Genomic DNA, 144,179 nt, shown 5'->3' with positions numbered 1-144,179 from the left:
TTCCTTCCACAGAAGTGTCTCTCGAACTGTACGGTGCATATGAATCACTGTGGATCTGATTACAATGCAGCAGGTCTGGGGGGAAGCTAGGGTTCTGCATGTCTAACAGGATCCCAGGGCTTGGTGCTTCCGGCAGCCCCCAGAACGTTCTCCACAACACCACACTCTCCCTAACATCCCAGGCATGTCCTGTCTACTACTTCACCCAATGGCAGTTGCACCCCTTAGGTATTCATTCATTTTCCCTCCATTGGACTATGAGCTCCCTGGGAGCAGAAAATCTACGCTTTCCTCACTACTTTGACCTGGCTGTTCAGCACCATGCCTGGCAAAAAGGTACAGAATGAATATTTTTGAACACTGAAAAAAAAAAAGCCATCTATTCCTAATTACAAAGCCAAGACTCTGATTACTTATTGCAGAAAGATATTTATCAATGTTCCTTTGTTGTCACAAGTCATATTGTATCTAGTTGCAATTCCCAGGTCCCCAAATAACATCACCAAAGGAGCCCTGCAGTGTCAATGGGTTTAGATCTACACCTCGCCCAGAACTAGGCTGGGGCCCAGTGGCAACAGTCACACTCGCAGGCCAAGGGAACGGGTTCATGTGAGGTCATTCTAAGGGCAAGGGGGAAGTGTAGGACAGGCAGGTGACTGAGACCCGCTAACATACAGCTTGAGGGAAGCCAAGCCACTTGTGATCCCCCCGAGGATGCTGGTAACACCAATCTATCGCGGCTTCAGGTTTTCGTACGCCAAGAACCGTGCTAAGCGCTTTGCGCTGGTCATCTCATTTCATCCTCTCTACAAACCTATGATACATTTTTCTAGGTAAGGGAGGGGAGACCCAGGGTTATTGAACGGTCAGAGGCAAAGCCCAGGTTTGGATGCAGGTAGTCTGAGTCAATGCTTCTAACCACGTTGTCTACTGCCTGGAAGCAGACGGGAGGGGAGAAAAACAATTTCCAGATGATGGAGCGACTTTACTCCCCTGTCAGGAACCCGGTAACAGGCCCCAGCAAATTCCAAATAGAGGAAAGTGGGGAGAAACCCATTACATCAACAGGACGTGACCCTTATATCCAAAAGGAAGGGTGTGAATGTATTGTGTAGAAGAAGTAAGATTTTCTGTTACAGCAGATGTTCAAAGAGTTTGACTCTGTTTGGCTTACGGTTAAATACACAACACCAGTGAAAGGTTAAGTAAGAGTCAGTTAAGTAATAAGTCTCAAAGGTCCCAGATTCCTTTCACACTTCATTGGGCCTCTTATGAAATCTTGCATTAATGATTGGGCCAAATCTGAGAAAATGGTCATCACATGGAAGAAATCAGAATTTTGTGAAGCATATGTGTCCAATGTAAAAAGTCAGAAAGTCTAAAGGACAGAGTGACCTTTGCTTTCCTGAAGCTTAAAAAGCAGAAGTTCAACAGTTACATTTTAACACTGTCAGAAAATGAGGAAATCAAGAAAACAAGTAAAGAGAATGCATTGTCAAGCAGGGTAAATGATCTTTTTCATAAAAGATTTTTAAATGTGGAATAAGAAAATAAATAGGGGCAATGCAAAAATACAGCCCTAGGGGCTTGAATGAAACATTATTGTGAAAAAAAAGCTGAGCTCTGCCGATTGGTTTTTAATCACACTCGTGCTGTTACTATTTACCTTTAGTGGCGACATGATGCGGATCGCAAAGCCCCAAGACTTGGCTCTGCGCTTCCTCGTCTTGGTTTCAAGCTAGCATAATTCTCCCAACATTCCATTTTTCCTTCTGTAAAATAAGGGCAACAAACCTGCCTCCTAGAATTATTGGGAGCCTTATATTAAATGACATGCTGGGAGCATTTAGACCCAAACAGAAAATCGGCACACATGCACCTGTTTTCTCTCCTCTCTTACAAGTTCTATTTTCTTAAAAGAATCTCTTTACAGTATTTTTATTCCTAACTCTAAGTTTTTGTTGATAGGAACATAAAATTGTCCAGGGTTCAGAAAAACATACTTACCTCCACACAGATAAGTGTATAAGAAAATGAGTATAAACTACTGACATATCGTATGGAAAGATTATCATATGTTAAGCTTGGTGTGTTAAAAATAGAACCAGATAAAATTTCACGTAGGTATGCATCCTGAAAAAAATCACCCATAATCACACTTACAAATTTTAGTCAACCTACCAAATGACAATGGTGTTAAAAAGTCAAGAAGTTTTATGACTCGGTAGTATAGATTTCTGGGGAAAAAAAGACACATTAATTTTTACGATGTTTTATAAACCTTAGGTACTAAACAGTACACAATATTGTTTTGATTGTAATGTCCTTTTGGCTTCTAGAATAACTGGAGATCAAATTAAAATCACTCAACATATTGAGCTACAAGTTTTTATTCAGTGGAATTAATGTGAAATTTACGTGTAAAGCAAGGGAATTCAGCTCTTTAGGAAGTTACAATGACATATATAATAGACATAAAGTCAACAAAGAGAACAAACAAAATTTTTAGAAGTCTTCCAATAATTTCATCTTCTGGACTTGCGGGAATAGTAGTAGACATTAATATCCAGTTTTTACACATCTTATCCAGAATGCTCTTGCTCCCTGGGGGGGGGGAGAGAAAAGTATCCTGAAATAAACATATTTATAGGAGCGCCTGGGTGGCTCAGTTGGTTAAGCATCTGCCTTCAGCTTGGGTCATGATCCCAGAGTCCTGGGATCTAGTCCCGCATCGGCCTCCTTGCTCAGTGGGGAGCCTGCTTCTCCCTCTCCCTCTGCTGCTCCCCCTGCTTGTGCGCACATGCTCTCTCTTTCTCTCTCTATCAAATAAATAAATCTTAAAAAAAAAAAACATATTTATAATCCTAATTCTTTAAACTCAATGGAATATTTGCACCGTCAAGAAATAGTGATGAGGAACATCTGTACACATCTGTACACACCCTTTCCCCCCAATGAATTAAAATATTTTCCACCCCCTCATTTTGACCACTTTATATCGTAATCATACATTTTTCTACATGTCAAATATGCCTTTCTTTCTAAAAAGAAACAGCTTTTTTTGGGGGGGAAGCCTGGGTGGCTCAGTCGGTTAAGCGTCTGCCTTCGGCTCAGGTCATGATCCCAGGGTCCTGGGATGGAGCCCCGCATCAGGCTCCCTGCTCAGCAGGAAGTCTGCTTCTCTCCCTCTCTCTCTACCTACCGCTCCCCCTGTTTGTGCACTCACACTCGCTCGCTCTCTGACAATAAATAAATAAAAGCTTAAAAAAAGAAAGAAAGAAAAAGAAAAAGAAACAGCTCACGGAACCATCAGAATGACCATTGTCTTGTCAGTTTATTCATGAAATCTTATCTACAAAGTCATTTACCGTCACTTCTTTCGGCATCAGTGAAATTGCCTTTCTTCCAACCTGTTTGGGCAGCGTCACCAGGAAATGAGAATTTGAAGACATGGAAAAAGGCAGGTGATAAAATGTTTTTTTTTTTTAATTAAACAACAAAAGGTCTTTTTCATTGTCTTGATCTTTCCTCAAGATCCTCTCTCATTATTTCAGTCACTTAATAAGATATCAAACATTTAATCTCCTCCACATTTCTGTGTTAATCAAATAGTTTAGACAAATAGCAGGAATTTCAAAAAGTATTATGGAATTTTAAAAGGTATTAGTGTGAGCTCTGTGTAGCACACTGTTGGCACATTTTGCCAAATGCCTGTCAGGTAGGGAGTTTAGAACCATTCTGAACTCCTTGTTCAGGAATGCAAGGTCAAATAAATCAAGCAAATTTCAAAGACTTGCATCAAAGTGCCTTTTATACACTCGACTTAAAAGGAGCGCCAATGCTTTTTTAAAAGGGGCAGGGTTGGGGTAGAAGAATATTTGTTGCTACTTTCACTCAAAAACCAAAAAGGCAGGTTGAGTTGTAAGAGAGAGGGCTGATAGATGAGGTTTAGACGGTGTTGTCTTCTTCCATTTTAGCAAGCTTGGTTAATTTCTGTAATAACTAGCCCCATTCCCGGAGGAGGGAATGGCATGCCCCAAATTACACATCAGTCACCGGCAAAGTAAACACCTAGAATTTCCCCGACATCCAACAATTCCTTTTGCCCGTGTTTCAGAAACAAGGGGTGAGAATAATACATGGGTTGGCAAAGTGATTTTCTCCGCTCTCATGGCCTCCAGCTTGTGTTTCTTTAATCTTTGCTCCGAGGGGCAATTCACTTTCCTCCAACAACAGCAAGAGTCTGAAATAGGAAGTGTGGGAAAGACCAGAGAGCTGCGGGGGGACTGATGAGGGAGGCGAGACCCGTTTCTCACCTGACTTAATCCCAGGTAGTGGTAGGTAGCCCTGCTCCTTGGTGTTCTCTCCGTAAACTCTGGCCAGAACAAAGTGCACTCAGCACAGGTGGACTCTTAGCAACCTCGGTCCCTGTGTCAAAGCACATAAAAAGGTTTTATTGGATAGTGAGGTAGTGTACGAAGTGGAGGAGCAGGGGGCCTGCTTGGACAAACACTAAAATTACTTTCAAAGAAGTCAGGAAGGTGTCAAAGAGTGGGCTTTGGAAAATATGACATTTTAATTTTAATTTATCAAGGATTTGTGCAGCTGAACACTGAAACTTTAACAGAAAGGTTAAGCTGAATTCTAGGGTTTTCCTGGCAAGGCAAGCATTCACCATGTTTTTTAAACAACGTATCTCAGGGGATGTGGGAAAGGGAGAAATGTTGTTTAAAGATACATACTTGCAACTAGTAAGTAAGTTCTAAAGACCTAATACCCAGTACAGTGATTATAGACAATAAAACTGTATCATAAATATTAAGCTTGCTAAGAGACTAGGTTTTAATTGTTTTCAGCATGAGAAGAAATGGTAATTATGTGATGTGACAGAGGTACTGGCTAATACTACTATGGCAATCAGACTGCAATATAAATGTATCAAACCCGTAAGTCCTACACATTAAGCTTATGCGATCTTGTATGGCAAACACAACTGAATCAAAAATGTCCTTAAAAATTATTTTAAATATATTTGCTTCAATATCTTCTATGACAACAAAACTTCATTGTTTACGTAAGACCATAGCTCATGTGATTGTATGTCTGCTCTAAATTCTTCAACTTTTAAGATTTTGTATCACTTTTATGAACATATTAGAAAGTGGAGGAGTAAATTTATTACAAAAGATCAGGCTATAAAGTTTAGACACAAATGGAAGATTATTTATCCAATGAAATGATGGTTATTACAACAATGAAATAATAAAAACACTACTTAGAAAATTATGTTTAAATATTTAAATATGATTAAAATCCATACCTTATGACAACCCATTACACTCCTAGGTATATACCGGATGCAAGGATATCCGCACCAGGACACACATTGTTCATAATATTCTCCGCTTAGAAACAACCCAAATGCCCATTAGCAGAAAAATGGATAAATTCATATAATGGAATACTACATAATAACGAAAATTAAGCTACAGCTACATACAAAAGCAGTGGTAAATTTTACAATCATAATATTGAAGTTTTAAAAAGCAAGGCACCAAAGGGATACCTGGGTGGCTCAGTTGGTTAAAACATCCAACTCTTGGTTTTGGCTCAGGTCATGCTCTCAGGGTCCTGAGATCGTGCCCCACCCCAGGCTCTGCACTCAGCGTGGAGTCTGCTTGAGATTCTCTCCCTCTCCCTCTCCTTTTGCCCTTCCCCCTGCACTCTCTATCTCTAAAATAAATAAAATAAATCTTTTTTAAAAGTGTGCAGTTTAGGGGCTCATATGTGTATGGCAACAGTGTAGGAGGTAAATTTATCAAGAAAAGCAAGGGATTGGCTACCATACATCAGGAGGGGGTGACTTCAGGGAGGGTTAGGGAGGGGTTAGGCGGGATGAGGAGCTCCCATCATTGTTTCATTTCTTGTCCTGGGTGGTGGTTACACTGGCAATCACTTTTTAACCATGTGTTAAAGTGTACATATAAATTTTATGTGTTTTTCTGTATGTATGTTAAACTTCACAACTGAAATACGAGAAAAAAGAAAGAAAAGAAACTGCGAAATATCTACAAATGATCACCGAGGCCAAGATTGGAAGGAAGGACTATATGTGATTTTTTTATCTGTGCTGTTTCTATTTCTTGCATTTTCATATAAAAGGACGTTGCTTGCGGGGCGCCTGGGTGGCACAGCGGTTAAGCGTCTGCCTTGGGCTCAGGGCGTGATCCCAGCATTCTGGGATCGAGCCCCACATCAGGCTCCTCTGCTGGCAGCCTGCTTCTTCCTCTCCCACTCCCCCTGCTTGTGTTCCCTCTCTCACTGCCTTTCTCTCTGTCAAATAAATAAATAAAATCTTAAAAAAAAAAAAAAAAGGACGTTGCTTGCTTATATAACTTTAGAAAATAAGGAAAGTAGTTTCAAAACTGCCAGTCCTTTTCCTTCTCCATATATACAAAAGTAACGTATACTGATTTTATTTTGCTAAACCAATCATTTAAACAAAGATGAACTTGGGAAAATTAGATTCAGGCATGAAACATTTTAATGAAAACATGTAACTTATGTGAAAAAGTACAAATTACGTATTTTCAGTTAAAATGTTTCACTGATAGGGGCGCCTGGGTGGCTCAGTCATTAAGCGTCTGCCTTCGGCTCAGGGCGTGATCCCGGCGTTCTGGGATCGAGCCCCACATCAGGCTCCTCTGCTAGGAGCCTACTTCTTCCTCTCCCACTCCCCCTGCTTGTGTTCCCTCTCTCGCTGGCTGTCTCTATCTCTGTCAAATAAATAAATAAAATCTTTAAAAAAAAATGTTTCACTGATAAACTTAACTGTCTTTGAGTTCATTTTAAGACTTTCTGGCTGACGGACATGTTCTTGTCTCACTCAAAATGCTCGCGATCAGCAGGAATATGGGTGGTTCCCGTTTCGTTCTTCCGCTTGATGATAGAGCTGCTGTTAGGTCTAAATCGTTGGAAGGACACAGATTTGTATCATCTCAAGCTTCCTAACGTGCTCAGATTTTACTGTGGATTAAAATTATGACTATCACTGTACTTTGATTTATGTTTTGTCTAATTAGTTCTTATTTAGCTAGAAACTTTGTAATCAGGTGTGTTTCTCTTTGGGATTGGATGGACATTCTTTTTGGGGGAAAAGCTATTTAGCAGCAGCAATTTTCAGGGGAAAAAAATGATTCCTAATGTTTTTTATTGGATACAATATGCACCAAAAATATAAATTCCAAACAAATTAGGACACTTTTAAGAGTATGCTAGAACATATTGAGTGTGACTATTTCAAGGTCATGGTCTTATCTTGAATGTAGTATTTAAAAGTCATAACTAAAATAACCTCCAATTTCTGATATAAGACATTCCAGATTATTTTGGGCCTAATAATACTTCATGCTGAAATTTCGGGTGCCTGAAAATAATTTATCACTTCATTTGCAATGCTTCTACCTACCTTCCCTTTCCCTATTTCCAGAAGGCACTGGGAATCAATTTATTATTTTATAGAATGTTGTACTGAAAATACTCTCTTATCTCGTTTTTTAAATTTGTATTTATTTTTTGACTCCAGGAAGAGTCCAAATAATCTAATTCAAAGTGACCTGTTCATTGTTTATCGAGTGGTTGAACAGTGGTGTCCCACAAAGTAAGCTGGACGAAAAGAGAGAAGCAATAAACTTTGGTCTCTGGGAGTTGAATTCCACTGTATTTCCTGTTCTTCCTCCTGCCATGAGCTTGTAGGCTCTTGCCTTTAAAACCTTTACAATCTTGCTTTTATGTAAAACGTGTCTTCTCAAATCAACTCTGACTTCCGCAACCATAAGAAGAGTGCATTTGCTAAATGGCTTGCTCCCACCGCCAAGTAGGACCTCACCATTTTCTCAATTTCTCTCAACCTCTTCTATTTCCCCCTTATAAGGCATGGATTCTTGGTCAAGGCAAAGAACAGAACATACTTTGGAAAGTCTCTTTTTCAATCAAAAGAAAAACACTTTTCATTGGATTCGAGTTTATAGTCTTAAACTCTTGAATCATATTTCAAAAATATTTTCTTTTTTTGACAAGAATTTGTTCATCCTACTCCTGTTTCCATCACTATCTAATGGTCAAGATAATATTGAGCAAAGTTCCCTAGAGACACACGTTGAAAAATGACACATAATTGAAGTCTGTCCATTTTTACCTAATAGGTCACTCAAGTAAAGTACAGTGATTACCATTTATTGAGGGGCTAGCATGTGCCAGGCTATGGTTATGTACTGTTAGAACATGAAGCAACTACCCACGGCCACTCAGTATTCTGTGCTGGATCCTAGATTCTAACCCAGGACTCCAGATGACACCATCTGTCAACTACATAGATTTATTAATATTTTCAAACAAAAAGTTACTTTTGAAAAGATCTGTATTACAGTGGAAATCGACCATACTGAAATGGAAATATCCACATGTAATCATTAATGGCCACTCTTCCTCTTCAGTCCTGGCTCCTTTCTGTGTATGTGAACTGTTGTTCAAATAATGCGATGGACAGTCTTGCAATGACCCTTCTGGGAGAGAGAACCCTGAACTTGCCAGGATCTCTATACGACAGCCAGCTGTTCCTTTACTCACATCAAAATAATCTGCTCTTTGTAAATGGGACATTCACAGAACACCAACGTGAGCTTACTCTAGCAACCAGGTTTGCTGAACGTACAGGCTTTTAAAATCTATTTATTAGCTTTTTTATTTGCAATGTTATTCTTGTTTATTATTACTTTGTTATCTACCCACTGATCAACCTTTGACTAGTTTTTCCCCTTGACCTTCTTAACATTAGCTGGACAAAGAAATAACAATAGTGCTTTCAGGGCATGGTGGTTGAGCAATGGGTCTGGAATCAGACTGATGGGGTTTCACTCAGATCTGCTACTTACCACGAAACCTTGGACATGTTACATGTACTCTCTGTGCCTTAGTTAGCACTTCTACAAAATGGGGGTGAAAATAATAGTACCTATCTCTTAGGGCGGTATGAGAATTTAATGAGATGATACTTGTGTCTAGCAAGCACACACAACAACCAATGGTAAATATTATAATTATAACCTAGCATATTACCTCTTAGATGGTATCCTTGAATGAGTCATTCTTCTCAAGCTCTCTTTAAACACCTAAACACACAAAACTGTCACATACCTTTGAAAACCAATGTTACCTCCTCTGTGATCTATCCTGACTTCCCCAGGCAAAATTTAAGCCAGCCTGTCTGTACCGTGTTTCAACTCACTACACTGTATTATGGTTATTTGTTTGCATACACCATCCCATAGACTGCAGATGTCTTATTAAAAAGTAAGATGGCTTTAGCCATCCTGGATCCCAGTGCTTCACAGTATGTGACACCAATCCATTTTCAATAAATGTTGATTTAATAACTGCACGTAAAGTAGAATCTTTTTCAAAAGACCGAAAGTTCATTTTGTTTAAATGACAGTTACAACAAGAAAAACACATGTACTAAGTCTACCTTTTCTAGCAAATATTTAAAAAGTAAAATTCCAAAGTTGGGTGCTTTCTCTTTGTCTCTGTATGGAAAATGTCTCTTTCCTATAAAGTTTATGTTCAATAAAACTATGTTTTAGAAACTTTGGAAAACAGATGGGAATTATGTCTTGGTGGTGTTTTTTGCTTCTGTATTTTTTGGTTGTAATTAGGGAACCAAGTCAAGTGGCTGGAAGGCAACAAAAACTTGGCACCAGTGATATGGGGTTTTAGGATAGGAATGTCCTGTTAAGGTGGCTACCGTTTCTATGGCATAATGGAGATTTGTCCCCTGAGGACTCTAGAAATGGACGCTGGTGTGACAGGGCAGGAGACACTTCAAATTTGAGTCCTTCAGAAGTTAACTAAAAACTCAGGCCTAGTCAACGGTAAATGGGTTTTGTGCGTTACATAAGTTTCTAAAATTTGAGTTCAAATAGTATTTTTTGAACTAGTTAAGGCTCCATTAGATTCTGCCCAAAGCTGAGAAAGGAAATTTAACACACATCTGAGAAATTAATTCATCAATGATACGAGTCTTGTACGAGAGAAAGCTCGTCGAATGAGAATCATGAGAATGGCGTATGGCTTTACACTTACAGGACTGCCAGCATGATCGTTGGACCTTGTTTCCTGCCTGAGATAGGATTTCAAAGAGATTTTTCTCTTTCCAGCTAAGAAAAACAATAGTAGTGAAAGGTCTGAAATCCGACAGAGATGTTGGCACTGGAAAAGATATTTGCAATCTTGTAAAATTCCCATTGGACACCGAGGCCCGGGGAAGGACGGGAAGTACAGTCATTGGTCTGAGGCTCCAGAGCTCCTCTGCGCAATGACCATCACCGTGGCCGCGGCCATTTTTTGACCTTTGAGATAAATTGGCTTCTGCATTTCCCTCGGCTACTTGGAGACATTCTACCTTCATCAACTTCCCAACTTCTCTGATTCGGGCCAGTGTCAGACCAGAGAGTCCAAAATAAAGGAAGTCAGAAGTGAAAACTGCAGCACTTGGCAGGTCAGAACTTGACAGAGTAGACTTCGACTGAGGACAAAAACATGTGCTTGGTCACAGATGGTCAGTCAGCAAAGTGGAGTGAGGAGAGAACATAGGTTTTAGAGCCAGACCAAACTGGTTTTAGATCCTGGTTCTAGCTGGTATGACCCTGTAGCCTTGGACCTGGCACTTAACCTCACCTGCTAACCAGAAATGCTATCGGTCTTGCAGGGAATCAAAAGGATTTTCTTTGTAACTCTCATTAGGAAGGGCCTACAAATGCTTTGATTTTAATCACATAAAACCTGGTACTGTGAGCCATTCGCACCCCTATTTCCTTCTTTGGGGAAACTGAAGAGCAGAAAGGTTAAATAGTTAAGGTCACACAGCAGGGATAACCGGGGATTTGAAGGAAGGTCTGTCTGGCTCCACAGCCTTTGCCACCGCGGTATCTCAGGATCAGTAAAAAGGGAAGCTGTGAGCCCAGCGTGCTGCCTGGTGCTGGAGCAAACGGTGGTTGGTACAATGAAGCAGCGATGAAGCCACCTAGCACGGTGGAAAGAGAAGAGTGATGACTCAGATGGGTGAGAAGAAACAAATGGATTTAGAGGTGGAAAGGGGACATGGAGGCAGGCGTGCAGCATGTGGGCTGGTTTGCCTGGCAACACTCTCTAGGGCCCCCCAGCCCCCTGGAGCTGGGGGGCTCCCCGACCCGCGTCGATCTACTCTATTTCTCTTCAACTGTACCTCTCGTGCTTTTTTTCAATGTCAATGCCTGTGCAGTTTGGGCCTTCCTGGGCCATCTCTGACCATGCCTCGAATGTTATAAGTAAATATCTTGGCCCTAAAAGGAACTATTTCTCTACACCTGAACAAACATCTCCTAATCACCCATTACCAAGACTTCTGGAGGTTGAGATTTCCCACTGGCACATTCCTACCCCAAATAGGAGATCATGCATTGCCCCCAAGAAGACACAAATCGCCCGGTTACAGGCACTTAACATTAAGAAATCTTCTGGAACCCAAAAAATCAAAATGTTATCAACCTTCTCCCTGTTAAGTTCCCCAGCCCTCTCCATGAATCACAGCTGTAGTGCCCTCTTACAAGGCCAGATGAACTGCCCAGCGCCTGGCTGGGGACCAGCTCTGCAAGGTTTCAGGAGGGAAGCCCAGCACGATTGTCCTGCCATGGGGTGAGGAAGCAGGAGTGAGACTGAGGGTGTTTGTTTGTGAGGTCTGTGCTTTTTATCTGCAGAATTCATACAGCCAAGTGGGTGCCACTCCAGACTGGGTGCTGGTGAGTAGAGGAGAGTGTGACTGTCTAGGCCTGTTGGAATTCTAAAAAGCATTTGGCAAAACCTTTCAAACTACTTTCTGCAACACACACTTCGTATAAATTCACTGGTGGCCATTTTGGATTCATTAAGGTGCAGATTTGATTTCCAAAACCAGTTAAGTGTGTTTTGGAGTCAAGTTTAGCTGAGAAGGTAGATGGCGAGGGGGGAGAACAGAATTTCAAGTTAAATGAAAATCTGTGACTTTTTAAAAGGCAGAATTGTATTTCCAGCATTTAGCACAGGCCTTAGAAGAAAATAGGTGCTCAACAAAAAGTAATTGGGGGTGCCTGTGTTGCTCAGTTGGTAAGTATCTGACTTCGGCTCAGGTCATGATCTCAGGGTCCTGGGATCGAGCCCCGTGTCAGGCTCTCTACTCAGTGGAGTCTCTGCTTCTCCCTCTCCCTCTGCCTCTGCCCCTCCCCCACTCATGCACAAGCTTCCTCTCTCTCTCTCTCAAATAAGTACATAAAATCTTAAAAAAAAAAAAAAGTAATTGGGGAGGTGGGGGGTAGAGGGGTGAGGCTGGGATGCAGCTTTAAGATGCTGTTCTTCTATGCCTCACCAGCTCACTGCTTAGAGGGTGAACCCTGGGTGGAACCCTGAAAATCCGTGAATCATTTTCCAAGAATTTACAGCCTTCCAGGGGGAAGTCTAACCAGCAATGTCCATTTTTGTTGGATCAGTTTTGGGTGTGAAGGCTCTGTGGGATCTGGGCCCTGTCTGTGCTCTGTCTGTACTTCTCATGTACCATAGAAGAGGCCCATTCTGACCGGGGCCAGAGTGACTCCCAGAATGACTTCTTTCTCCTCCTATAGTCAGAGCTATTGACGCCTTGCTAACCTAGCACAATGTCTTGCACACAGCAGGAACTAAATAAATGTGCGCATAGTGAAAGCTTGCAGAGGAAAGCAAAAATCTCATCTCCTGAGTTACAGGGGAAGACTTTGGGAAGCAGCTACTCGTTGAGACAACTCTCCTTTCTGTCTCCTCCAGGCACAGAATCGATCTAGCAATGGGCGGGGGGGGAGGGGGGGACACCAGTCCCTTCTAACCGTAGAAGCACATAACCAAAAGCTCAAATTTCAGAATACTGGTAAAGCAGGCAAGTTTACGAAAACACTAGCTTACACTTGGAAATTGTTTTGGGAGGTTTGTCATCTTCGTTGATCTTAGCTACAGACTAATGTCCCGAACCACTAAGCATGTGCCCCAGCCTCACCCTCCACACAGCTTGCCCATCCTAAAGATGAAACCAGTTATGGTCTCTACCATTTATTTTTTTCCTTCTTTCTTTTTTTTCTTCCAAGATTTTATTTAAATTCTAATTAGTTAACATATAGCGTAGCTTTGGTTTCAGGAGTACAATTTAGTGATTCATCACTAACATTTAACACCCGTGCTCATTGGAACACGTGCCCTCCTTAACGCCCATCAGCCATTGAGCCCATCCCCCACCCACCTCCCTCCAGTGTCTCTACCATTTAGATTAATATTTTCTGTCAAAGACCACATTGGGGGCTCTAGATTTGACTCTGAAACAAACAAGAGATGGTTAAGAAGATTCAGGAGAAATTCAAATGAGGGATTTCATAAATAATGTTAGTATGCTTGGCCACTTACATTATGAGTAAACCCCACTCCCCTATAAAAGATGTCATTATGACTCTCATTTTACAAATGAGGAAACTGAGGCTCAGAGAGATTGAGTACTTGCTTAAACTCACACAGTGCGTTAGTCTCCAAGCCAGCGCTCCACACCAGGCCAGCGTCTGCCCGCTTCCAGTTGGCTGTCATGCCTCCCTTCCGCATGTTGTTTAGAAGCCTGGTGCACGTGTTGGAGAGCACTGAGCATACGTACCCTTAGCAGGAAGCTACGCTGGTCCTGGAGAACGACTGGATCGTCTGGTTTCAGCTGAGCTCCCAAGGACGGAGCAGGTCCTCCTTTTGCAGACAGAAAACACAGTGACCTACTTTCCAGGACTCTCAGGAACAACCATTATAAAGGAGGCTGCAAAGACAAAGCCTTCGGCTACAAGAAAACAAGAAGGCGATGCATCGCTGGAGCAAGGCGGGTGCCGTGCCTGAACTGAAGCTCCACCACGGGAGAAGGACAAGCCCGCACCACCGGGCAGCCCTCCGCGTGGTCACTTTCCCTGAGTGAGAGTTCTCGCGCTCATCGGAGCCACGGGAGAACCACGCGTACCACAAGGTGGGGTCAAGAATTTAGGAATGATTAGTCCCTTGCTTCTCCTCCTGCCTTTATTTACCAGATGGAAATGAGAGGAAGCGGATTCGAACGCACTCCTCCGGCGTGCGAGCAGCCCCGTACAGGCTGGAGGGAGGCAGAAGCAGCGTGCGGGAAGTTGGCTCCGGGAGCCCAAGCTCCGGCTTACGCCATTCTCCCCCCACCAGAGGCAAACAGGAGTTACGCGAAGCTTTCCTCCCACATCAACATTGTAAAATGTCATGTAGTTTAAAACCGCAAACTTACTGTTCAGGGCTCCGCAAGCAAAGTCCCAAGTCAAGGAGATGATCTCTCTTCTCTTTTGTGAAAAACACCACATGCTCTTAGGTGGATCCGGAGACTCGCTGGGCTGTTATTAATAACTGGCTTAGAGCTTTATGAAGAAACATGAGCCAGACTGTCACGGGAGGAGGCAAGTGGAAAGGAACTGACAGGCACAGGTGGGATAAAGTGTAACAAAAATATACCTAGGCCCACACAGGAGCTCCCACAACCCGTGAGCCCGGGACCAGCTCTCCCCGCCCCAGTAATCAATAGACCCTTATGTCAAATGTTCGAAGAATTAAACAATAACTGACGAGAATACAGTTTTACTCTCTGGGAGAACACCGTGACTCATTTAATGTTATACTATCCTTTGTTCTTCTGAGCAATTCTTTTCCATGGATATCTGAATATCTTTTCAAATTTATACATTTTGCCTGGTTTACCTTGACTTCCCCCTGTTTTTAAAATAGATAAACAAATGGATATTCAAATGCACATTAGCATTTTGAGATGTATTTACCTGTGAGCATATCACTCTGTCCCCCTTCAGGAACCCAAAACAATTCCTGGCAGTGTGTGTGTGTGTGTGTGTGTGTGTGTGTGTGTGTTATGTGCGTGTTAGGGGGAGGGGAGCAGATCTCTGAATAGTATCACACAAGGGAAACCGCAGCACTGAAGTCCGAAGAATAGAAGCGGAATCACAACCTGGCTACTGGGTCTGGGTGCAGTGGTTCTCCTTTTGAAAAACTGTATTTCAAAAAAAGTCCAAAAAAGATACACCTCCCCTGCCCCCAACAATTGATGTTAAATTGTTTGGCTCATTAACAGCAGCCCTGCAGACCTAAATTATATTAAACACTGGCTCTGCCTGTCTGTCTGAGGCGTTAAAAGGAAACTGATCATTAGACAAAGTTATTGAAATACATAAGGATACAAATTGAAGGGAAAAAATCTTGTCAGATTGCCTCATTCTTAAGGTTCTGGCTACCTGTCACCTTGGCTCAGATCTGGTAACTACCCTTTTTCCAAACCAAACCCTTTTCAGCCGAATCCTGGGGGTGGGGAGAAATCAAAACACCTCACTACAAATAGTGGAGTGCTATTTTGCTGTGAAAAAGAAAAAGTAACACACCAGTGACCACCAGTTTAATAGATGGGTAAGAAGGAGGGGAGTAGGTACAGGGCCTTAATTTCTTTTTTTCCTACACTGACCAGTTACAATTCTTGAGTACCCACTGAATAGATGTATCTTTATGGAACAGACTCATGTGCTATGGTAAATACATGATGTACATTTTAAAACACAAGTGGAAATTTTGAAAAGATGAAATTTAAAATTAGACATTCTGATAGAGTCTTAACACTCCTCAAGGGTCCCTTTTACCGGTGCCTGGGGCGTGAAGATCCCACTCTCGGGATGACTGGGGAGGGTCCCGAGCCCTAGCTCCACCACTTACCAACTGCTGTGGGTTGAATCGTGTCCCTCAAAAAGGTAATGTTCAGGTTCTAACTCCCAGTGCCTGTGACTGTGGCCTTCTTTGGAAATAAGACCTTGCTCATATAATCAATTTAAGATGAGCTCTTACTGGATTAAGACTGGTAACACTGGGCCCTAATCCAGTGACTGGTGTCCTTAGAAGAGAGGGCAGCTCGGATCCAGAGAGGCACACGGTGAGGACACCATGTGACAAAGGAAACAGAGACCGGAGTGTAATGTCTACAAGCCAGGAACACCGAGGACTGCTGGCAGCCACTGCAGTGATGACAACACAAGGAAGAATCCTCCCCGAGTGACTTCAGAGAAAGCAGGGCCTTGTGGACACCTGAATCTTGGACGTCCGGCTTCCAAAACGGAGGCGATACATTTCTGTTGTTTCAAGCCATCAAGCTTGTGGTCACTTGTCCTGCAGCCCTAGGAAACAAATATATTAATTATGTGATATTAGCGGTGTGACATTAGTAATGTTATGTATTCTTCTGGTGCCTCGGTTTCTTCATCTGTAAAATGACCATCGAAGACTCCGCTTAGGTAATCAGGTTGTTTCGAGAGATAAGTGACATAAGGCAGGCCACGTCCTCAGCACGGCTCCAGGAACATGCAAACAGTAGCTTATGAGTGAGGACGGGGGCTAGCCAGCTTTCGTGGAGCATTCCTTCAAGAGCTCACCGCCTGGAAACTTGTGTAGGGGGAGGGAGGGAGAGCAGGTGCAGGGATGTGGTGATGTTGAGCTCTACCTGAATCCTGTGCTCCTGGAAAGCACAAACTCCTCACCACTTCATGTTTGGGGAAAAGGTTTACTGCAAAGAACCACCCGTCTTCAAATGACTTGGATGAGACTGGTGGATAAGTCCCTTGTTCACCGACGGCAAGGCCAGACCCTCTACATTCCCGCCGTGCCTCATAAACGGTCAGCTGAACCGTTTGTCCCCACTCACCAGTCTGAACAAAATACTCGCTAACGTGTCTTAACCAAACTCTACTCGGGCTTCTTTCTCTCTCCAGACAATCCCCTGAACTTTGACCCACCTGCATCAGAATACAGAACAGCCCTTCCTTAGTGAATTTTCCAAAAACAAGCTGACGACATTCTCTAATCAATTGTCTAATCACACACCCTCTCACCTAATTGTGTCCTTTTAGCTTTGTTTACTCTTCTTTATAACAGAGAAAGCCATTTTCTGCCTGACCTTTGAGATGCTTGTAGATCTTGTGACCAGAGTATTTTCTGAACCGCAGCAGGGCGCCTCCCCATACTATGTCTCTTCTCTTCTCTTGAATAATTTTTTAAATTGTGGTAAAATATGCATATCATAAACTTTACCATCTTAGTCATTTTTTTTAAGATTTTATTTATTTATTTGTCAGAGAGAGAGAGCACAAGCAGGCAGAGGGAGAAGCAGACTCCCCGAGGAGCAAGGAGCCCGATGCGGGACTAGATCCTGGGACCCTGGGATCATGACCTGAGCAGAAGGTGATGCTTAACAGACTGACCCCCCCAGGCGTGCCTCATTTTAATTATGCTTAAGTTTGCCATTCAGCAATGTTAACTATATTTACAGTGTTGGGCCACAGAGGTCCAGAACTTTCTCATCTTGCAAAACTGAAACTCCATACCCCTTAAACAGCAACTCTCCCCTCGCCCTTCCCCCAGCCCCAGACCCTGTCAACCACCTACAACAGTCTTTTCATATGAAGTCTCTCCTTACCTGAATCTGGATTTGTTTTTCTGTGGCAGTTTTCTGGTGCTGTGTCTTTACAGAGTGCTGACCCTCCCTCGGATCCGCCCCGTCTTCACCCCGGTATTCATGCTGGCTTCTCGACTCTTCGTGTCCCGGGGATTTGGCATCCACAATGGCGAGTGGATCCAGTGCTCTGGACATTTGTGTGTTGTAACACTTTGAGGAGCTACACTGATTCTCTCAGGCAAGAACTTCCTCTGGCTTTTCTGTGAGCTTCTTCTGTTTTGTTTCTCTAGTGGTTTATTTTGCAAGGAAGTTCTGTCAGTCTTCCACTGAGGTTTGAACGAAGGGGGATTGGGATTGTGCAAGGAGCATTAGAGGACTAAGACAAGTATCTTTTCTGTCTTCTTTAAGGTCTTATGTCTGAATTAATCATCTAATCCCATGGGTTACTAGCTATATTAGGTTCCCTGGGCTGTCTTGATAAAATACCAGAACTAGGGGGCTAAAAACAATAGAATTTTGTTGTCTCACAGATCTAGCTGCTACCCGGGGCCAGCGGGGGGTGGGGCCTGTCCTCCTCTGGAGGCAGGAAGGGAAGAGCCCTCCTTGTCCCACCCTGGCTGCGGGGGGGGGGGGGGGGGGGCACTGCCAGCGATCCTTGGCATTTCCTGGCTTGTAGCTACAACGCTTCAATCTCTGTTTCTGTCACCCCACAGTCACCTTCTCCCTGTGAGTCTCTACCTTCTCTTCTTATAATGACACCAGTCATACTGGATTACAGTGCACCCCAATGACCTCATCTTAACTTGCTTACCCCTGCAAACACCATGTTTCCACATAAGGCCACAGTCACAGGTACCAGGGTTAGGACATCAACATGTCTTTGGAGGGGACCCAGAACAACACTTCTCTCTCTGGCCCTCCTCCTCTTCTCCCTCTCTCTACATGCTTTGCCACGATGGCACTCATTCAGGTCAGTGTCTTTGGTAATGGCCAAATTGTCCTAAACACCACCTGGAGCCTCAGTGACCTCTTGAGGAAACGAGACAACTCCTCGCACTGCCCCTCACCTAAAATCTTCCTTCCTATCATTCCCTGCCCCTCATGGCTCCTTCTTCCTCCTTTTTACTACGTCTGACCTTCTTTTAAATTCTTTTGAATTGTTTGATCTGTTCCCCTTCAAAATCCTTCCTTCCTCCACCCCTGGATCTACCCTGCCAGAACCTTCCCCTTCCCACTCTGGCCCCTCGGCTCCTGTAGTCACCGGCCCTCCCCTTGTCAGTGTTCCCAAGGGACTCAAGTACCCCAAGAGCAATCACCCAAGGCTGAAAAAACTAACTGGACACAGAGGGAATATTAAAGACACTTAGATGGGCTTTGGAGACACCCAGAGGGCCACTTGGTCCTCCTCAGCCCTTTGTCCAAAATTTAGTCCACAGCTCAGAAGATGATATATCTCTCCTTCTCTCTCTCTCTCAAAGAAAAAAAAAAAAAAGTAGTCTTGAATGAGACTCTGGGAGAAACAATTGCAGAGAGAAGTAATGCAAGGTATCCAGGATGCACACTTGTTAAGGGAAAGGAGAGTAGATTTGCCCTAAAGTAACGACTGGGTGTTTAAGAATGAGGAAGAAGAACGTGAAGGACAAAGTCTGAATGGAAACAGAAAGTTGTAGAAGCTTCATAGAAAGGGAATTTTATTTGTCGTGGTCAATGTTGGCTGAAGTTTGATGGGCTTTATTTATAAGTTTTTCTTTAAAAGAACTTCAGTATTAAATATTATACTGATGCAAAACTAAACTTTTATTTTGTCTCCGCTAAACAAATGAAATCTTCCTACTTCGGGAAATAGCCAAAGTTCTTTACGATCATGTTTTCTCTATTTATTTTATTTATTTATGTATTTATTTATTCATTCATTCATTTATTCATTCATTTAGAGAGCAGGGAGGGGCAGAGGGAGAGGGAGAATCTTAAGCAGGCTCCGTGCCCAGCACAGAGCCCAATGTGGGGCTCGTTCTCACGACCCTGAGATCATGACCTGAGCCGAAATCAAGAGTTGGATGCTTAACTGATTGAGCCACCCGGGTGCCCCCACCTCCTTTTATTTTTTAATCTTCTTTTGTCACTTCGATTTTAGATTGATCTTATTTTGTTTTGCCTGCCACAGGAACAAATTTCCTTGCCAATTGCATTATTTTTTTAATGAACTCTTATCAGATCTTTCACTTTTGAAAATTATCCTAATAAGCAAACCACAACCATTTTAAGTCTTTTGTGATCTACAGATAGTTCATTTTATTCTGATGCTTCCCTTAACCGTTTGCAAATCAGCTACCTGCCACAGTGCTTCGACTCTGACAAAGGATGGTCTCAGAGCCACAAGGGAAGGGCTCAGACAAGGACCCTTAAGCACAGGCTTCTAATGTCATTGCTTAAACAGTTTTGAGATACCACTGGACTGAGTGGGCATTTCCAGCACTAACAAGGAAATTAATGGGTTCATGAGCTGCTAATCCAAGATGGAGCAGAGCAAAACTTACACAGAACTGAGTAAGCTGTTGAGGGATGATTCGAGTTTTGTGAGGCTTTTTTTTTTTTTTTTTTTGAAATTTTACTAATACTTTAATATTCTGTTTTCTGGATGTAAGGAACTCCTTTTTCTTTTCTATAATTTTAAAGGCTATTCTTTTGAAAAAATAGAAATGAAACATTCTAAATGAAACATTTCTAATGAAGCATTATCTTTTTCTCTTTGTCTGATCCCTCCAGAATTTGGAAACTCTTTTTGAGTATTCTTATTTTCATGGTGATATAACTATTTGCATAGGTTTAGTAAGAATCTGATCTCTTTATTAATAGGATATAATAGAAAACATTGGTTGTACAACAAAGGCTTTGTCCAGAATGTTATATCTGAGAAGGAATTAGGTGTGGCCAGTTAGTTTTAAGGAAGTAAGGTTGAGGGGCGCCTGGGTGGCTCAGTTGTTGGGCGTCTGCCTTCCACTCAGGGCGTGATCCCAGAGTCCTGGGATCGAGCCCCACATCGGGCTCCTCCACTGGGAGCCTGCTTCTTCCTCTCCCACTCCCCCTGCCTGTGTTCCCTCTTTCGCTGGCTGTCTCTCTTTGTGTCAAATAAATAAATAAAAATCTTAAAAAAAAAAAAAAAGGAAGTAAGGTTGAGTTTTTAGAGCCAATGCTTTACGAAGCCCTCTTGCAAAAACCAGCCCATGGTATCTGGCTTACAGCGTTTGCAGACTTACAGAGGAGTAAAATGTTCTTTTCCTGGCAAGCTCAGATATGGGCTATTTGAGGGACCTTGAAAAGAGAGGAATTCACCCACATCTATGCATCATACAGGTGAAATCTGATGGTGAGTTCTTGGCTTGGCTTTTAAGCCTCAAGAAGCTTTTTAAAGTCCATTCTGAGATTTCTTATGAAAACTTTCAGCAAAGCAAACTTGAAAAGGCCTGTCCATTAAATCATCGTTCTTCCTGCACCTCTGTAAATAATCAGGTCATATCTAATGAGACTAGCTTTATTTTATGGTCAAGAATGATCTTTCTTTGTGATTATCTTTGACCAAAAGAGGGAGAACTCTAGAGAGAATTTTTGTGTTTCAGGGGAAAACAGTAGCACAACCTGCGGGTTATCAGATCCTGGCCCTGCTCATTGTTTCTGAGCTAGTCTGAGCCTCTCTGTAAAGTGCAGGTAACTGATGGACGTGAACCCCTGTAAACTGAACCAGATCCTATCATCTTGCACACATTGTCAAACCTTGTTAAATTTTTGCTGCTTTTGTTTTCCTTCAGTATCCGTCTACAACCATCCAAACTAACATTTCCAATCGTTCTCCCCATCTCTTGCCTTGGCGCCACCAAGAACTAAAATATGACTGACCAGATCCTCCTGGAGACTTTAGGTTGCCTTGCCGTTGGCTTTTTTCCCCGGCATCTGAGGAAATACTGCAATCCAAAGCCTCGATAGACCTCAAAAGACTCCTCCCCGCAGCAGCCCAAGCACAGGCTGGCCTGCTATACAAGGCAACCAAGACCATGGATGGCATTTCCAAGAGCACTGACATCTTAGCTTCAACAAATTCAATGAGCAGTGCTGGATTACCACCTGCCTCTTGGAATCTACTGGAATAGACAGCCCTAGGGTGCAACTCCTGGCTCTTTACCTAAAATAACTATTTATATTAATATTTCTCTATTTCACTCTGGTCATCCTTCTCTTAACGTGCCTGATCAGTCGGATTCTAAATCAGCTGATCTTATCCAGAACCTCTAGATGCTTGGACTGATTTTGCAGCAACAATGCCAATGAGAGTTTAGATGATTTTTCCACTCAGGAGATTTAAGACCACCTTTGAGCTGTTCAGTGATAAATGACACTTATTCATCTTGAACAAAAGGAGGGACTGACATCGGGCACCTGGGTGGCTCAGTCGGTGAAGCATCTGCCTTCAACTCAGGTCCTGATCCCAGGGTCCTGGGAATCAGTTTCTCCCTTGTCCTCTGCAACTTCTCCTTGCTCATGCTCTCTCTCTTTCCTCCTGTTCTCTCTCTCTCTCACACAAATAAATAAAATATTTTTTAAAAAAGAAGTTATAAAAAAAAAAGACGGGACTGACAATTCTGAATTTTTAAAGAATTTTTGATTGTAGTAAAACACACAACATTAAATCTACCATCTTAATCATTTTTAGGTATACAGTTCAGTAGTGTGAAGTGCACTCACATTGTTGTACAATCAATCTCCAGAACTCTTTTTGTCTTGCAAAATTGAAACTTTATGCCCATTCAGAAATAACTCCCCACTCTCCTCTCTTCCCAACCTCCAGTAACCACTGTGCTACTTTCTGTTTCTGTGATTTTGATGATTCTAGAGACCTCGTGTAAGTGGAATCATACAGCATTTGTCTTTTGGGCACTGGCTTATTTTACTTAGCACAACGTCCTCAAGATTCCTGGGCGTTGTAGCATGTCCGAGTTTCCTTCCTTTTTAAGACTGAATAATATTCTACTAAATGCATTTACCATGTGTTGTTTATCCATTCACACATCAGCAGATGATAATGCTGAACATTACCTGAGCCCTGTGTTCTTAGAAAACAGTAGTCAAGAAATCCCCCTACACTTTCGTGCTTCAAAATGGCTTTCTGCAAAGAACCACAGTTCACGTGACTTAGATAAGACCCATGGATGCCTCTCTGTTTACTTAAGACAAGACCAGACACAGACTCTCCATCTTCCCCTTCCTTGTCTCATAAAATGATTAGCTGAATTGTTTGTCCCCACCAACGAATCTGGATAAAATACTGGCTAATGCGACTTGACCAAACTTTAGTCAAGCTTCCCCCCTTCCCACAGGCCCCTGAACTCTGACCCCCAGATCAGAATACAGAACAGCCTTTCCTGACCACACCAGTCTGCAGAAACTTTTGAGACTCTTGCAGATCTTCTGTTCAGAATGTTCTCCCTGTTGCAATAGTCCCATTCTCCTATTGCAATAGTCTTCTCAAATAAAATTTCTCCATACCTTAGTCTAGATTTGTTTTTATTTGACCAGGGTTAGGGAGAAAGTGCTGAGAGTAGTACACTAGATGCAAACTTTGAGGACCATGGGTGTGGTCCCAGGCTTTATGCAGGTATAATTTCTTAATCCCATTTTATAGGTAAGGAGGTGGATCTATGAGAAGGCCAAAGGACATGCTGACAGTCACAGCACAATGAGAGAGTGGGAATCCCATGCTATCTCTGATCTCATACGGGGCCCTTTCCAACACGAACATGCCTAATCTTGGTCAATGTTTGCAGATGATGAAAACATTCTCCGGTATTCTAGGAAAAGGGAAATGGATCCAACAGTGAAAAAAATAAACAGAATACCCAGAGCTTAAAGGAACGTCTTTCGGTCTGTGGAAATGAATGAAAACCATCCAAATGAGAACAAACGAAGGCTATTTATTCGGAGGTTGCCCTAGCAACGAAGTCGGTCACGTCACTTACCTTGGGCAGAGACTCAAGGGTAGGCAGGAGACTGGCAAAGTTTTATAGTGGATAAAAAAGAAGGCTTCAAGTGTGCCCTGCCTGGAGACTGGAGGCATGGGGAAGCTATACGCAGGCCAAGTAGAAGTGGGGGATCCTGTGTGACGGGTTAGGGACGCATGTTGGCTTTCTCCCATTGGTCCTGAATTAGCAATGGATGCAGACACTAGGCAGACTGTCCGTGGCAGAGTCCTGGCTGTGTGGGGCTGTCTGCCACAGGGGTTATGGGCTGGCTGCCTGGACTGGTTCTGGGGGTAGCAGGTTGGCTTTCTGGGCTGGTTGTAGCAGGTTGTAGGTCAGAGTCCTGTTTTTATAGATTGTTGGATCCTTGTATATTCATTCTGTCTGGTCTCTCAGGGACGCTGCATTCATAAGAGGCCTTCACACCAGCCCTGCAAACGATCGCACACTCAGACCAGCGATGGCAGCAAGAGGCTTGCAGAGGAGAGAAAGCATGTAGAGGCTAAGTTGGTTTCCACTGTCTTCACTCCTACCCCCACGTTGTCGTTTTTTTTACTAACAGGTGAAAAGCTGAGCCTGAGCCTCGTCTCTGGCTGGCCAGGGCTCTCAGTGATTCACAGACTGAGACCCTCCTACTTGGCTTCCATGGCTTCTTGGTTCACAGACTCTCAGAAAATCCAAAGGACGACAGCCGCCTCCTCGCGTGGCCTTCATAGTGAAGAGACGGGGGAGAGAGGCCCAGAGATGACAGTGTTTGGGTTCTGGTCTAACTCTGCTGAGATGTCCTGGAGGCCACCGAGGAGGCTGGATGTCCTCAGGGAGCTCAGCCAGTGGGCGAGATGAGTGGGTTCCACACACGCACGTTCCCACACCTGCTACACGCTGTCTCGGCTCCGAGCTCGTCAACTCTGTCTCAAAACTTTGCCTTTCCCTAATTCCCCACTCTGACTTCCCTTTCGCCCCTCAGTTCCTAGTTGCAGCGTTACCTCTACGAATACTTTCCCACACCCCAGACTCCTCAACACACATACGTCCCCGCAGAGCGCCCTGTGCTCACTTTCCTGATGGCGCATTCCGTGCTGCTCCGGGGCTTTTAGCCTCTTTCCCCCAAATAATCATAAGATCCTGAAGACCACCCCTAGACTTAGTTCCTGTTGTCTGTCTCATTCCTAACATCGAGCAGCCCTCAGACATTTGGAGGGTGGGCAACACAGAGGGGGGCATGCGGTGGAAAGACTTGACTGATGGAGGACACATGCCAGGGCCAAGTCCGAGCGAGGTGGGGACCTGCCATGGAGTCAGTGGGGAAGGGCTTTGAGGCGGAGCTGTGAGAGGAGTGAAAGCTTGGGGAGGACGGGGAGTGGCTACGGGGAGGGTGAGAGTGGCCTGCAGCTTGCATCCTTGGAGGAAAGGGACAAGGCAGAGGTGGCCAGATGGAACTGAGACTTGAGGGGTCAGGGGGGATGGGCACAATGGGCAAAGGGGAGGGGGAGAGACAGGCTCCCAGCTGTGGAATGAAAGACTCACGCGGATGACGGGCCAGCGTAGGGAACAGAGTCAGCAGCATTGCGCTAACGCTGTATGGTGACAGACGCCGGTCAGCCTCGCGGTGAGCACAGCTGTATGGTGACAGACGCCGGTCAGCCTCGCGGTGAGCACAGCGCAGCACGCAGACTAATGCAACTTGTGTCTCAACTGTACTCGGGTTTCCGCAAAACGAGACGAAGCAGGGCTCTGTAAAAACTTGAATGTTCTGTTTCATCACATACTAGCCGTTTAACTGCACGTAAGCGATTTAAGCTCGTTCTGCCCAGGCTCCCCCCTCATACACTGAAGATCATACCAGTCATCCCCGTGGAAAGCTGTTGCAAGGATTAAGTGCGTTCACATGCCTGGAACGCTTAGAAGAGCCCAGAGTAAGAACTATGAAGCTGCTTCCCAGTTTTGCATTATGTTAAACACGTCATCCCATAGGCAAGAGGAGGTTAACACTTCTACTCTCGGGAAGGGTGAGATACGGTCAGTTTTGTCCAGAAAGACAAAAGGAGGAGGGGTTGGGGGATCGGGACTGGAGGGCAGAAAAGCAGCTGGGAAACCATTTCTTACAATAGCCCAGTAGGCGGTAAAGACAGACCTGACCTAGGGCGGGAGCGGAAAGGGGAAGCAGGATTGAGTCTCATGGCAGGATTTAGTGCCTGGCTAGAACTGGGTGGAGAGAGACTGCAAGAAGTCCAGGAAACCCCCCAGATTTCTGATTTAGGCAGTTGGGTGAGTAAGATATATAAATTCAAGGAGTTTGTGAGCCCTTCCTATGTGTCAGACCCAGAGCTGGACTTTGATGCAAAAGCTGTGGAGGAAATGGTCCAGGGACGCAGCGAGCCAGCCAGTGACCACAGGAGACTTGAAGCTCTGTCTCCCAGTTTATTCACTTTTCCAACGAATCCCCGTGCAATCCGAGACATGGATAAGATTTCTGACCCACGCATCACAGCTCTCCCCCTTGGAGGAGGAACAAGGAAAGTTCGGACACAGAGGAGGGTGGGAGGGGGAGCTATGGAATTGCTAGGGCGGTCCATACCAAAACAAGCCACCTCCTTCTGGCAAATTTCTCTTATCCCATTCATTCTGATGCAAAAATGTTACATACACTTTGCCTCTAACTCCCATTTTTATCATTGCAGACAGATCTCTAATGTTAATTTTCTTTTTTTAAAAATATTTTATTTATTTATTTGACAGAGAGAGAGCACAAGCAGGGGAAGTAGCAGAGGGAGAGAGAGAAGCAGACTCTCCACTGAGCAGGGAGCCTGATGTGGGGCTCGATCCCAGAACCCTGGGATCATAATCCGAGCAAAAGCAGGTGCTTAACCGACTGAGCCACCCAGGCGCCCCTAATGTTTATTTTCTAAATTTCAAAAAGCGTTGTAGTTTAAAATTGCTATTGAAGTAATGAAAAAAATCCTATTGGAATTATGCATTCAAGATGTCTTTCAAGTACTTTTCCCCAATTTCATCTTAAAAAGCAATTTGGATTTTTGTTATTAAGGATAATCTGGCTTGGTGAGTGTGTCAGTGAAGTTAGGAAGAAAACCAAGCAAATCCCGGGACGGTAACATCCAAGAACCAGCACGTCCCTTCTCACAAACCCATGGCCCCTCCAAGGGCCCTCTGTGCAGCGGAAGGAAGTGTTCATCAAACTCCAGGCTCCAAACATCCCTCGACGATGGACAATACCGTTAGAGTCACACGGAGCCTGTGCGTGTTGTTACTTAGCGGAATGCGCAGGGTCCCATGTGAGTGCAGCTTTGTTTGAGGAAGGCAGACTGGCTTCTTGCAGGAAGGTTCATCCAAAGTGAAAGGAACTGGCAACTTGCAGCTGCCCGTCAGTGCTTGATAATATTTGTCAGGAAGCTAGCTTCTGTTCCTTAATTAGCCCAGTATTTTTTCAAGTGATGAGAATGGCCTGGGCATGGTGGGGGGCAGTGGGGAGGAAGTGACAAAGAACAGTAATCAAAAGCTTTTGCCCATTGTCTCTGCCCCGTCCAGCTCCACCTGGCCCAGTGTCAATTTCTGGACATGCTGGGGGAGAGTTCCGTAGCTGACGCAGCAGGCAAGCGGTGGAGAGTTCGGCTCTGCTTTCGGGACGGATACGTCACCACATTTTGAAGGTGGGAACTTCATAAGAATCAAGCACCTAACTAATTCACTAAGAAACACAGCACTCCAAAGGAGTTATAAATGACTCAGAAAAATCGTGAAAGGAATCTTACGTATTTCAGATGCAGCATTCACACCACGGTACTGCCAACAGAAAACTAGTGGCTTTGGAAGAAAGCCACTGTCTTTTCTTAATTGCAGGTGCAGAAAAGAAAAACTTAGAGAGATGACAAGCTAGATGGACATCTATCATCAGAGCCTGGGATCATGACAATCCTGGTGTGATAAAGTCATGGAAGAGAGGAGTACTTAATAACAGTGCTCCTAGCTTGAGGGCTTGCTTGCCCTAAGTTCCAAGTCCGTGTCGTGAGAGCTTCATATATGGGAACATGCTCGTCCCACACACTCTATGAGGAAGTCTCGGGAAGTGGATGGATGTCTAGTGCTTATACAGCTCATCCTGGGATCGAAGTGTCCATCGAGGCTCACACGTATGCCTTCAGGAAATACACGAGTAGCTAAAACAAAAGCACGTTCTGATGCAAAAAGAACAGAAAAAAAGCTTTAAAATAAAGAAAAAATGAGCCACACCTCATATTAATTGTTCTGATTTGTATTCTGAATGGTTTATTCTTGTCTCCCTGTTGCCAGATTTGATGAGGCGGTGAATCCTGGAGAAGGAAAATTCTTAGAAACCGATTAAGGGGAGAGGTCAAGATGGGTGAGTTTCTAGCGTCTGCTTTCAGGTAGGCTCAACTTTCCTCCAGAAATGTAACCAGGCTGAGCCAAGCTTATAGATAATTGCATTCATCATGCAAAAACAAACCAAAATGCAACTCGGGGTATGGGTTCATAGATATTTCAAGTCAACCTGGCTCAGGGTTTGAAATGTAGGTATTCCCCCCCCCCACCTTTGGAGAGATTCTCAATGCATTAAAAAAAGGCCAATAACATGAATAACCTGCACTTTGTCTAAATGGTAGGAAAAGCTATTTGACAATTGAACATCTTGATGCCAATTTAAGGCCTTGTTTTCCTAAAGTACACAGAGAGTAAGTAACGTAAAAAAGAACTTGGTTTTTAAATGCTTTACAAATAAAACCACTCCTCTTTTCCTCCAACCTGCTGTAACTCCCACCTCAGTAACGCAACTCTGGATAACTGTGCCAAACCTCTCTCTGAAGTATTTTCTTCAGGACCAAGGAAACCTAGGACCTCTTCAGATGAGGGCATGGAATTTGAAGACAGGGTTCCTCGGATTAGGAAAATGGAAGTGTGGCTACCAGTAGAATCGAATCCAACGTCTCGGCTGATTCATGACTCAGGTGTCATTGTCCTAGAGGCCAACCCAAGCAAATTAACAAATTCTATCTGTGGAGAAGTTAGGAGGAGAGTAGAGAATAGTAGAGGTTTCCTCCGCCCCACATTTCTTTACATTTAGTTTTAGTAAAACCTCTCGGTGTTGCAGCCAAGACTAAATAGGTGATGATCCCTTGGAGCTCAGAGTATCAGAAATGTGCTGCCCACATCCGTGTGGCCATTTGAATTCTTTTAAATTGCTATTCTTAAGTACTGACCTAGGGCTAGTGAGCAAGCAAGTCAGAAGCTTCTGCAAAGCTCTGAGATTGTTAAACTGGGTATGAAGCCCACCTGAGAGCTGACGCTCCGAGAATTCTGCCCATCACCTTGATTTACGCCCCGTCGTGCTACCCAGCCTGGGGTTATGCATTGCATCACCTGAAGGGCTTATCCAATGACTCACGAACACTTAACTGCAGAGAAACGCCAGCAATTTTAAAAGCACCTAAAATTTGAGCCTCATATTTCCACAAAGAGATTGAAATGCCAAAGCGAAATAAAGCCCAGTGATTTCCTCTCTCTCTTGTCATTCTTGAACTCAGGCATACTACTCAGGGTCTCTCTCCATACTTGACTGATTCTTCAGAAGGCTCATTACTGGTGGACCTTGGTCAGGACTCCCAGGCCTCTTACAGTTCCAGAGTTCCATAAGGTCATCTTAAACCATGACAACCACAGTACATCTCAACTAAAGAATTTGAACACCCTGGGACAGCTGCAGGCAGTGCTGTTTCCCAAGCAAAGGGGAAGCCCCCATCAGCTGAGCCCTACTGTCTATGGAAATGTATACATGGGAACAAAAAGGGACTAAAGGAGAGAACATGTCCTTGTGTTTAACTTTACCAGGATATCAATTCACTTGCTCAGAGACCACAATTCACAAAGTCATAAACTTGTTTTTGGTACAGTGCAACTTCTCGCCATGGTTCGCATTTTGGGGGGTGGCGTCTGAAATGCTTTCACCTTCTTGCAAATATTAGAATTTCCTATGGTGACATCTCTAGCTCTGTCTTTCTCAAAACTCCCTTCTTCCTTTCCATCCTTAAAAATCTCTCGATCCCCTTGGGTCCTGCATCGGCTCCCTGCTCAGTGGGGAGTCTGCTTCTCCCTCTGCCCTCTTTCCCTGCTTGCGATCTCTCTCTCACTGTCTCTCACTAATAAATAAGTAAAATCTTTTAAAAAATCTCTTGATCCCTCTATTTTTGAAAAATTTATTGTGAAAATCTTAAACATACCAAAGCAGAGAATAATCTATCACATAATTTAGGCAGTCGGCATACTGCCCATCTTGCTTTATCTACGCTCACACCCCCTTTTTCATCCTCCCCCCATAAATTATTTTAAAGCAAACCCAAAACATCCTATCATGGCTTTTGTAAATATTTTATTTATGAACTTCTAAAAGATGCAGATCTTTTAGAAATATCGTTTTTATTTACAGATAAGAAACAGGCTGAATGTATTATATTCATCAATAAGAAGTCGGAACACGTAACAAAGCAAGACTGGAAAGATTTAGAAACTCCCATAAAGTCATGAGTCAGGAAAGAATTCGTTCACCCCAAACCTGCATCTTCTGCTGCTTCAAGCTCTGTCCTTTCCAGCTGTATTCTGTGGCCTCTCTGGCAACCTGTCCCTACCAGGGGATGGCTCTGCTGAGTAAGCCTTTGGCCTCAGATTTAAGGGGAAAGCTCTTCCGGCACGTCATGTGCCTAAAGCCCTCAAGAAAGTTCTCACAGTAAACCCAGAATCTTGCCCAGATGGGTTTCTGTTTCTGTGGCCTTCCCTGACACCTTCATTCCAGGGTCCTGATATTTCTCAAGGATCTGGGGCCCAAGTTCTCAGGGAAATAGCCACTGACGAGGACAAAAAAGAAAAGAAAAGAGAAAAGGAAATAGCCATGGTACCATTATCATAACTGGAAAAGAAATTCACAGTACATCTTTCATATCAACTAACCAGGGAGAGTTCAGTCCATCTCCCCTTTGATCCAAGCATCTTGGTGTCTCAGATGCTGCACTGAGCCTGGGGACAGGCCGCCTTGTTTCCAAGAGCACAGCCTGCCCACACATGGACACTCAGATAGGTCAGGGACCTCACCAAATGAAGTTCGCAGCTTTCCCTTCCCTCCAGTCTGAGCCTCCCTCCCCCCGCCCCCGCCCCCGCCTTTTGTGCCACTATATCCCCAACAGCTTCCCAAGGATTTTGTGGCAGGTGCCAAAGGCCACGGCTCTGGAATTCCATGTCTGTGAGGCGTGCCTCACAATGATCCGTCCACTTTGTCCCCACATTCTTTTCCATCAAGAGATCGAAAGTTCTGGAGCCCAATGATTTGGCCTTGCCACTTAACTGTTTGATTCTCCCCAAGGCCATTAAACATGGGTGTCAGTTTATAGTCCAACAAAGGGGAGTGAGCTATGGGGCAGCCTGTGCAGTCTAGACCGGCTTCCAACAAGTAGGGCGAACACGAGTTCCTCGCAGAGCCCCTCCACCCGCCCTGTGATGCTCCTGTTTCAGAGGACAGAATTCCTGGCCCCCAGCCCAGGCTGCAGACCAGGGTGGCGGGGAAGAAGGTCAAGGCGGAGTCAGGCGGGAGATCTGTGCTGCCGGAGCGCGCCGGCTCTAGGCCATGGCCTTGCACCTGACACATGGGATCCGTCCCACGAGAGTGGCTGCCTCAGGGCCTTGAGAGTGCTGAGGGAGTCTCCCCCACCCTTTGTCCTCAGCTGAGTCCAGACCCAAGCTTGCTCTCGGCCGGCAGCGGGGCTTGGGCGTGAGGTCCCCACAGTAAATGACTTTCCCCACTGGCACCACATCCTCCTTTGCAACAGGACACAGACACAGCAGAGGCCTTGGGATGCAGGAGCACCTTCTGACCTCCAGCCACCCCACCGCAGCCTGCTCCGAGCCAGAGGTGCCTAGAGCAGTCCTCAGGCTCCCAAGAGCCTACTGTGGAAATTCCGGGAATTGTGTCAGCTGGCTGTTAAACACGGACACTATTAAAAATTAAATTATATAAATTTATAATTTAAAAGCTTATAGTACAAACAGCTAATAAATACTGAAAACATCATATATCCTAATTAATTTACTGCATTTTACTATATTATGCTTTCGACGTTATTTACAACGAACCTGTCTCTATGGTGAAAATACAATGGAAATGGTGCAAGACAGCCAAGTTCCCCACAAGTTCAGGGACTCCACAGGGAGGCATGAAATCACATTGCTGGGGAGTATTTACACCCCACAAATGACACTCAAAAGGCGGAAGGGCTTAGTCTCGAGAGAGCAGAATGTGAAACACTTACCGACACAGGCCTGTCTGACTGATCTCCAGGGTTCTAGACCCCCGGGCCCGTCCTCAGCCCAGCTCGCTGAAACCACGCGTGTGTAGAACTTAAAGAGAGCAAGGGACAAATTAGTACCACAGCGAAGAGAATCCGGGAACGCTTTAATCCTGCCTCCAATCTTGGCCAACTTTCCCTATGAGGCTCCCAAGACAGACTGATTTACCCGAGTCCCTCGGGTGTTGATACACGGCCTCAGTATCCCCCGGGGACCCGCGCCGGGAGCTGCGGGCAGAGGCCTCTCTCCTCCCGCTGCCCTGCTCCTTGCCTTCCGTCTTACCCTGCGCCCACACCTCTAGCCATCTCAGACTTCCCTCATTCCTCAAATACGCGGTGCCAGCGGTTTACAAACCCAGAAGCCTGCGGGAACCCCCCTGTGGCAACTTGGATGCTGGGCTCCGAGAGGGGCAGGTGTTCCTGTGGTCCGCCGCCGCTCAGCCCCATGTGCTCGTGCAGCGGAGGGGCCAGGCCCTGCCGTGATCGTATTTGTCAAGAGAAATCAGGAATCTGGATCTTCGTAAAATAAGAATTTCCCTCATTTTAGGTAAAAAGTATTGCAAATGTTCATAAATTGTAACTACACGAGGTGGCTATGCTCACCTGCCGTTCGGTGGCAATCATTCCACAATACACACGCACATCAAATCCGTACACTGTGCGTGTAAAACACAATGCTGTGTGTTGATCGTCTCTCAATAAAGCTGGAGGAAAAGAAGGTAAATGAAACACGCTGCATTTCTCAGCTCCTGGGAAAAACCCTTTTATCTCATGAGTGCTGCAGACGAAGCCCACCGATGGTGAGAGGTGCTGAGCTCGCAGGCCCCCAACGTGAGGCCTCCCCCTCGCAGCCCACCCGACTTGGCCACAAGCACCCACGCCTCCTGCCAGCACCCCGCAGTAGACGGGAGCGGCCGCTCGCGGCTTTACCGCCTCAGGCTTTTGAGGAAGCCTCACGCACAACCTAGAAAGTTCAGACGTGCGGGCGGTTCTCCCCAGGGCACCTTTAGCCAATAGGTGAAAGGGGCTGGTGACTCCGAGGCCGGCATTCCTGCTGGGACGATTCTGAGGCACTTCTCAATGATTCCTCAGGGACACCCCGCGGGGTGGAACTCCGGCTGCCCCGAAGGCGAACAGGCTCATCAGCCGTCTCTGCTTTCTCTGAGTTCTCACCCGCGGGGAGTCACCCCCAAGCCAGCTTCCTGCACCCTAGTCCTTGTCTCGGTTTGCTTTCAGGAAACGCAAACCGCCAAGGTGCATGGGTGCTCTTACCCGGGTTCTCACACATGTGGTCTCCCGTCCGGAACAGCCCGAACAGCTCTTCGACGGGCCGCTGAAGGTCAGCTCCTCGGGAAGCCGCCTCTGACCCTCATCTCGTCGGGGCCGTGGGATCGCACGGCGCTGTGCCCCCAGCGCCACACTCCCGGACTCGCAACCCTTACGAAGCCGCAGTACGAAGAACCTTCCGTTCTCTGAAGTTTTAACACATTCATTGGATCCTACGGACCCCATTCCCATTCTTTTTTTTTTTTATAAATCTTTTTTTTTTTAAGATTTTATTTATTTATTTGACAGAGAGAGACAGCCAGCGAGAGAGGGAACACAAGCAGGGGGAGTGGGAGAGGAAGAAGCAGGCTCATAGCGGAGGAGCCTGATGTGGGGCTCGATCCCGCAACGCCAGGATCATGCCCTGAGCCGAAGGCAGACGCTTAACCGCTGTGCCACCCAGGCGCCCCTCCCATTCCTATCTTTACAGGTGAGGAAAACGTTGCCCTGTAAAGGAATATTTAAGAGCACAAACAGAAATTCACAGATGTAAGTAGCAAGTTTTTTGTTGTTTTAAATTTCTGACATTAGATTTTTTTTTTGTGTGTGTGTCTAGAAGTCCAATCTGGGTCTATGTTTTATTTTATATTTTTCTCATCAGGCTCACACTTTCTTCTGCCTTGAACACACGGAGAATGTTTTCACATCCCTGTCTACTAGTTCTATCATCCGTTTCACTTCTGAGTCTGGCTTTTCATTTTTAAGACGAAAACAATTTGGGGGCGCCTAGATGGCTCAGTAGGTTGGGCGTCTGCCTTCTGCTCGGGTCATGATCGCAGGGTCTTGCGATTGAGCCCCTGCTCAGCGGCGAGTCTGCTTCTCTCTCTCCCTTTGCCCCTCCCCCCACTCTTGCATGCTCTCTGTCTCTCAAATTAATAAATGGAGAAAATCTTAAAAAAATTTTTTTAAGTAATGACTAAGATCTCTTTTGGGGATAATTAGTAATCTTGAAAATTGCACTAAATCATTCATAGGGTATCAGAAAATACAATCCTCAGACAAAGCTCTAAATATATCTTGTTCAAATAGCATTCAATGTAATAGGGATTTAGGGATGATATCAGAAAACTTTGAGGGACAGTAATCCAATCTCTCATGTCAAAATAAAAATTAGACATGAAACATAATTTACCATGCACTGCCTTCTTCTGTTTCTAAAGAGAATGTTAAAAAGTTTGGGCCTGGATTAGACATCAGTGACTGAATACAATTGTATTTCCATGAGTTTTTTATTTAAATAGTGAAATATTAAAACAAAGACCCAGGGGTGCCTGGGTGGCTCAGTTGGTTAAGGCGTCTGCCTTTGGCTTGGGTCATTGATCTCTGGGTCCTGGGATTGAGACATGCATCGGGCTCCCTGCTCAGCGGAGAGCCTGCTTTACCCCCACTCTCTCTCCCTGTTGGCCCCTGCTTGTGCTCTCTCGCTCTCTCAAATAAATAAACAAAACCTTAAAAAAAAAAAAAAAAGACCCAGATTTACGTAGTGAGTTTTATTTACACAAACACAAGATTTCCATCAACAGTTTCAATTTTAGATGCACTTGGTGGCAACACGGCCTCTAAAATGTATTAAAAGAAAAAAGGAGTACACGCTTAGCTTAAACTTTGTTGTTAAAGCACTTTAAATCCTGCTTTCATCATACTTTACCTGAAATTAGAATGGCTATCCCCACTACACAGGTTAGAAAACTGAGGGTGGCAAATGAGGCCCAGACTCGAGTTCAGAGATCCTGGCCCATTTTTTGGGCAACATCTTCCACTAAAACCCAGTAGCTGCCAGGAGTAGAGAGGCCTTGATCAAAAGCCAAATTAAAATCTTTCATTAACTCATATTGAACATGGAATCTGGCTTAGGCCAGAGTGAGGTCAAGAGTCTCTCAAGGTCCATTTAGTACTTTTAAACAGAAAAGGCACTACATTCAAAGTCTGCCCCAATAAGATTGTATCACAACCAGGTTCTTGAAGACTATTGCTCCAAAGACAGGATCCCGCTCGATACCATGCTTTTCCCCACTGAATGCTAGGGGCTTCCTCAGGTGCAGCTGACCAACAATACAGCCCCCAAACGTGTATAACATGTCACCCCAAATACCCATTCTGAGTTTCTTCCCAAACGAATGCGCGCAGGACCAGTGCGTGTCTTCCTGTGTGAAGGACTGCACTCGAGGCTTCCATCTCCCGGTTTCTCGTCTTAGCGAGGCAGATAACGTATCTCGCAGGAAAGGAACTGCACTTCCAGACACGCTAAGTACCTGGCTCACTTAAAGAGCTGGTACTCAAACCTGGATGTGAACCTGGAGCCGTGCTTCCTACAAAAGGAAGGGGAAACCACGAAGATGGACTTTAAGAGTAAGCTCGCAATATACTGGAGGTCATAACCAAAGCCGAAGTACGTGTGTGCGTGCGTGTGCATGCACATATGTACACACACATGTATGTTTATACGTAATACAAGTTTTGGGGGTGTCACTTTTCATAATCTCCTCGGTTTATGGTTTTAAATTGAAATACAACACAGACTTTGAACAGTGCACAAATCATAAGCATACAGCTCCATGAATTTTCAAAAATTCGATACATCCAGGGAACCAGCGCCCTGTTTAAGAAACAGAACAGTACCAGCCTCGTCCGTGTCCTGTCCTTAAGTTTACTTTCTAAGGCAGCCTTTAGGATTAGAATCAAAGTCAGATGTCCATCAGAAGCAACAGTTAAACGATGTTCATTTTCCGACTCAAAGACCACAAAGAAAGAGGTTTTAAGGCTCAAGAGGTGCATTTTAAAAAATTATCTTTATTTAGGTTTCTGATTCAGCACATGTATCAAAGACTAATCAACATAAAGTAGATAAGACATTAATTGAAGTCTTACATCTCTCTAAACTCTGACCAAGAATGTCAAGATTGCCACTATTACCAGAACGCCAACCTAGTCAAGTTGTAAACAAGCTACCATGAAATACAGTGTGCACGGAGATGCAGAGGCAGACATGCTAGCACGGGGCTCTCCTCTCTTCCTTGGTGATGTCTTGCCGTTGGACAGTCCATTTTTGCTTTCCATGCGGAGTTCCAAATAGAGTCCAAAGGCTCAGGGTCAGCCTGATCAAAGCCTCTTCCGGAGGAATGCACTCTTACACTGCTGTGCCTGCAACTTTGTTTTTGCCAGGATGAAGTTCAGATCAAGATGTACACGACAATCTCGAGGACGGTGCAAACCGAGTCAAGAACTGAAGGTGAGCAGTAACCCGAGTGAAGGCATCAACGCACACCCACACGTGCTCACACGGCACCCACGCTGTCGTGAACACAGGATTCCTTGCACCGCCTCACGAGAGGCAACCAGGGCTCGGCCGTTTACCACGACTGCTGAGCATTCTGGAAAATGCTCCCCATAATTTCATGCTAACAGCTGTGTGTGTACGTTCAAGAAAGAAAGAAAGAAAGAAAGAAAGAAAGAGAGAGAGAGAGAGAGAGAAAGAAAGAAAGAGAAAGAAAGAAAGAAAGAGAAAGAAAGGGAGGGAGGAAGGAAGGAAGAAAGAAAGAAAAGAGAAAACAAGAAAAAGAAACCAGAAACGAAAACCTAGAAACCCCTTAATCTCTTACAATGGCTCTTGAGCAGGGAACTCGTGTAGCAGCGTCAATGGCTGGCTCTTGAATAAATTTGGAAATAAAAGGTTGTTTTACTCTGTATTTCTTTGGTAGTTACCACTACGAAGTTTTCAGTGTTGGTTACCTATAAGACAAGTACTAGACAGAAGATCAAGTTACACGGGAATGATTCTTCTGTACTTGTAAGATAAAAGCATTGCGCTCTCGAAGCACGAGTTACTACGCTTTTTCTTGCCTTATTGGGCACCCTCTATAAGCAAGGCTTCGTGCAGGAAAAGTCCATGTCTACCTAACAAAGGGCGATACATATTCTATTCCCCTACAATGGAACAGTTAACAAAAATTCACATTATCAATGATCTGTGATCAAATCAGTTAGAAGTCAATTACCAAGGGACAGCAGCCCTTGGTGCCAAAGCCAAATTCTGGTCACACATTCATCCCAGGGTTGTGGTCAGTATCTCAGGAGCTCAGAATTTAAACTCCTTTCCATTAACAAAGGAGCAAGTTAAATTAAATCTTAAATACTTCCACCATCTGCCAAAATTCTAGAATTCTGTCCAGAATGCCAGCATGCTTGATGAGAGAAAGCAGTTCAGAGCCCAGAGAGGTGTCAGGTATTAGAGAAGTCAATTTGGTTTTGTATAAAAGGCATGGTAATCTGGCAACGGAGTAAGTATGCTAGTAGCAGCACAGTGGTAGCCAAGGGGCTCTGTCAGCAAGACAGGGAAACGAAGCTCCTGAAGCCGCTGGTGAGCCCGCCTGCCCACGGGCCAGCTCCCGATTTGACAAAGGCCTCCGGCGAATCGCTCCAGGGTGCTGTAGGACGCGTGGGCCACAGCAATGGCAGTTACCCCATTCAGCCCCCATGAGAAGCGCCCGCGGTAAGTCAGCCTCCCGTGGGTGAGGGGACTCTGGCCTCCATGCGCTTGGGGTCTGAATTTGATGGGCCCCTGGTGGCTAAACGATCACCAAGAACGGCCCTGGCAGGTGCACTGCCCGCGTGTGACGGGTGCCACCCGGGCTCAGAGACCGCTTGAGAAGGACCTGAAACAGCATAGATTCAAAAGAGTAGTGTTTGTTCTACCAGTTCTGAATGTCCACAGGGAGAGGCAACTAGATTTATGTTGAAAAAGTGCTGTTTGAAGGAGCTGTGTTTTATTTTGAAATGAAGTGACGAGTCTAGGGGAACCGGCACTCCATTTCTGCAAAGTCTGAAAGTCAAGAACTTGTTTCTAAAAGGCATTTGTCAGGAATGGTTTGCTCACGCCAAGTGCTTTTTTATTTACCATATGGCAATGTTTTGACTTCTGTGCTTTCGGGAGGGAACTCCATTGACAGAGAAGCGGAGGGAAGCTCGTTATGTTATGGACTTTCTCGTTTGCACAAGCCGCTATCCAACAGCATTAAATTCTATCAGCTCGCGAAAGAGTCTTGTAAACATAGACCATACTTCTCCTATGAGAAAAACCAAGAACTGTACCATGAAGGCAAAATGGGTTTGCCTCCTCTCAGAATTCCTCGGAATGGCAATGTACCACAAGGGGCAGCGGGCTATTGGTGAGATCCCCGGGTTTGCTATGACCCTGTCTGATTGAATTAAAAACCTACAGCCTCGGTAATTAAATGCCAAACTTTTCCCCCTTATTTGAGAACTGTATTATGATTATGTCTATTATATAGAGATTATAAATAAAATTTATACAGACCAATTGGGGAGTGAAGTTCAGTGATGGAAGCAGGAAGAGGTGAAAAATCCTATTGTTGCTTTTACTGTCAAGTTCTTAAAATGCTAGTCAAACACTATTTTCCAACAAGACTTGTTTCATTCTGTAATTCTTAAATACGCATTCGAAGGCAAAAATGGAAGTTTCTATACTGTACACTATTAAATATCTACAATGTCACGGTTCCTTATTGTTAGGAGTGTGTTCAATAAAGAGCTAGCTATTAGAGATGGGTGTCACAAAACATGGACTCTTAAAAATTACTGATAAATTAATTTTCAGTTCTCTGATTATATCCAACAGATACACATTCTCATCATAAAATATACATTCTCTAGTAAGTTCTTTTCGTCCACAGCATATATAAATATGCAAACACAGGTGGTAAAAATCACTTTACTACCAAAGTACAAAACAGTAACTGCTGAAAAGCAAAAATAAAGATGTTGCAAGTATTAAGAAAAGAGTGACTCGGTGTTCCACTTCCAAGTGAAACCAAACGATTTATTTGTGCTAAATGCATGGAAATAATGTATTCAGAGTATATCTGCTTGTACACAGCACTTGCTTATACCGGGCGACACAGGCGCTCGTCAAGCTAACGTGCTACTTTCTCCTCACCTCTTGTCTTTTCTGCCAAGCAATAAGGTATTCTGTGGCCGTTATGCCAAGATATTCCTATAATGTTCATTTCAAATAGTACTTTCTAATAATATTTTGCTCCTTTAAAATATTTGTTCAAACTCTATTTTAGGGGATCACGAAGAATGGAAAGGGGAAAATAGCTGTTTTTGTTACAATCACGTTGCCTTCTGCAGCAGAAATCAAAGAATGTGTCTAATCAGCCATCAAAACCACTGGTGGGCAGGACAACATTTATCCACTCGTGTTAGAGGGGGCGGTCTGGGTAGGTTAACACGACAGATAAGGAAAGAATCACACCTTAATATACAATAACTATCCATCCCACGTGTATGTGGGTAAGGTACAGCCATGTGATCCATTACTTTAGCCTGTTTCACAAGAGACATGGATGTTGACATATACTGAAAATAACCTATAAAAAGTGTATCTGTAGAAAGCTCTACTAAAGAGTATATAGTCTTGGGCACTGATGCATCTAACTTTCCATTCTACACCGAAAGCTAGATTTTCAAAGGTCTGAATTGTAGTGCTGAATTATGGGTATGTTTGGTAAACACCATTATAATGGGGGAGGCGGGGGGGGGGGAGTAACAGCTCAGTAATTTTCTGCAAATTCATGGAAAAAAAAATATAAAAAAGATATCCCTTTTTATTTTACAAACCTAAAAGCCAGGAAAATGAAGCTCTGGGGCCAAGCAAAAATTGCACACTGCTGCTGAATTACCAAATATCGAATAGCACATGTTCCAGCCAGGGAATGGACGTACGTGTAGATTCAAGTAAAACACTGATGGAAAAAGTCGTCTGTTTAGTGTTGTAGACCCACAACACTGGCTGCGTTTCCGACAAACACTTACAACACGATTAATGGTGAAGCCTAGATAACCTCAGTGCAAATAAGTCAGATCCAAAAATGCCAGGGAAGGAAGCCTTTGGCGTTGAGTAGACGGCTCCACTGTACGAGTCCCGACGGGAGCTGCAGACTAAGCACGTGCATTAAGGCTGGGAGGAGGGGTGCGCCGGATGCTGCGAAGGGGCGGGCTGCGCGGTGGCTGCCGAGGGGGCTGCAGGCTGCATGGGTGGTGGGGGTGGAGGCGGAGGGGGCTGGACCGGGGTCTGTGTGTTGGGAGACGGAGGTGGCGTGGGCCGTTTGAATTTGTCAGGACTGTTGCTTCTCCGTGGTGAAGGCCTCTGTAGAGAGGACAGAACAGAACGTCAGTCTGGGTCCAGACGGCTCATTTCTAACAGCCTGACAAGCGGGGGCTGGTGAAAAAGGGGAGCGACAAAGACAAAAAACTAGCAAGTTCCGGGGCGCCTAGGTGGCGCAGTCGTTAAGCCTCTGCCTTTGGCTCAGGGCGTGATCCCGGCGTTCCGGAATCGAGTCCCACATTGGGCTCCTCCGCTGGGAGCCTGCTTCTTCCTCTCCCACTCCCCTGCTGTGTTCCCTCTCTCGCTGGCTGTCTCTCTGTCAAATAAATAAATCTTTAAAATAAATAAATAAATAAATAAATAAATAAATAAATAAATAAATAAGAAACTAGCAAGTTCCTTGTCTATCCTACTGGTTTCTGAACGACTGATGAAAACGTAAACCAGGTGGCATTTGCACCTATACCCATGAAAAAGCTATGCAAAATTACTATGAAACTTGCATTGACCTAACTACTGGACTTGGGTCCTTCGATGGGACAGTCCTAGAATTAAAAAACAGCGGTCATCCTCCACTCTGATCTTTTCTGTCCCCTGTATGTCCCCAAGTTCCTTCTATCACTCAAGTAACTTGTCAACAGCCTGAAAGCCGCAGTCCAACCAGATGTTTCTTTGACATAAAGCCCATCAAACCAATAAAAACAGCTTCAGAACTACCTCCTGCTTTTGTAGAGTAAGAGTCTTCCTTTAAGGATTCCCTTATCGGAAATACCCTCACTTCTCTCCTATCCTCAAACCCCCATTAGCTACATTTCTAATTGCTCTAGTAATCAACTTAATGACCAGCTCTAAAGAAAAAACTCCCGAGTGAAGTCTGAACCAAACGCACTTAAGGCTCCTTCTAATTCCAGGAGAGAAAATTCTGAGTGAAACCAGAAATAAGGCTAATTTCAAGAAGAATACTGAGGATCAGTGAACTGTGAAGATGCAGACAATAAATATTTTAGACATTGCGGCAACCAGCACTGATTTGTTATGGCAAAGAGCTGGCCAGAGTTTAATTAAGTCACTGGCCAGGGTTCAAATTACATTTCACAAAGCATCATTTTTCACAGAAAGTGAAGCTGAAGTTTTGTCTCCTGGGAAGGATTTTAGTTTCCACACCAGGATTTGGTATCAAACTTCCGGTGGGAGGGAGAAGAAGGGTCAAGGTCTAAGGGCATCACCCCTGGTCTCCTGAGGAGGAGAAGCTGCTACCACCAACAGGAGTCAAGGGTGGCTTCCTCCCCTACGGATACTTACTGTGATGCCATGGGAGGCTCCCATGTGCTGCACATGCAGACCTGGGGAATTGTAGTAAGACATTCCGGCTCTAGTCAGTGAAGTTGGTGGCGTGAAACCAACTGTGTGACTTGCATATGATAGACCTGAAATACAACAAGAACAAGTATTACTGCAAACTCCATTGTGTGGTGTCCTCAACTATCTGGAAGACTTTAAAATGCAAAAGTTCTCAGTCATCAACAAAAATTAACACAGATGAGAAGAGTGCTGGGCTCATGAAATGGCCTCCTGGGTAAAAGGGGATATAAAAGTCAAGTCCTAGAAAGAACAGAGAGCCCAGAAATAGGTCCTCACATAAAAGATCAAATAATCTTCAACCAAGGTGCGAAGAGTACATAACGGGGAAAGGGCAGCCTCTTCCACAAATGGGACTGACAATCCACATGCTAAAGAATGAAACTGGACCCCTACCTTATACCATACACCAAAATCAACTCAAAATGGATTAAAGACTCAAACATAAGACCTACAACTATAAACTTAGAAGAAAACACAGAGGAAAAATTCATGACATTGGTCTTAGCATTGATTTCTCAGATGTGGCACCAAAATCACAGCCACAAAAGCAGAAAATAGACGAGTGGGACTATATCAAACTCAAAAGCTTCTATAGCTAGGGAAATAATCAACAGAAAGGTAACCCATGGAATATGAGAAAATATTTATAAACCATGTATCAGATAAGGGATTGGTATTCAAAATATATAAGGAACTCCTACAGTTCAATAACAAATAACCCAATTAAAAATGGGCAAAGGGCTTGAATAGACAGCTCTCCAAAGACATACAGTCAACAGGCATATGAAAAGATGCTCAACATCAGGCAACATTATCCACAACAGCCGAGATATATAAACCACCTAAATCAAAATCAACACCTAAAAAACAAAAAATCCAGTCAAGAAATGGTCAGAAGACATGAACACTTTTCCAAAGATACACAAATGGCCAAACAGACACATGAAAAAAAGCTCAAAATCACTCAGCATCAGGGAAATACAAATCAAAACTACAATGAGATACCACCTCACACAAGTCAGAATGGCTACAACTGACAACTCAGGAAACAACAGAAGTTAGCAAGGATGCAGAGAAAGGGGAACCCTCTTCAATTGTTGGTGGGAAATGAAAACTGGTGCAGCCAGTCTGGAAAACAGTATGGAGGTTCCTCAAAAAGTTAAAAATAGAGCTACTCTACGACCCAGCAATTGCAGTACTAGGTATTTACCCAAGAGATGCAAATGTGGTGATCTGAAGAGGCACATGCACCCCAATGTTTATAGCAGCAATGTCCACAATCGCCAAACTATGGAAAGAGCCCAGATGTCCATCGACAGATGAATGGATAAAGAAGATGTGGTACTTGTGTGTGTGTACACACACACACACACACACACACACACACACACACAGGAATATTACTAAGCCATCAAAAAGAACGAAATCTTGCCTTTTGCAACAACATGGATGGAACTAGAGGGTATTATGCGGAGTGAAATAAATCAGAGAATGACAAATACCAAATGATTTCACTCATGTAAAATTTAAGAAACAAAACAGATGAACATAAGGGAAGAGAAAGAAAAAGAAGATGAAAACAGGGAGACAAACCACAAGAGACTCTTAACTATAGGAAACAAACTGAGGGTTGCTGGAGGGGAGGTGGGTAGGGATAGGGTAATAGGCATTAAGGAGGGCGCTTGAAGTAATGAGCACAGTTCTTTAAGCTGTTAAGGATACTTTTCTTTTAGCTTCCATGGCTGAGACACGCAGCCACCAAGCCTACCTTTGTGTGTCTTGTCCCAGAATTTGTGCCCTCAACATCTAAAGTCAAGAGTTTATTTCATTTCTTGATTTGACTATCAAATACTGCTTTCTATTTGGCATGTTTCCATTCCAATTGTGGATGTTCCAATTGTGGGGTTCACATTTACAAAGCGGAGGTCTGGAGTAAAGTCTAAGTCTTTGGAAACTAAGTGGCCATGTTTGTTTTCACCACAAGGACCTCGTTCAGCTGAAGGAGAAAAGAAGAGGTTTTATTTAAACAGCTCTGAGGAATACAACCCTAATTCTGTTTCTTAGGAAAGTGATGAAATTTAAGAGAAAGGCTCTGAAAGTGGATCCTTATCCCAGAACAGAGAAGCTCAGAAGAAGAAGAAGAAGAAGAAGAAGAAGAAGAAGAAGAAGAAGAGAAGAAGAAGAAGAAGAAGAAGAAAGATGTAGCCTATTTTGTAGCATTACAAGGTTAATTACTGGTATGTTAAACACTAATCAAGAATCTCCAAAGACTCCCTATTGTCTACCTATACTGAAGAGAAAAAAATCTCTTCTCTAGCTATTACAAAGGTCTTTGCACTTGGCTCCAAACTATCTCTTAATATTGTAGGTCAGTGGTTCTCAACACAATATCAAAGCCCTCGCTCAGGCCCAAATCAAATGATATCAGAATCTATGGGAGCAGGGCCTCAGGGAAGCCACTGATAAGAACCACAGTGACCTTATCCCTCTTGCTTCTGACCACTACTGCTCAGTTCATACCCCTTTGCCTGGGGTGGCTTCTCTGTACTTTCCCCCTGTCAATCAGGACCTCAATCAGGCTCTGAAGAGGCAAACAGCCTAGACCCTAGAGCCGATGGCCAGATGAGCTCTAGTTCTGCCACTTGGCACTGAGTGACACTGGACTTCAGATCCATCAACTGTAAAATGAGATTACTGTAGTGGCCTCAAAAGGTTGCTGTGGGGATGAAATGAGTAAATATCACAAAGTTATTGAACTCAGAGAGTGCCTGGCCAACGATGGCCTCATTAAGCTTCAGCTCATGAAGCTCCTTTAAGGCCCATCTCAAAAGTCCTCTAAGCTGGTAGCTCTCTCTTCTTTGAATCTCTTTTCCTTAAACAATTTAGATTTTTTTCAATTATAACTTTTTATTTTGAAACCATTTACGACTCACATGAAGTTGCAAACACACTACAGGGTTCCCGTGGACCCTGCAGCCAGCCTCCACCAACGTTGTTCTCCCAGAAGCACAGCACAGCATCAACCCCGGGAGACTGACACAGGTCCCCTCCTAGTGACGAAGGCACAGACTGGAGTTGGACTTCATCCGTGTTTACTGCGCTCTTCCTGTGTGCACGTGTGTACGCAGCTCAAAGTAATCTGATCACATGCGTAGATTCGAGTAACTGTCATCAAAACCAGCTGCAAAACTGCTCCATCACCACAAAGAAACCCCCTCATGTCACTCCTTTCACTAGTTACACCTTCCCTCTCATCCTACGCCCACTGATCTGTTCTCTGTCACTGTAATGTTGTCACTTTGAGAATGTTCTAGAAATGAAATCATACAGCATATAACCCTCCACAGAGTGGATGTCCTGCAGTTCAGCTACTTCACCTTCTGCATAAAATTCATTTTGCTTGGCCTTGTGAAGTTTCTTGTAAAGAGTTTCTCGTATTCCCGCCCCCCCCACACCCTCCTCCAGGCCCTGATGTTGATGATAAGCTCTTAGAGGCCAGAGACTGTGTCTTAGTACTTCTTGTTTTCACTTAAGTTCTAATCATCATGCGTCTGACCCTCTGGCCCACAAATACTATATAGGATGAGAATCCAAAAATACCTAGGTTGAAAATGCCAAACCCCAAACACCAGTCTACTAATAAATCAAACATTACGGCTTTTCAAAGCTATGGCTGTAATAAATTTCTCTTGCTCTCATATAGAAATGCATTAGCCAAAGTGAAAATGTAAGGCTTATTTCACTGTCCTCAAACTCAAGGCTGCAACTTTAAAAGATGATTAATTAAAAGCAATTCATGACAAAAATCACTAAACAAAATGGAGCAAGTATGAAAGTGTAAAATCTGTATGAAACCAGCCATCTAAAGGAACACTGCAGGACGGTGGGGAAAGGAGACACCTGAAAACACTGAAATATTACCACCACCTTGGGATAGAAGGATTCCAGATGACTCTATTTCTGCTTATACCCTCTGATTGCCCCCAAATTCTCTTTAGTATCTTTTTGCTAATGAAAAAAAAAAAAAAAATGTACAGCCACACTAAAGGCAGATAACTTTTCTTCTTTTTAAGATTATTTATTTTAGATTATAATTTTAAGATATTTTAGTTCTATAAGTTACTCCTAAGACCACTATTTTGCAAAAATTAAAAATTCCAAATGTAGACACAATTTCCTCTTTAAGTCTCCCTAATCCGGCTCAGTCCCCATCACTCCATCAGCACTGCTCTTGCAAGGTCGGCAGTATTTCCGTGCTGCCAGCTGCAACAACCGTTCTCCATTCCTCACTGTACCTGACCTTGGAGACCATCTGACAAAGCTGACCACTCTCTTCTTGGTGAAAGGCTTTGTCTTAACTTCAGTGAGACCCTATTCCAATTTTCCTTCTACTCCCCTCGTAGCTACTTCCCGATCTCCTTTGCCAGGTTTTCCTCCTCTACGTGACCTCCAAATATCACAGTTGCTTCAGGATCAGACAGGAGGGCTTTTCTCTGCTCCCTTCATCTACAAGGACTAGGTGTCCTCTCACCTACTTCTGTGGCTTTCTTTAAAAATAAACTTTTAATTTTAGAATAGTGCTACATTTACAGAAAAGTGGCAAAAGTAATAGCTCCTACACGGTCCATGCTCAGATTCCTCTATTATTAACATCGTATGCTAGTATAATACATTTGTCGCAACTAATAAACTGAGGAGCACTGGGGGGCTCAGTCGGTTAAGGGTCTGCCTTGGGGTCAGGTCATGATCCCAGTGTCCTGGGATCGAGCCCCATGTCGGGCTTCTTGCTTGGCAGGGAACCTGCTTCTCCCTCTCCCTCTGCCTGTTGCTCCCTCTGCTTATGCTCTCTCTCTCTCTCTCTGTCAAATACATAAATAAAATCTTAAACAACTAATAAACTGATACTGATACATTATTATTAACTCAAGTCCAAACTTTTCTGGATTCCCTGGAGTTTTACCTAATGTCCCTTTTTTGTTCCAGGATCCCATTTGAATGCCACTTAATATTTAATTGTCAGGTGTCCTTAGGCACCTCTTGGCTGAGGCAGCTCCCCAATTTTCCTTGTTTTTGATGAGCTTGTCACATTTGGGGTCTATCGATCAGGTATTCTGCAGACAGACTATCCCTCAGTTGGCATCTGACATTTTCCACATGGTTAGACTGGGGTTATGGGTTTTTCGGAAGAAGTTCCACAGAGGACAAGTACCATGTTCATCATATCGAGGGTACGTGCTACTGACATGGCTCCCCACTGTCGACGTGGACCCTGATGGCCCGGCTGAGGCCATGTTTGTCAACTTTCTCCATTGCAGTTACTCTTTTTTTTGCCTTTTCCACACTTATTCTTTGGAAGGAAGACCCTATGTACGCCCACATTTAAAGAGTGAAGAGTTATTTCTACTTCCTTGAGAGCAGAATATCCACTAAGTTATCTGGAATTCTTTCAAAGGACAGATTTGTCTCTTCTCCCTTGTTTATTTATTCCGTCACTTATCTATATTAGTAGGAACTCCTGGATATTTATGTTTGGGTTGTAATCTAATAGGACATTATTCTTCTGTTGCTCACATTACTCCAGCTTTGGCCTTTGGGAGCTCTTTCGGTTGGCCCCTGTGTCTCTTTCCCATACCTTCATCTTGCTGTTTTCTGAGCACCTCCTTACTTTGCAGCATTACCAGATTTTCCAGGTTCATCCTGTACATTCCCTGCTCCAAGCCCTAGAAACATCCATTTCTCCAAGGAGTTCCCAGTTCTTTTCACTGGAGAACAGAATGAGAAACCAAGATCTGGGCAGTGGGTATGCTTGTTGCTAGTGAGACCCGTTTTCAAGCTTCGTTATTGCCCATCTGAGATTCAGGCACGCCAAAATATGCTAGCTGGGAGCGTCTTGATGTTAGGCGGCTTAAAGTAATGGACAACCTGAAAGATAACCGTTGACCAGTAATATTCTCCCCATATGTAATCCACATATATAAGTCCATACACTATTAAGAGAGGATCTTTGATAAGTTCTAGGAAATATATCTTTCAATCAAACTGAACGAGAACTTAAAGTATTTCAACAACTTGATGAAATGCAACACTGCCAATGTTAATCAGAAATGGTAAGGGAAGAAATGCACCAAAATGATTAAAATGGAAATGAAAACTATATATATATATAAGCAACATAATCCCACTAAGAAAATGATCATATATTCTTAATACTGAGCACCACAACTTCTTCCAATAAAAACTAAATTGAAAAGCAAATTTGAAAATTCAGGTTTTGCTGATGTACTATGTATAGGACTGCGAGGGACTAGATTAGGAGTAATTCTGCTGCCAAATAGGAGATAAAATCTACTTCGATATTATAGAACTTAAAATAAGACACAAATGTTCTTCCCACTCAGGCTGGCTGAAAGAAAAAAAAAATTCTAGGTGTTACTTATTACTTAGTTTAAGGAAAAGCAAATGGCTCGTCTATACAGGCAAGTCCCCGATACAGGGACGGGTGCAGTGCGAGCCCAAATTATGTACACAGAGTAAGATCTTCCTGTAGAATATGTTACAAATAGAAGTTAATATTCCCAACCAAGGTCCGACTTTTGCTTTTTCCTTCAATGACCACAACATTAGACTTAATGAATTGGAAAATACATGCCTCTAAGGATTGCTTTAGGTTTAAATAAATCAAACAGAAGGCTAAATTATACTGAATATGAATCAGCATCACCATCAACTATAAAAGCCACCCTCCATATTGCTTCTTCCTAATGCATGCCTTCCTTTTACGTCAATAAATCAGAAGGCAAACAAGACCTTTATCCTGGTAATGAAACCCAAGTGCTATTTGGGGGAAACTGAGAGGCAGCAAGGAAGGAGAGCTTTCGGAGAGATTTAAAGGCCACCAGAGACCAGGAGACATAGACTCCAGAGCATCCTTGGGGCAAGAACAAGGGGAGATGGTCATGTACTAATCCAGGACACGAAGCCCTTTTGTTTGCAAACAGCTCCTCTCTGCCCTGCCCAAACTGGACAGAAGTTGCCATGGTTTGTGCTGGATTGTCTTTTGATTTCTCCTCTTAAAAAAAAAGAAAGAAAGAAAGGGAAGAAAGGGAGAAAAGAAAGAAAAGAAAGAAAGAAAGATAGATCACAGCAGCAAAGCACCGGGCAGGAGCCTAACCTCAGTGGGTCTGCGGCACCGTGCACTGCCGCAGCATTTCCCCTCGACCACCTGAAGGGCATTCCTCACTGTCCACGGTTACAACAGACAAGAGAGAGGGCCCCTAACAAGCAGCTGTTCTACTCTCCAAACCCACAAAGCCTTTCCTGCCGCCACCCTTCCAAGCAGGTACCTCACTTTATTCTGCTGTGAAACTCCACCCCTCACCCCCCAAACCCCCCCCCCAACTCTTTCTCCCCAGCTCTGTGTAAAATCTGTTTACCAGCAAGCACAAGAAACTCAGACTTGTCCCTTTAGTCACAAGATTCGATCCTTTGGCTTGCTACCTTTTCTTTCCTCCCTCCACTCCGCGGGCCAGTCCCCCGCCCCTGCTTCCTTTCTTCCTTGCTGGATCATTTACTTGCCCTCCTGGCCTGAAAGCCCCACGCTGTGCTGGTTCTGAGCCAGAGACCCTGGGGGGGAGGGAGTTTTCGGGTCAGAATAAGACAAGCACGCCTTTGAGGGAAAGGCTTCTGAGGAGCAAAGCCAGATGCAGGAGCAAAGCCAAAAGCAAGGCCAGTTTCTTCTTGCAGGGCCTGCCTACTAGGGCCCAGCCCTGCTCACCCGTCACCGGGAATCTCAGAAGGCGGCTTGTGCTCCAAAAACACAGGCGTGGGAAGCAAGACCCGTCCCGCCTCGCCACTTCCTGGACCTGTGCCCAAGAGCCCCTGAACTTCTGAATCACTGCTTCCTCAATGTTATAACATGGGGAAAATGATGCCTACATTAATTATTCTGAGGGTACAAATGCAATGATGTATGTAGAACATCGTAATAGAACCCACAGAGGATGTGTTACGATCCATCTGAGACATCTGTCCAAGGCTTGGTCAATCAGCTGGCATTTAAAATCAGCGAAAGACAGTCTTTAGAGTTAAATTCCTTTCAACAACAAAAAATTAAAAAACACCAGCTGGCACTGTAACATTTGTGCTTAAAAATTTCAGGCTAAAACTCAGTCTTGATAGTGATTTGTTTTTGATGTTTCTGAAAAACACATGACTGTTCTCCCTCTGTTTATAAGATCTTTATATGCTAGAAGGGAACATCTTTGGGGCTGCCTATTAAATGTACCAGGAATCATTCACAGAAGCAACTGAGAACGTGTACTCACCCGGTGATATAGGCCTGCTTGAACTTGGAGAAGGTGTGTAAGGGATCGGGCTGGACACAGTGCGAGGTCTTAATCCTTGTGCAGACATCTCGTTAAAATACCTAAGAGGAGGGGGGTAGAAAGTATCAGAACTACGTGTGTTTCAATAGTTCTTAAGAGAGTTCCTATGACATAATGTTTGGGGTTCATATCTTGAGGTCAAACTCTGGGATATTTAGAGCACAATGCTACAGCTAGGAGAAATGTATAAAGCAGACTCAGGGGTCACAAGACTCCACTGCTTGGCAAGCCCCTCTCCCTAGGGGTACAGGTTAGGGAAATCTGGAATGTCCTAGCTCCAGGAGGAGGCCTACTAACAGAGCTGTGTCATACAACAGAGAGGGCTGGGCTTTTCTTCATCATACAACAGCTATGTAGAAATCTACCTCCACTGTCCCAAGGGTTATAGACACATACATATTTTGATGGCTGCATTTAAATTGTTATTTGAAACTCAAACCCAATCAAGCCCTTTAAGATTTATATCATCAAATTAAAGCTTAAAGGTAATGGAAAAAATACATTAAAAATAAATTAAAAAATAAAATTAAAGCGTAAAGGTAACGGTATTTCCCGTGAACTGGAGGTCAATCATTTACAAGTAAGCCTGGCTTAACAACAGCCACACACTAGAGCATAGCAAAAGACCAGCACCCACACCTACTGCGGTCCCACCTGGCCACACCACGCCGGCTGGGACTTCTTCCTGAACGTGGAAGTCACATCAGACCTGAGGAGACTCAGGTCTGATCATCAGGAATGTCAGCCTTTACTCTGTGAACGAGCACAGAATGCTGACAAGGAGAAATCTCTGCTTGAGAGACTTCACAGGCCTCGCAGCCAAAGGAAGGAACAGCCGCGTGTGAAGGCCCCTCTATCCCAGGGAAGACCTCGGCCCTGACTATCCAACAGTTTGCGAGAAGAACGTTAACACAGCCGTTTCCGTGCTGGGTCACTGGGCTCAAAGAAGACCAGGCTCCCAAATCTGCCAGGCAGCTGTCAAGGAGACACCCACGGCTAACGCTGCCTGCCCTCGAGAGCAGCCCCCACGGCAGCACCAGGGCCTCACTCTACCCTACAGGACCGCGAGGCCGCGAAAACCGCCTCTTGCTCTTTAAGGAATAAACACACTTCTAGACATCTTAAGTTTCCCATGATTTTGTTTCTCCCAAATGTGACGTCATCATTCCTAACAGGGAGAGAAGTCTTTGTTGGGCAGCAGTACCCTAGCTGGGATAATGTGACCTACGAAAGATAAGGCAAATCTGGAATAAACACCAGTTCTGGAAAAAACTGTATATACATATTTATCTAGAAGGCTGAAGTAGCTTCAGCATTTACCATGGTTGGAAGATCCTGTCCCTCAGAGTGTGTCCTACTCAAAATCAAGGACAGGGCACGGTATAGTGTTAATCACTGGTCTGCTCCGTGTCTTAAGGTAGTTAATAAAATAGTTATTTGGTATTCTAGCTGATGTTTTTAGTCAAATGGCTTTCAGAGGCCAAGGATTTCAGAGAGATGGGAACACTGTCGGAAAGAAATCAGTGAAATTCAAGGTAAGGATCATAGTTTTATGATATAAACTTTTAAGAATAATCTTTATTCTTTTCAATGAGAAAGCATATACACAGATCTAAATATGACACCCCATTATTCTGTTTTTGTAAGTTTTTTATTACAAAAATATAGACCTTAAAATGGTATTACCACTGTCTATGGCAAATTGATAAATTTTTGTTAATAAGCCTCTGGATCTATCCAGTTACAGAAAGAGAAAGGAAGTGATTCTCATGTGTTTTGGTGATGGCAGTCAATATGATTCATCGCGGTCATGAGCAGACCCTGGACTCAGACACTGACTGCCCAGTTCCGTTGGAGGGGACGCTCAGGGAAGCTCGGTCTCACCGCTCAGACTCCGACACCAAGACATAAGGCCAAGACAACCCTGATCCGGAACAGAGAATTTCCCTTGCAGAAACGATCTGGTTCAGAGAAAGCCCAATTTCCCCACTGCTTGGTTTCTCTGCTGACTGAACGATTTTTTCAAATTGGATTTGCTGCTTATCCTAACAATCCCCTCTCTCCCAAGTACGGGGCTGGCGGGGGAGCGGGGGAGACTGTGGACGAGAGAAATGCTGGGGCCGTTTCCTCTAGTTAACCGTAGATGACCCTCGTATTTCAGCTCGTTTCTCGGTGGGACAACGAGGGGGTTTGACAGATGCTTGAGCAGATAAATGGGATGCTCTGGTTTTAGTTTTTTAAGTAGCTACAATAAGACCCAGACGTTTCCAAGCTGCTACGGCAAGGCCTGTGCCTCCCACACCCTCCCCCCGCTCCAGGCACACGTGGGCTTCCTCAGGCGCAGGAAGCTTGCCCACCCACATCTAGGACGTAGGACGCTCCCACACTTAAAACAGACACAGTGCAGGACGAGACAAACGCAACCACCAGGCAAACTCTCCACACGTAACCCTCCATCTCGCTCGACCACTAATTATGGAAAGGCAACTTCTTCCCGGTCTCTTTGCGCTTCGGGAAAACGGCCTGCCTCCTCCTTTCCGCCTATGCTCAGCACCGACTGCCGCGCGGGGGTGCTCGCCATCACCCCGCCGAGCGCCGGCGCCGCGTCCTTCCACATCTCACCGATGTGAAGGGAGGCCTCTTGGAGCCCGGCCGCGTTTGGCTCTCACGAGGCCCCCAGGCCGCGCACACACCTTTCGTCGTCCATTTCCAGGCTGGACTCGCTCTCGGACAGCTGCCGACACAGGGCTTCCCTTCTCTCCATCTCTCGCTGCAGCTTTCGCTGCAGCCGCAGGTTCTCCTCCCGCATGTGGCGCTCCTCCTCCAGGTACTGCGCCATTTTCTCCGAATCTGAAAGGCCGGAACGCTCAGTCAAACCATGCTTCGTGCAACCGTGCTCGAATCCGAGCTCCGACTGCCGCCTGGCTCCTGCGCCCCAAAGACTGTGGTCCTCCCACACGCGAGGAGACCTGGATTTAGAGGTTACCCCACGTACCCAAGTCTACCAACGACCTGCATTTACAAACAAATACAACAAGCGGCATTGCACTGGGACGTTAGGTACCTTCGCTCCCACTGAGGCACCTTCTAAAGTGACGCATGCGTCAGAGGAAATGCTGGGGTCGCAGCCCCCGGAGCCCGCCTCGCTGCTGGAGCTGCAGGGGGGGCCCAGCCAGGGAGTCGGTTCAGCCCCGGGCTGCCCTCACACCAGCGCGGCCCAGCGTGCTAGAACGCACCCCGTGAGTTAGCGTTCCGTTTGTAAAAATGGAAACTGAGGCCGTAAACAACTGGAGGTGAGTATGTCCGGTCCAACTTCTGGTGTGTCTGGGAGACTCGAGCTCCCTGACTCAGGCACAGCCTCTCTCTGAGTCAGACGGCAGGTAAAGACCCGTACGCGGCTGGGCTCCAGGGATGGAGTCTTGCTCGTGACAACACCTGCTCCTCAGAAGCGGCCCCACATGACGAGGCCTCTGGCACAGCACTGGTTTCCTGGGCCAGCGCTGACTAGCCTCAGGGAGAGACGCTGGAACCAGCTGAGCCCAGCACATTCGCTCTACGGGAATCTGAAATGTGGGACTGACATCTTCATGAGGCTCTAGAATCTCCCTGTGCCCAGTTCCCTGGAGCTTTCACAACTCTTGCCCTTCTGAGGGGACTCTGTGCAGGACTGTGGGGTACCTTCTGGCACCATTCCAGTGACTGGTAAAACTTGCTCCCGCCCGGCCCCTTTGCTGGTTTACCTCTGACAGAATATGTGAAGTCACCAAGATAATCTTTATATAAAATTCAGTATCTGCCCATCTTCTTTCTTCCTTCCTTTCCCCCCCCTTCTCAGCCAATGAACTTGGGAAAAGTAAACCCTCCATCTACTTCTCTTTTCTGAAAAATAGCTATAAGTGGTCACGATCATGTTTAAAAGAGAGTCCTACGGGTTACTGCTCCGTATTATTAGCCCACTCCGAATTCTTTTAAGAAGGAAGGAAGGAGTAGAATTCCACACCGATCACTTCTTTCCCACAGAGTGACCCCAGTTCAACTCCTAAATCCACCCAATTAGTTTCAGTTTTAAGCACCTCTACGAAGGTCTAGTGTTTTAGCAAATAATGACTTTTGATAGGTATCCAATGATTTCCAAGACAGCATCATCACAGAATATATAAAATCTCCTGAATACCCTTATTTTAGAAATTCAAATAAAAATACCAAAAAACACTAAGTTATTAAACACTATTATGTGTACCAAACACTAAATCCCTCAGTTGTTTTCAATATAACCAGAAACCCTGCTGTCTAATCCAGATGCAAAAATCTCTTTAATTGAAGGCATGCTGGGAAAATATTTACAAAGCGCACTTTTAATATAAACGATTTAAATTATTTCATCCCAAATATGCAAGCCTGCAGAATTTTTCACTAGCTCTACAGGAAGCATTACATTGGCCCCTTGGAGTATTATTGTTTCTAGAACAAGAGGGGTGGCTATTGGAGCAAGCTGCCTTTCTTTTCCAGAAATAGGAAAGCTTCAGAGAACTATGGATTTCTGAGGCTTCAACAACAATCATTTAAGAGAAAACACTGTCTTTCAGATGCAATCCTTTAGCTTCTGGGGAATCAGCAGGGGAATCCTTAAACAATAATCTATACACAAGAACATGAGTCAGCAGGCGTGATGGCTGGAGGGCTTTCCTGGCATCTGGGCAGTTAACCCAGAAGCTAGAGGACAGAGAAGGCACCAGGCCCAACACCTCTGGGTGTCACAGACCAGCCTCAGATGGCTGACACGGCGGTACTGCTTGGGTGCCCTCTGCTGGCACATCACCACACTTGATTTCAAGACTGGATGTACTCCCATGAGCACCCTGCCACCTTCTCTCACACAGAGCTCCCTAAGACTTAGGATGCTTCCGCCATCTTCAGCCATCTTGGAACACTTGGTCAAAGACGGCATCAACAGAGGGTGACTGCCAGACAGACTCCAAACAGGTAGGTCTCATATGATCCAAAGGTGGCCTGTACATTTTACATCCCAAGTTTACGGTTAGAAAACGCTGGTGCCCAGACCCCACCCCAAACAGATCAGAATCCCGTGGACGAAGCCTCTCCACTGGTATACTGAACAGTCCCCAAGGGATTCTTATGTTCATTCCCAAGCTGAGACCTACTGGGAGACGGGTTCAAGTTCTGATACAGACAGACCTGGAGGGTGAGGAGCCAAATATCCAGCAGCAGCCCAGGGAGGGCGGCTACCTGACCTCAGCTGGGGGCCACGTGCTCCTCCTTCCATGCAGCTTTCTCTGCCCTTACAAAATTGCAATGGCACTCAAGGATGCCTCTGTTTGCATCTGTAGTCCCTTCAAAGACCAAATAGTGCCACAGGAAGAAAGTAAAGGGAATGAAAAAGACTTCCTCAATTTCTTCTGAAGATTTTGTCTGGGGCACGAGAAAGAAAACTATAAGCTGACGGCACTAAAAGGAGTTCAGAAAGGCGTGACAAGACCTCTGTCTGTCCAGCACACCAAAAACCCCAAAAATATCCTATAATATCTAGTATTTGAGAACTCACTGATTTGCTTTCATAAAACATATGTCATGGTTCTCAACCCAAGGTACACATCAAAATTCCTTGTATTAAAAAACAAAAACAAAAACAGAGGACCGGTTTCTCCTCCTAGAGTTAGCCCAGAAACCATATGAGATTAGACAGAATAATGGACCCTCAAAGATGTCCACATCCTAATCCCTGAGGCCTGTGACATTGTTACCTCACTCGGCAAAAGGGGCTTTGCAGATTAAGTTAAGGACCTTGAGATGGGAATTTATCCTGGGTTATCTGGCTGGACAAATGTCACTGCAGGGTCTCCTAAGAAGGAGGCAGGGGGTCAGAGCGAAAAGATGCCCCCGTGGATGCAGGCAGGAGTGCTGCCAAAGCAGGGAAGGGGCTATGAGCCAAAACACGCAGGCAGCCTCTACACGCTGGAAAAAGCAAGGAAACAGTCTCCCTTAGAGCCTCTTACAAGAACCCAGCCCTGCTGACACCTTGATTTCAGCCCATTGAGACCTATTTTGGACCGCAGACCTCCAGAACTATAATACATCTGTGTTGCTTTAAGCAACTAAGGTTGCTGTCATTTGTTACAGGAACAAGAGGAAACTAACACTATTTCTTCCAGGTTCCAAGGATTCCTGAGTCACCAACCCAGATGCACTACTGGATTAGAACTTGCAATGAACTTTAGAGAAGAAAACATAAACGTAAGAATCACCAAAACTTTAAACGCACATTCACTGGACTCCGTCAATCCACTTCTGGAGTTTATCCTGAAGGTGTTCAGGCGTCAAATGTGGGGACACAGATGTTCACTGTGGTCGCAGCAGGACAACCACAACAGGTCCGTAGGTATGGGACTAGTTAAATAAATTATGATGTACAGCATCCAGGGACGATGGGTTCTAAGACCCTCAGTGGATGCCTGAAACTAAGGGTGACCCCAAACTCTGAATATACTATGTTTTTTCCTAAATACGCACACCTGTGATAAAGTTTAATTTCTAAATCAGGCACAGTAAGAGGTTAACGAAGTAATAATAAAGTAGAACACTTATAACAATACAGTGTAATAAAAGTTATATGAAGTGGTCTAGTCTCTCTTGTAGGGGCCCAGGGCAGGCCACTCCAAGATACACCACTTGGGCAGGAACAGTATTTTGAGGTCAAAGCAATCCACATCCAGAAGATTCAGGAAAAGCTCTTTACTCCCCCTCAACTGCCTGCCTTTATCAGGAAGAGAACTATTAACAGAGATTCTTCTTTATCTAGGATATGTATCTACATAATAGGGCAACCTTTGTTTTCTCAACATCTCCTCTCACCTTCCTGCTCCTGGTCTGTTTCCCTTTGTATCCTCAGACCCCCACCCCTATCTTTAGCTCAGATAAGCTTCCTATTGCTTGATGGTCCTTGGAATTTCCGTGTCTATGTGGAGTCCCCATACATATGATATTAAATTTGATTTTCTCCTGTTAATCTGTCTCCTGTCAGTTTGATTCTAAGTCCAGCCAGAAGAACCCTGAAGGGCAGAGGAAGGTCTTCCCCGCCCCAACACTCGCAAAATATCTCACTGTGCTGTACTCAGCCTCCTTGTGATGATGGGACATGATACAATGTCTACATGAGGAGATGAAGTGAGGGGAACGGCACAGGCATCATGACCTAGCATCAGGCCTCTACTGCCCTTCTGAGAAGGCAGGAGGCTCACCCGCCTCCCGACCAGGCTGACACTATGGAAAGCAGAGCTGCATGGATAAGAAGGCGCTAGCGTATCCATAGAACCGAATACCAAGCAGCCTTTTAAAAAGGGAATCAGACAGCTCTCTACATGTATTGGCAAGGAAAAACTTACAAGATACAGTAAGTAAAAATAGAAAAATACAAAAGAGTGTGTTCGCTGTGCTGCTTTTAGAATAAAATAAGTTTATACAGACACATATATGTATCTGGAAGAATAGGTAAAAAATGTCTAACTGTGAGAAACGGGCGGCTGGGGGTCGGGGGCGAGAGGGAGAGCCGCTCTGCCTTGCACACCGAGCACGGCACTGTCCACCCAAATGCATCTAAGCGGGCTGCACGCAGAAACAGGAAAGACCCAAGCAAATGCACAGTGTGACCTCATCAGGTGCTCAGAAATCTAGTTCCTCTGATTTCCAACTCAATATCTGGATATTTTCTCAAACAATAAGGATACATTTTTAAAGAATTTATTCTTCAAGTACAATGAATAAATGTTAGCTGAGGCTAAAATTTAGTAGTAAGGATGATAAACACTCTATTCTCTGCCTTAATCCCCTGAAAGTACATCTGTTACTACAGTCTTAGAGAGGAACACAGGAGAAGAATAAAAACAGTACCCGATTCCGGACCCTCCCGAAATTATTTGACTTTCCAGAAGTATTCTAAACTATCTGCCTGTCCTACTGTAATACTTTCAAAAATAATCCATTCCAGGATGATAGAAAGATTTCTATATGCATGTATTGGTAATGAAACACAGGATGGATTTGATCTATGCAAGTTCAATGGTAAATACTGGTAAAAGCCGGTGCTTGGTAAACGGGTTAATTGTGCACAGAGGACCAGGGAAAGCAGCGGCTACATACGCTGTAACTGAGCGGCTCTCAGCTGCTTCTTCAGCCTCTCCACTTCATTCTTTAAAAACCTGATGTGGCGCATCATGTTTTCTGGGGAGTCTATCTCCATGGAGATGTCTCTAGGCGACGGGGGAGCAGAGACCGGCTGGTCTAATTTCTCCTGCAGGATTCTTCCGTGAAAAGAAAAATTCCAACAATGAAAAACAGTTTGCCTTAAAAGACAAAACAACATACTAGCTGGAGGGTTTGTTTTCATAGCAAGCTCCTGCGAATCACCGGAATTACAGGGTTGTCGAACTCAGGCTCTGCCCATTTTATATCCACTTCTGGTCTCCCTTACCTAGTATCCAGGTCAAGGTCAAAGGGCAGAGCTGAAGGACCCACTCTCTTTTTTTTCTTTTACACGACCGCTGGTGATTAAGCACTAGTGAAGAAGCCTCCAGCATTTGCTACTGATTATTAGGCCTGGCATACAGTAGGCACTCAGAATTCTCTGCTGACTCAGTGCATCACGTCTGCTTGCGGGAACGGAGATACTAAAGAAATTTCACTCTCAACGCTTCCGGAACCACGCACTAGGGACCCCTTGGAAGATGACACCACACACACTCCACTTCTAAAATTCCCTCCTGAAAAACCAATCCTGAGAGTGGGGCAAAGTGGGCCGAAGGCCCTTTGCTTCTGGTCAGAGCACAGGTAAAAAGATAAAGAACAAAACCAAACCATAATCACTGGGTTAGTAATTGGTGGTCTTCTTCTCTTCTTGAGGCACAAGGAACGTGAATATTCAACAGCTTTTCACCGACCAAATGATAACTTCACGTTGTTTAACACAATATGTTGGTACTTACATATGTAAACCCTCCCACTGCGTTCTGCAAGGGAAGACAGACGGGCAGTGGACCTCTATGTCCTCTTTCATAAGCTGCTAGAATCTTGGTTTGGTTTGGCTTTTAACTTTTTACCTTTAAGTTTGCCCAAATGCAAATCGTGAATCACCTTCAGGCCTGCCCTTGTTGAGAAAACTGGTATGTTAAATATTGTAATGGTCCCTGCATTTATTATATTAAATACCTTTTCATTAATTCAATTTATTAGTACCACTACAATAATGAAAACATGGACGACTCAAACATGACTTGAATATTTCCCTAGAGACACAGCTCTAATTTTCACTTTTCTTAAAGCCTGTGATAGGACTACAGATGGCAAATTTAGAGATGAACTCAAAATAACTTATGGATGTTCATCCACACCAAATACTTACGGCAAAAGGGCTCTGGTTAGTAAACAGAAGATCCTAGTGAAGCAGATTAATGAACATTTTTAAAAACTCCCTTTCTATAGCCATGCAGACACATCCCACATACAGAATCCCCCTGCCATTCTTCAAGTCCTGCTCCGTCACCCCTATGTATGCAGCACTTAAAAATTAGGGCACGAAGGGGTCAAGAAATGTCTGCTGTTGAATGACATTTACATCCATGTACATACATTGAGCACAACGATTCCTAACCTTAACAATGGACAAGTATTTATAGTAAGTTTTCAAGTCAAGAGATAATAATTTTCCTATTAAAAACTCAGCCTTCCTGATGAAGTACATCCTAGAGATGTGTAATAATTAACCGTGCACAGTACACATCGTAAGCACTTGAGAAAACCCGGGAAGCCAGTTCAATAAGGTAAAAAGCTGAAATTGCAACGATCGTTCCCGAACAATTTAAAGGTGAACAAATAGCACTTTGACTAATTTCTTCATAGCCTCTGTTCCAAATGAAAGGAAACTTTACCAGGACTAGAAGACAGAAATATAAAGACGTGACCAACGTGAGAAGAGTTCAGAAGGCTTTCAACATATTTTTGGTCTGGCAAATTAAAAAGATGTGCATCACCCAAGGAATTAAAACGCCCGTTTCTTATTCGTCACCCACGCCCAGAGCAGCGCCCTGGGCCGTGCACATGCCCCACACTGAACAGCAAGACCAAACAAACCGCTTTTCAGCTTCAAGTTTGTCCATCCTTTTCCAGAGACGATTAACTAGCGCTTCTTGTTCTTGTTCCAAAGTATTTTCAAGGTCGATCTTCTCTCGTCTCAACTAAAGGAAGGAAAAAAGTTTCACTCAGAATAGTAAGCCATTTACACTTTGTTAATGAGATTTTTTGATTGGACCATTAGGACCCCCTTACTTAGAGAAAACTGCAAAGAAATGGCCAATTTCCTGGCACAGACACATGGAAGTGCATCTAGTTCTTAAACTTTAATTGAGAAAACTGAGACAGGTTCATTCTTTGATGGTAAAGCTTAATTGCTGTCTGGCACATGAATCACACTGCTTGTTTCAGCTTTTATTCAAGGCACATGGAAAGTCTTCCTTAAAGAGGGTTCAGGGGAGCTCAGCTTACCACTCATACCAGGACTTATCCGGGTTTGTCCCCCAACTAGTGCTGCATGTAGTTCAGGGCTAAACCAGAAAGGTTATAATTTATATAAATAACTCAACACCTGAAGACAATTCTCCATACTGATTAAGGGGTGCACGATACTAGTTACCTCTGAAGAGGCAGGGAAGAGGAAGGTTTGATTTGGAGGAAAGTATGCAGTTGCAAAGGAAGCCCCAAAATGCACTCTTTCTTCTTGAAAACTCACTTAATCAATCAATATTGGGCCATATGCAAATACTGCGAACAATGCCAGCCACTGGCTAAGAGGGGTGTAGCAGGGAACCAAAAAGTCAGAATTTTCTGCCCTCGTGACACTGACATTTTATAGTGGGGTCAAGACAGTAAATGAAATAAATTTTACACTTTGGTGGAGAGTGAAAGAGATATGAAGAAAAAGAGGGCTGGCAGGAGGGACAGAAAGTGCAATGATCAATTTCACAGCAACGTGCAGAGGGAATGTGTTATATCATTCTTTGTACTTCTCTATGTGAGATATTAAATAATTTTTAACAGAATTTTTTTTTTTAAAGAGAGAAAGGTTATGGTACTGCTTCTATGCTGTCTAATAGCAACTCACCTTTTCAATCACTGAGTCAACAAATTATTTTTGATTGCACAGCTACAAAGATTTCCTTAGCAGGTCACAGAGGCAAGCTCCTCACTGATCAAAGATCCCTGTATAGGGGCGCCTGGGTGGCTCAGTCAGTTAAGCGGCCAGCTCTTGATTTCAGCTCAGGTCATGATCTCAGGGTCCTGGAATCGAGCCCTTCATTGGGTTCCCTGTTCAGTGGGAAGTCTGCTTGTCTCCCTCTCCATCTGCCATTCCCTCTGCTCTCTCTAAGATAAATAAATCTTAAAAAGAAAAAAAAAAGATCCCTGCATATACAGTAAGATGAGACCAGTACTATGTATAAACTGCAGTCTTTTAAAGCAACCAAAGCAGACCTTATTAACAGTGAATAAGCCAAGATCACATGGTCAAATGAAAACACAGCTTGGAAATACTTTCCCTGCACGGGGGTGGGGAGGGCGGTGGGGATTCAGAACAAGTGGGAAGCATTCTGTGCGGGGGAGCTGGGACCATGCTACCATGCAAATGCTCTTGGAATGTCAGACACTTCCTACCTGCAGCAAGGAGGAGAAACTCTGGAACAGCTCTCAGAGCTCCTGGTAAACTGTGGGATGCTCTGCGCTGACCACATGCTTAGCTTTGAAGTGCAATTCACAGCCATTTTTTTAAAGAAACAAAATTCCAAGGCATTTACCCTTTAAGGATCCTGCTCCCCTGTTTAACTAAAAGCATTATAGAGAGTACTTGGCGGGCAAGTTAAAAATTCAAGCAAGGCATCATTTCACAGTAGGCATGCCTAGTAAACTTATGCCCAATTGCTTCTGATTTTAGGGTAATCATGCATAATGCTAATCAATAACTCTGGAAAGCAAAAATCAAGACAAAGCTGTCTCTACCCATGTGTACCTTACAAGGCACGTGGCTATGAGCAGGTCCTCATCTACTGAATGAGCAGCCTGGCCTCCCTGACTTGTGCAGTGCCCTCCAGGACTAGCCACTCTGTCCTTCTCGGTCAGCCTTAGGAAGGCAGCTGTCTTCAGTCTGAGCTAGCGGAGGCCCAGATCCTTAGAGTGTGAAGCAGCAAGAGAACCATCTAAGCCCACCCTTTCATTTTAGAGCTGAGGGGACACTGGTCTGGAAGATGGTGTGACTCTGGCAAAGCGATACCACCAAGATGGGAATGCTATCACCACGGTGGCCAAAGAGCTGGGTCCCCTCCAACCAGCAAGTACACGCATCTTGCAGAAAAAGCAGGATATAGGGTAAATTATGCTGTGGTTTGTGAGCCAACAATTCTTAGAAGCAGCAGAGCAGGGGGTGGCTTGGGGAGTCTGAGACGATGCCAAACAGGTAAGAGAGCAGGAGAAATGGATTGAAAATGCACGTGAATCCCAGGTTCTTTGTGGCACCTATTGGTAGAACTACAAGCTATCAATTCACTGCCCACTTCAGTGAACCACTGCTGGACCAACGCTCTGCTAACCTATTCCTGTGAGGCCGACAGCACAGGATCCCCAGCCCAGCGGCTCAGACGTGGGGGTTTCATTCCGCAGGCTGGCAGTGCCCCAGAGTCCTTAGAAAGCGTGGAGTTCCTGTGTTATTTTTTCAGTCTTAAAAATCTCAATTTTTCTTTTTTTTTAAATTTTTTAAAAAATATTTTTTTATTTATTTGTCAGAGAGAGCGCACAAGCAGGGAGAGCAGCAGGCAGAGAGAGAAGCAGGCTCCCCGCTGAGCAGGGAGCCTGAGCCGAAAGCAGGCACTTAACCAACTGAGCCACCCAGGCATCCCGAAAATCTCAATTTTTCTAAACATAAATAAATACTAAAAAAATTTAAAATCTCAACTTTTCTGCATCATCAAGGAGTTCTCATTGACACTAAAGGGCAAAGAAGCTGGAGGAAATGACATTATGATTATGACTATAATTCCCCCTTGAGTTCTTTATCCGAGTTGCCCCTCCATCGCTTGCCCGTCTAATTCCACAACCTCTATATTTAGAGCTAAAGCACACACACCAGCTCTGCCGACTCAAACAGAAGTATTTTCCGTGCTTACATTGTCCTGATATCAGACAATCCTTGAATCTGACAGTTTATGTTGAGTTCACAGAGCAGTAAGTCAGAAATTCTTGGCAATGGAAACTTCAGCCCAGTGACACACTGCATTCATTATGCTGGTCTCTCTCTGTCATACTCTCCCCATCTCCTTCCTAATAATATCTGATAGCTCTTCTCATTCAGTGTTCGTGCAACAGGCACCCCACACACCTATCGCCAACATCAAATTCTCAGGCGAACCCAAGCCCCTTCTCCCCACCCCCGACCAAAGACCTTATTTATTTATTTGAGAGAGAGCACACACGCACACACAAGCCCGCAGGTGGAGGGGCAGAGCAGGTGAGAGAGGACAAGCAGACTCCACACTGACTGCAGAGCCCAACTTGGGGCTCAAGCTGGACAACCGAGCCCCGCAGGTGCCCTGAACCCAAGTCCCTTCTGACTGATTATTCTGCGAGCACCCAGCACCAATGGATATCACTGCCTTGTATAATATTCACTTGAAAGACTGCTTCATAATTAAGTCAGTTCAATGGACTGCCAAATTCTTTTCTTCTTCTCTTCAGTAGCTCTCCTTCCCATTGCAAGTTAATTAATGTCAGACCAGGAGTTCTTATTATGTTCCCAAAATAAATACGGAAACTTCAGTAGATAAACTTAGTGCATAAAAATCTAGCGGGTTCATTTGACTTCACAGCCCCTCCCAGCTCTATCTTCTCAGCGGGCAGATACTGACCCATCACCAAGAAAGCCAAAGGTGGGGGGTAGCTGAGAGATGGCTCCCAGCACCACCACACTTCTTTCTCCCTGTAGCATTTTCCCATTTAAAGAGAACCGGGGGGGGGGGGCACCTGGATGGCTCAGTCGTTAAGCGTCTGCCTTCAGCTCAGGGCGTGATTCCGGCGTTCTGGGATTGAGCCCTGCGTCAGACTCCTCCGCTGGGTGCCTGCTTCTCCCTCTCCCACTCCCCCTGCTTATGTTCCCCCTCTCACTGGCTATCTCTCTGTCAAATAAATAAATAAAATCTTTTTTAAAAATTAGGAAATAAATAAATAAATAATAAAAGAGAACTGGGACACTGGGCTGGAGGCAAAGGTGTGGGAAAGAAATGGTTGGCCAAAAAACCTGATGAGAACTTCAGCCTCACCACTGTGCTCAACTACAGAATTTTGGAAGGTTTTAGTGAATTTTTTCAATCTACATTGAAAAGTTTTAGTCTAATCATATGATCACTGTTTCCATGGTTGTGTGTGTGTATTTTATATATACATATATATATTTTTTTAAGACTTATTTGAGAGAGTGCCTATGAGTGGGGTGGAGAGGCAGAGGGAGAGGGAGAGAGAGAGAAAATCCTCAAGCAGACTCCCAGTTGAGTGCAGAGCCCAAAGCAGGGCTTGATCCCAGGACCCTGAGATCATGACTTGAGACGAAATTAAGGGTTGGACGCTTAACGACTGAGCCACCCAGATGCTCCGCTTCTATGGGAAAATATATTTTGAACCCCAAACCTATGGTTTAAAAAACAAATTTTGGCAGGCAGCCCCTTAAAACTAATCCAAGATAATAAAAGAGAGGGAAAAGCCCATGAAATAAGGGCTACCGTAAAAACAGAACACAGACACAAAGGTTGTTACAACACACAGTAGAGGGCACTTAGATGGTGATGATGTAAGGACAGTACCCAATGTTTAAAAAAGAAATCAGAGTCCTCTAAGACCTACATTAACCAAACTCTTAGTTGGCTAGATTTTTTTTCCTAAGAAAATAAGTAGGTGCTAGGGATTAACATGACAATCCCCCAAAACCTTCCAGGTTAGGTAGTATCTGAAGGCTATCAATAGTTTAGCCCAATTTCCTATCAATTTGTTATGTAACACCATTAGATGTTCAAAGTGGTTACCCTGGAGATACAGCAGAATACCTGGGGAAGTAAAAGCACAATATTGAGAAAATGACTAAAGTACAGACAGAAAAATGAACACTTTTACAATGGTTGAATGTGTCCCCCCAAAATTCCTATGTTGAAGCCCTAACCCCCAGTGTGTTGGCATTTAGAGGTGGGGCCTTTGGGAGGTAATTAGGTTTAACTGATATCATGAGGTCGGGGGTCCCTGTGGTGACAGGATTCCTGTCCTTTCTAAGAGTCACAAGAGAGCTTGCTGCTATCTGCTCTCCCCACAGGAAGACAGGAGGAGAGGTCAGCAGTCTGCAACCTGGAGGAGAGCCCCCTCATCAGAACTCCATCACACTGCCACATGGATCTTAGAATTCCAACCTCCAGAACCATGAGAAGTGAGAAAAAATTTCTGTTTATAAGCCACTTTATGTTGTTCTAGCAGCCCAAATGGGATAAGACAGTTTTTGTTTCTACAATAAGAGTGGGGCCAGTAAAAGATCTTAAACTCATTCCAGCCTACTTTGCCAATATATCTGAATCAATCAGGGCTTTACATGTCCATAGGAAAGAACAGGACTCATGGGGGAAGCGGGGGCTATGAAAATAGATCATGAGCAACGGACATGAAAAGAGCTAGGTACAATGCATCGCGGTCCTTGCTCCATGGCAAAGCCTTATTCACCAATTAAAGCAACAGACACAGAGTTGTTCAAAAGTTGATGCTTCTGTAGGTGTCTGCTCAGGCAATCAGTGGAATTTTGCTCAGCCCTGACAATTCTCCTCCTAGGCTGGAAGACATCTGACCCTTGCCTTCTGGGAAAAAAAAGAAAAATTTTTAAAGAAATCAAACAGCCAATTTGTATTACAGATGAGTTAAGACAGGTGTTCACAGACCACAGAGCCCCTGAGGTACCTATCTGATTAACCAAGCTGCAGCCGGTTTCAAAATTAAAACCAAGTTCTAGGTCATCACCACTGCTCATGCAATGCTAAGCACAGAAAGAGCCAACACAAGTTTGTCAATGAAGAACAAGAGTAAAGGAGAGAAAGGATGTTCACCTTCAAGTCCAAGAAGTCAACAATTATAGGTGAAAAATTTATCTATGTACATCAGAAATATACTGATAGAGGAAAAAAGGAAAAAGATGTAAAAAAAATTATAAAGAACTACATAGCAAGATAATTAGGGTTGCTCTCTGGGTAAAAGGAATATTGGTGATAATTTATCTTCTTGCCTTTTCCTGCCCCCACCCAATTCTTTTATCGAATATTTACTATTTTTCTAACAAAAAGTTTAAAGACATCTAATTTTAACAACTGACAATTTCCCAATACAATGTAACAGTACATCCATTAATTCAGGATGTTAATTTACACATACATAGCCAATAAACTCTCAGAGGATAAAATGTTAGCTATTTGAAATACTCTCAGAATTTTCCAGATAAACCAGAGTCAGCCTTCTTTACCATAGTTTTCGAATATTTTTTCTCAAAGATTGTGTATAAAAGTTAGACTTGTTCTTTGAAGTGAACATAACTTCAGGACAAATCAATATTCCATCAATATTAACATGCGAAAATGACATTATGTCATTAATTACCAGTTCAATAAATTTTGTTTTTGTTCAGTGATGTTGAGAAACGAAGGACTTTTATGAAAAAAGCACATGTAATTCCTCAGATTTATATAGTTTCTGGACTTAAGTTTTCATCATTGAACATTGGCATAATAGTATATAAATTTGCATAGTGGGTTCATAATTCTAGGGGACTTTTATCAAATAAGTATCATCAGTGGAATGGGGTGTACATTCTTTTGCTACATCAAGCGTGCTGTGGAGAAGTCCATGGGAAAGAAGCCCCATCAATGATATTTGTGGATACACTACCACGTCAGCGGCTACCACCAGTCCATTATCTAAAATGAGCTTCTTTAAGAAATAACATTAGGGAACCTTCTCTTGACAGGCTTTCTCCAAAATGGAAGTTTCTGTGATAAATCATTACCACATCCATCCCACTTCCTTACACAAAGATGTTGGATTTACTTAGCCATTCATTCATTAGCCATGCATGTTTAGCTAAGGAGAATGCCCTTTCTTATGCCATCAACTAAATTATTGTTCTGGCCACAAAGAAACAGATTTCATGCATTTCAAAATCACAAGCAACCCAAAGTCTGAGCACAGTATCTCTGGATTTTAGTTCCCCTACTGTAGCATACCAGTGGCCTTCAATTTAACAGGCAAAATCTTTACCTCCAGGGCATGACCAGAAACACACCCTGCTGGGTTGTGATGAGGTGTCCCTTTCTTGACACAGGAAACATATTTTGAATTTTTTTCCCTGCCGTTATGTAACATCATCTGCCCCGACTGGTCCACGTGACAAGTGTTATCTGATGCTTCAAAATAAAGTCTGACTAGACGGAACACGGGGAGTTTCTCTACTTCACTGAAAGGAGATCTAGCGAAGGAATTCTGAGGGATTTTTCCCCCACATCCTGTAGAGAGACTGACTCACCTGCGTCCCTGACAGAGCTCAGAGTATACCTTCCCAGCTCTGGAGTGCGGACCTCTCAGCAGGCTTCATGACACCCGACAGCTTAGGGATTACGATACCAATCGGCTGAAAAGAGCCTGCTCAAGCTTCCTTTGAGTGTGAGGATAGCCCCCAGCTTGCCCACTTCCAAGGCACAAAATCCCGCGCCTGTTCCAGCTATGCTCTGAGGCTTTTCCCTACCTTTCCCAAATAAGCAGTTGGTAAGATGCTTGTACCCAAGCTTCTCAAGCAACCCAAACATCCTCAAGATTTGCTACAATCAAATTGCCACGGAGCAGACTTCAGGAATTACTGTGATTAGCATGTCTGGCTGGGCCCCGATGCAGCTTGCGTACATGTCATAGGTTAGGGTGTTTTACTTTAAAAAAAATTAAAAGCAGGCAGCAAATTATAGTACCCTACTGTTTAAAAAAAGAAGAAGAAAGAGGAAAAGGGGGAAAATAAAAAGTATGAATAGCAGTTGTTTGGGGGGGTGGATTGTAGACTAGGTAATTTTTTTTCATTTCTATACTTCTCTGTCTCTGTTTTCCAAGTTTTCTTGATACAGCAATGGATCACTTTTATAATATAAACATTTAATTAAAAACTCCCAAGATTTCCATAATTTGAGATTAGCATTTGAAATCAAATTTCAAAGCATGCAGTGGTCACTAAATTTTATCTCCTTAATGAAAGTGAACCCTCCAGTCACATAGTTGTTCTTTGGGGCAAATGGCACACGGAAGCCAGCAGGGACCCCCAGAGCCACTGTGGCAGGGTCCTCACTGACAGACCCTGCAAGGGCAGCAGGCAGCATGGAACTATAACAAAACCCAGTAGAGCCACACTCCCTGTGAACTTTAAAAATACATTGTTCCAAAGCAATTAAAAAGATCAACCAAAGATGCAAAACTGGTTTGTATTCTGAACGAATTACCGTGTTCACAAGTAAGGTAGAAAGGCCATCTTGTATCCTGAACTACGAACAACTGTTCTGAAAGCTGGAAACCTAAAACCTTTTCTTCTTAATAGCATTTAAAATATACTAAATGTTTCCTTGTTTCAAGTACTAAAAAAAACAAAATTAAATCTTGTCCTAAGGCTGGAAGGACATGACTCTAAACCCCAACCCTGTGATTTGCTACAGTCACAAAGGGTGAGACACCGGGGTAAGTGGGTGTCACCTCTGCAATGCTCCTGAAGCTGGGGTCTTGTCAGGCCTCTGCAGTCACCTGACGTGGCAAGGTGGCCTAAAGTAAGCACCCAGCACTGATTAGCACGGAGGCCTACATTAGGCGAGACAAGCTTACGCCTTCAAAGTCACCATAAAGACACACCACCGCCACCCTTCTCTCTCCTTGCCCAGGAACAGAGGAGGGGTTCAACTTCACATCTTCTTCACCAGCTTTGTTCCATTTCTAGCATCTCTGTTCCATGCGGGGCCTGCACCCACTTTTTACTGCATGTCCTCGCTCCCGTTCGTCTCCTCCCATCCCTGCTCCACTGCAACAAGGCTGGACTTAGATCTATCCAATCATGTGAGTCAATTAACAATTAAACCAGGGGCCAAGGAGCTTCAAGGCATCTCCCGTGGGGTGGGGTGGAGGGGCTGCTGCAGGGGTGTCACTGCTCCCCTACACCACAGCCATGCACACAGCGTCCCTCCTCACTGTCCACAGATCCACTGGCCTTCCCGGACCAGGAGACCAGGCTCCATGAGGCCAGGCACCTAACATCACCTTTCTTAGCAGTTTGTGCAGACAGCAGGCACCTGAACTGAATGAATGCAGGCTCTGTGCCATACGAATGTGCTAACTGTGGCATGGGCACAACAGAAAGCCAAAGGGGCTGGGTCACAGAGGACATGTGAGCACATACTAATTAATTCATCAGTTGAAGAGACCAGGTCAAGGAAGGTGGTGAGACATTTGAGGCTCAGATAATATGCATGCTCATTTTCCTGGAAAACAGGTAGGACAAAGTCCCATAGAAATTAGATGGAAACTTTCATTATTAACAGAAGCAGCTACAATTTTTGGAGAGCTTACTAGATGTGAGTCACCGGGACTTGGTGGTAAGGTCAACATTGTGCCTTTCCTCCTTTAACTTATTAGAAAATTTATAGGGAAGAAACACTTGGTTTAATAGTTTGCTAATTGCCGTTTGTGTAGCAAGTGTTAGGGGAGCAGTACGATCGTTATGTAAATACTTGACAGCACACAGCCCTGCCTGCCTGGAGAAACGGATCCGTGCCGATCGGGGCAGGGGAGCACGGCGCACAGCACAGCATGGTTTTCCAACTGCAGGTCGTGCACCGTTACTAGATTGTGAAATGAGTCCGTTGTGACCTACATTTTGCTAAAAATGAAACCGAATTCAATAGAAAAATCAGTGCAAAGCGCAAGACACGCTGTTTTAGGAAACTTGTCCCCGTCACATGTACGGTTACAAACACATCGGTGTCCTGGGTTGCCATGTTAACTTCTCCCTTGTCCACACTGGAACAATTCTGAGAGGAGGATGAAAGACCTCGGCTATGCATGGAGTGTGAGGAGAGGCAGGATGCAAGAGTAATCCTCTCAACAAAGCTACAAATGAGGTATTCAGGTCTGTTTCACAAAAGAGCTCAAATTGTTTGCCTGATGTCATATGGGTTATTCAGACGGAAGGAAGACGTGAACCCAAGGAAGGGTTTTCCCATGCTACGTAGGCTAAGATACTGTCATTTGTAAATGGATGCTAATGAATGAAACTCTGAATCCAATTCTGAATCCAACTTTAGACAAGGGTGTCTCTGCTTCTGGGAGCTGGGGTTATCTCAGATAAAAGAAGACACCCCAAATTCCAGAAATAACAGAGAAGACCACACTCGCTGGACCAGCTAGAGAACAGAGGAAGGGCGTCTGGTATGTGGCAGGTGACCCTGTTCGTGATGCAAGTGTTAGCTGAATTATGGCACTGATTCCCCATTAATCCATTCCACTTTTTCCTGCTGTACTTCCTAACGATGGCTAAGTGCCTAGTCCACCTGCTCACGGCCACTGTCTCCTCCTTTCCCAGTTTTCTAGCCAAGTGCACAGAGGGCCTTCCACAGCTGCTGACTTGAAACTTCACTTAATAAATAAGCTAGTTCTGCCTGCCTTTTAATGCTAGTTATCCTTCTCCAGAGAAGTAAGAAAAATCCTTCCTGGTTGGGAGAAAACATTCAAGGTCAAGATTTCTTGACACTAAGAGACTATTCCAAGTTCTAAATGTTCTTACTGTCATGTAAGAAAATGTGAATACCAAATAAGAGACTAACAATGACCATGTCTGAACAAAAATTTTCAAGTAAGGGTTTTGCAGGCAGTGACCACCAGTTAAAAAAAAGAAAAAAAACCCGTAACAACACTAAAGTTATGCTGACTAGACTAATCCTAGTCTACAGTGAGGGCCTCCTGGCATCTGAGTTGCAAATGATATATCCAATAAGGGGATTTTATCTAGAATATATAAGGAACTCTTACAATTCAATAATAAAATGATCTGGAATAGACTTTTTATTTTTTTTAAAGATTTTTTATTTATTTATTTGACAGCCAGCGAGAGAGGAAACACAAGCAGGGAGAGTGGGAGAGCAAGAAGCAGGCTCCCAGCGCAGGAGCCCGATGTGGGACTCGATCCGGGAACACCAGGATCACGCCCTGAGCCGAAGGCAGACGCTTAACGACTGCGCCACCCAGGCGCCCCTAGAATAGACTTTTTAAAAAAGATATAAAAATGCCAAGTAGCACCTAAAAGATTCTCAAAATCATTTAGCCATCGGGGAAATACAAAACCACAATGAGATATCACTTCACATTTACCAAGATGGCTTTAATCAATATGGTACATCCACTTTGAAAAACAGTCTAGGGGCACCTGGGTGGCTCGGTCAGTTGAGCGTCTGACTCATGGTTTCGGCTCGGGTCATGGTCTTAGGGTTTTGGGATTGAGACCTACAGTGACTCAGCACGGAGTCTGCTTCTCTCCCTGTCCTCTGCCCCTCCCCTCCCAGCTCACACAATATCACTCTTTAAATAAATAAATAAATAAATAAATAAATAAATAAAGTCTTTAAAGAAAGAAAAACAAGATAAACAGTCTAGCAATCTCCCCCAAAAGGTAAACATGGAGTTACCATGTAATCCAGCAAATGCACTCCTAGATATATGTCTAAGAAAAATGAAAACATATATCCACATGAAAAATCGTACATGAGGGGGACCTGTGTGGCTCAATTGGTTTCGGATACGGTCATAACCTCAGGGGCGTGAGATCAAGCCCCATAGTCGGCTCTGCACTCAGTGAGGAGTCTGCTCGAGATTCTCTCCTTCTCTGTCCCTCTCCCCACCCCCTGCCCCACCCTACTCCCCACCTCCGGCTCGCTCAAGTGCACTCTCTAAATAAATAAATAAAATCTTTTTAAAAAATTGTACACGAAGATTCACAATAACCAAAAGGTTGAAACAACTCAAATGTCCACCAAATGATGAATGGATACACAAAATATGATATATCCATGCAGTGAAACATTATTCGGTTGGGAAAAGGAGTCAAGTACCGTTACATGCTACAACATGGATAAAAACCTCATACTAAGTGAAAGAAGCCATTCACAAAAGAGGACATACTATATAATCCCATTTGTATGAAGAATCCAGAATGGGCAAATGCAGAAAGGAAGTAGAGTGGTGGCCGCTTTAGGGGAATGGGAAATGCAGAGTGACAGCTGAAGGGTACAGGGTTTCTTTTTGAGGGGATGAAAATGCTCTAAAATCGATCGTGGTTAAGGTGACACAACTCTGAATAGACTAAGAACCAATAAATTGCACACTTTAAGTGGAAGATTTTTATGGTATGTGAATTTCTCTCAATAAAGCTGCTACCACCGCCACCAGAAAAAAACAGTGACCTAGGGTATCAAGCAGAGGAACCAGAGAGTGCCCAGGCCCTGAACACTAACTACACTGTACCACCTTCCGAAACACAAATGACTACTTTCCAGTTACCTGGCCAAATCTACACATAAACTCTTCCAACAAAGCAGTGGTAGACCATAAGACACATGGGGTAACTGCCTTCAAGTAGCTTACAGTTTAAAAAATAGGCTTATTGTCAGAGAGATGAGCAAAGGCATGTACTCCATACAAATCATTAGAATGCACAATGTAGTACATGCCTTTGCTCTTGATAATGACCTAGAGTACAGGGTATCTTCTGCAGTGCAGACTGTGACCTAGGGTGTATCACATGGAGGATAATCACAAGCGAGGATCAGCTCACATTCATGGAAGCACAGAAGAGATTTATTTCTACTGGAGGAAAAAAAAAACATTCCCCCAAAGGACTGACTAAAATTATTTATAGCTAAACAAAATACAGAATAAGATTCCCAACATTTAATTATCCTGGACATAACCACAACAAAGGGGGGGGGGTTTCATGATGATGTTAAATTTTTCCATCTTAATTAAAATGGGAACTTGAGATCCCAGATCTGAGGTTTATTTCCGGGATAGGGCTTTGCGGTGCATACAGTCCATTGTGGAACCCAATTTCTTTATTATTGAGGTCTGAAATAACCCTGAAAAGTGCACTGTGTCATTGACTTGGTGAGAATATATGCCTTAGACATCAGATAAAAGGGTTTCAGTTACTAAAGTCCCCAAAGAGTCTTAAGACGGTGCAGCAGTCCATTCTTCCTCCCCCATGGACTCTAAGTTCAGATGGTCCTCTCTAGGACGCCAGGCCACTACCTCCACCTTGTGGCCACATCTAAACCCTGAGGGTCATAGCCCCAGTCCCAAAGTCTCCTGAGGAGCTCCTGAACAAATGCAAGAGAGGAGCTGTTTCAATTCCGGACAGCCACCACCATGAAGGCCATGCCCAAGTGAATTTCTCACAACACCCACCCCTGTGAGAACTTCACTTGGTCACTTGGTTAGCTCTTGATTAGGAAGTACCAGTGACGCGTACTGGGCGCGTCAGGGACTTAAGCAAGAACCTTCAAAGCGTTAACTTGAACGGAACTGGGTTATTACCTATCTTAGGAATTAAACAGGTGAACTTTGGAATAAAAGTTTTTAAACTGTGTGTGGTAGGCATTTTCTAAATTTAGATATTGCATCTGAATTCCGAAGACAAATAGTTAAGTCTAGATTACTCTGAATATGTATAAAATAACCAACCTTTGAAAACGGACCTTTTTTTCTTTTACCTGGACGGGATAGAGAAATGTTTCAGGACCATTATTCATAGTCTTAGAAAATTCAGTGACATTCCTCCCTTTGATATAGGGAGATTCAAGAATAACACGGAAAACACAAGTCAGGTAGATTAAAGCCAACCGTGACTTCCTCTCAAAGCTGACATTCCTGTCACCATTTCATTTCAGGAATAATAACGAAACTACAGCAACCCTGGGGGTGATTTCAGAACGAGTCAGCATGAACTGAGACGCACAAAAAGACCCTAAAGTTGGGATAAATCAGACAACTTTGCATGAACGGCTTAGCCAAACCATCGAATTGGCAATCAGGGTTGAAATTACAAAGAGCTTCATCAATACACTGAATTTTACACGGAAACTAGATCGCAGGACACTACGGTCAGCTTCTCATAATTTATCTAAGGGAAAGTAAAATCTCAGGACACTAGCTTGGGGGAACAGCATCGGGGAGCACCTAGGCTAGGGATAGCAAGTACTTCCGTCCGACATACTGACTTGGGTGGGCTGATGGTGGCTGCTCTTAGCTCTGTGTGTCGATTGTCGAAGAGCGTACAGACCCGTCTGGACTCCTCAGGCAAGGCCCGGGCTCAAATACCAACGTTTGCCAAGGGCAATGGACAAAGGGACTGTACACTAATATTTTCCACCTTTTGTACTTCCTTAAGGTTGCCGTGCCTGATTTTAGCTTGTCCTTCTCTGTTTACAAATGGAAAACTTGGGCCCAGAGAAGTGAATGAAGTCAATGCAAGGTCATACAACTAGCTAGTGGCTGAACCAGGATAAACAACCAAGTCTACGACTCCATATCTGTATCAACAAATCGAGCTGGGAAAAGATAGGGTTCAAATAATACAGCTAATAATTGCTAATAATATTGCTAATAATTCAAAGAAGAAAAATGCGAACCGTTTGTTCTGAAGAACGCCTGAAAGAAAAATTTTAGTTCCACAGCAACGCCGTCTCAGGAACCTTCACAGAAACTATCCTGTGGTTAAAAACACATTGTTTTCCCCTCGGTAAAAGGAACCTAACATTTCCTGCCTATAAATCAGTACATCACAACATCTCTCCAGAAACTTTATTAATTGCGGTTAAAGAAAGAGAAAGTGTGTGAGAGAGAGAGCGAGCGAGCGCGAGCAGGTGCTAAGCAGCTCTGCCAATGCTGACTTCAGAAATGAAGTCTCCACTGTGGGAAGAAACAGCTGAAAAATATTTTTCACTTACATTCCTCAGGGTATCTGAAGACCTGAAAGAACACGTTGATAAGGAGAAAAAAGTATACGGAGAGAACTATAGATTCTTACCTGTTCTAATGTAAGCTGCTTAGAAATGGTATCATTCTCCAGTTTTTTAATTTTCTTCATCAGTTTGTTGACCTGGAATTCCTGCTCCTGTTCGAGATGCTGTTCCAGTTCAGCTTTCTCATGCTGCAACTGGAAAATGGGAAAAGCACAGACGTGAAAATCAAGACATTCAAAGCCAGAGAAACACGGGCTCCAAAAGCTGGTTACACTGCGTAAGAGGTATCATCACAGAAGTTACGAGCCTCGTCTGCCGATACCCAGGTGTACATCCATGAGGAACCTGCACCCGGGGTCCTCTAACTTACAACCAAAGTTATAGCGCCCGTACCGAGGCACCTGGCCTGAGCCAAGAGGCTGAAAATGACAAGGCAGAGACACTTGGCCATCAGGCCATGCAGAAGCCCAGATTCCTGTTTTTAAAACATGTAAGTGATTGCCTCTACAGGGAGGAATTGGGAGGCTAAGGAATGAAGGAAGGAAGGAAAGTTGCTTTTCAATACATACACACACACACACACACACACATATACACACACACACACCCTTAGGTACTTTCCAAATTTTATACCATGATAAAAATTAAAAATAGAAATTTTACAGTTTTTATTAAATGAATTAGTTTAATCAGATTTATATGTGTGTAAAGATGTCACAGTCACACAGCATTCTTAGTAAATTATTCTGAAAGCTATTTCCCAATATACTAATAAGCATCCTTTGGCAAAAATCAGTACAATTAATTATCTTTCTACAGTGAGAACATACATCACACCTCCTACATCTTTCCTAAAAAACAAGGGGGAGGCCCCTTATTTATGCAATTAAAAGATAAAGTTATGGTGTCATTGAAAAGTTTTTTAAAAATGTACTCCAACCATCAAAACCAAACGGGAATAAAGGAAATCCATCAGACATATGAGCGCCGGGGTTCTCATTAAGAACTATGCATCATTTCTAACCCTCTCAACTGGGAGGTTGTGTTGATCCACAGGGGGGATTGGATAGAATGATGGCAACAGGGTCCAATATTTTCAAAATCAAGGGGAGAGTAAGTAAAAGCCATTAAAGGGGCGCCTGGGTGGCACGGGGCGCCTGGGTGGCACAGCGGTTAAGCGTCTGCCTTCGGCTCAGGGCGTGATCCCGGAGTTCTGGGATCGAGCCCCACGTCAGGCTCTTCCTCTATGAGCCTGCTTCTTCCTCTCCCACTCCCCCTGCTTGTGTTCCCTCTCTCACTGGCTGTCTCTCTCTCTGTCGAATAAATAAATAAAATCTTTAAAAAAAAAAAAAAAGCCATTAAAAAGAACCACACACAGTTTTACGTATGGATCTAAGAGGACACTGCTCCCTAATTTTACCTTCAAAACCATTTCTTCGGGCAGCACTGTGTACAAGGTTCTCAGATGCATTAGGCAGGCATGGTCACCCCCATTTTATAGGTGACAAAAGAGGTGACCAAGATAATTCAGCTGGAAGGTGGCAGAGTCTGGGACCCACATCCTGCTCCGAACCCCAAGCCAGCATTCTCTCACTGGATCCTGAACAAACCTAAGAGGAATCGACTTCAGACTCCTCCAGTGTCCAGTGCCTTCTTGGCATTTAAAAAGTCACACGATCAAACACAGAAACCAGTAAGCCACACGTGCTCGCCTGGAGGACGCGATGTCTCTGTGTAAGCCCCGCAGATGGCAGGATGAGCCGGCCTGAGCCACTGCCACACGGCTGCACTGAACCCTCTCCACACTGGACGCAACTGCCACTGCTCTGTAAGCAAGTGTGTGCTTGGTTTTTAAAAAAAAAAAAAAAAGTTTAAAATTTGACATAGTTTTCTACCACTGGAAACGTTGACTAAACAGATGCCGGTTTTCGTCCGACTGCATTGGATGTGCAACTCCAAGAAAAGCTGGTCGACCTTGCAGGGACCCGGAAAAAAAGCAGATACGAGGAGGTGCTTACAGTGACAAGTCTATTTTTAGCTCGCTCTTTAAAACTCAGGTTCTGCAAGATCAAGCAGTAATGAAAACAAATAAGAGAAATGGACAGAGAACAAGAAGAGCTCCCGGCACTTTCGACACAAAAGACCCCGATGGGACAAATATAACTTATGAGGAGAAAACAGCAAAGCGTGCGCATCTCCACCTAACATGTTGATTCTATAAACATTACCTGTGTGTCTTCTACGTGTAGGTCCTACCTTAGACACAGGTGACATCTCTAGCGGAGATATTACACTTGCCCTAAAACAGTTCATGGACACTAAGCTTAAATGATATCTATTGGTCTTAGAAAAATGAACTTCAGTCTTAAAACCTTTAAACCCTTTGCAAAGTCTTTTTTTATATTAGTTGTTTTCCTCCAATATGTTTTCAATTGCTGCCATGTTGATTTGAAAGAACACCCCTGCCTTTTTTTTTTTTTTAAGCATTATTCTTCTGCCCTGAGGTAAATTAAAACAATAAAGGATGCGATCTAACATTGAAAAATGTCTGGCCCCCGAAGCCACATTTGTCACAGGATGTTAATCTGAGAAAAGGTAAGGCTGTCATTGGCTTACAGAAAAATATTCCTATTTAGACAGATGGTCTATATTGCAATATCTAATTAGGTATCTCCTTTAAGAATACATATTAAACTAGTAACAAAAGCCATAAAAGCTCTCAATTTTAAGAGGCTTTTTCCTCTCAAGAGCTATACCCTAAGGAGAATTTGATGGTAAAGCTGTTGTTACCATAACTCAAGTAAGGTCCCTGGGTTACACTAACCCATTTGGAAAAGATCAAGGCATCCTGAGATCTGTTTGCCAAAGATTCACAATGTTCATCATCCCCAAAAGAGCTGGAACAAACAGCTTTGCTGCCTGCTTTGTTCTGCCATCTCTCAGGTGACGGGCAATTTCGGAGCAGAGCATGGAGTTTCTGAACAGAACACTAAAGCAGAAAACAGTGTTCTTCCTTGCAACAAAGAAACCACCAATACAAAGAGAAACAGAGAGAAATACAGACCCCCCCCCCCCCCCCCCCAAACAACTAAAAAAAAAAGGGGACTGAGAGAATTAAGGTGAGCAAGAGGGCGGTGGCAGAGCAAGGAAGGGATCTTGAGAAACTAACAACCACAGAGCTTACCGGAGGAAAATTCAGAAACTGTTTTAAACAGATACCATGTAAATTCAAGCCATTCAGCCCCAATGGGGCTTGACCCGACATCCTGAATCCACCCGCCTGTGTTAAAGCCATAGCTCATGACACCACAAACAAAAACCCTAAAGGGAGCCTGGCTTAGGCGGACACAAGAGCAGCTATCAGAAATAAACTCCAGGGGCGCCTAGGTGGCTCAGACGGTTAAGCGTCTGCCTTTGGCTCAGGTCATGATCCCAGGGTCCTGGGATTGAGCCCCGCATGGGGCTCCTTGGAGGGAGCCTGCTTCTTCCCTCAGTTTGCCGCTCCCCTGCTTGTGCTCTCTCTCTGTCTCTCTCTGACAAATAAAGAGATAAAATCTTAAAAAAAAAAAAAGAAAGAAAAAAGAAAGAAACAAACAAACTCCAGTTTCAGTGGCATCTTCAAAGTGGGCACAAAATTCAAGGCAGGATTTTAAATTTCTAATCAAAGGTCTTAACACTTTATGAGCAATTTTATTTTTTTAAAAGATTTTACTTATTTGCCAGAGAGAGAGAGAGAGAGCACAAGCAGGCAGAGCAGCAGAGGGAGAGGGAGAAGCAGGATCCCCGCTGAGCAGGGAGCCTGACGCAGGGCTCAATCCCAGGAATCTGGGATCATGACCTGAGCCAAAGACCGATGCTTAACCGACTGACCCACCCAGGCCCCCTATATGAGCAATTTTAAATCTTCCAGGAAGGTCTGTGATCCTGAACTACAACAACAAAAAAAAACATTCAAACCAAAAAGTAAATAGTCAAGCACATTCTATTAATGTGTTTGAAATAAACTCATGTGTTCACCTTAAATATATCTAAAGCAAAATGCTTAGGTAGATTAAAATTTTTTAATCAGAATTTTCTATAAATACACTTTACAAAGTCGATCACAAAGATTATGAAACATAGAGCTTTATAACTCCTACCTGTGCTATATATTATTAACATTAACCAAGAAGCCCCTGTAGAGTGAAAATTATGTTATATAACAGATGATCCACCGGTAGCACATTTTTGATGAAATCAGGGTTATATGAATAAAGGTTTGCTCCTTAGGATTCAGCATTAAAAAAAAAAAAATCAACATAACTGAGAAAGCCATAAGCAAAGACACACACTGTAAACCTATACAATTCTAAGTACTAAAACTTGAGTATTTTGTTACTGTATCCACTCATTATATACTGAGCCCAAAAGTAAACTTCCAGCCCAAGACAAAATACAAGCATAACATTATTTTGATCTAAAACAGGCTAGGCTTAAGCATCATTCAATCACTTGTAATTGCCATCTTTTTTATAATTTACAAAGGCTTTCTGGAGTCACTTCTGTGAACCAAGCCTCTTACATAAGAGATTCAAGAACTCGTCACTGAATCACTCTCTCTAGCAGGTGGAGACACTGAAAACCGTTCACCTGTGAGAACCACCACAGGTGCGCACGTAGGCTGGCTGCTGAGCCCGGCCTCCCACCCAGCGTGCGGCAGGTTTGCCAAATTCCAGCCTGGGCGACGTGTGTGTGCAAGTCTGGGTTTGTTGTCGATCCAGCCAGTGCCAAGTGAGGCAAGCCTTTCAGCCACCAGCCAGGACCCAGCTTTTCATGCAACTTCGGAATAAGCCCGAGATGTTCCCACCTCGGTTCTCACTAGTCCACGCTAATATTTCTGTGTATTTACCACTCAGTCCTGCAACCGACAGCCTTGGTTTACTGACAACCACCAAGCACTAGAACTACCTGCACCTGGACCAAGCAGAGACCCTCCCATAGGACAGTAACTACATTAAGTCATTGGGTTGTCAAAAAGAATTATCACGTTATTCATATAAGCTTTGCAAAAAAAGTTCAAAACTATCTCACAACATTGAGTCTTTTATGAACCAACTTTTCAACTGCTCTACTGAGCAGCCTGAGCAGAAAGTCGGCCTCCCACTTCAAATCCATTATATCACCACTAAATGCCTCTTGGGCCCACACTTATTCCCACCTCCAAACCCCTTCTGTTACTGGTACCAGTATTCTCAATCAACACCTCACATCTCATCAGTTACCAATTGGCAGCAAGTCAGCCTCCATAACAGCTGTCAAACCACCCTCTTCTTCCTGTGCTCATGGCCCCCATCTAGTTCAAGCCTTTCATTCTTCACTGGGCCACTGCCAAAGCCTCCTAATGGATCTCCCCAGATCCAGTGTAGGTCATCCCGGCAGACAAAGCCTAAGACTTCAATACTCCACTCAAAACCCTTCACTGGCTCCCTACTGCCTGCAAGGTGTAACGTGTCAATGCGTGACATTCAAGTCCTTCCACGATCCAATCCCTCTGCAAGTTTCCCATGCTTTCCTCATGCTATTTCACACTCTGCCTAAGGTTTGCAAACCTAAATGCCTTCAGGGTCCAGACATCTAGCAAAGAAGGGATGGGCCTCAGCACAGGGAGTGGTTGTAACTGTGGTTAAAGGCAAAGTTCAACACTCTTTTCCTAAAACACAAATTTAAAAAACTGAAATCCATCATGCTGGGCAAACACTTCTGGGGACCACTCTGGTCCAGGGGCTTACAGACTGCGAGCTCTGCTAGTCACGTGGGGCCACCATAACACAAGCAGCTGCGTACCTGGGCCCCCACAACCCTGATCACGCTGCACCCTCTGGTCCCCTGCCTCAATCCCTCCCTCCAGCCTACTGAAAGTGGGGGACAGCTCAGAAAACATTTTCCACAGCGCCTTCCCACATGCCCTCCTCCCCTTCTTCAAGCTGTGAGGAGCACACTGTACTTCCTGTGCATTTTAAGGTCTCGTCATGGTGTGTTTCCTATTCTGTTAGTTACTTCCCAAAACAGCGAACACTCCAAGGCTCTAGTTACCATGCAACAAGCATTTTACCGCCATAATGGCGGATACTATCATCTGCATTTTACAATGGATAAGACCACAGCTTAGAGAGATCAAGTACCTGCCCAAAGTCGCACAGCTGATGAGGGGTCAATCTAGGGTTAAAACCAAGGTCTCTGCCTTCACGGCCTTTGTCCTTTCCCCGGATGTGTGCAGCTGCCCTCCAGCACCGCTTTCCATCTTCGATCACCCTTATAGGACTGCAAGCTCCACGAGCAGCAGGGACCAGCACATACTGAATCCCACTCCAGACCATGCAGAAAACACCCTGTCTGTGCAAATACTGACTGGAGAGATGATAAAAGTCTCACTTCCTTTAGCCCGTTTCCCCTCCATGAAGCCTCAGGATGAACGAAACAACCAGGTAAGTATCAAGGGTGCCATTATCACACACATGGTATGCTCAGGTGACCAGCACCAAAATCAAGAAACAGAACATTGCCGGAGCGCCTGGGTGGCTCAGTCGTTAAGCATCTGCCTTCGGCTCAGGGCGTGATCCCAGGGTCGTGGGATCGAGCCCCACATCGGGCTCCCTACTCCGCTGGGAGCCTGCTTCTTCCTCTCCCACTCCCCCTGCTTATGTTCCCTCTCTCGCTGGCTGTCTGTCAAATAAATAAAATCTTAAAAAAAAAAAAAAAAGAAAAAAGAAAAAAAGAAACAGAACATTGCCAGCTCCCTTCCAGATCACTGCCCTCCGTCCCTCAGAGGTCATCACCCTCCTGATTCTTATGGTAAGAATGCCTTGCATTTTCTTTAAGAACAATTTTATTGCCTAGGTATTTCTAAACATTAGTTTTGCTCGGTTTTGCATTCTTCTTTTGTCTAGCTTCTGCTAAATAAGCTTGTGATTTCATTCACCCACGTTACTGAGTCTAACAGTATTTTTATTGCCTTAGAATATCCTGTTGATGAGCACATCACAATTTATCCACTCTATGGACAGAAGGTATTTGGGTCATTTCTGGTTTTCTCCTCTGATGAACAATGCCACAAAGAACATTCTCCTAGACATCTGGTGCACATGTGCACACCCTGCGGAACGTACCCAGGAGTGGAAGCGTGGAGTCACGGAACGGGGATATTTCCTGTATCATTAGGTAATGCCAAATCGTTCTAAAAGCAGTTTGCAACCATGTCCATCTTCTGACTTCTCTAGTAATACCTCGTGGCTTATTCTGCCTTTCTTGATTACTAATGTGTACTTGCTCATTTGTTTACTGCTCATTTGGCTACCTGCTTATGTGAACAGTCTGTTCAAGTCTCTACCCATTTTTCTTTGGGACTCGCCATGTTTCTTACTAATTTGTAGTTTTGTGTTGATTATATAAGGTTGCAAATATCTCTTCCCACCCATGGCTTGTCCTTGCATTCTCTTTACATGCTTGCCAATGATACATTTTTGTTCTTCTCTAAGCATTAATTAATGACAACATTCCCAAATGTCTCTGTTGGGAGAATCTCCATCTTGTGGCCTATAATCTCCATCTTGTGGCCTATCTGTAATCTCCATGGGGGGTGACTAAGACATCTCAACTGAACTTCTGAACTTCTCACTCCAAGTCTACTCAACTTATTACCTTTCTCATCTTACAAGATGGTAACTATTCTTCCAGTCATTGAAGCCAAAAATCTCAAAGTCTTCCTTGATCCTATCTTTTACTCACACCCACTTCTAATCCATCCTTAAATCTTTTTTTAAGGTTTTATTTATTTATTTGTCAGAGAGACAGAGCATGCGTGTGCACAAGCAGGGGGAGCAGCAGGCAGAGGGAGAAGCAGACTCTCTGCTGAGCAGGGAGCCTGATGCAGGGCTCAGTCCCAGGACCCTGGGATAATGACCTGAGCCAAAGGCAGACGTCTAACTGACTGAGCCACCCAGGCATCCCTCCATCCTTAAATCCTGATAGAATATTCCTTCAAAACGCACCCAGAATCCAATGGTGCCCATCTTCACTACTACTTCCTAGAACGACCCACCCCATCTCTTGGTGTGGATTATGGAATAGTCTTCTAACAGACCACCTAGCTCCCTCCTTGGCCTCCACTCCATAATCTCTCTTGACACAGCAATCAAAGCCAGATCATTTCACTACTTTGTTCAAGCCCCTTTCCTGCCCTCCATGGCTCCCATCTCAGAGTAAAAGCCAAGCTCCTGACTGTGGCTCGAAGGCTCTATGTGACCTGCAAGCTGGCCACCAAACCCCCAGACCAATTACCTCCCCGATCTCATCTCTTACTCCTCTCCCTCCAACACTCCATTCCAACCACACTGGCCTCTCTGCTGGGCCCCCCACATAGCAAGCATGATCCCACTGCAGGCCTTGGCACTTTCCTGTCCTCTCTGGCTTCAGTGCTCTTCCCTCAGAAATCCACTTCTAGGCAGGGTTTTTTCCCCCCCAATAAATACAATACAGTACTGTAAATGTATTTTCTCAATAAGCATCTTCTTTTCTCTAGCTTACTTTACTGTAATATGGTATATAATACGAATGTGTTAATTGACTGTTTATGTGATTGGTCACATAAAAGCCTCCAGTCAACAGCAGGCTATTAGTGTCAAGTTTCAGAGGATCCAGAAGTGAGACACAGATTCTGATTGGGGGATGGGGTAGGGGATGGGGAGGAGAAGTTGGCACTCCAACCCGTGTTGTTCATGGATCACCGGCGTTTCATCCTTGAACGTCTGGTACAACCCGCAGCGAAACTATTTGAGCCTGCAATTCTTTCACTAGGAAGGGCTGTTTCTCAGATTCAATTTCTCCAATGATTAGAAAGCTCATGTCTTCTAGTTCCTCCTCATCCAGTTGTAGACAGTTATGTTTTCCTAAGAATTTATCCATTTCATCTAAAATTCCAAATGGATTGCCATATACAATTATTCATGAGTTATTCACTCTCCTTTTGAATGTCTGCAAGAAAAGTTGTGATGTGTTTCCTGTTCTCTATCAAAGATTTCAAGCTTGTTTTTTTATTTCTTTGAATGCAGTAAGCATGGTTGCTTTGGCGTCTATGTCTGATAAGTCCAATATCTAAAGTATCTGTGAAGTCCACTCTGTTCTTTCGTTTCTACTTGTTTACATCCATGAAATCTCCTATCCCCATGTGCCTGGTTCTCCTTGTGTGCTGGGCTAAGTATTTGTACTTGTATTTTAGGCGATACTTGTGGCCTAGGAGGATGGTATGTTCTTCCAGAAAATTCCTTCTTCTGCCAGGCACCAGAAGCCTGGGTCTACCTTCATCCAAAACAAAAGCCTCTCGATCTCTTCATGATCAAATGCTGCAGAACTGGTTTGTTTTTATCCTGAGGATGTAGCGCTTTGTGATTCCAGCTTCAAGTGAGGGTCCTTTTTCACGGTCCCCATCTTTGGCAGCCCTGAGCTCCGACTTCTGTAACCTCAGCTCCACACAGTTACCAAAGCACAGCTCAGGTTCTCAGCAGTTCCACAACGAACAGCAAATGCTCTCAGCACAAAAGCAGCCCTTGGGAGCTGCAGTCTCCTCAATTCCCACCTTCCCCAGGGTACAGGCCTGTAGGCCCTCCCCATCTTGTTAGTTCTTCATGCTTTTTTAAAAAATGTACGAGCATTCTGTCTACCTTTTTATTTATCCTCGGTGAGGTTTGCCTGGATTACCTCATCTGTCGTTCTCTAACGGGGAAGGCACGTGTAACTTTTGCAAAGGAATAGCTAGGTCTTTCCAGAAAATTATTTTTTAAATGTTACTTTCTTGTCAGCATCCTCGACACCAAGGACAAGCCCTCACTTCGAAGCACATGGCTCCGGTACAACATCGGGCTTCCCATCCACCCAACTGGTTTGTTTTTATCAACTCTTAACGGGCTGTGTGTGAGTTTCCTGTACCCCCCAGAGCATCATGGTGCTTCAAGCATTAATGCCTTTAGAGAAATCTGATTAGGAGGAAAATTTTTAAAAGACGCTCCACAGATTATGCTAAGTGAAATAAGTCAAGCAGAGAAAGACAATTATCATATGGTTTCACTCATTCATGGAACATAAGAAATAGCAGGGAGATCGGTAGGAGAAGGAAGGGAAGAATGAAAGGGGGGTAAACAGAAGGGGGAATGAAGCATGAGAGACTGAGGACTCTGGGAAACAAACTGAGGGCTTCGGAGGGGAGGGGGGTGAGGGGTTGGGATAGGCTGGTGATGGGTATTAAGGAGGGCACGTATTGCATGGGGCACTGGGTGTTATACGCAAACAATGAATCATGGAACATTACATCAAAAACTAGGGATGTACTGTATGGTGACTAACATAACATAATAAAAAAATATTAAAAAAAAAAAAAAAGATGCTCCACAAATAAGATAAAGAAATCCTTTCGGCCCCCGAGTTGGCCTACTGCACTGAAAATCCATTTTGTAAAAACTAGCACTTCCTTCTTCTGAGGACTAGAGACTGTTCAGCCCAAAGAAATAACTCATTCTAACTTGAGATGTTACTGTGAATTAAAAGAAAAGGCCACACCTTTATGAATAAAGATGAAAAAAGGAAAGTAAAGGTAGTTAACAGCAGGATATAGCTCTGTATTTTAAGGGAATTACTGACTGGGTGGACTGTAAACAGTTTGGAAATGGAAAGAGAACCTACCCAAGAAATGCAAAACATGGCAACATTTGTAACTGCAAAGTTTTAAAATCATTCAAAGTGTTTCCAGGGATGGCTAAAGGCTATCTACAGTGGAGCCAACAGTCCTTTACTAGCATTCATCTTCTCAACTAGAAATAACAATGCTTACTCCTACCCTGGTGAATAAAGCAAGCTCTACTCCAGCTTCATCTAATTATTTTTAGTTTCATTTTCCATCTACTTTTATTTTCCCTGTACCTGGGTTTTCCCACATTTTTCCAGGAAGTCAGCACGGGAAGCTTGAAAGCCTTTACTCTTGCCCCTACATTTTTTGGGAGTCCATACTGGTACATCCAATCTAGCCCTAATGTCAACACACATACGCACACTTGCAAAGAAACACCAGGATTTTTTAAACAACTGCATCAAGTTGATTGTGTTCTCTAATCATAATGCAAATTGTGTTGGACAGAGATTTTTGGCAGGCTACTAAACAGGAAAATTCTGGCTCATAATTTGGCCTCTGGAGGCTGCATCATTTAAAATGCATTAAAAACATCCCGGGAGCCCTTTGCAGATGTACCGGGAACACAATGTATAAGCCCCTTGCTCCATGAAAAGAAACAAAGAACAAAGCTAAGTTCAGGCAAATTGTAGGAACAACAGACACACACAAACAACCCTGTGACCCAACTGCTCTGTAAGCCATAGGTAATAGCATATTTTTCAGACCAGCATTAACAGCCCTGAAAAAAGCCAAGAGGGCCCAACAGCTCTGGCCACCTTAACGAAGAACATATTTCATATTTCAAGGTCTCTTCTCCTCTGCCATGGGGAGGGCAGAAACAGTTTTCATCTGAATGGATGCAATGGCATCCTAGCCTAGGTGCCTTTAAAATTAACTAGAGAGTTTCATACATATTTATTGCCCTGACATGTGATTTTGCTGCCTTGCACAAACAAAACCACTGCACTGCTCTCCTAGTGACCTGGCAAACTTGGGGTCAAAGGCAGCCTCAGGTTCTGGTGCCCAGGCCCACACTCTGTGCTCACTTCTTGTGCCTGTGGGCATGCCCGCCACCCAGACACACAGCCCTTCTGGGGCTGGGAGCATCCACTCCAGAAAGCCGCATCCACGAAGACGGTGCTGGAAGGACAAACTACTTCTCCAGAACTGAGGGGAGGAGGAGGAGAAGGGGAATGAAACGGTGCGCCTTTGTCTATGTGAATAGGCAGATTCCGGGACTCACTCAAATTCTACCTCTCGGTTTTATTCCGTGCAAACAGAGGTGGAAGAGGAACGCTGCTGCACGATGTCCCCCTGCACTGCGTGGCTGTACGTTGTTTGGCAGTGGCAGTGGCAGCTTCCACAGCGGCCTCTGCCCTCACCTTCCTTCCTCTCCTCTCTGTCCATCACCTCTCCACGGATGCGAGGAAACATCAACTATGTGCACTCCAGAAGGCATTCTAACCCCAGGGACCAAGTCCATAACAATAAAGCCATGCCGATAAACAAGACATCCAGAAGACTTTTATTCTTAAGTAACTGAATCATCAATAAGAATGTGCCCTCCCATAAGGACACAATCATTTCTATTACAGCTATAGTGGCATTATTTTCCGAGGACCAGATCCAATTTCAAATGTGAATCAAAAGTACAAAACTATTAACCTATTTGTTATTTTAAGGTCTAAGATTTAAAAGTTGGATTAGATAGAAAAGATTCAGAGATATATGTAATACCCAGTACCCTTCTTATGTCGGTCCTGTTCCAGGGTTTTAAAAAAAGAAGAAGTATTCATTAACTCTTGGCAGCAGTACTGGCTGAGAGAAGATTGCAGACCAAGAACAGGACTTCCCAAAGAGCAGGAAGTAAACCTGATGCATCAGGCTTACATAAAAGCCAAGTGAAAAAAATCCACGGCTGCTAAAACCACTATCAATCTCAGCAATGTCAGGCCTTCCAATTGGCATTGGTGACTGGTAGTTAACAGAGGAGTTAGGCATTATTTAAAAGAAAAAAAAAAGTTTTAAGACTGAGGACCAGTGGAATACATCATATCAAGACTGACAAAACAGTTAAACTAGTCATTATAGCATTCTGAAAATACTAGTTCTTAATGGTCTGAGCATTCCAGAATCTTCTATCACCTGCAGATGTGCCCAAGTCTGCACTGGGCATCAATGTACTGAGCTCCGTGACAAACAGACACAACTATGATAGAACTCCATGCTCTCAAAGCCAGTGACACAGAAGGTTTCAAAAGGTGAGGACAAAACAGGCATAAGAATTTTTAAATTTCCTTTTCAGGAAATAAGACATTTTCTAATTACAAAAGCAATGCATGTTGCTCTTACAAAAGGAGATGGAAAGGGATATAAGAAAATTAACATAACCCATAAGCTCGGCACCCAAGTATAACTACAGCTAACGTTTTGGAAAATAGTCTTTTACACATATTTCCTAACATACATGTTATATATCAGAAACTGATGAAGAGGTTGCTTACAAAACATTTATTGTAAATTTTAATTATAATTTACAGTTAAATACAACTTGTCTTTAAGGCATTCCAGAATTTAGTTCTGATGCAGGCTTCTGCTGGACTTACAAAAGTACTAGAAGGTTCTTTTTAGGGAGGTTCTCAATCAGATAATCAAGCCCATGGCTCAAAAGGATGCAGATTTTTCAGACAAGTTTTCATAAAATGAAAGTATAATTTTCTGGCTACCTAGTGGATATATACAAAAGCAGGAGAGAAAGCATGCTTTTTTGTGTGTTGTTTGTTTCAGTGATATTAACATATCTGAAAATATTTGAGCTACCTTCCCAACCTTGATCTTCCAGGACAAAAGGATTTCCACTCATCCACGCTTAAATAAACTTCTGTTTTTAAAGGTATTAAATACCCGTTCCACCATGGCAGATGGGAAAGGACGGATCTCGTCCACAGCAAGAATCTCAATTTGTCCTCAGACCCAAAGAATTCCTTTGAAATGCACATAAAAGCATTGTCCAATCACTATCAGAGACAACAGTCAAAGCATGGTGACAAAACCAAAATTGTTCTACAAATAGCCTCTCAGTGGCCTTTGGGTGAAAAACGGAACCAAACACTTTCCTGGTGAATAGGTCGATTCACCCATTTGTCGATCAGGGACACCTGCATGCGGTTTCTCTTGCAGGCTTTTCAAAAAAAGGCCTATCTAGAAGCATCATCCTAGAGAGCCATATTAAAGTAATTACACAATTAGAAAAGTCTATTGGTACCAATTACTCTAAAAGCCTCCAGATGGAGATCAGCTCTTCCACACTGGGTGGCAGAAAATGTGAGCCTTCCACAAAGGACTGGCTGAAGTCCCTGAGGCAAGCCTGGGGGGTTGGCACCACAGGGTGGTGGCCTTCTTCCCGGCAGCTGTCTTAGCTCTCTCCAACCGGCCAAAACCAGAGGAGGGCTTTGGGGGTATTCACCACAAAATGGTATGCTGTGATACCTATGTCTCAAGTGAGGGATCACCTACCACACCACAGAACACACATAGCTCTAGAACTTGCCAGAAACCTCAACCTCAAACTCCCTGACATCCGCCTCCTTTCAAGAGCCTAAGAACCGGGAGACGGGAATGATGAGTCACTGTTTAATGGGTATGGAGTTTGGTTTTCAAGAAGTTCTGGGGATGGATAGTGGTGATGGCTGCACAACAGAGTACTTAATGCCACTGAATTATACACTCAAAAATGGCCGAAATGGTAAATTTTATGTTATGTATATTTAGCTACAATGTATGCATGCGTGTGTGTGTGTGTGTGTGTGTGTGCGTGTGTGTATACAAAAAAATATATACAGCCTAAGAACCACGCTGGGATTCATGAGAGATTGTCTCAGAGACATGCTGATCATTCATTCGTCCAGATTCTGCAAGTGAGACCCCAAACAAGCTACAGTCTCACCAGGAGTTTCCCCAACAACACTATCATACCTTCATATGATATCCTTTGTTTTGACAGAGGGCAAACCTAAGACTTGGCCACATGGAGACTATTGCTACATGTTACACAGCAAAAACAATGTGCAAAAACAAATTGCAGAAACAATTTATTGCATTGTTCAGTTCGTACCTTCTTCAATCTCTTGAGAAAGATCCATCACGCCCCTCAGTTTTTAATATATGAAAAAATGGTTTCTCCTGACCAAGTAAAACTAATAACTTTTTTTTAGATATAAGAATTATGAAAAAAAATCACTACATTTCTCCAGGTTATAGCTTTATTTATAAAATGTTCAGAACTTAAAGTTCAAACCTTCTTATGCCAAGTGTATTATTATAAGGAACTTCCTTTTCTGCTGCACATGGCTCTTAATTTCTCTTATTTAGCGTCTTATTTTAAGGGACATCAATGTATTTGGGGAAAAGGTGGGTTATGATGACAAACTGCACACCACAGAACCACTCACAATGAAGACGAGTCTTCAGAGAGAAAAGGAGCATGACCTCGCTAGGTTCTGGCAGCTTCATAAATAATTTGGTAAAAGACTCTAAATACTAACAACCATTTAAGTTGAAAACAAAAAAATGTTCTTACAGGGTTAAAAATCAGGGCACCTGATTACACACTAAACTCAGAAGAACAAGCCATAATTGCGTCCCTGTAGTTCTAGAAGCAATGTGCAGAATAAATGGTCGGATGTTGTTGAGGGAGAGCGCCAAAGGTCAGACTAACGTCCTCCTCCCCTTTTCTCCCTCTACCTCAGAATGCACATGAGTCCATAAAGAGTCTCCACACAGAAATTCTGTATAAATCTCTGCTGGACAATCATGCCTGGCTATCTCTCTTCTTCACATTTTAACAGCCACCATCTACATCAGATTTTATGCAAGAGAGTAACAGTATCTTTATTCAGTAATTAGGGAGAAAAATGAGAAGGAAAGAAAGATCGGGCCCCAGTTGTCTGGACCACTGTACAGTCTTAACACTAGAGTTTCTACCCCAGAGCTTCCGGCCTTCTCTTACATGACTGTCTATGTTGGAAGGTAAGAAAAGGATTTAGGAAGTTTTATTAAAAGCCTCAAGTATCTTTTTATTATAACCTCCCTAAAACGTATTCTTCAACCAAATCAATGAATGGCCTGGTTAGCGATGCCCCTGAACAGAGGAAGACAGGAGGGAGTGCATCTACCTCTCTTAGTCACCTGACGAAGTGGAATTACTCGTCCTCCTGGCATAATTCCACACCTGTCCATGAGCTTGGACAAGCTGTGGTATATAATGACAACTTAATATCCCACTTAAGTTCATATTAAGTGACCTACAAAATATTTGCCCTAAAACAAATTTTCCTTTTGTAATTGACTAGTAAGCTTTGAGGGGGAAAAAAGGAGCCTCTGAATTAGAAAAAAATCAAACCTTCCTATATGTTTTGTGTTGTGTCTTCTATAAACTATCAGTGATTAATGTTAAGCTATAACAGCTGTCTGATATTTGTTCAGTAATATCTTACCCATCTGAACACACCTGATTGCATGTAATTTTAACGACAGATCATAGATATCTTATATTTTCCCCCTAAATTGACATTTCACTTTATGTACTCATATTTTAGGGCAAAAGACCCACTTCTGCTGCAAAAGTGTTTGTCTTCATTATAGATTCAACGTAAAAGGAAGAAGTCGTCCCACATTTAGTGTTAATCCTCGTATTTCCAAAACACTACATACAGCAATTACTCCTGTGCTAAGGCTTCAGGCTCATGAGCAACTTGGTGAAATGCTCGCAGTACAAAATTCCTTCCCTTACCTAAGCAGGTGAGTCACAGAGCCAGAGTCTTGAGTATTACATCGCTGCCATCTTTGCCTGGTATTTTTAATCTCCAAAGAACTCTAGCTACAAACTCATCAGCAAATGGTCCAAGCAAAGTGCTCTATCAAAGTCATTTCTTCCTAGAGAGGAAAGCAGGCAGGGAAGATGAAAGGCGAGAAAAGATAAATTTACCTGCATCAATTTTCTGGAGAGCTCATTAGTGAGGAACTCTTCTTCCTTCTCATAATTTACAGCAAGGGTTTCTTTCTCCTTCTGCAAAGCCTGGATTTTCTTGAATAAAGTGTTACTGATGAATTCTTCCTCTTGCTCAGCCCTGGCTTGCTGTTTAAAAAAAAGAAAGAAAAGAAATTAAAAGAGAGCAACAAAAAGAAATATGTTACAGAAACAGAAAATTTACTAATTAAAATATAGTTCTTATTTGCAGAGAGGGCACCCACTTTAATGACATTTCTATTTTTAACTGTGAACCAATGCACCCCAAGACGCATAAACCAGAGTCTGAGCAGCAACCCTAAAAGCAAATCTGGCTCTTCCCCCAAAGGGCCATCCCTGCTTCTTGAAGTGATGTTTCAAAGACGTTAATAAAGACTGTTTTACAGTTTTTAGAATCAATCCCAAGTCAGTCACTAGACTAGAGAGAGCTCCTCAGATGGCAGGCAGGTCCTATTCTGGGGTATGTGTATCAATTCGTGAGAACTCTCTGCAAATCACTACATCTCAAAGGTGTATTGTTAAAATTTCTAGGCAACAAGCTTTACTGAAGCAGAAAAGTTCAACTTGCTTAACTTTAAAATCATGTCAGCTCTTTAGGATGTTACTGAAAGGGTTTGGATATGCAATTTTAAAAGCAATGCACGGGGCGCCTGGGTGGCACAGCGGTTAAGCGTCTGCCTTCGTCTCAGGGCGTGATCCCAGCATTATGGGATCGAGCCCCATATCAGGCTCCTCCGCTATGAGCCTGCTTCCTCCTCTCCCACTCCCCCTGTTTGTGTTCCCTCTCTCCCCGCTGTCTCTATCTCTGTCAAATAAATAAATAAATAAATAAAATCTTTTAAAAAAAAAGGCAATGCAGATGTACACGGACATGCTCAATGAATAGTAATTGTAGGGAAATATACCAAGTGCCTAGAAAGTATTACTGAGGTAGCAGGAATCCAACCAATGAAAAGTCAGGGTGGATCAAAGGAGTTTTGTTTTTTACTTTATTAATTTCCCACTGGGAATTTTTTGGAGGTGAGGGCAAGGACAGGCATAACTGAATTTTAAAAACAGAAGAAAAGAGGGTCAGGATAATTCAATGGAGATGAAAATATTCCTCTGTAGTACCTCCCCCTCCCCTGCTATATTTTAACAGAATACACAGAAAAACCTAACCATCCTTGAAGGAAATTAATCTTTTCAGAAAAAGGAAACTTGTTTCAAGCGAACTCAACTCTACTCAAAGCACTTTTTAAACCACATCACTTTGATGCATTAATCCCCAATAATGCATTCCTGTTTTATCAGCCAAGTTGAGGCAGAAAGAGCTCCATCAATTCCAAGCCGCCAGCACCTGTCACTTACAACAATAGGAAAGCCAGGGGGCAGGAGACAAAAGGGCACCAGCACTAAATAATGACCACCTTTTATGGTAAACCCTCTGACAACCACCGCCAAGTCTGGTGGTTTAGATTTCTGTACACATTCGCTCACTTCCCCAGCGCCCACACCCTAACAGCCACCGTTTCTGGGGAGCCTGTCCGCTGTGCTCTCCATCTCTGTGGCCGAAAGGAAGTACACCATTCCTCGAACTGCCTGTCAAGCAATTCTACAAAAGAGAGCCACACGGAGTACTTCAACTGAAAAACAGAGCTACAAAGAAAGCGGAAACTTTGGCAGAAGGACCAGTACTCGAGTTCTTGAAGAAACCACTCGGGATCGGTCAGAATTGAGCACCTAAGAACTCGCATCTCAGCTAATAAATGTTTCGTTTCATCCAAGAGCACCCAGGGGGAGGTCCGTACGTTCCAGGTGGCTCCCTCACACCTGGCATTTTGTTAGCCCTTCCTAGCGTGGAGCTCTCCACCGAGGTCCAGAAAATCTGCTGAGGCCTGGTACTTCCCCTCCCCCCTTGAAATGAATCCCCACTCCTCTTTAATAAAAACTCACATTCGTCCAGGTGTCAATACTAGTGCAACGGCAGGAATCCAAAGTATTTATGGAGGCACACTTGACACATATATCCAAGCTTGCAATCTGTTCCAGCTACTTGTTTTTCTGGTTTTGACTGACAACGTCCTACATGATTTGATTTCTGATTATTCTAAAAGTTACAGAACAGAAAGGCAGAGAGGAACTATAATGCTTTTGCCAGGGATTCTGCACTTTAATTATTCAAAAGGGTGTGTGCCACAAATTATTTTCGTTATCAAGTCAGACTCAAGTTCTTACGTGTTGCCACACGCTCAGTATTTTAGACAACTGGTGTATTTAATCACAAGCAGTAAGAGAGCCAGGCTCAGGCTCGGCAGACCATCCTCCCCTTGTGCACTGGGGCCTGCAAGTAAGGAGCTGGAAATAAGGGATAAGCCCTAAGCGTGTGTTCCCGGAGCCTCCACCCCTGCCTCCCCCTTCATCTAACCATTAAGTCACAGGGACAACAGATTTCAGTGTAATATAAAACAGAACTCTGCGATAAAAAGTAGATTTGTGTTTGCCAGGGGCTGGGGGAGGGGGGTGCGTGGGAGATGGAGAATGACTGCTAATGAGTGCAGGATTTCTTTTTGGGGGGATGAAAATGTTCTGAAATTAATGTTAACGGTTTACACAACCTTGTGAATATACTAAAAATCAATGAGGTGTACACTTTAAAAGGGTGGATTTTATTGTATGTGAATTATATCTCGATTAAGAAAAGGCACTCTGATAATTAGCTGGGTCTGCATTTCACCAAGCACCTGGTTTCCTTTGCAATTCTTCCCAGAGAAAGCAGCAAAATTTTAAAAGGATGGGGGCGGGGAGATGTTGAAGAGCACTGGATCTGCTCTAAAGTGCCTTCCCAAGTAAGTGACACATCGGAGGTCGTGAGAGGCTGAGGCTTTAGCTAACAAAATTATTCACCGTCTCAGAATAGCCACTTAATTCTAGCAAAGCCCATTAATGCAAAATGCCGCTCTCAGGACCCCTGAATAACACTGGGATTGCTCTGTGGAGGCTTGTCAAAGCCTCTCGAACTTCACCAGGGGTGGACAGGCCCTCACACAGACTCCATTAAAGGCCTCCTGTAGCTAAGTTTTTGCCACGTTTTCGTCCGAACCCGGGGCTGACTTCTGCAGCATCTGAGATCCAGAGGAAAACCACCACGGGGAGGACAAAATGCCAGGTCCCCAAATATGTAAAACCAAGTCCACCTTTTTTCTAACTGGTCACAAATCATTGTAGGAATTAACACATCAACGAGGACAAAAGGCAAGATGCTGTATCCAATAGAGCCTCAGAGAAAATTTTTTAAACGATCAGACAGAGTGTACTGACAACTAGGGGTAAACCTGATGGTCAGTCTGAGCTGAGCGCCACACAAAGCAGTCAGCATCCGCTACCCACCCCCCCCCGCCCCGCCCGCAGCCATCTCCCATGCGATGGGCCCACTGTCAGTCTGAGGCCTGGCTTTCTTCCCCTAACTCCAAAACAAGCCTTTTATTTAAGCTGTAAGCAAATTATCCTTCCAATTTATTCCCCGAAAGAAGACAAGAGCCTGGTAGACAGTGGCCTAGGAGCAAAGAAGCAAGGCCCAGGCACCATTCACCAGCACTGGCAATCAGAGCGGAAATAAAACAAGCTACCAACTCAAATCTCATCAGTTTTATCAACCTACTTCCCTTTTTATCTGAAATGCTTGAAAATTTCAGCAGACCTAAAGACATCCAAATTCAAAAATAAAATTGTACTTCAAAAGCTAAATAAATGAACCACGGTTCACCTGTAACTCCATAAACTCTCAAAAGAAAATGTGAACAAAATTAGGAATGCTTCGAAGGACGAAAACTTTTCTTTGTGTTCTGCCTATGTCTGTAGAGTTGAAGACTGGGAAAATCTGGGGAAAATTTTTTAAATATTTATAATTATAGCTGCATGTTCAATATGGTTCTAGCTCCTGTGTTTAGAAATTGAGCGACTCTGATATAACCATACTCACTTCTTCCCCTAGCAATAATCATCTGAGGTCTGAAAATAACGAGGACTAGAGCAGAAAGCATCTCTCCATCACTCTTTCCNCATCCTATCAAAAATCCAACATTAAAAAAAAGGGAAACAGCAAAGAAATAGGGGAGGGGGGCAGGACAGGAGAAATTTACCAAGCACTCTGGCAAAAATAAACAACAAAATTCTTAGAAGAATTATTTTCTCCTGAGTCACGACATATTTAGGCAACCATACTCTAACTGAGCACAACCTTCAAGAAAAACACAGCCCGTTCTGACCCACTGCTGTGATGACCAGGGCACAAATTTGATAGGAGATTCCAGTCTGATTGTTTAGGGTTTCTGTTCTTTATCAGCAGCACTCTGGAGATCAAGGGTGGGTGGAGAAAGGAGAATTCAAAAACTCTCAACAGCAGCATTCACTAGTGCCGAGAAAAATCCAAGTGCCAAAACCAAAGTCATGCAGGGTGATGCAATTCATGACCTGTCAAGCCTCAGAAAAAGAACAGCTCTCCAAAGCGGGCAATATTTGATAGCAGCCATAGGTAAAGGATATAATCAAGAGAAAATACGAGTGACTACCAAAATACCACATTAGCATTTGTTTCTAGAAATTACTTTTAAGTTGATTGCTGACTTGTTTTAATGACAAAAAATCATAACGGTAAAATTACCCTGAGGCTCTAATGCTTAAGAGTCTGGGCAGGCTCTTTATTATTTTAACTATTTACATTTAGGAATCTATTTGAATATATTATTTAAATTCACTATTCTGTTGCCTAGTCACTTACAATCCATATTTCTGTTTAAGATTTTATTTATTTATTTGTCAGAGAGAGACAGACAGAGAGTGAGCACAAGCAGGGGGAGCAGAAGGCAGAGGGAGGACCTTAATGCGGGGCTCGATCCCAGGACCCCGGGATCATGACCTGAGCCGAAGGCAGATGCTTGTTTAATCAACTGAGCCACCCAGGAGCCCCCGATTTTAATGATCTTAACATCTCAGTGTGAAATAGCATCGGAAACCAAATTGTTACAATAGCAGGAACCACCCAACACAAAGCCAGGCCAATGAACACAACCCCGTGCTTTCTCCCCTGTCATTTACTAGGTTCACCACAGCACAGTCCCAGGAGATGCTCAGGCGACTCACGCCTGATGGCTGGTGCCTCTTAGAGGGTTCGCCTGAATATCAGTCGTACCAATGGGTTTATCAACACAAACCACTGTCCTGCTGTGGTCCTACATGGTCTGTTTAACACTGAAGTACCAGCACCGCAGGGGCGGATGGCAGGTGACACAGAAGATAAGTCCATTAAGTACCTTCACTTCTTCGATTAGAGGAACTAGAGAGATGATTTCAGTTACATGTGTGAGAATGAGAATTTTCCATTTAGTCTATGGAAGCACTAGGTTATTTTGTGTTTCCTCCACATACTGCACACTACCGAGGCTTATAGCAAAAACAATTAATAATCAGTAAATTCAAGCACTTATTTATTCCATTCCGGTACTGCCAGCAAATCACTGAGTACACAGGGATCAGAGCAGAATCACCGTCGGCCCCTGCGACTATGCTATTCTACCCCAGATGCTATGCCCAGGTCATCCGCAGGACTGCAGGGCAAGAGAGAAACAGCAAGAAACGGTGATCTGCAGGACAAGAAGAGCTCAGAGAATCTCAAGGTTAAGAAGGACGTCAACAGCTACCAAGTTTCATCAACCCGCTGTACCTCTCAGACCAGCTCACCACTCTGGCGTCAGACTGCCTCCCTTACGAGATGCCCACCTCCAGCGGAGTGACCCCAGATGAGCCAGGTGACCGCTCTGGACCACTGCTTTCTCCTCTGTAAAGTGAAAATAATGGCATCTCCCTCTGGGTTGGTGTGCAGATAAATTCATATAACTCACAGAAAGAGCTTAGCATGGTATCTCGCTCTAAGGAAGCACTCAGAAGACAGTTACCAAAAGGTCTGGGGAGAAGGGTGTACAGAAGGATCAATGAGAAAACAGCAAAGTCTTACGGTGTCTCCCCTCATTCAACGAAAAGTTGAAATGGACATAATGATGGCACATCCATAGAAAAACACAGTGGAACCATCAAAAAAAATATGGTTTGCACTTACCATCATGAAAAGACGTCCAACAACAAATGGTTAAGTGCAATACCAAAACTGAATGTTTATATCAAAAGTGGAAGGACCCTAGGCTGAGTTCCCAAAGAAAAACCACATATCAAGGACACAATGCACTGTGAATAAATTAACAGAACCACCCCACACAGACACGCTAACTACCCTACCTTCACGATCAGCAAAGACTGCAGATACTCAAGTTCTCATAAACTATAAAATAATTTTATCTGAAACATTACAAAGAAATAAAACATGGTGAATGAGCAGCAAGAGAATAGATCAGGCAGGTCTGAAAAAGAAAACAGCACTTCTTGAAATAAATGTTTAAATTCATCTTGCGTTTTGTATTTCAATAGCAAACTTGACACAGCTGAAGAGCAAAGACTGAAAGACATAAGAATTAACCCGAACGTGGCACAAGAAATGTCTACAATGCACAAAGAACTGATGAGCAAACAAACCAGAAAAAATGAAGGATAATCTCAACAAGGGTAACATCTACTCTGTGAGGTGGAAACGTCAGTGAGCCCTCTTGTTCAACTAAAGACCCCGAAGAGTTAAAACCTAAGAGACAAGGCCGCTTAACTCACGCTCAAATATAACCCACTGTGCTTATTTCTTATCACACCTTCTTGAGGCACTGAAGATGTTCTGTAGTGACCAGAACATTCCAACAGTGTGTGTGAGCCTAGAAGACCACACCCCACCAAATCCCAGTCCTTACCCATGATCATGGGCTACACACATACCGACCCCACCCATGACCATGTGCCCCCTGCCCGCTCTCTTGCAGGACCCCTCGGAACCTCTCCTATAAACCTCCCAGGGTCTACCTTGTGGGAGGTCAGTTGTTAACGGCTTATTGGGCCTGTCACCTCCCCAGGCTGTCAGCACCCGAAATAAATTTCTCCCTTTCTCTTTTCCAAATCCCTCCTGAGTTACTGGCTTCTCTTGCAACAAGTTTATCGAGCAAGTTTTGGCAAACCCAGCCAGGGGCTGCGCTCTTGATTTGTCCAGCGCCCTGGGGACTACCTGGGAGGAGCAGGTGGCCACAGCAGGACGCCAGGGCTCCCGGTTCTTTTCTGAGCTAGCGGCCGTGCTAGATCATTCAAAAACAAAAATACTGAACTAGTACTATAATACTGAAGAGTCATAGTGTCAGTCAAAGCGGACAGTGAGAATTAAAACATTTTAAGGTCCTCATAGTTCCTACAGGAAAGACCTAACATATTTCTTTTAAATGTGCACGGTAAAATTTCAAGGATAACTAGTAAATGAATAGAAATGGAGAACTTCTAAACCGGTAGAAAAAATACTTAACTTAAAAAGGTATGAAAAGAAAGAAAAAGATGGTAGAAAGAAGGAAACTACATCAGTAATCATAATAAACACAAGTAGACTAACTAGATAGATTGTGAGATTGGGGGGGTAGCAACACCTAAAAGATATTAGATACAAGAGTTATAAGTACAGAGATGAAAAAAAGATACACCACACAAACAATAGCACCCCTCCCAAACTGGGGGATACGGGGTTATAGCAGTATCTGTCTTAAACAGATTTTATAACAAAACACATTTTTAGGAAGTTCTATTAAGCACAGAAAAATAGATAATAATTCAAAGTATGAAGACTGGCAAAGAAAAAACAAAACTATCAATACTGGCAGCATTATTTATTTATTTATTTATTTATTTATTTATTTATTTATTTATTTTAAAGATTTTATTTATTTATTCGACAGAGAGAGACAGCCAGCGAGAGAGGGAACACAAGCAGGGGGAGTGGGAGAGGAAGAAGCAGGCTCATAGTGGAAGAGCCTGATGTGGGACTCGATCCCGTAACGCCGGGATCACGCCCTGAGCCGAAGGCAGACGATTAACCGCTGTGCCACCCAGGCGCCCCAAGGCAGCATTATTTAAAAAACTATAAAACTCGGAGGCATGGGTGGCTCGATTAAGTATCCAACTCTTGATTTCAGCTCAGGTCATGATCTCAGGGTTCTAGGATCCTGCACTGGGCTCCATGGTCTGCTTGAGGATTGTCTTTCCCCTTCTGCCTCTTCCCTTCCCCCTGCTCCCATGCTCACTCTCTCTCTCTTCTAATAAATCTTTTAAAAGAAAGAAAGAAAGAAAAAAAAGAAAGAAAGAAAGAAGAAAAAAACTATAAAACTCTCCTGAAAATTCAAATAATAAGAAAGAGAAAGACCATGGCATTTTCTCTGTAGCAGCCATAAACAGAGCACACATTTCAGAAAGATATTATTTAATATAGTCATGAAAATTTTAAGGCATCTAAGAATAGATCAGCCAAAAGATATCAAAGATCTCTATGAAGAAAGTAAGTCTGGACTGCAATATACTTAATAAAGAAAAATACATGACTAGACCTACAAAATTGACTGTAGAAACGTCAATTCTTCCCCAAACCGTCCATGAATTCAATGCAATTTAATCAAAATATCAACAGAGTTTTTTGAGAAACCTGACGAGCTCAAATCTGTGTTAAAACACAAAGGCCAACAAGAGGCAGACCTCCCAAAGACGAATATGAGGAAGAAACCTGCCCTACCAGAGACTTACTATGAACCTATAGCTATTCCCTCCTATATTGGTGGTGGGAATGCAGAATGCTGCCACCACTTTGCAGAACAGCCTGGATGATTCTCAAAGTTAAACCTCAAGTCACCATATGACTCAAACCACTCCCGGGTGTATACCCCAGAACACCGAAAACCTTTCTTCATGCAAACACTTGGATGAATGTTCCAAGAAGCACTGTCATTACAGTCAAAAAAAAATGGGAAGAACCCCAGTGTCCATCAACTGATGAACAGACAGGCAAAACGTGGTATGGCCATAAAAAAAATAAAGTCCTGACAGTGCAACATGAGCATGAACCTTGAAAATACCCTTCTTAGTAAAACAAACCAGACAAAAAAGGCCACAGGATGTAGGATTCCATTTACATGAAATGTCCAAATTACGCAAATCCAAAGGGACAGAAAGTACATTAGTGGTTGACTAGGGCTAAATGTGGGGGGAAATAAGAAATGACCACTAAAAAGTATGGGCTTTCTTTCTGGGGTGACAAAAATGCTCTGTAATTAAACAATGGTGATGGTTACATAACTTTACTAAAAACGACTGAACTGTATATTTTAAAAGAGTGAATGCTATAGTATGTGAATTAGACCTCAATTTAAAAGGGGGTAGGGGGCTTAAGCCTCTCTGGGAAATATAACAAACCCTTCAGTCCCCAGGGCCCTGGCCAAGACTGGGGGGGCGGGGGGGGGGGGCAATGATCCACTGACTCTGGGAAAAGGGCGGGAAACTCTGTCCTAAAGACCCACAGCAGATTCAAGTCAGAGACTGGCTGCAAAAAAGCCATGCTGAGAACACTGTGTCTCTACGGCCCAGGCACACAAATCCAAGACTAGACCAGAGGAACGGAGAACCACCCCTTCCTCTACAAGGAGCCTAGCAATGAGAAACCACCCATCTAGGCTCAAGAAGGGGCAAATGCATGAACATTATTGTAGCCCAGGCATTTGGGCACTTCTAAAAGCCGAGAAGCAGAGCAAAAACATGAGGAAAATGGGGTACCACAGCCCCCAATCTATGTATAAGGTACTGGAGGAATCTGAAGCTTGTGGTACAATGACAGAAATTACAACCACCAATAAAACTCAAATCCAGTTCAATTACGGATTAGATTGACTCAATCTCACATTGATGGCCCAACAGAAGAGACATGCTCATTTCTGGGTATAAATATTATTTATCTCAAGTCTTTGACATACAATGTCTGTAGTCAATCAAAAGTTACCAAAAAATTAGGGGCACCAGGCTGGCTCAGTTGGAAGAACGTAGGACTCTTGATCTCAAGGTTGTGAGTCCAAGCCTCACGTTGGGTGTAGAGATTACTTTAAAAATAATAAAGGCAAAAACATCCTATACGAGTAGAAGAAAGAAGGGTTCCCCCCGTAAGTATGGAGCCAATTCAAGGCACAGTTTTCACAAGTTTCTTTGGTATTTTCTCATTTTCCCTCACAGAATTATCTATCTCCTATTGGTACATTTACCAGATTGGTAGTACAGTCGAAGTGCTCTAAAGGCCCTACCCCAGTATAGCATAATTCCCAAACGATCCTTCCCCAAAATGAACCATGCCCCCAAATCAGCTACCCCCCTTTCCTTATAAAACAAAGCTGTGAGCATCTAACAGCCCTTTCAACTGGCAATTGAGAAGCAATCAGACTGACCTAAATTATACTAAAATGTGAAAGACTGTTTTCCCCAACCCTGATGATTTCTTATGAGAGGACAGGAGGGTATAATAGGATCCCTGGCTGAGGATTTTCATTCTATCGGTTATCTATTGCTACGTAACAAACCATCCCAAAATGTAATGCTCGTAAACAACAATTATGATTTGTCATCATTCTATAGTCACTCCCTTGACTGTTTCACTGAGCTCACTCATGCAGCTGCATCAGCTCCAATTCCAGTTGAGCTAGTACGATCCAAGATCAAGGGAGTAGGGAAAAGTTTTCATCTCTTAATGAGAGAAGCAGTAAAATAGTACTCGATCAGGATACTTCCCTTTTTCAAAGTTTCTTCTCTTCTTTTGAAGACATAGATTTCCTAAAATCTCTCAAGGTTTTTCTATACGTGATCAGCCTGGGAGAGGAGCCACTCTAGAATTTGGTTAGTACTTTAGGTCAGTGTTAGTAGGAGGACCACCTGCATTGTTAATGACCATACTAAGTACGGTCAGAAGCTTTCTTTTTTTTTTTTTTTTTTTTGGCTTGTACCATATCAATCCCGACTGCTAAAACTCATTTCCTCACTCGTGGACAGCATGAGAGGATGAAGGGGCTCACAGTGGAATAACAACACATTTTCCCAATTATCAACGCAGGAACTGGTCCTGCAGTATCATGATGGGTAATCTCCTCAGATCCATAAGCAATATATAAAAAGAGATCAGACGAAAACTGTCTGGGCCCATGAGTCTCAAGGCACACACTTCTGTAGGAACAACTGTCATAAACTGGATAGACGAGAGATACAAAGAGAGAAATGAGCATATCAGTGTTCTGTGTTTATGATTCCCATCACTCATTAACTTCAACCCATCATCTTCTTCACCTTGATGATATTACTGCCTCCAGGGTACATCCTGGCTCAGAAGCTATGGGAAAAGTTATCCATCGCTCTTGGAAAATGTGCTCTTAAAACAGAGGCCTCTAGGGGCACCTGGCTGGCTCTGTCGGTAGGGCATGTGACTCTCGATCTCCGGTTATAAGTTCAAGCCCCACACTGGGTGCAATGATAACTTTAAAAAAAAAAAAAACAACTTTAAAAAAACCCCAACACACAAAAACTGAGGCCTCTCTCATTTTTTCACTAGAAAACCACTAACGCCACACCCTTTATACCTCTACCTATTCCAAACACCTCAAGGTTTCCAAATTTGGTGCAGGGGCAGTAACTGAGACCTGCAGAATAGGAATATGAAATCTCTACAGCTCGACAAGCTTGGAAAATGAGCATTACCACTCACTCGCCAAATGTGCAGAGCAAAGGAACCGGCCAGCACGTCCTACTCCAAAGGATCAATAGGGGGAGCTGTGGTACAGTCACCCTGGAGGACCAGGAAGGCAGGTCAATTGCAGTCAGAGAGACAGGAATCCCTCCTCCCAGAAGGTACATTCACAAAGACAGACGCATCACGAAGAAAGTTAAAAACGACAAAACAAAAATTCGAGCAAAGAATAAACTCACTGGTGGTCGGTCATTTTTACCCTAGAGGTAGAGTTGGCTGCACACGATTACCGTTCCAGATGGAATGCCGGTCATGCACCATTCACGATGTGCCTGACTCATAGCAGGAACCCTGCATTACTAACCATGTCCCCACTATTTCTGACACGGGCAGGGGAGAGCTTCAGCACTACTCTCAGGAGGCATCCCTCATCAATAGCAGGCTTCCCCCTCAATAAGTTCCCAACCAGAATGGCTGACAAGTAGAAGCAGCAACTACAGGGATTAGATTTTCAAAATGTAATTCAATCCATGACAGAGAATCTCCTATGTGGCCAGCACGGTATGGATACGGCACTGATGACCACTGACACTGTTCCTGCCCTGAAGGGGTATATCATCCTCCTAGCAATTAAATGAAAGTAACATCATTTATCTATACACTTAGCAGCTGGCCTTGGAGTGATCTTGGCTGCATGAAACAGCCTGAACAATCATGGGATTTAAAATGAGATTAAGCTGCACAGAAGAAAAAGGTAAGTATTTTATCCACTACAGTAACAGAAGAAATGGCCCAGCACATACGCAGTCCAACAACTGCTGAATGAGAATAAATGTACACAAACTTTATCTTATATACATGTATATATATGCATTTCTAAATGAATCATTAACGCTATGGACTCCATTTCTATACTATATGATAATAGCAGTCAAAATTTAAGTATCGATTATATCCCCGGCACTGTAGGAGGCCCCCTCCACACATCTCACTTATCGATAATACCTGGGCTTCACACATTTCAGCCACACATAAAAATAAGAGCTGAGAGAGGTCAAGCAACTTGCGCAAGGATCCCAGCTACTAAGTATCAGGGCTACAGTTCAAACCTAAACCCTGGACTGGCTCCAAAGCTCCCAGTCCTTTTATGGCCTACTCCACTGTTCCAATAACAATGTCTTCCCCTAGTGCAAGGGATGTAGCATGACGCTGCAGAAAGTCACTAGGAAAGCCAGCACAGTGCCCGAGCATCACAAAGCATCTTTGGGAGGAGATACCCTGTAATTTCCTTCCCCAAACAAAGTAACTAAATGGTGGGTGACTGACAGGTAATCTTTAAGAACTGCACAAGAACCACTTTTTGCTACTGCTACCCATTTCCAGATGGTACCCACACTGTTGTTCCCGGGCAGTGGTTAGCTTTACTCCACGTGCTCTTCTCCCCTGCTCTTGCAGAGTAAGTAAAAGTGTATGTGTCAGGATGAGGGAAGAAGGTCAAAGGAACCACGGGAGCAGGTCGGCCACAAGCAGGCCAGTGAGAATTTGGATTCAAGTCTATTAGGAAACTGCAGGATAAGAAGAGTCACACTCTCCATGTGTATAAAAGAGCTAATGTACAGCAGGCCTAACCGCTATCCTCTGAAAGGCTGCTTACAAAACTTAGCCCTTAACTGGTGACTGGGAACTTGTATTGGGAAGGGTTCCCAGCACCCTGATTAAAGGTGCTCGTTGTGTCAAAACTTTACAAACTTATGGTTTGTGATGAACTCCTGCTTTCCTTTCGGTATCTGGAATTTGGGGACACGCTAAGCAGAGGGTGCCTAGGCGATCAGTCCCAGTGAATGGATCAGTCCCATGGGTGCCGAGTCTCTGCTGAGCGTCCCTGATAGACAACATTTCACATGTGTTGTCACACCTGTTGCTGGGGGAAGTAAGTACATCCCATGTGACTACTGGGAGAGACCTTTCACCAGCTCACAGCTGGCTTCCCCGACTTCGCTCTGCGTACCTCTGCCCCGTGCTCATTTTGCTTTGTTGCCTCTGGCTGTAATAAATCTTAGCCATGATCACGACTGCATACTGAGGCCTGGGAGTTCTCGCAGCAAACCATCAAACCCGGGGGTGGTCTCGGTGACCTTGGACTCACCCCGTATCTAAAAAAGAATGCCCTTTCATCTAGCTTTCAAAAACCATGGGAGCCACAGAAGGAAGCACACATCACGCGCACCACACCGTCGTGATTCCAGTGTAGTGGTGTGAGCTGTAACCCCAGGTCTGAACTGATGTGCACCCTGACTGAGAGGGCCATGAGACCACTTAGCCAGAAAAATCTCCCCACATCTCCAGATTCTTGTTTTTTTTTTTTTTTTTTAAGATTTTTTATTTATTTATGTGACAGAGACAGCCAGCGAGAGAGGGAACACAGCAGGGGAGTGGGAGAGGAAGAAGCAGGCTCCCAGCGGAGGAGCCCGATGTGGGACTCGATCCCGGAACGCCGGGATCACGCCCTGAGCCGAAGGCAGACGCCCAACGACTGCGCCACCCAGGCGCCCCTAGATTCTTAACCAACTACCTACTTACCAGGTTCAACTGGAGATCATGAAGGAACCTCAAACACAACCAACATCAAACACATCTTGAGGAAACCGTGGTTTTCTTTCCCTCACTGCCTTGTGCCCAATTCAATCCATTGGAACACCTTGTTTCTAACTGAAATGGATCTAGAATGTTTCTATTCTTCTCCTTGCCTCTGTTCCAGCCACCACCATCTTTTATCCAGCTGACAACAGCCACTGAGCCAGCCCTGCAGATTCTTCCCCTCTTCCTCTCATATAATCCAGGCTCTGCGTTAAAGTGATTTAGAGGCAGAGAACCCACCACTTCATTGCCCTACATCAAGCCCTCCAGTGCCTTCCCATGATATTCAGAAATGGTGATTCCTGCCTGTAATGGTGATTCCGCTCTGTGATGGAGGCCCTGCCAGGCTCACGGGGCGCCGTGATGGAGGCCCCGCCTGCCTCTCCCCGCCTTGCTCATGGCGCTCCAGCTACACCAACACATCTACTCTCACACATGGCAAGCTCATGATTCCTGTGTGGGACTTGGGCACTAGCTAGACCCTCTGCAACATGGCAGGCTGGTTACCTGTCATTCCACATCCCCCCAAAGAAGCTGCCCCTGCCACCAAACCTAAAGTCAGCCCTCAGTCACCCACCCCATACATGGCTTTCCTTCCATCAGAGTATTCATTCCCCTTGTATGTTTTTTGTTGTTTTTACTTCTGTCTCCCTATCGCTCCTCACCAGAACATGGGCTTACGAAGCAGAGCCGGTCTGCTGGTGGCTGCCGCAGCTCCGGAGTCTAAAACCGTGCCTGGCATCTAGCAAGCACTCAAATACTGGATACATGGGCACTCTCTAAGATGCAGGGAAAGCTTCTCTTAATCTCTGAGTCTTTCTCCTCTCATTCTGCTCGTTAGCGGATGGTCAAAGCACTGTGTCAGGTTCTTGTGACAGAAAAATGAGTAAGTTACTGTCACTGCCCTTGGCATAGCTAGTCCAGTAATTCCAGATCCGTCACAGCCTTTCCCATCCTACATCAGCTTCCACGGATGCCGGCAATACCACAACATAGCCCTATACTTGGTAGCTCTGACTTCCATTCTCCCATCCTATCACCACTGCCACATAATGCTCAGGGTTGCCAAGGAAAGCAGCTGACACCCAGCCTGAACTTTCTTTCTCTTCCTCCTTTCCACAGCAGGACCCTCTCACATTCTGCTTGGACTCATGACCACTGGGCAGGCAGCCAGACTGCATTTTCCTACCTCCCTGGTAGCAAGGTGAGCCCTGAGACCAATGTCTAGTCTAGAGGAGATGAATGGAAGGAAGCAGCATCATCTTTAAAAAGGAAGCATCGTCACCCACGTTCCTCCTTCCCACAGGCTGGAATCAGAGCTGGCAGTAAGGAGGCACAGAGGCACGCTAACCCCCCACAAGAGGGTAGAGCAGTGATACACCAGACCCCAGGCCAGTGAACATCACGGAGCCCGGGGCTGGTGAGGGACAGTGAGAGACTCAGAGCCAGCACATTTTGGGTCTCCCTTTCAACAGTTTAGCTTTTGCCCTAGTACAATTCCTGAGATGAAAACTCATCAGTATGAGAGGAAAGTCAGATCTAAGTTTAGAAATTAAAAGCTCCCCCAAGTTACAGTAAATTAAAGTGGGAAAAGGCAAGAATATATGTATTATGATCCCATGAGTAAAGTTTTATTTAATAAAGATATAATTTTTTATTTATTAGATGAATGCATTTTATATAAGTTTATTATATAAATGTATATAAATATCATGTATATAAATCATTGTAAATATTTTAAAAATTAATAGAACTGCACCTAAGAAATGTTAACAGTGCTTCTGGAGTCACAGACATCCACAGGGCTGAGAACATTGCCTTGTGCACACTAAGCACTGCTTTGTAAATATGAACATTCACTATGGGTACACACACACACACACACACCCGGGAGGGACTGCCTTGCCTACAAGCCCAATATCAAGATTACATTAGCATCACCTAATTATTCATTAAAAAAGAAAAAAAGATAAGCTACCCGTGGCAGGTCCTTCTGACACAGCGGGTCAGCTCTGGGGTGTGGGGCCCAGGGGTTCCGACCAGGCCGGCCGGTGAACCAGAAGCAGAGGAAAGGACAGCACGCTAGCACTCGGCAGACCTGGGCTCTGGTGCTGGCTGTGCCGTGAACCCCTATATAACCTTAGCAAGCTCCCTTCTACCATAAGCCTACATCTCTCTCTCTCTAAAACGTGAGATAATCCAAAGACCCTTACGACCCAGCAACTGAAAAAAATCAGTTACATTCTCCAGAAGAACTCCAGGGAAAACCTTTTGTCATCCGGGGACACTGAGGAAACGGAAGATGGCTGGTCAGCGGGAGTGGGAACAAGAACCCAAATATCACTATTCCCCATTCAGTGCTCTTCCCACATCCTCCTCCTCCTGCCCTCGGAGGCAGTGGGGATGTTACCCTGCTTTGTACAGCAACTCTTACAAAGTATCGCCCAAACTCAGTGGACAATTAGCAGCAAAAGAGCATAGGACTCTGATTAAATATAAGGGAATACAATTCTCCCTCAAAAGTAAAAGGCCCCTGGATCAAGGGACTTAGAGGGGAGAAAGTTGGCGGGGAGGGGGAGGTGGGGTGAGAAGCAGACTACAAAAGAGGAGAAAACGCCCAAGAAAATAAGTAGTCTATAGGAAAAACACCGCTAACACCGTTATCCATCCCTTCTAGACTCTATGCCTATGCATTTGACAGAACTGGGTCACGTTATAGGCACACTGTATCCCTTCACCCCACTTAATCGAAGTATTCTCTGTGAGTAAATGTTCCTCCGGTGATTTCTGATGTCAGGAATATCCTATCCCTCTGATGTGCCCAAACAATCTCCCTGACGTTCCAGATGTTTCCAACACTTCCACTGTAAGAACCTTTACAGGGAACGTGCCTGAACAGTATCCAATACTAGTGCTAGCTGGATGCTCCTTCCAGCAGACTCCCCAACGCTGGGTTTCAGCATGCAGTTAAGATACGGGGATTTAAAGCAAACTGTTTCCGACATCCTTCGAAGCTACGAAGCTTTGTCTGCTTCCTGTGCCGCTGCAGGTGAGAAAGAGGCAGCCAACTTACTCCCCCGTTCATCGTCTGCTTGCTCGTTCAAATGCATCTGGGGGTTTGGCTTCTACGCTGACTTTCGATGGAAGCCAACTCCTCTGAAGAGGGGAAAGGCACGATGCTTTGGTTAAACCGGAAGACCGGCTTTGTGACTTGGGGGGTTGATGTAGGAAGGTTCTCTGCTTTTCTGTGAGGGAGATGGTTTAACTTCTAGCAAGGGTTTACTGTTCAACATAAAATTTCGGTTCCGGTTGCACATGAAGATACGGTGGTCAAACTACGTTACCTCCTCCACGCCCAGGCCTGAGGCGGTTTGGTCCGGTCAAAGAGAACACTCGGGTAGTACACCAGGAGAAACTCTCCCTCGCAGAACGGCCAAGAACGCTCACTAACCTGCGGCTAGGAAGGAAGGGGAAAAGCCGGCACAGGTCCTCGACCTTTTAAACAGGACTCCAAAATCCAAAAGGCTGCAAACCAGAAGCTGCAAGCATCGGGCAGGAAGCCCAGCAGCCCTAACCGCATGTGCTGGTGGCAAAGCCCGACCTAAAGTGACACGAGGCAGCGGGCAGCTTTATCATCACACCTCGTGTGACCGATCACATGTCCTGCTGACGTGTTTGCTGATGAACTGCTGTTCCAACCCACGTGGAGGTGTGACATGTGGCGTGTGCCCAGCACAGCCTTTCCATACCCCCCCAACAGGCATTGAACTGTGCGCCCTGCCCACAAAGAGGTGCTGAAGTCCCTTCTCCAAGTACCTGTGAACGCGACCTTATTTGGAAATAGGGTCTTTGCAAATATAACCAGATTAAGAGGAGGTCATTAGGGTGGGCCCTAATCCAGCATGACTGGTCCTTACAAGAAGGGAAAACACAGAGACAGAACAAGGATGTGCCATGTGACTTGCAGAGGCAGAGACCGAAACGCAGCAGCTGCAGCCAAGGAATGCCTGGAACCCCCAGGAGCTTCCAGAAGCCACCAGAGGCAGGGCAGGACCCTCTCCTGCAGGCCCTCCTGGGAGCACAGCCTTCCAACACCTTGGTTTCAGACTTTCAGCCTCTAGAACTGTGAGAGAATAAATTTGCTGTTTTAAGCAACCAAGTGTGTGGCACTTTGATATGGCAGCCTTAGGAAACGAATATGCCTCTGTCCTTACCACCAAAAACCTTAATTCTGAAACACATCTGGCTCCACGGACAAGAGACTAGGGGACTGTATTTTAATGTGCCAGTTTATTCTGCCCATTTCAAAGTAACTCTAGGTTTCATTCACTGTTTCTGGTAACTGATATTTATACAATTATGTGAAGATATTGTTATGAACAGTTTCTGTATTAGAAGGGGGAGAGGAAGAAGCAGAAAGAGAGAGAGTACACAGGACACATATTTAACCTTCAAAATTAGCAAGACAGAACAGTTAAAACCAACTAAATACATCTTCAATGCTTTTTGCACAAATAAATGCTCCCCATTTCAGTGATATTGAGGCAGTATTACATTTAAACCCAAAACGGTTGTCAACATTCAAATGCTGCAAAATTCACCATGGTTAGTAATTCAGACAGAGTACCTACTGATATTTAATACTGGAAAGGAAACAAGGGCAAAGAAGGAGTTTAACAGTGAAGAGTGTGTACGTGAATGTGTGTGTGTGATAAGTGTATATACTCATTTCCTTACTCATTTATCTAGCAAATATATGCCAATAAACGTGGATGACATGTGCCAGAAGGCACAGGGAATGTAATAAAGCTATAATGAGAGACAGAACCTTACACTGGAGAAGAAATACAACAAAGGAACAAACTGGTCTCCTCCCAGTTCTGAAAATTTCTCTTTGGCTCTAAACTTAAACTTGCCTTCTGTTCCCTACTGCTCAAGACTGGAAATTTCAGTAATTTGCTAATTTCTGTCAAACATATTAAAACAATCACTTTGAAATACTCCATTTACAGAAAGGTGATCCATGGATCAAGCAGAGATACAGAGACTGATGTACAAAGGTGTTCACTGACTTGTCATCCGTAAGAATGCAAACCACCAATCCGTCAACAAGAGGAGAACAGCCATGGGCAGAATCATGCCCTCCCCCACCGGGGGAAAAAAAAAAAAAAAGATGTCCTTGTCCCAAATCCAAGAACCTGTGCCTATATTACACAGCAATTGGAATTAAGGAAAGAGATGAAATTCAGGGTTGCTAATCAACTAACTTAAAATAAGCAGGCCACCCTGGGATACCTGGGTTGGCTCAATGTCCTCACAGGGGTCCTTTAAAATGGCAAGTGGAGGCAGAGAGGTCAGAGTGATCCCATATGAGAAGGACTCATCCTGCCATTGCTGGCTTTAAAGATGGAAGAAGGGACCAACAGCCAAGAAGTCCAGGTGGCCTCTGGACACTGGACGAGGCAAGGGAATGGACTGTCCTCTATGACCTCCAGAACGGAAGGCTGCTCTGCCACACCTTGATTTTAGCCCAGTGAGAGCTGTGTGGGACTTCTAACCTATGGAACAGGAAGATAATAAATCTGTGTTGTTTCAAGTCTCTGTAATCTGTGGTGACTGGTTCCGGCAGAAACAGGAAATACAGGCACTGATAAATGGTAGTTTATCCTAACAATGGAATAATTATGCTGCCATAATTAAGAACAAGGGACGATTGTCATGATATGTGTTCAACAAGAAAGAACAGGCTGGGAGCCACAACGTGACCCCAATTTTGCTTAAAAAATTCACACCAACCCTCAGATGCGTTAGAACCAGGAGCACAAGCAATTGAGGGGGCTCTCAGGAACAGCACAATGGCAGTCTTTGGAGAGTGAACCTGTTTTTCAAAGTTTCTGCAATAAACAGTTACTTGTCGTCAGAAAAAAATATTTAAAGTCTGGCAGAGACGTGTTCAACCAAGGTAGTGGTGACAAGCTCCTTGGTGATGGGACCAGGGAAGGCCTGGGACGGACGAACTCTGAGGGAGAAGGAGGAACATGCAGGGGGAAAAGGAGGTTCGAAGAGCACAGAAGTTCAAAGATTCTTATCCAGGTGGTTGAGAACTAAGACCTTTATTTCATCTTTCCACGTCCCGGGCACACGGCAGGTGCTTCAAGCGCTGCTAGTGCGTCCAGAGCTGCTGACCTGCTGACCCCGCGTGTCCAAACGCCATCTCCCGACTACAAAAGCCGTCTGGGTGGTACTCCGGTGGCAACGTCGCGCAGTGTGAGTGACTGGTCTGCCCCAACACTCAAGCCTTCATATTTTTAGTGATTTTGCAGAATGCAAAGTTTTCCGGGAATACACAGACCATGTTAGGGCAGAAACCCCGGTACTCAACGTGATGTTTTAAGACCTACATGGGCCCCAAACTGGTTGAAACGGACCAAGACAAAAGCTCTGACCGTTCCATGCCTGCCACCTGGCACTCAATGGGTTTGATGATACGATGCAAAGAATATGGATAATTGGGCATAATTTCATATTATGTACTCCTACCAAAATACTAAAGTAAATTCTGCAATCCTGAAATTGCAATGGTCACTAAAAACTCTTGAAGAGCAGTTTCACAATCCCAAGCATGTGTGTGAGCCACGTGCAGGAACACAGACACAAATGTGTGTGCATACCTGTCATCTGTTTCAAAGCATCATCACTGATGGGTGTCGCGGCCAGCTGCCTCACAAAATAGGCTACTTGCCACCACTATCTTCCCAACAGCAAAGCTTCCGACATTTTTTTTTTTTAAAAGCCTCTCCCACCTAGACAGGATACTAGCCCCAGATGTTTTTGACAGGCAAGTTCCACCACACTTTTGAGATGAAGAGAACTGTCATGTTATACAAACTATACATATTAAAAAAAAAAAAAAAGAACTAAGATAGCTACCCAAAAGTGACCCTGCTTCCAAAACTGTACAACAAAAAACTAAAGGCCACATTTATGTAATACATGTACAGAAATCTTGAATAAAATATTAGCAGAATGAATATAAATACAGTAATGTTGTAAAATTTAAAAACTTACTAGTAGGGCTTATCTCAGGAATAAGAGGCTAGTTCAACATTAGATAATGTATTATTGTATTTCATTACATTAAGATTTTTTAGATATCATCTCGACAGATGCAAAACATGTGACAAAACCCCACTCACTCGTGAGAACAAACAAAGCAAACCAAACATCCTGGGTCTAAGCTTCTACCAAAAGCTTTCATCAGACAACATATTGAAGACTAAAAAGAAGCACTCCCATTAAAGTTGGGAACAAGAAAAGGACACCTGCTATCATCAATATTATTCAAGGTTGTACGGAATGTCCTAGCTAAGGTAATAAACAGAAAGGAAATACGGCCGAGGTGCTTCTTACGTTAGGGTTAGCTTCTGAGGCCAGCGTGAAAATGGGAAATGGAATAAAGTCAGTTTTCCTTTGATTATGATACGGTCAGGGTGGGTCTAGGGAACTCTGTTCTGTTAAAAAAAAAAAAAAAAGGCAAAAACAAAAACGAAAAAACCACAAAACATGCAGCAGTGGAAAGGTACAAGGAAAGATCTGTAGCCAACTGGCGGAAGGAGAGACTGACCAGGGCCGACAAACGCTCGTGGCCTAAGAGTAAAGGAGCCAACACTGTTTAAATTAGTACTCTCTTCTGTTTACTAGGTATAAATAGCCAAACACGTTAAGTTAAATGTGAGTATGACCTGATTTTCTGGTAAGAGATTAGAAGATGCTAGAAAAGGAGAGAACAGAAATCTGTCATTCCAGATGTCATCCACCTAGAAAGTGCAAGAGAACCAACAATAGCTGTTCAGCAGGTAACCAGAGGCCAACCACCATATTAAAAACACAAAGCAAAGTCATTTCTAAACATGAGAAAACCAAATAGAAAAAGTCCTGCTCAAACAGGCAAGAACAAAGTCCCTAAGAAAAAAGACTGAAGCCTGCAAATGCTAAATGAAGCATTTTTAAAAGCCTTACCACAGGGTTGAAATAAAGAGACACAAACCTTAACAACTGGATAAACAGGAGATTGATCAGATACAAATTCTCCCCAACCTCAACTCCCCACAGGATTTATGGGACGTGACCCGCGGGAGGAAAGCCATAATAGCGGCAGCAGTATTGAAAACAGTGTGCCAGAACTTGCCATATGGCAGAGTAAAACCTACTATAAACTTGTAATCATCCAAACAGAGTTCCTAACACAGGAATATAGAGATTAGGGAATCAGAAAAGAGTGTCCATAACTAAATCTGGGTATTTATGGAATTTAGATGCCATTTCAAAGCATTTCAATGGGATAAATGGCATGTATTTAGACAAAAATGGTATTAGGCAACACCCCAAAATAGGCACAAGAAGTGCTACACTTACAGCAAAACTACCCACTTTCTAGCTCCTCTCTTGTTTTTTTCACCCACTTGCACTGGTTTGAAGCTCTTATACAATTAAGCCAAACACTCCTCCTCCTCTTTTCCCCTTCCTTTTCTTGATGATTGTCAGGCTGGAGGCTGCAAGGTAAAACTCACCATTCTCACCAGCCAGTTTCACATTCTGTCCCATGAAACTGGCTGAACGTTCACACACAGTCGCAGCCCACAGATAAGGCTAGGTTTACAAGCATTCAAGTAGCAAAAAAGAAGGTGCCAGAAATCAGAAGTTTAAACGCTCTGTTAGACGAGAAAATGAGAAAAGCATGTGCTAGTTAGTTAAGTCCCATTCCTAGCCCATGTGACAGGATCTGGAGTCTAAGGTGACCCAAAATGGGACATCCCAGCCCCTAACTCTTCATAACCAGAAACCAAAGTGCAAGTCCTCGGCTCAAACCCTGCTTTGAAGGGCAAACACAAGGAGATAGTTCGATCATCCCTAGATGAAGTTTTCTTAGATGAAGACCACCCCCTTTCAGAAAATTTTTTTCTTTGTGGGAAAGGAAAGGAGAAGATGTGGCTGGAGTGCTCAGCAGAGAAAAGGCACGTCATCTTGGCAACCTCGAATCCTTTTCAGAAGCAGGTACTGTATAAATTAGAAGATTCCGTCTCATGGTGAGATCAAACCATGACATCACAAGGGGCCATTAAGAAATGTGGGTCACTGTTACAATTACCCTCACTCAACAGGTAAGGAAAGAAGGATCAAGCGTGATTAAGCAATCGCCAAAGGGCCATGTGACTTCACAAGGATTACTTAAAACCTCTAAAAACCAGTCCACACAGGGCAACCCTAGTCACCTAAGAAGCCTGAAAACAAGGACCTACAGGATAATGTTCTAAATATACTTTCTGTTCAGAATTCATATTTAGTACCTTAAAGGAGTATCTGCTGAAGGTTAATCCTATTTTAAGAACACCCATATTATAAAGTGTAGCCTTAGGGGGGAAAAAAAAACCCAGAAACTCTCCTTGAGAAAGACAAAAAACAAAAAACAAAAAACAAAACAAAAAACCCCAGCAGCCTCTGATATCAAGGAGCTGCTGTGATGCTCATAGCTGAACCTCGATATTGTCACAAACCCAGCGGACACTTACAGCTAGGTCGTGTTGCTCCAAAGGACATAAACAGCCTCTCAGAACATCCACATCAAACAAAGCCACTCTGCGACCATGACAAAATGAGACAAAACAAGATCCCCGTGAAACCCACAAAATACCAAACATCCCCCCTCTGCTAAAATGAGTGCCGCTTCTTTACCAACTACAGCTTTCAATATTCTAACCCGCCCTCTCCATAGGTAAGATGTATTGAGATACAAAATCACAGAACTGCCCCCATTTTCTGAAAGCACCCAATCGAGAGAGAACCTGTGCTTCTGTAGACCTTCCCAGGATTACCCAACCAAAACCCAAATAGGTTCTTTCTAACACCCTCTTACTCCCCAGGGAGTGTTCTCTCTCACTGCAGTGAGAAACACACTCAGCCCGTTCCCTGACAGGTGCATCCCTGCTCCTCTTCGCCTAAAGGGCATAAATTTCACTTTGTAAATTTCCAATTTCTTTCCCCATCAAGTTCCCACATATGCTTACATTTTGGTAAAACCAAATTTAACTTCATTAACAAACTTTTCAGAATCCTAGCTACTGCATAAACGCACACTACATCTAGAAGACAAAATGTCTCTGGCAGAGACTCTACATGCATCAAGGTTTTTTGCTTCACTCTTTTAAAACTATGGAAACGCATTTCGCTATTAATACAGAGACTCCTTCACACCAAGGACTCTGAAAATTCAGACAGCTTTTTCTTCTCAAGTTCAAAGCAAGGAAAACTGTGAGGACACCTCATAGATGACATTTTCCAAATTTGCAAGTTTTGAGAATACCAACTGGTACACTCAGGGGACCATGTAGCCCTGGAGTATAAACGGTTTTCCTAGACATTCTAGGTCCTGAGACCCAATTTCAAGAAAGAAGAGATCAACAACACAGATGACTCTCACAGACGTAACGGTGGGAGAAAGGAGTCAAACACGAAGGAGTACATACTGCATGAGTCCAGTTAAACAGACACAGGACAGGGGCTACTCTTGTAGGGATGGTGACTACAGGGGGCAAAACAGGGTCCAGGGTGTTAGTAACGTTCCCTTTCTTGATCTGGGTACAAGTTATCCAAGTGCCTTCAACCCCAGAAAATTTGCCAAGCTGTATATTCAGCACACGTGCGTATTAAAGAAGTTATGCTTCACAAAGAGTTTTTTTAAAAAAGGGAAGGATGACGTGTCAGCAGGTCACAGAAAACACCCACTTAACTGAGACTCTGGAGACAGCACATGTCCACCATTTAGGCCAGTTTCTCAACCTCCCCGAGCCCCTTCGTCCAGCTGTAAATGAGGTTAACTGCTTATTCTCCACAGGGCTCTTCTGAGGGTTGCAGGAGATAATGCTTGTACGTGGCCTGGTGCCCAGAACATGGAGTTTCAACCATGACGGACATCCTGCCTAGTCTCTGCCCAGCATCATCTCTATGCAACTTGGGGAGGAGTGGTCATCTCTGAATGCCCCGGGGAGACAGCATACAACAGATCCACGTCTGGCTGACCCTTTCCACACTCCCTTTCTCTCTCTCTTCCTTCCCCATCCTGGGCCTTCTAGGCCCACTCAGGTCTCACCAGGCTCTTCCTGCCGCCCATGCCTTCCGACCTTCTCCACACATCTACTGTTTCAGATAGTGCCCGTTTCCATTCTCGACATTCCAACAGCACTGTCCCATTCAGTCAATTCCTTTCTACTGTCTTCATGTTGTTCTCAGACGCAGCCATGGTAGGGGTGCTCACTTCCCAGCGATGTCACCAGCCCCTGGTACCACAAGTCACGCTGGGTCAGAGCAGGCAGAGCTGCCCCTCAGAAAACGTGAGGCCAGGGCCCTGGGTGAAGAGTAGGCGTGCACTGGAGAGCAACATGGCCGTAAGACTGAAGACGAAATGCTTTTAAGATGAACATCAAGGCAGCATATTCAAAAGAAAAAGGAAAGTATTGGGGCTCTACGTGGGGGAATTTCCACCTGCTTCGTCTGGGTGTCCCAAGAAGGGCATAACGAGGTCAGACAACTCTGACCCATTCACCTCCGCGGGGTCGGCCGAGGGCTTATCGCAACTGCAGATTCACTTTGAGCTCATTTTTACACACTGATTCATTCTAAAATTCACCGGGGTTCTTTGCATAAATATATAAGATTTTAAAAGGGAAGGAAACATGGATGGCCAGAGGAAAAAAGAAAAAGTCTAACGGCCAAGTAAAACTAAGTTACACAGATGCTGATGAACAAGTCCTACACATCTTGGAATTTTAGCTCTGAGTGTCCTGGCAGCCTAGCAGTTTTTGTTGCCCAAAAACTGAGGAGCTTTACTTGGGATTAAGACCTAAGAAAACAATTTCTTCTGTGAGTCCTCATAAAAGGGACACAATGTGACAGGGTAGATGGCACTCAAAAATATTCTCACTCCCATGTCCCTGGTTCCCGAGATACACACTGAATACTTACGAATTGAGTGACCTGATATCTGAACCCTACTTTCAGATGATTGGGCAACAGGGAACAGAGAGGGCGAAAGGGAACAGAGGGAGGGAGGAAAGGAGAGGTGTGTGGGATGTGGGAGTCATATGATGCTAAAAATTGGTGAATTTTAGGTGAGGGATATGAGGCTGTTTATTGATCTGTCTACAATTTAACCAAAAAAAAAAAAAAAATTCAGAAGGATAAAGAAAAATGGGGGTTATACTGTTACCCCTAAAGCACAGTAATAGGGATTCTGAAAGGTCCCATAAACTTAAGTAACCGGCTGGGTTCACTGCCCACTGTGACCTCTCTCACTTCCTTTCTCTGTACTAGCAACAGCCCTCAGCATCCTAGTCTTTGAGTTAAACACGATGCGACTTTGCAACAAGTCACTGGTATACTGCATACAATATACCAGTTCTGCAAAAGACTAAAGTATAAGGAGTCCAAAGTGATACTGGAAGTTGAGGGACAAGGAACTAGAAAAGGAAATAAACTCTCCCTTTTGTGGCTTCAAGTGAGATGATGGCATCAATACCTTGCGAAGGATGAAAGGGTCAAACACTAAGATGTCCTCAGATGTAGCAGAGGACCCAAGCAGAAGCAGCACCAGCTTTGACAGGAGCCGTTGGCTCCCCGTTGAGGCTCTGTATTTAGAAACGCAGGCTCAGGGCACCTGGGTGGCGCAGTCGGTGAAGGGTCTGCCTTCGGCTCAGGTCATGATCTCCAGATCCTGAGGTTCAGACCCGCATCAGGGTCCTTACTCAATGGGGAGTCTGCTTCTTCCTCTACCTCCGCCCCTCACTACCCCCCAACTCGTGAGCGCTCTCTCTTTCAAATAAATAAAATCTTAAAAGAGAGAGAGAAAGAAAAGAAACCCAGGCTCCCCTTTTTCTTCTCTTGCTCTTCCCTATTCTATCAACTGAACCCATGTAAGGACAGGTGAATGACAGGAAAAACCTAACTAATTAGTCCGTTTTATTGCAAGGCTGCTCAAATTATAAATCCTGTCCAACAGGACCATAATATTAAAAGCCTGTGTTCCTTTTATTGGTTCCACTTACATAAATTGGAGTGAACTCAATTGATTATGTACTTAATGAGGAAATCCACCTTACTCTTAAACCCCTAAAATATATTTGAGAACGTGGGCTAGGACTCCTGTCATGTGAACTGATGGTGATTGGAGTACAGCCTGTCTTAAGAAACTGAATCTTTAGACTCGGAACACAGTATATGCCAGAAAAAGTCCATGTGGTGTCAGAGTTCAAAACCCTCAACAGAGAGCCCCAAACTTTGAACAAACATCATAATACTTCCTAGTGTTTTACAAAGACTGTCACCTTCTTATGTGACCCAAGGGAATGACCCAAGCTAGCCAAAGACAGGCCTTTAGTGCTAGTCCAAATACAGTTTTGAATTCCCAATACCTACCAATTTGCAGATTCTACTAAAAGGAGAGTTTGGTAATAAGCCATGTATCTTTGTTCTCTCACTGACTTCTAACTTATTTAGGCAAAAAGAAGAGTTTGCAATGCTAAAAAAGTTGACTAAGTTCCAGGAAAAATATACATATAAGCAACATGGCAGTTATTCCTAAGGAAAGCCAATCCCTTCGAAACTCAATGAAAGGTATTTCATTAAGCGAAAAAGGCAAAACAGAGAAGAGCATATGCAATGTGTTCCCGTTTCTGTGTATTTTCTTACACAATATAGGCCCACACTTGTATCTGCATAAAATATATACAGAAAAACACTTGAGAAAACGACTAAGTAACCAATAACAGCAGTTATGCCTATGAAGACAAACCAGGGTCAAGGATAAGAGACTACCTTTCATTTTTATATGGCTTGAATTCCAAATGCACCAATTACATAATTTTGTAAACCCACCTTTCCTAAAAAAAAAATATAAAACTATGTCTTTCAGTTTTAACATGGAGCCTATGCACTTTGTACTGGTGGAATAGGAGTCTCAGATAATCTCCACAAAGAGAAGAAAGTAAAGGGTTCAGTAGCTAGGGAGATGAGATGAGCAGTTAATAATATTTAATGACCGAATGCATTTTGGAAAAATGCCAATAGGATATTCCTTTTTGTCTTCACCTACAGACTTAAACCCACCAATATGCAAAGAGATACAACAGCCTTGGGCGGGAAACACAGAAGTGCTCTCTACCTTATAATCTTACTCCGCAAGCAAGCCCCGTTGGGTGGGGCTCCTGGCGCCCTCTGCAGACCCAGACCACACCCTAGATAACCCAAGTCTTCTCCATTCACCTCCCCAGGCACTGGATCCATACATAAGGAATTTTTCCTACATCTGACCCTTGCCAAGACCCCATCCAAGACTCTAATATTAATTGATCTTCCCCCCCCCCCATCCACCTTAACCTCCCCTCTGGCCTACCTCACTGGTAGTACCAGGGAATCCACCTTTTCGTTCAGGCTCCCTTTCCATCCCCAACATAAGTAGTCAAGATCTGAAAGGTGCATAAGACATTTCGGAGATAACCATAACACAAAAATGCACAGGATCAAAGGAAGGTCTAACGTCTCTGACTCACTCAGTGTGCGGGTTAAAGGGCTCCTCTCCTCAACACACTACTAAGATGCCAAGAAATCCCACGGAGGACATGTAAAGAGTCTACCACATGAGGATCTAAGACTCTTAATAAATGTAAGAAGAACATATCCTCTGCCATCTCCCCCTTTTCTCTTCCCTTGTACAAAGAAAGCACAGAACAGGCTACTCACCTTTTAACTAGAATGAGCACAGAACAAAGTGAGAAGGCGGTGGGGTGGGGGTGGGGGGGATCCACTCTGGATACATTTACTTCTGTATCTACAGACTCTCCATCTTCATTCTTTCTCCAGTCCCAAAACCAAGTCAGAAAGTTTGCTTAACAAGCAGTAAATCTTTTTGCCACATTTGGATTTTAAAACATGAAGACTATTGGCAAAAACACATCCTAATGAAAAACTAAAAAAGAATGGATTGAAATGCTATTTTTGCAGGCCAAATTCATCTGAAGAAATTTCTAGAATGGCAGAGTCACTGGATTAAAAACTATTCCTAATTTAAAAAGCACATATGCCAGCACTGCTCCTTGAAGTAGATGCTCTAGATACTAAAAGTTGTACTGAGGCTGTAGGATTAGAAGCATGGACATGACCTCAGCAGAGCCCACATTCTAGAAGACAGTCTCCTCTTCTGCATGATATTAATAAATATTACTCAACAAAATTCTTAAGTGATTAAATTTTTATACCTTTGTTAAATTTCTCGTACGAATCAGGATAAAACCACACGTCAGAACACATTTCAATTTTTAGTCAGAACGCATGTTTTCTGAGGGAAGAAGAAGTGCAGAGTACCAAGAACAGTTTAAGAGATGTGGGTTCAAGTTCTAACACTACTTTGGCTACCAGTGTCATTTCCCTGGTCTATCATTTGTAAAAATAAGGATTAGACTAGCAATGAAGGACACTTAGGGTATTCTCAGCTCCAGAATTTGAAGACAGCAAGAGATAAAGCTGAACAGTCTCTCCCCTTCAAATGGATGTCTTACATATTTTACCACTGGTTCAGGTTTTATTCACAGTAGCCATCAGAGGACAGACTATGAACCCTGTCAAAAGCGGCCCCACCTACTTCCAGATCCTTCCTCAGGCCACATCCAGATCGCACTCTGACCACACTCCTCTCTCAGTTCCTCAAACTTGCCATGCTTCTGTTGCTTTCAGGATTTTTGCATGGCCTGTTCCCTTGGCCCACAACATGTTTTTACCAATCCTCTCCATGGCTGACTTTATCATTCAGATGATGGCAGCCTAAATGTCACCTCAGGAAAGCTCTCCCTGGCTGCCCCAAACTAGCTGAGCTCCTGATTGTATCCTCTGAAAACCTATACGCATATCTTTCAAAGCATCTATCACAATCTTAAAAAAAAAAATTTTTTTTAATATTTTATTTATCTGAGAGAGAGAGAAAGCGAGCACATGCAGGAAGCAGGGGGAGGAGCAGAGGGAAAGGGAGAAGCAGACTCCCTGCTGAGCGCAGAGCCTGACAGGGAGCTTGATCCCAGAACCCTGAGATCACGACCTGAGCCAACGTCAGACACTTAACTGACTGAGCCACCCAGCGCCCCTTCATCTATCACAATCTTAACTCTACAACTCAAAATCAGTTGTCTGACGTCTATTCCTCCCCTCCCCCAGCTAGAACATAAGCCCTAAGAGGCAGGAATATCCCCTAGAACCTACCACAGTGCCTGACAAACAACGGCTTCAGAAATACTTCAAAGATGAACGAAAATGACTGGCTAAGTGGTCAATATGGAAGAAGGTTAAATTTAATTTAAGGCCCAGAGCTTTCAACCTATCTTTAAACAGGGGAAATGGAAAATACTGCAAAGTAAAATAAAACCACCAGATAAAAGAGCCTGAAACTGACCAGGAGAGAGAAATAATGCCAATTAACCTTAAGTCCATTTAAGAAAGTTCTGGAGAGAGGAAAAGGTTACACTAATAGTATCCAAGATGCAAATAATTCAATAATTAATCAATCCATCACGGAAGATTTATCCTAATTCAGGACTGTACATGAAATATAAAGTGACAGTACAGAGAAAGATGAGGGAAAATTTAAAAGACACCAGAAGATGTGCCTCTAATATTCAGCCAAGAATTGAAGTAATTTAATGCAATTTAAAGGAATATCTAACATCATTGCTTCTATGATTTCTTCTGAATCTCTCTTAAATGCACTGTATAGCATTGAAACAAAAACACAATAGTAGCCATCGCACATTTTTTTCCAAAGGAGTAAATACACAGTAAAGTTTTACCTAACATCATGATAGTATTTCCTGAGATTATAAATGGCATAAGAAAGCAGAGGCACCAGGGTGGCTCAGTCATTAAGCGTCTGCCTTTGGCTCAGGTCATGATCCCAGGGGCCTGGGATCGAGCCCCACATCAGGTTCCCTGCTCAGCGGGAAGCCTGCTTCTCCCTCTGCCACTCCCCCTGCTTGTATTCCCTCTCTTGCTCTGTCAAATAAATAAATAAAAAGAAAGCATGAAGAAACTTCATTAAGGTTTAAAAAAAAAACACCAAAAAAGCCAAGTCAAAAAAATAAGTGAAAGTGGGAAATTTTTTTCCCAACTCAAAATTAGAAAAAAAGGCAAGTCTCTGAAATATACAGGGTGCTGAGAAAATGGCTAAGAGAAAGACCAACATCCCAAGAGACAATCAAGAAAGACTATGAAGTGGGCATTTGCTGAAAAGGAAACAAATGCTCTTACAAACAAGGAAGAGAAAATGCTTGCCCATCCCCTTGAGAGAACTCCAGATCACACCAAGATGCCATTTCTTATCTACCAGATGGGCAAAATCTAAATTGGATAAAAACGTGGTACGGGGCCACCAAACTCTGTCTCCTACCCTGCTATGGAAATGTAAAGTAGTGTCAGCCCCACTGAGGACAACTGGGCAACATCTACTCAAGTTACACACACAGAGTGCATCTGACCCAGCGATGTCACTCCTGGGAATTTACCCAGAAATGCAGTATTTCAAAGTAAAGAAATATCTCTGGAGTCAACTTGTCCCAGTGTGAGTTCTGGCTCTGCCCCTCTCTGGGGTGTGACTTCGGGCAAGTTCCCCAATCCCTGGGGAGTCCCGGTTTTCTCATCTGTAAAATGAAGATAATACTGGCTACCTCGCAGGCCTGATGTGAGGACTGAGCCAATATAAGGAAAAGGCACATGCAGGAAGCAGGGGGAGGAGCAGAGGGAAAGGGAGAAGCAGAGAGTGGCCCGTACACAGTATGCACCAGAGAAGCATTAGCAAATGCAATGTGTCCTCTTAGAGATATTCACCCACATGCAAAACGATCCATGTTCGAGGTTACTGTAACAATGTGAGGCCAAAAACTGAAAGCAAACTGGATGCCCAATGGTAAGAGACAGCCATACAATGGATTATTACCATGGACTCTAAGAAAGAATGCGGAAGTAATGAATGTACTGTTACGGAAAAATCTCCAACACATCATTAAGTGGAAGAGAGAAAAGGCACACAACAAGGAACCATCTACACCACCTTTTGTGTAACAGGGAAGGGGAGTGCATATCACGAGATGCATTTCTATTCAAAACATTCCAATTAAAAAAACAAGAATTTTTTAGGTAATTACGTGACTTGATGCAGGCGTTAGCTAATGCCATCGTGGTAATCATTTCACAATATATAAGACTATCAAATCAACACATACTCCTTAAACTTATACAGTGCGACATGTCAACTGTAGTTCAAGAAAGCTGGAAAAAAATAATTAGTGGGGAAAAAAACAAAAAACATTTTTAATGGCAGCATTAATTTCATGTGAAATTAATATGTACTCACAAATGTATAGACCAGTGGTTCCCAAACTTTGTTGCTGGTAATTTTGGAATTGCCTGGGAATCTTTAAAAATACTAATGCCGTGGGCTCCCATCCTCAGCCATTGAAGGATGTGACCCCAGGTATCATGACTTTTGAAGTTCTCCAGGTGCTTCGGATGGACAGGAATGTCTGGGACCCACAGACTGAAAGGTGAACGGCTATTAGCTATAGAGGCCAAATTAATCCCCAAAAAGAGCAACTGCTCCGAAAATAAGCCAAATCCCAAACCCCTAGTCAGCAGCCCACTTTAAACACTAGTTGACTTAGGCAAGTGAGAGCAAAGTAACATTGTCAAGACCATCTCCTGGGGGTCATTTCAACAGCTAGGACTCTGCACATTCTTCTCCTCCGCTCAGGGCCTGGCCACCCGGCACCAGCCCCCACAGAGGCTTCCTCACCACATGGACTGGTCCTTCTTGCTGAGGTCCAGCAAGGATTTGGCCAACTTCTGGTAAAAAGAATCTCACCACCTTCTACCCCACTTCAGCCAAGGAGCTGACAGAGGGGAAGGAACCCTGGCCATCTACCTTGCAGCAAGCCCACTCGTCCCACTTACCAGCACTGATCCATGGCCAATAACTTAATCACATCTCACCTGATCCTTTTTCAGTTGAGACTCCCACTAGCCACCCCCACAGACTTCCTGTGAGACTCAGATGAAATAACCGAGTTGAGACCATTCTGTATCTATCTGCCGCACAAGCTGCAGATTTCAGAGCTGCAGACTATGGGCAAAGATGCTCATTTTTTCTACCTGTCCAGAAGACATCCGTCTGCACACACTGCCCACAGCTTCCTGTCTGGTGCTCTCCAGCCCTGCATGGCTTCACATACAACACCACGCCCGACTTTCTAGAAGCTCTACATGCCAGCCCATCTTCCTAAGGGGTGATTCCTCCACAAGGCTCAGACATTTCCCAGCTAAAAACTCCCAGACGGCAAAGGATGCCTCACTTTAGATCTCTTTGCAGCAGAGTTGCAGAAGCCAAGATTCTTGCCCCATGTGCACGAGAGAGTGGCCTGAGATCCATACCACTGCACACCATGGGGCCTGGGAAGCCAGACGGCATACCGTCCTGAGGGCAGAACCAGCATATCTAGGATGCTTGGGGGACTAGTACCAAGAAGGAAAGCAGCAGGTAAAAGGTCCCAATACCAGCTGCCAGCACACGAAGCAGGAAGACGGTTAGATCTGGGGCCAGCAGCCTCAGGGCACTGGAGTAAAGGCTTAGAGCAGAGAAGCAAGGATAACACATTTGATTCCAGAAAAGTCTCTCCTGTTTACCTTCCAAACACCAATTTACAGAGGAAATGTTATTTTTTAATCTGGTATGTAATGGTATGTGGTTATAAATCCTTATCAGTGATGCAGACTGAACTATTTATAGGTGGAACAATTTTGAGACTGACCACGTGCTGATAATTGGTCAAGCTGGGTGGTTTATAAACTCACTTTCCTTTCATGTATGCTTAAAATTTTCCAAAATAAAAAAAGTTTAAACAAAATCCTCTAACATCATAAAAACAAATTTCACAGTAGGAGAATGTGAGAAATGTATTCTAGCAGCATGATCAAGTGCCAGACATTCCGTGAGGACACAAGGCCACTAAGCCACCAACTCGAGCAGCCAGTTTTCTTCCCAAGGCAGCAGCGTCCTCGCCAGGACCCCAGGGCTGGTGCTGGGACGCAGGCTCCAGATAGAAATGGCAGCAGCCACGATTGCCTCTCTGACGCTGGTGTGACGTCCGGAGCTGCCTGCCACCGTTCAGTGCCACACGCTTGCTGTCAGGAGCGCCTGGACTCGGGGGCATGCAGGGTGCTGAGCTCCCCACCTGGCTCTTCCCTGGGAGAAAATCATGTCAGCCATAAATGACAACATGGACACACAAGAAAGCCTTCTATGAAAGGGACTTCTGAGGCTGAAAAAAGACCTCAAGGATCGATTCAGCCGTTCAGAGCGGCAGGCCTCCTACAAGTGGAGCCTGTGGTTTCGAGCTGCCCTTCCTCTGTCCATGCAGGGCCTGCTCCCGGGAATGCCCTTCACTCACACTCTCCTGGGGAAGTAAAAACCTACAAGTCCGCCAACATTCTGTCATCTGTAAAGTGTTCAACGCTGCCCAGGCCAAACACAGCCATGCCATTTTCATTTGTTCCTGAGCCAGTCCCAGGTCCTTCTGGCCCAAGACCCTCCACGGCCCTTCTCCTGCCCTGCAAGGTAGGGGTGACCTCTGAGGACTGCAACTTCCAGGTCCCTGAAGCCAGCTCACTTCCCCTGGACTCAGCCAGTAAGAGGCACTGGCAAGAGACTGGAGGGTGGGAGAAGGGAGATTAGGGTGTCTCTTCCCTTTCTTCTCCACCTCGCAGCATTCCTGTCTCTAGGCCCACCCCTGACCCCGGGCTCTGATAACACCTCCGCCTCCCTTTGTCTTCCAGGAGGAGGATGGGAGTGATGTCCTGCTGTTCCAGGACATCTCACTGCATTCCCCCAAGGAGTCAGCTTCTCAGCAACTCTCCCACTGAGGCAACCAGTCCTCGGATTAAATCCTCTCATTCTGCACAGTTTCCTTTTTCCAGTGTGAATTGATGGTCAATTCACCATCTTCCTTCAACCGTGGCATGGTCACTGCTTTCTCACCAGTCCCTCCTGACTGCCTCTGAGCTTCCTCACCCCAAGGTCTGCTTGGGCTTTCGATGCCCTTAGCCCAGGGCAGGGGGCACTCGGTTATTCATTAGAGGTTGCCTTGCTCCTAGAAGGATATCTCAAGTGCAGAGTTGGCACTTGGTAGGTATCCAAAAACTACGGAGTTAAATAAACACAAGCATACCTCATAAGCTTTTAAAAGTTAGAAGAAGGGGGTACCTGGGTGGCTCCGTCAGTTGAGCGTCCGACTTTTGGTTTCAGCTCAGGTCACGATCTCAGGGGGGTGAGATGGAACCCCACATCGGGCTCTCCGCTCAGCAGGGAGTCTGCTTGAGATTCCCTCCCCCTCTCCGTCTGCCCCTCCCCTCTGTTTAGGCTATCCCTAAAATGAATAAATAAATCTTTAAAAATAAATAAAAATAAATAAAAGTTAGAAGAAGGCCACAGGAAGAGAAAACTCTTGGAAACATCTTTCAGGGACAGAAGAAGGATGCTTTTGAGGGGAAACTGATTCTACAGATTCACCACCCATGAATTACAGCCATTTCCCAGACAATAGGGCAAAGACTTACATTATGAATTTAAATAAACAAAACTGTGCTATATTTCCAGCTCCTACAAGGAATTTCATAGAACCTTCCAGCCGCGCGAGGACAACACAGTAGTTACAGACAGGGCCTCCAGGGGCAGGCTGCCAAATCCTGGCCCCACCACCTACCGGCCAAACGAACCCTGGCAAGTTAACTTCCCGTACCTAGGCTCTCTCTTCTGGAAAGGTGGAATAATTGTGCCCTGTGGTTTTGTTTCAAGAGCTAACTCCAACAGTACACACTGGCACCATTAGTCATTATCTGCAGCGTAGCTCCAGGGGTCTCAAATTCAACTGCCATCACAACAGAAAGAAGCATGTGCAGCTGCCAGCGTGAGAAGTGAGAGGGATGGTGCCCAAGGCCTACCAGGGCATCCAGGCCTCTCCTCCGACGTTCTCATTCGGAACTCTCAAGCCAAACTGCCCGCTGTGGGCCAACGCACCTGCCAGTCTGCCATCCCTGAGCTCTAAACCAGTCTTCCCAGTGAAAGGAGAACACGGAGGCCCCAAAATAATATGTGCTTGTCGCCTGGCCCCACAAACAGTGAGAGGCCAAGAGGCCCCGTTCCCTCCGTGCCATTTCAGGCTCAGAAGGAAAGGAGAAATGAAACCAGAGGGCTGGTCACATGCGGCCAAATCAAAGGGGACACCTGAAGCGCACAGTCAGAGAGAGCTTCCAGAGAGGAAGAAATAAGGAAGTTGGTGGTAGAAGGGGCAGAAAAAGTGAAAGCAAACTGACAGCAGCTTGAGGAAGAAGAGGGGCTGAAGTCCTGAAAACCCGAGAGAGCCACTAAGGAAAGGACACTGGGGTGGCTTCATGAGAAAAAAGAAGACGGGCAAACCCATAATCACTGAACAAAGAGGGAAAAGGAAGACATGGGCTCGATGTGTCCCGAGGGCTTTCATAAGTCACATCGTTCATCCCTCACACCTGAGAGCTAAGATACGATGACCCATTTTTAGACAAGACGACACGATGCCAGGTAAAGTGCCATATGATCACAGACTAGGAAGAAGCAGAACTGAGATTTTTTTTTTTTAAGTCCTATGGGCTGTAAAATTGCCAGATAAAATACAGGATGCCCTGTTAAATTTGCATTTCACATCAGTTCTTAGTATACGCACGTTCCATGCGACATCTGGAACACACATATACTAAAAAATTACTCATTGTTTATTTCAACTTTAAATATGGCTCCTCATCCTGTTTTTATTTACTAAATCTGGCAACCCTATCTGGTTTCCAAATCTCTCTCCAGTATACCAAGTTCACTCAAAGAATCCTTGGGTGGAAAAACAGAAAGGAGCTAACGATAAAACTAAAAGGAGGGATAACGCACACAGGTGGCCTGATGGAGAATGCTAATCTGCAACACATAAAATTAAGAGTAAAAACAAAAAAGGTGAGCAGTGGCATGTGAGAACTACAGAAAGAATACACTGTACTTATGAAACGCAGCAAAGCCTAATGGTTTTCATCTGTGGGCTAACAAGTGAATTCCAGTTGCCTTTTCACATTGCCCAACAGAGATTCCAACGACCCAGAGCTGCAAGGCTCTGGGCCAAGTAAGAGCCAACCAAATAAAGGATTAAAGTCATTAGTGCTAATCTCCCTTACCTGAAAAAGAACGGGAGGGCATTCAAAGTAGCTTGGGAGGCCGACTGAAGAGAGACCAAAAGACTCCCTACAGTCTTGGCTTACAGCCACACCTCCTCAGCGACACAGCTAAGGGCCTTCCTGGGTTCAAGAAGGCTTACTTTAACTTAGTCACAATGCCAGCTGAGTCCCTGAATTATACACACTGTCCTCCTTGCCCCCTTCCATCAAACCAAAAGCCTTCACACCAGGACAGTAAAACCACAATGTGCTCTGATGAAATGTGTGTTCCTTCAACCTTCAAAAAGTCCCGAGGCGACCATTCCTATTGCTTGAGAGAGACCCAGAGGCAACAGAAAGAAAACAGGTCACTTGAGGAGTCCCTTACAAACAGAAAACTACTGGCCTCCCACAGACCTGACCCTGGAGCACAAGCTGGGGCTGTCCTTCCATCATCCGGATACTGCAAACCTGCAAAGTCAGTCAGTTTCAAAGACACTCAGGTTTTGGCTTCTGTTCTTTAGACCTGCAGCTAAACAACAGTGACACTCTTGTCTCAGCCATCAAAGCCCACCCTCTGGAACCCATACTCCTTGAAACAGGGTCAAAAGTTGCAGGACAGAGAAGCAGGCTTTGACTGTCCACTGCCCACAGTGCTAAAGACAGCAAACTAGGAAAACGCACGTTGGCTCTTTTTTCAAGAAATAACGGAAAGAGCCCTAGAACGAACCTACAAGAAAAACATGGATCTTTTAGAAGTACATGCTTGCCTCCTGCTCTCCTGTTACTCTGACACCACCGCACAGGCTGGCTTAATCCTGACTCACCAAACCCCAGGGAATCAGCCAAGTTCCCAGGCATCCCCAAGTGCCAGAGAACTGAAGGCCCTAAGAAGCCGACACAGAGCTCCCCAGGTTCAGGTCTCCAGAGAGCTCAGGCCCTGCTGCCTCCACTTCCTCCCGTCAGCTTTCCAGATGTTATTTTGATACCGCCATCTTACAGAATTATCAAGAACAGTTTTGATTTTGAAATACATTTTGGAAAACAACAGAAAGTATGGGGGGTTACTAATTATCTTACATACCATTTTCCACAGGAATAATAATTCACAAATTACCAAAACACTCGGATGCGTATGGTCTCATTTTACCCTTAACAACAACCGTGGGTTGCAAGCAACACCAGTATTAACCCTGAAGACTATCGTTTTAACAGGTAAGTCCACCAAGGTGCAAAGGCTCTGACTGCAAGAGAACTTACCCAGTAAAGCAGTGAGAGCCTCCACCAACTGGAACCCACGTCCCGTAGGGCCTGGTATCCTCTGGTGTGCCGCACTCCTTTCGCACAGTGAGCGACGCCAAGGTCGCACACCAAAACAATTCCACAGATATGCAAACGGTGGAAGACTGCACAGCAGGAAAAAACACCTACCTCTACGGGAACAACATACTGTTTCACATGAGTTAATGTACGAACCAGGACAAAAAATCAAAGAATCCAGCGCACGATAAATACATTCTGTATAAAACCACTTACATGTAGTTTAGAACTAAGCACAGCAAACCTACAGTGACAGAGTCAGTGCAAGGTGACTTTCTGGGGCGTGGTGACTGGAACAGAGTACAGGGCAGCTTGGCGGAGGAAATGCTGATAATAGCACGCATCTTGAGCAGGGTGAGGATGACACCAGTGAATTCACTTCTAAGTTCATTCAGCATGAATACGTGCATTCAAATCTTGTGCCCTTCACTGTAAGCATACCATTCTCCCATTAGTTTATAAAAAGTAAACCTGGGCACCCCACAAACAAATGCCGCAAAGTTTCCCGAGCATCTACTACTGCGTCAAGGCTGTGGAAAGATGCCAAGGATCCTCCAAATGGCAGAGCTTTTATGCACGAGTCACCATGCGAGGGACCCTCAGGCTGCCTGTGTTCAAATCCCTATTCTTTTTTTTTTTTTTTTTAAGATTTTATTTATCTATTTGACAGAGAGAGAAACAGCAAGAGAGGAAACACAAGCAGGGGGAGAGGGAGACGCAGGCTTTCCGCTGAGCAGGGAGCGCAACTTGGGGCTCGATGGACCCTGGGATCACGACCTGAGCCAAAGGCAGACCTGAGCCAAAGGCAGATGCTTAATGACCGAGCCACCCAGGCGCCCCTCAAATCCCTATTCTACCACTTACTGTGACCCTCAAGAGGTTGCTGACACTCCTGCACCTCACTGCTTCCCCCAGGACATGGAGATGGCAGAGGGTTGCTATGAGTCCCTAAATAAAGTGTTTGGAACTGTACCGGGCACACGGTAGGACTGTACCATGCAGCTACGATCATCACAGGGTAAGACAGATTCACAGGTGAAGCATGACAAAGTACCTGCCTTCAAACAGAAGGAAAACACAAATGTCTGCTCTGAGTAGCCAGAGCAGATTATGAAAACACAGAAATGCTCCTACTGTTCCCCTGTCCCCTCCCTCCCTCCCCCTTCTGCAGTTAGCCCCTGGATGGAACCCGGGAACAGACTTGCCCAGCAGGGTCCCACTCTCCTCCCCAGTCTGCTTCTTTCCCCACATTCAAGTTCCAGAGTCAGAGGGGAGTGTCCCTCCTGATACCAGCCCTGCCCCCATCTTCCTCTAGGTTAACTTCCATTTATCCTTCAGGTTTTCACTTAAAAATCACCTCCCGAGAAGGAGAAAGCCCTCCTTGACTATGGTCCCCATTTCTAGATTGAGTCAGGGGCCTTTCACCAACTTCCCATGTGCTGTCTCATCCCAGTTGTTTTATATGGAACACTGCCTAGTATACAGCAGGTGATCAATACATTAAAAAAAAAAATCCACTCTGACTGCGCTAGTCAGACTATTTTTAAGTATAGGTTATAAAATAAGTACAGAGAGACTGATTCCAGATTGGGACAGGGGCGAAGGGAGGGAGAAGGGAGAGCCTAAATGGCTGTGCTTAAGCAGAGGGGCAACTACTGGGGTGCTCTGGACAGGGCACAGGGGTGGACACAGTAAGGCCCACTAATGGAAGGTGACTGCGCCAGAAAGGGGTGCAGGGACTTCCCCTCCCCCTGGCCCCCGTGCACCGGAAGTACCCTTCCATCTAAGGCAGGGAGTCTGCTACCCTGGAAACACTCCCTCAGGCCTGGCATCCTGGGAATTTGCTGTGGTAATGGGGTAGCCCTGACCAGTCTCGCTGAAGAAACTAGGAGGAAAAGGCCCACAACAAAACAAAGATAAAACTTATCAGGAACTGATTTATAGCCGCCCTCCCACGGGCTGCGCAGCCTGGCGCTGAAGCTCCGAGCACGGGCCTGCGTTCAAATCCTCACCCCACCTGGCTGACCTGGACAGGCTGGCAAGTGACCCAACCTGAGCCCACCCGTGCTCGTGTGGAGCTGCGCACGACGGCAGCCCTGATCCCACAGGAGGGCAGCGAGGGTCCAGTAAGACGCTATAGGCAAACCCTTCCCAAACAAACCCGTTTGTTGAAGGACAGAAAAGAACCAGATGTGGGAGAGGCAACAGGCAATAAAAACCAAAGGTGGTGCAAGATATCCACAGCACTTTAATTACAACGTTTTTAGGAAGCCTGGGTGGCTCAGTCAGTTAAACGAGACTGCCTTCAGCGCAGGTCATGATCCTGGAGTCCCTAGGATCGAGTCCCGCAAGGGGATGGATCTTCACTCAGCAGGGAGCCTGCTTCTCCCTCTGCCTCTGCCTACCACTCTCCCTGCCTGTGAGCACTTTCTGTCTCTGACAAATAAATAAAATCTTTAAAAATAAAAAATCAAAAAAATAAAATGTTTTTAGGTCCAGGGGTGACCGGGTGGCTCAGTCGTTTGAGTGGCCAACTCTTGGTTTGTGCAGCTCAAGTCATAACCTCAGGGTCCTGGGATAGAGCCCGGCCTCTGGCTCCTCCGTGCTCAGTGGGGAGTCTGCTGCAGGACTCTCTCTCCCCCTCTGCAACCCATCCTCACTCATGCTCTCTAAAATAAATAAATAAATTTTTAAAACTATATGTTTTTAGGACCAAATTCATAACTTCAACACCAGGACCACAAAAAAACAGCTAGCTGCTTTTGTGGATCAGAGCACATTTTTTCCTTTAAAAAAAAAAAAAGTTTTTAAGTCCCTAAGAATAGAGGTTATCAGGGGCTGGAGGTAAGGGAAAATGGAGTTTTTGTTTAAGAACTGTCCAGAGACAGTTTCTGTTTGGGATAATAAAAAAAGTTCTGGAGATGGTGGGGTGACGATGGCTGCCCAACATTGTGAATGTACTTAATGCCACTGAACTGTACACTTAAAAATGATTAAACTGGTAACTTAATGTTGCATATAGTTTACAATTTTTTTTTTAAATCACACCAAAAAAGTCACTGGTCCTCTTCACTGGATATATAAGATAATTCTCAATAACAAGGTTACAGGGGCACTTGGGTGGCTTAGTCAGTGGGGCATCTGACTTTGGCTCAGGTCATGATTTCGGGGTCCTGGGATTGAGCCCCACATCAGGCTCCCTGCTCAGGGGGGAGTCTGCTTCTCCCTCTCCCCCCCACCCCTGCTTGTGCTCACGTGTGCTCACGCTCTCTCTCTCTCATATAAATAAAATCTTTAAAAAAAAAAAAAGGCTACATGCATTCAAGGTTCAAAATGATGTGAAATAATTAATATACTTTACAAAAGAAATGGCACCTTAGCAATTACTGATCTCTACCTGAAGAAGTCCGAGACTCTTCTTTCCGGAATATATACTTAAATTGTACTCTTTGGTTAACAAAGATGTTAAGATCATCTAGCCATTTTTCCCCCCCTCAAATTTTAGTGTTTCTATAATCAGGAGCTACTAAATGAAGCAGAGACACAATGTTTTGACTCTCTGCAAATGTCTTTGTTTAGATAAATTAAGGCCTGTCTAGTGAAGACCAAAAAAAAAAAAAAAAACCCTCAATAGAATAAAAGTTAACAGGGAAAAAACTTACCACTTACATGCAAATAATGTCACAAGTCGAGAAGCTCTTTCTATAATTAAACACCAAATAAATCATTTTTCTCAAGACTATTTTAGCCTTTCTACCTCAATCTCAAGAACACCAACAGCACTGAAAAGACTCTTTGCTTAGGAGGGCAATGCATGCCATGTTGAATCTCGTGCAGGTACTAGATTTCTAAGAACTTCCTTTGGCTCATGCATACTCCATGTTTTCATTCTTTCACTTTCCTCTTTCCTTCTATGGAAAACTTTTTTGCATCATGACCAACGTCTGGCTGCATATCCCAGCGCTGCTCCTCAGTACCTAGTGGCCTCATTTGATCCGAAGTGCCCTGAGATGCCCTGGAGGGTATTAACCAGATCACTCTGGACACACACCTGGCACCCACAGCAGGCTGGTTTGATCTGGAACAGATGCGTGGAAGATTATCCCGTCAATCAACACTGCTTTTTTAAAAAACTGGAATCTGGAATTGCCCATAAACTAGTATCTCTAATTAACTGTAACGTACAAAGTCTTTACTTTCACATAGCTCTGGATTAAGGACTTAGGAAATCCGATCCGTCCAACAATATTCCATGAAAGGAACATGGGTGGGCCTCGGGGTGTAACAGGAATAGAGGCAAACCACCTAGATAATTTCCATCTACAGGCAGATGCAAATTATGAAATTAAAATATCAATGACATTTCTTTTCAATCATCACCACATAAGACAGAAAATTAAAAACAAACAAAAAGCCCCCGGTGCCCACCTGGCCACAGACGAATTGAGCAACGGCTCTCCCCATCTCCCGGCCTTACAAAATACACTACAGGCTAATGAAACTGTGAGTGAAATTATGACACATCGTTTCTCTTAAAGGTACTCTACAAAACAGAGAGGGTGATACAGCCCTCCCTGGAACCAGGACAAGGGTCCGCTGAACTTCCTCTCTTGCTTCCACCTGCATGTGGGTGATTTCTGCATTCCCAACTCTCTGGACTGGAAAGTGCTGGAGAAGGAAGAAGGACCATTCCCTCTGCTCTTAATTCCCTACGGCACCACGCCAGGGCCAAGCTGGATGAAAGTCAAGTGCAATCCTTGGCTGGCTGCTAGAGAAGCCCTTACATTCCTTCTGGATATTTCAGAGTACTGGCACACAGTAGGCCGTTCACAAGTACTTGTAGGTGGAATGGTGCCTATTTCAGGCTATATTCACCACATGCCATTTTGTGCCTGACTGAGGAGGCAAAGGGAAAAAGAAATCACAGAAAACTTCCCATCATTAGGGACACCTGGGTGGCACAGCGGTTAAGCGTCTGCCTTCGGCTCAGGGCGTGATCCCGGCGTTATGGGATCGAGCCCCACATCAGGCTCCTCCGCTGTGAGCCTGCTTCTTCCTCTCCCACTCCCCCTGCTTGTGTTCCCTCTCTCGCTGGCTGTCTCTATGTCTGTCGAATAAATAAATAAAATCTTTAAAAAAAAAAAAAAGAAAACTTCCCATCATTAAATAAGTATTACAAAACCGGGTGCCTGGGTGGCTCAGTCAGTTAAGCGTCTGCCTTCAGCTCAGGTCATGATCCTGGGGTCCTGGCTGGGGTTGAACCCCAAGCTGGGCTCCCTGCTCAGGAGGGAGTCTGCTTCTCCTTTGCCCTTCCCCTCGCTCGTGCTAATAAATAAATATTTTTTTAATTTTATAATGAATTTTAATCACTAAATTGCACCCCATACATCAGATCTAGGGACCAATAGTAAGTAAGGGGGTGAGTTATTTCTAAATAACCATAAATCAAACTATTAACCCTTTTGAGCATTATTCTCCCTAAAAAAGAACACTTCCACAAGTGAGATTTGTAATTTACTGGAATGAGCACTGGAATAAAATTCATCGCTATAAACTTGACAGCCATAAAAGATAAGAAAATTCGACAGTACTGGGGAAGAAGGAAGAGTCTGCAAGTTAACACCCGCCCCCCCGAGATCCTGACAATTAGAAACATTTTCCAGAGCATTCGTTTCCCTGTCAAGAAAGTTTCAACCACCACCAAAGAAGAACACACTGAACCTGGGAACATTTACTTCACCACCTTTGACAATAATTCAATCCATCTAAAAGCAGCTGCACTGTGACTGAAAACAAAAAGCAACTCCTACCCACTGAGGGAAGAAGTATGGGAGGGAAAGAGGAAGAAGACTCGAGGAAGATCTCCTCGTTCAGCCTGGCTGTCTTTAACAGCTCAGGTTAGCATTTCTAGGTGTAAATGCGTTGATCTCTGCAAGGAATGATTTAAGGAAAAAAACGCAAGGACACGGTGCGTAACACTATTATCAAGGCCCTGAAGCTGCACTCTGCTAGCCACGCGTGGGCACACACAGGGGTTCAGCAAGGCTCCGGACCCCATCTGCAGCTACTTCCCCAGCTAGAGCTGCAGGGACTGGTAACTGCACAGATGCGCTGTTTCCCAGAGGCAGGTGTGGGGCACCGTAACATTAACAAAAGTTATATAAGAAACACCAGAGTGATCTGTCACCATCACCAAAACTGAAGTGGTAAATCGGAACACTTCCAACAGAGCCACTTTTTCCCCGAAAAGCCTGGCTCAAGAATCCTTGGAAAGGGGAACCTAAAGACACTTTGTCCCTTTCAGAGGTGCAATGTATCATGAACATCTAGATATATGCTACAAGGTAGCCTACAACATCACCCATGGTTAGAAGGCAAGAGCTTGGGAAGCAGGTTGAGGGTAGTAGTCCCCCCAAGTATACAGTGTATCCATTCATCCACCTGGTCGGCCTTACAAAATCCACTACAGGCTAATGAAACTGTGAGTGAATATGACACATGCATGGTCAGGAGACAGGGACGCCCTCACCCAGTTAAAAACAAAACCAAAAACCTCCACCACCCAATGCCTCCGGAGTCAAGCCAGCATACCCCTGAATATCTACCGCATGCCAGGCACTGAGGAATAGGAGTAAACAAAGCAATTCTGCCCCTGAAAGGGATTTACGCATCTGCCAGGGGAAACCTATGTGATGGGGCGTGGAAGGAGCGACAGAGGAGTCCTGTGGGACCCCATGAACGGGCACATAATCCACCGTGTGGCTGGCAAAGAGGCACTGCCGTGCGCACTGGGCTGGGGGTGGAAAAGGCAGTGAAGTCTACCTAGATTTACGAGGTAGAAGGGAAGGGAGGAGTAAGGAATAAGACTAAGGGCAGGAAGTATATCCCAGAGCAGTCAGAGAAAGCTATTAAAATTCCAGGAACTAGCAGTTCAACCAAGTGAGAGCTTCAAGAATGCGAGGGGTCCATCTGTGAAGCATGCAGGGGCCAGACCAAGCAGAGCCTGGCAAACAACCAGAAAGTCTACCTGGATCCAGAAGGTAATGGAGAGCCACTGAAAGTTTGTAAATAAGCAATAACTATTTCAGGTTTTTGCTGTAAGGCAGTCTCTCTGGTCTTGAACAAGAGTCACCACGAACCAGGTACTGGTGATTCTCTCAACTATTCCCAGCAAAACCAATCAGGAGAACACCGCAAAAAATCTCCTCTAATGTTTTGTGTTTTTTTAATCAGATACAAAAATACATTATATGAAATACAACAGAACGGGCGTATGAACACGAAGAACTTTAACTGCAGAAGAAATCTAACAATATAGCCTTTTTAAGAAGACTAACTTGTGTACAATTAGACCCAACCGTGAGGTCATACATTTCTCAAAGTTGCATCTTAGGTTGGGTGTTTCCATTAAGAATCTAAGGGGGAAAAAAACTTTAACAGGAAACACACACACACACACACACACACACACACATATACACACCACCATCACCACCACCACACCTCTTTACAAGGGCAATGTCAATCCGACAGCTTCAGAGTCTGCCAAAATGAAGTCTTAAAAATGGAAAATAGTGTATTAGGCTTCCAGAGTAAATAATCCCAAATCCACAACATTTACTATATGGTGGCTTTTATTGGTTAATGAGACCATGACACTGCTGATGTTTAAAATAGCCAGGTCTTCTAATCATGCCATACCAACCTCTTTTTCTACAATAACCTCAAAATGCCTTTTTATTTATGTATTTCCCTAAACTTCTATAATAAAGTACTAATTTTATAGAGAAACATACTTAAATACTAGTGACTTGTTTCAGGCCTTTATTTTCAAACCAGACACATGGTGAAGGTCTGAACTGGTCTAGAAAAAGCACACACCTTAGAAAAAGAGCCATGTCAGCTGTGAAGCTCTGCTTCTACTCTGAGAATCCCAGCAACTAACTAGTCTAGAATGGTGAGGCCATCCAGTGACTGCCCACTACTGCATTTCCTCATCTGCTCAGAGACCACCACCCACGGACACCTCTCACTACAATGAATCAGATCATCACCAATTACACTTTCACCCACAATACAAGCTGATAGATCTAGCCTAACAGCTAAAAGCTACTCAACAGAGTTAGTGAGCATTTGTTTTTTGTTTATTTTCTCCACTCCAAAGAAGAAATTATGATCTACAATCAGCATCCTGGTTCCACTGCTGATTTACTGGCAGAAATTGGATAAGCACTCAAAACATTCCATTCCACCCCTAAGCCCCAAGGAAAACACACTAGGGCCAAGCTTGTAACTCCCAGATGCTCTAGGTACTTGGACACATGGATGAGGACCTCATACAGTGGATTCTTCCCTGCAGATAATGCTGACCTCTATCATACATATGCCGAGAACACAGACCCATAAACCAGTCCAATCCATTATTAAATGGATAGCTTGATCCAAATAAGCACTTATATACCAAAACAGACAAAAATGACCACAGTTAAGAGTTCTGTTAGCCTTTGGACTGGTTTCTAAAAGAGCGCAGGTGGGGAGTGCGGGGGGTGCCTGGGTGGCTCAGTCAGTTAAGTGGCCAACTCTTGATTTCAGCTCAGGTCACAATCTCAGGGTTATGGGATAGAGCCCTGCATCGGGCTCCACACTCAGTGAGGAGTCTGCCTGAGGATATTCTCTCCCTCTCTGTCTCTCTCCACCCCTCCCCCCACTTACACGCTCTCTTTAAAATAAATAAATCTTTAAAAAAAAAAAAAAAAAGAGGGCACAACACTGAGGTATCACTACACACCTATCAGAATGGCCAAAATCCAAAAGCCAAAATGCTGGCAAGGATGTGGAGCAACAGGAACTCTCATTCACTGCTGGCAGGAATGCAAAATGGTACAGCCACTTTGGAAAGATAATTAGGCAGTTTCTTAACAAAATTAAAAATACCCTTACCATACAATCCAGTAATTGCTCTCCTTGGTATTTACCCAAAGGAGCAGAAATCTTTTGTCCACACATAACCCTCAACACAGATGTTTATTGTAGCTCTGTTTAAAAATGCCAAAAGTTGGAAGCCACCAAGTCCTTCGGTAGGTTAATGGATAACTATGAAGACAGTAAAAAAGATCAGCGGTTGCTAGGTTAGGGAGGGATAAAAAGACAGAGCATAGAGGATTTTTAAGGCACTTGGTCTACTGAGTATGATGCTATAATGGTAAAACCACAGAATGTACAAACAGCAAGAATGAGCCCTAATGTAAACTACGGACCTGGGTGATTATGATGTGTCAAAGTTGGTTCACCAGTTGAAACAAATGTACCACTCTGGAGGGGAATGTTGATAATGGGGGAGGGAAAGAAGGACAGGGAGTATATGAGAAATCTCTGCACCTTCCGTACAATTTTGCTGCAAACCTAAAACAGCTCTGAAAAATAAGCTATTTAAAAAAAGAAAGAGAGAGAGATTGAGAGGATACCTCTCCTCCAGGGTGTGGATGACATCCATAATGTTTATAAATGTGCTCAAGAACATGAGAGTTAATATTATATGTAAAGGAAATAATAAAGGGCAGGAAGGCAAGTAATAGGATTATGGTGCCATTTTCCCTTCAAATTAACTACAATAGTGAAAAATCTAGCAAGGCCTTCATTTAATTGAATACAAGCTTTATCACAAACTTTCTAGGCAGCTACGAACAAGGGCTATGTTTAAGTTAGAGTTGTCACGGGTTATGCAGCTTAACCTTGACACAAATTACGATACGGTATTGTTCAATGGACCCCTTACACCCACAGACCCATTTCATGTAGTCACACACATTTCTCCTCCCAAATTACATACCTGAGAGGTCAAAACCACTTCAACACAATCTGGGTCCCAGATCAGTTAACGAAACTCTCAAAAGCTTAAAGGAATCTCTTCTCTGCCTTTGCTTTAGTAACACCTGCCAAGTCCTAGGGAACCAGGTAAACCACAGGCATTTTTATTTGTCTCCCTGAATATATGAATCAGAGATTAAAGAAGAACTGAGCGGCTTTTGGTACTTGTAGGCTGTCATCTAAAACAATTTTAAAACTCTACTCAGGAAGGCCACAGGACATTTCACAAAGTATATTCGGTTGGATGTCAGTTTTAGCTGAGGGTGAAATAAAGCCACCACCTTACACACTCTTCAAACCAAGTGTTCAGAAGGCCTCTCATCTTATACACCAGGAATGAACATGTTTGTCCGTGCAAAGCCAACGTGTTTGTGTACAATTTACAGACCTACTTATAATATGGTCAAGTGTCAAACAGATACCCTTTCATAGTACCTCCACCCCCTAATCCTCTCCCAAACAAACAAAAACAGCCTGAATTGCTCACTGTATGCAAGAGGCTAGGGATTCTGTTTCATAAAGTTTTACTACTTTCCGTGGCTCACATTCTCCAAGAGACTAACCCTCTCATTTACTAACTCAAACCTTAAATAAACTGCTTCCACCAACTTCCCCCTCTTCTCAAACCCCCACTCAGCAGAGACATCTCTCTCGGCCAAGAAAGCTACAGAGGAGGCTTGGAAGTGGCTGCCTCTGCAAATTCCTCCCCCTTCCTACCGAAAGGGCACTTCAAGAACTTGACAGTCTGGAAACGCGTGAATGTTGCTCCAATTCCATTCACCAGGACTGGATTTGAGCATGCAAAGTGTCTTTCTACAATCAATTTCTATTTAGGCTGCCAATTACACTCAAACTTTGGTGGAAATCTGCTTCCTAAGCAAATTCAGAATGCCATCCAGGTCCCATGTATGAGCTAGCATTGGGGAGCATACACACCCACTCACACATACACACTCACTCCTCCGCTCAAGACTTTTTCTGGCACAGGGGCATCCTAAACTTGCCTCATTTCATTTCCAGACTGTCATCTTTGATCCATTCCCAAATTCATGCCTTCTTCTCCATCTGAAGGTTCAGTCTAATCAGCTATTGTGCAGCAACTATGGTGATTTATCCCCTTGATTTCTTGACATTTTCTTCTCTGCTCCTGGCTGGGAAACTGTTTTGATCTGAATAGAGTTGTCTGTATGGAGATTCTGCATGTTAATGATGTGCTAGCTGGCAGGGATATTAGGTGAGAGCACACGGTGTACTTTTGCCAGTTATGTTTCGCCTCATCACGGCTATAGGGGCCTTTCTAATCGCCTGCCACACCAGGAAGGAGACAACACCTAATCTTACCCTCTTGGGGGGGGGGGGCTACGTGGAAACAGAACAGACAGCCTGTTCTCTCATCAAGAATCTGGACTCAGAGGCAAAATACCCCTAGGCACTACACCACCAAGGAAGCAAACACACGTACATCTTGCTCGGCAAGGGAAAAGGAGTCAGTCGATATCCTTCACCATGGTTTGAGCCTGTCCAAGCTTCACACCCTTCACTCTGCTCAGGCTAGTATAAGATGCTGCATTCGCCCGGCTATATTTCCCAAGGAAAGGACTTCCAACTAAGGTGGGAGCATCAGCTCCGGTACCCGCCCTTCCCTCTCAATCCTGGCCAGAAAACTCCACTTCCCGGATTCCCAGCCACTCTCTCCCGCCCCCTCCCAGGGCGATCAAGCTAGCGCCGTCCAGATGCCAGCGAAGTGCCCAACCCAGCTACGCACCCCCCAGCACCCCAAGCCAGGCCCCTGGAACTGACTCTGGGTTCCTTCCTCTCCCACAGCCTAGGGATCCCCAGATTCTGGACGCACCGCCCCCCCACCCCCAGGCAGACTAGGACTGAAAAAAGTCCCACCCCGCCCCCCAGCCACGCCACCAGCCTCCAGGACTGCCCGGGAGGGGCCTCCTCCCCAGAGGCGAAAAAGGAACGTGGGTGGTTGTCCAGCAGCTTTCTCCCACACCCCTAGAGGAGCCTGACCCCCAGGGGAGGCCAGACTCGCGTGGCCCCGGGGGGACACCTCCCTCTCCCCCACCCCCCGGGGGCCAGCAGTTCTTGGCAGAGTGTATGCTTGCTGCGGGTTCCCGGGAGCCTCGGGGAGTTCGGGGGCTGCCTGGTCCAGCTGCAGCCTCTCCCGGAGGCGGGCGGAGGTCGGCGCCACGGCGCGTCCCCGGGGGTCACTCACGATGGTCACGCTGGCTTTGCGCAGGTCGCGGTTCTCCTCCTGCAGCGCCTTGCACTTGAGTTTGTAGGTCTCCAGCTCGATCTTCAGCACCTTGTTCTCCTGCTGCAGCGAGGCCAGGCGGTTGGTGAGCTCCTCCAGGCGGAACGGCGAGATGACAATGCCCCCCGACTTCCCACCGCCGCCGCCTCCCCCGCCGCTACCGCCACCGCCGCCGCCCGAGGTCGACGAGCAGGAGGACTGCATGGCGGCCGAGCTGCTGCTGTTGCCCCCCGCCCCGTCCGTGTCGCTCTCGCTGGCGCTGTCCGCCATGGCTGCAGCGGGCTGGGGAAAGGAGGAGGAGGAGCAGGGAGGCGGCGGTGGCGGCGAAGGCTGGACTGCGAATGAGTGGGCGCCGGGCGAGCACAGGGGAGCGCCGAGCTGGGCGCCTGGCAGCAGGGCGCAGACTCCGAGCGGCGGCGAGAGAAAGAGAGGGAGCTTCCCGCTGCCAAGGGACCTCCTCTGCCAGAGAACAGAGACCCCGCCCGGGCTCGGGCAGTACTGCACTGGGGCTCGCTCCAGCCGGGCCTGGCGCGCTCGCTTAGGCCGCCCTACAAAGCTGGCGGAAAGCTCCGGGACCCGCCCGCCGCCGCCGCCGCCGCCGCGGCCCGCCTCCCGGCGCCGGCCCGCGGTCCACGGACGCGTGGGCCCGGCGGGTGCGGGAAGGCCAGGCCAGCCTCCGCACCAGCTGCGCGCCGACCGCACGTGTTCCGAGGGAGGGCCTCCTGGCCCCCCGACCTAAGCCCCCCGCCGCCCAGCCTCTTCCGGGCTCGCACCGGCTCCGGGGAAAAGGAAACCCAGTGCCCTGCTAGCCTCGCAGGTGCTGGGGACACGTGGAAAGGTCACACCGGCTCCCGCATCCAGCCCTGGCCGAGCCGTGGCCCCATCTTCCGCGGGAGTGCGTGTGCTCCTGTCTCCCTCTGTTTCAAACATAGACGCAGCCCTTTCAGTTTTATCTTCTCGGTGAGCTTAACTGGGAAGCCTAGGATAGCGCTAAGAGAACAGAAAGTTCCCCCGCCAGGAGCCGAGTGGGGTGAAACAACAGCAGCCACAGGTTGACCTCCTTAAGAAATAACTTGGCGGAAGAGACACGCCGCCTTCTTTACTCCTCCTCCT

General features: G+C 44.4%; 2 protein-coding genes and 1 long non-coding RNA gene across 9 annotated transcripts; 1 reads left to right on the top strand and 2 right to left on the bottom strand.

The window, feature by feature from the left end:
* Positions 1–2,374: 2,374 nt before the first annotated feature.
* Positions 2,375–18,085, bottom strand: MRLN (myoregulin). Of its 6 annotated transcripts, XM_040624808.1 has the most exons (6): positions 17,594–18,085; positions 14,366–16,298; positions 13,733–13,815; positions 4,317–4,428; positions 3,369–3,410; positions 2,375–2,604 (listed from the first exon to the last, which is right to left on the bottom strand). In XM_040624808.1, the coding sequence occupies exon 6, from the start codon at positions 2,579–2,581 to the stop codon at positions 2,444–2,446; it is 138 nt and encodes a 45-aa protein (XP_040480742.1). In that variant the 5' UTR covers positions 2,582–2,604; positions 3,369–3,410; positions 4,317–4,428; positions 13,733–13,815; positions 14,366–16,298; positions 17,594–18,085; the 3' UTR covers positions 2,375–2,443. The 6 variants fall into 6 exon arrangements, 4 of the variants coding, with proteins under 4 accessions (XP_040480742.1, XP_040480743.1, XP_040480744.1 ...); XM_040624809.1 differs by lacking the exon at positions 3,369–3,410; XR_005833318.1 differs by lacking the exon at positions 2,375–2,604 and having other exon boundaries at positions 3,226–4,428; positions 14,366–14,492; positions 15,844–16,298.
* An 8,313-nt stretch (positions 18,086–26,398) lies between these two features.
* Positions 26,399–27,832, top strand: LOC103667737. Of its 2 annotated transcripts, none has more exons than XR_569844.2 (3): positions 26,399–26,440; positions 27,127–27,248; positions 27,439–27,832. It is a non-coding gene; the product is annotated as an uncharacterized LOC103667737 (long non-coding RNA). The 2 variants fall into 2 exon arrangements; XR_569845.2 differs by lacking the exon at positions 26,399–26,440 and adding an exon at positions 26,472–26,873.
* An 8,207-nt stretch (positions 27,833–36,039) lies between these two features.
* On the bottom strand, positions 36,040–143,464 carry LOC103667987 (coiled-coil domain-containing protein 6). Its single transcript, XM_040624773.1, has 9 exons — positions 143,028–143,464; positions 91,975–92,124; positions 75,358–75,486; positions 60,282–60,385; positions 58,296–58,456; positions 52,835–52,991; positions 50,082–50,182; positions 41,698–41,822; positions 36,040–40,437 (listed from the first exon to the last, which is right to left on the bottom strand). The coding sequence occupies exons 1-9, from the start codon at positions 143,334–143,336 to the stop codon at positions 40,243–40,245; spliced, it is 1,431 nt and encodes a 476-aa protein (XP_040480707.1). The 5' UTR covers positions 143,337–143,464; the 3' UTR covers positions 36,040–40,242.
* Between the last annotated feature and the right edge of the window lie 715 nt (positions 143,465–144,179).

Source organism: Ursus maritimus, unplaced genomic scaffold (genome assembly GCF_017311325.1).
Source record: "Ursus maritimus isolate PB19 unplaced genomic scaffold, ASM1731132v1 scaffold_7, whole genome shotgun sequence".
NCBI classification, from domain to species: domain Eukaryota; kingdom Metazoa; phylum Chordata; class Mammalia; order Carnivora; family Ursidae; genus Ursus; species Ursus maritimus.
The sequence above is the reverse complement of the archived record's forward strand: the minus strand, read 5'-3'. Positions and strand labels throughout refer to the sequence as shown.

Bases quoted from the DNA above. Each gene is read 5' to 3' on its own strand.
- MRLN (XM_040624807.1), bottom strand. From the start codon at position 17,767: ATGTCCAGAGCACTGGATCCACTCGCCATTGTGGATGCCAAATCCCCG. The intron at 16,299-17,593 runs GTAAGGAGAGAC...TTTGTTTCCTAG, and splicing joins AAAAACAAATCCAGATTCAG to GGCTGCAGGACAAGTGACCA.
- LOC103667987 (XM_040624773.1), bottom strand. From the start codon at position 143,336: ATGGCGGACAGCGCCAGCGAGAGCGACACGGACGGGGCGGGGGGCAAC. The intron at 92,125-143,027 runs GTGAGTGACCCC...TTTTTTAAACAG, and splicing joins GCAAAGCCAGCGTGACCATC to CAAGCCAGGGCTGAGCAAGA. The intron at 50,183-52,834 runs GTGTGTGCGCGG...CCCTCCTCTTAG, and splicing joins CTGGAAATGGACGACGAAAG to GTATTTTAACGAGATGTCTG.